The sequence below is a fragment of the Chiloscyllium punctatum genome, chromosome 38 (assembly GCF_047496795.1).
Source record: "Chiloscyllium punctatum isolate Juve2018m chromosome 38, sChiPun1.3, whole genome shotgun sequence".
NCBI classification, from domain to species: Eukaryota; Metazoa; Chordata; class Chondrichthyes; order Orectolobiformes; family Hemiscylliidae; genus Chiloscyllium; species Chiloscyllium punctatum.
The window spans coordinates 62,760,855-62,905,033 of NC_092776.1; the positions used below are offsets into that span (position 1 = coordinate 62,760,855).

Sequence of the window (144,179 nt, forward strand, 5' to 3'; positions counted from 1 at the left end):
CCCCCTCCCCCACCCCCCCACCCCCCCTCACCCACCCCCCCCCCCCACACCACACCCCCCCCCCCCACACCCCCCACCCCCCCCCCACCCCCCCCCCACCCCACCCCCCCCTCCCCCCCCCCTCCCCCCCCCTCACTCCCACCCCCCCCCCCACCCCACCCCCCCACACCCCCACCCCCCCCACCCCCTCCCCCACTCCCCACCCCCCCCCACCCCCCCCACTCCCTCCCCCCCCACCCCCCTCACCCTCCCCCACCCCCCCCCACACCCTCCCCCACCCCCCCCCACCCCCCCACCCCTCCCCCCCCTCTCACCCTCCCCCTCCCCCCCCCCCCTCACCCCCCCCCCCACACCCCCACCCCCCCCCCCTCACCCTCCCCCCCCACCCTCACCCCCTCTCCCCTCCCCCCCTCTCCCTCCCTCCCTCACCCTCCCCCCCTCCCCCCCTCACCCTCCCCCCCCCACCCCCCCCCCCTCTCACCCTCCCTCCCCCCCTCCCTCCCCTCCCCCCCTCTCACTCCCTCCCCCACCCCCCCTCACCCTCCCCCCCCCCCTCTCTCCCTCACCCTCCCCCCCTCCCCCACCCTCTCACACCCTCACCCTCCCCCCCTCACCCTCCCCCCCACCCTCTCTCTCCCTCACCCTCCCCCCCCACCCTCTCACTCCCTCACCCTCCCCCCCACCCTCTCTCCCTCACCCTCCCCCCCACCCTCTCTCCCACACCCCTCTCCCTCACCCTCCCCACCCTCTCACCCACCCTCCCCCCCACCCTCACCCCTCACCCTCCCCCCTCCCCTCCCCCCTCACCCTCCCCCCCTCACCCTCCCCCCCTCTCACCCTCCCCCCCTCTCACCCTCCCCCTCCCCCCCTCCACCCTCCCCCCCACCCCCCCTCCCTCCCACCCCTCCCCCCCTCCCCCCCTCTCACCCTCCCCCCTCCCTCACCCTCCCCCTCCCTCTCTCTCCCTCACCCTCCCCCCTCACCCTCCCCCCCACCCTCTCTCTCCCTCACCCTCCCCCCCCACCCTCTCTCTCCCTCACCCTCCCCCCCACCCTCTCTCTCCCTCACCCTCCCCCCCACCCTCTCACCCTCACCCCCCCCCACCCTCTCTCTCCCTCACCCTCTTCCCCACCCTCTCTCTCCCTCACCCTCCCCCCCACCCTCTCTCACCCTCACCCTCCCCCCCACCCTCTCTCACCCTCACCCTCCCCCCCCTCTCACCCTCACCCTCCCCCCCCTCTCCTCACCCTCCCCCCCCTCCCACCCACCCCCCCCCTCACCCTCCCCCCCCCTCACCCTCCCCCCCCTCACCCTCCCCCCCCCTCTCTCACCCTCCCCCCCTCTCACCCTCCCCCCCCTCCCTCCCTCCTCCCCCCCCCTCCCCCCCTCCCTCCCTCACCCTCCCCCCCCTCCCTCCCCCCCCCTCACCCTCCCCCCCTCCCTCACCCTCCCCCCTCCCTCACCCTCCCCCCCTCCCTCACCCTCCCCCCCTCTCTCCCTCACCCTCCCCCCCTCCCTCCCCCCCCCTCCCTCACCCTCCCCCCCTCTCTCCCTCACCCTCCCCCCCTCCCTCCCCCCCCCTCCCTCACCCTCCCCCCCTCCCTCCCCCCCCCTCCCTCACCCTCCCCCCCTCCCTCCCCCCCCCTCCCTCACCCTCCCCCCCTCCCTCCCCCCCCTCCCTCACCCTCCCCCCCTCCCTCCCCCCCCCTCCCTCACCCTCCCCCCCTCCCTCCCCCCCCCTCCCCCCCTCCCTCCCCCCCCCCTCACCCTCCCCCCTCTCTCCCCTCACCCTCCCCCCCTCACCCTCCCCCCCCCCACCCTCCCCTCCTCTCTCCCTCACCCTCCTCTCTCCCTCACCCTCCTCTCTCCCTCACCCTCCCCTCCTCTCTCCCTCACCCTCCCCTCCTCTCTCCCTCACCCTCCCCTCCTCTCTCCCTCACCCTCCCCTCCTCTCTCCCTCACCCTCCCGCCCTCGCTCCCTCCCCCCCTCTCTCCCTCCTCCCCCCTCTCCCTCCCCCTCCCTCTCCCTCCCCCTCCCTCCCTCTCACCCTCCCCCCCTCTCTCCCCCTCACCCTCCCCCCCTCTCTCCCCCTCACCCTCCCCCCTCTCTCGCCCTCACCCTCCCCCCCTCTCTCGCCCTCACCCTCCCCCCCTCTCTCGCCCTCACCCTCCCCCCTCTCTCGCCCTCACCCTCCCCCCCTCTCTCCCTCCCCCCCCCTCTCTCCCTCCCCCTCCCCCCCTCTCTCCCTCCCCCTCCCCCCGTCTCTCCCTCCCCCCCCCCTCTCTCTCCCTCCCCCCCCCCCTCTCTCCCTCCCCCCCCCTCTCTCCCTCCCCCCCCCTCTCCCTCCCCCCCCCTCTCTCCCTCCCCCCCCCCCTCTCTCCCTCCCCCCCCCTCTCTCCCTCCCCCCCTCACCCCCTCCCCCCCTCTCTCCCCCTCACCCTCCCCCCCTCACCCTCCCCCCCCTCTCCCTCCCCCCCCTCACCCCCTCCCCCCCTCTCTCCCCCTCACCCTCCCCCCTCCCCCCCTCTCTCCCCTCACCCTCCCCCCCTCCCCCCCTCTCTCCCCCTCACCCTCCCCCCCTCTCTCCCTCCCCCCCTCACCCCCTCCCCCCCTCTCTCCCTCCCCCCCTCACCCCCTCCCCCCCTCTCTCCCCCTCACCCTCCCCCCCTCTCTCCCTCCCCCCCCTCTCTCCCCCTCACCCTCCCCCCCTCTCTCCCTCCCCCCCCCTCTCTCCCTCCCCCCCCTCCTCCCCCTCACCCTCCCCCCCTCTCTCCCTCCCCCCCCTCTCTCCCCCCCTCTCTCCCTCCCCCCCCTCTCTCCCCCTCACCCTCCCCCCCTCTCTCCCCCTCACCCTCCCCCCCTCTCTCCCTCCCCCCCCTCTCTCCCCCCCTCTCTCCCTCCCCCCCCTCTCTCCCCCTCACCCTCCCCCCTCTCTCCCCCTCACCCTCCACCCCCTCTCTCCCCCTCACCCTCCCCCCCTCTCTCCCCCTCACCCTCCCCCCCTCTCTCCCCCTCACCCTCCCCCCCTCTCTCCCTCTCACCCTCCCCCCCTCTCTCCCTCCCCCTCCCTCTCTCCCTCCCCCTCCCCCCCTCTCTCCCTCCCCCCCCCTCTCTCCCTCCCCTCCCCTCACCCCCTCCCCCCCTCACCCTCCCCCCCCCCACCCCCTCCCCCCCTCACCCCCTCCCCCCCTCACCCTCCCCCCCTCTCTCCCTCACCCCCCCTCTCACCCTCCCCCCCTCCTCCCCCTCTCTCCCTCTCACCCTCCCCCCCCTTCTCACCCTCCCCCCCCCTCTCACCCTCCCCCCCCCTCTCACCCTCCCCTCCCCCCCCTCCCCCCCTCACCCTCCCCCCTCTCTCCCTCACCCCCCCTCTCACCCTCCCCCCCTCCTCCCCCTCTCTCCCTCTCACCCTCCCCCCCCCCTCCCCCCCCCTCCCCCCCTCTCTCCCTCCCCCCCCTCCCCCCTCTCTCCCTCCCCCTCCCCCCCTCTCTCCCTCCCCCCCCCCTCTCCCTCCCCCCTCTCTCCCTCCCCCCCCCTCCCCCCCCCCTCTCTCCCTCCCCCCCCCTCCCCCCCTCTCTCCCTCCCCCCCCCTCCCCCCCCCTCTCTCCCTCCCCCCCCCTCCCCCCCTCTCTCCCTCCCCCCCCCTCCCCCCCCCTCTCTCCCTCCCCCCCCCTCCCCCCCCCTCTCTCCCTCCCCCCCTCTCTCCCTCCCCCCCCTCCCTCCCCCTCCCCCCCTCACCCCCTCTCTCCCTCACCCCCCCCCCTCTCTCCCTCACCCCCCCCCTCTCCCTCTCCCTCCCCCCCTCTCCCTCTCCCTCCCCCCCCTCCCTCCCTCCCCCCTCCCTCCCCCCCCTCTCCCTCTCACCCTCCCCCCCTCTCACCCTCACCCTCCCCCCCCTCACCCTCACCCCCCTCACCCTCACCCCCCCCCTCTCACCCTCACCCCCTCTCACCCTCACCCCCCCCCTCTCTCCCTCCCCCCCTCTCTCCCTCCCCCCCTCTCTCCCTCCCCCCCTCCCCCCCTCTCTCCCTCTCACCCTCCCCCCCTCTCTCCCTCTCACCCTCCCCCCCTCTCTCCCTCTCACCCTCCCCCCCCCTCTCTCCCTCTCACCCTCCCCCCCCTCTCACCCTCTCACCCTCCCCCCCTCTCACCCTCCCCCCCCCCTCACCCTCCCCCCCCTCTCACCCTCCCCCCCTCTCCCTCTCTCTCCCTCACCCTCCCCCCCACCCTCTCTCTCCCTCACCCTCCCCCCCTCACCCTCCCCCCCACCCTCTCTCTCCCTCACCCTCCCCCCCTCACCCTCCCCCCCACCCTCTCTCTCCCTCACCCTCTCCCCCACCCTCTCTCTCCCTCACCCTCCCCCCCTCACCCTCCCCCCCACCCTCCCCCCCTCACCCTCCCCCCCACCCTCTCTCTCCCTCACCCTCCCCCCCACCCTCTCTCTCCCTCACCCTCCCCCCCACCCTCTCTCTCCCTCACCCTCCCCCCCTCACCCTCCCCCCCACCCTCTCTCTCCCTCACCCTCCCCCCCTCACCCTCCCCCCCACCCTCTCTCTCCCTCACCCTCCCCCCCTCACCCTCCCCCCCACCCTCTCTCCCTCACCCTCCCCCCCTCACCTCCCCCCCACCCTCTCTCTCCCTCACCCTCCCCCCCCACCCTCTCTCCCTCACCCTCCCCCCCACCCTCTCTCTCCCTCACCCTCCCCCCCACCCTCTCTCTCCCTCACCCTCTCTCCCTCACCCTCCCCCCCACCCTCTCTCACCCTCACCCTCCCCCCCACCCTCTCTCACCCTCACCCTCCCCCCCACCCTCTCTCACCCTCACCCTCCCCCCCCTCTCACCCTCACCCTCCCCCCCTCCCCCCCTCACCCTCCCCCCCCCTCTCTCACCCTCCCCCCCCTCACCCTCCCCCCCCTCTCTCACCCTCCCCCCCTCTCACCCTCCCCCCCCCCCCTCCTCCCTCACCCTCCCCCCCTCCCTCCCTCAACCTCCCCCCCTCCCTCCCCCCCCCTCCCTCACCCTCCCCCCCTCCCTCCCCCCCCCCTCCCCCCCTCCCTCCCTCACCCTCCCCCCCTCCCTCCCCCCCCCTCACCCTCCCCCCCCCCTCCCTCACCCTCCCCCCCCCCTCCCTCACCCTCCCCCCCCCTCCTCACCCTCCCCCCCTCTCCCTCACCCTCCCCCCCCCTCTCCCTCACCCTCCCCCCCCTCCCTCCCCCCCCCTCCCTCACCCTCCCCCCCTCCCTCCCCCCCCCCCCCTCCCCCCCCCCCCCTCCCCCCCCCTCCCCCTCCCCCCCCCTCCCCCCCCTCACCCTCCCCCCCTCTCTCACCCTCCCCCCCCTCACCCTCCCCCCCCTCACCCTCCCCCCCCTCTCTCACCCTCCCCCCCCCCTCCCTCCCTCACCCTCCCCCCCTCCCTCCCCCCCCCCTCCCTCCCTCACCCTCCCCCCCTCCCTCCCCCCCCCCTCCCTCACCCTCCCCCCCCCTCCCCCCCTCCCTCCCTCACCCTCCCCCCTCCCTCCCCCCCCTCACCCTCCCCCCCCCCTCACCCTCCCCCCTCCCTCACCCTCCCCCCCCCTCCCTCACCCTCCCCCCCCCTCCCTCACCCTCCCCCCCCCCTCCCTCACCCTCCCCCCCTCTCCCTCACCCTCCCCCCCCCTCTCCCTCACCCTCCCCCCCCCTCTCCCTCACCCTCCCCCCCTCCCTCCCCCCCCCTCCCTCACCCTCCCCCCCTCCCTCCCCCCCCCTCCCTCACCCTCCCCCCCTCCCTCCCCCCCCCTCCCTCACCCTCCCCCCCTCCCTCCCCCCCCCCCTCCCTCCCCCCCCCTCCCTCCCCCCCCCCTCCCTCCCCCCCCTCCCTCACCCTCCCCCCCTCCCTCCCCCCCCCCTCACCCTCCCCCCCTCTCTCCCTCACCCTCCCCCCCTCACCCTCCCCCCCCCTCACCCTCCCCTCCTCTCTCCCTCACCCTCCTCTCTCCCTCACCCTCCCCTCCTCTCTCCCTCACCCTCCCCTCCTCTCTCCCTCACCCTCCCCTCCTCTCTCCCTCACCCTCCCCTCCTCTCTCCCTCACCCTCCCCCCCTCGCTCCCTCCCCCCCTCTCTCCCTCCCCCTCCCCCCCTCTCTCCCTCCTCCCCTCTCTCCCTCCCCCTCCCCCCTCTCTCCCTCCTCCCCTCTCTCCCTCCCCCTCCCCCTCCCTCTCCCTCCCCCTCCCTCCCTCTCACCCTCCCCCCCTCCCTCCCCCTCACCCTCCCCCCCTCTCTCCCCCTCACCCTCCCCCCCTCTCTCGCCCTCACCCTCCCCCCCTCTCTCCCTCCCCCCCTCTCTCCCTCCCCCCCCCTCCCTCCCTCCCCCCCTCTCCCTCCCCCCCCTCTCTCCCTCCCCCCCCCCCCTCTCTCCCTCCCCCCCCCCTCTCTCCCTCCCCCCCCCCCTCTCTCCCTCCCCTCCCTCTCTCCCTCCCCTCCCCCCCTCTCTCCCTCCCCTCCCCCCCTCTCTCCCTCCCCTCCCCCCCTCTCTCCCTCCCCTCCCCCCCTCTCTCCCTCCCCCCCCCTCTCTCCCTCCCCCCCCCTCTCTCCCTCCCCCCCCTCTCTCTCCCTCCCCCCCCCTCTCTCTCCCTCCCCCCCCCTCTCTCTCCCTCCCCCCCCTCACCCCCTCCCCCCCCTCACCCCCTCCCCCCCTCACCCTCCCCCCTCTCTCCCTCACCCCCCCTCTCACCCTCCCCCCCTCCTCCCCCTCTCTCCCTCCCCCCCCCTCTCACCCTCCCCTCCCCCCCCCTCCCCCCTCTCTCCCCCTCACCCCCTCTCTCCCTCACCCTCCCCCCCCCTCCCCCCCTCTCTCCCCCTCACCCCCTCTCTCCCCCTCACCCCCTCTCTCCCTCACCCTCCCCCCCCCTCCCCCCCTCTCTCCCCCTCTCTCCCCCCCTCTCTCCCCTCACCCCTCTCTCCCTCACCCTCCCCCCCCCTCCCCCCCTCTCTCCCCCTCACCCCCTCTCTCCCCCCCTCTCTCCCCCTCACCCCCTCTCTCCCTCACCCTCCCCCCCCCCCTCTCTCCCTCACCCTCCCCCCACCCTCCCCCCCTCCCCCCCTCTCTCCCTCACCCTCCCCCCCACCCTCCCCCCCCTCCCCCCCTCTCTCCCTCACCCTCCCCCCCACCCTCCCCCCCTCCCCCCCTCTCTCCCTCACCCTCCCCCCTCTCTCCCTCACCCTCCCCCCCCCTCCCCCCCTCTCTCCCTCACCCTCCCCCCCCCCTCCCCCCCTCTCTCCCTCACCCTCCCCCCCACCCTCCCCCCCTCCCCCCCTCTCTCCCTCACCCTCCCCCCTCTCTCCCCCTCTCCCCCCCTCTCTCCCTCACCCTCCCCCCTCTCTCCCCCTCTCCCCCCCTCTCCCCCTCCCCCTCCCCCCTCTCTCCCCCTCCCCCTCCCCCCTCTCCCTCACCCTCCCCCCCTCTCTCCCCCTCACCCTCCCCCCTCTCTCCCCCTCACCCTCCCCCCTCTCTCCCCCTCACCCTCCCCCCTCTCTCCCCCTCACCCTCCCCCCTCTCTCCCCCTCACCCTCCCCCCTCTCTCCCCCTCACCCTCCCCCCTCTCTCCCCCTCACCCTCCCCCCTCTCTCCCCCTCACCCTCCCCCCTCTCTCCCCCTCACCCTCCCCCCTCTCTCCCCCTCACCCTCCCCCCTCTCTCCCCCTCACCCTCCCCCCTCTCTCTCCCTCACCCTCCCCCCCTCTCTCCCTCACCCTCCCCCCTCTCTCCCTCACCGCCTCACCTCCACCCTCCCTCTCTGCCTCCACTCACTCTTCCCTCTATCCTCTCTCTCCTCCCCAATATCCCTCTCCTTCACTCTTTCTTTCCTTCCTCTATCCTTCTGTCTCGCTCCTCCATCCACCCTCTCCTCTGACTTCCATACTCCTCCCCACCTCACTCACTCACTCAGGAACAGGCGGTAGGTGCCGGTGTGCTCTCGGCCACGCTCTTCCCTCCGGTACCCCGCCATGGCTGCACAGACACAGACACTCACACTGACACTGACACCGCCCCCTCTCCGTCAGTGACACACCCTCCGGGAACGCCATCACGCCCGCTCGAGGACACATCAGCGACACACCCCCGCGCGATTCAACGCCATGACGCAACGACACGGGCTCCTGGCCCGCCTCCCCAATGTTGACGCCATCACGCTGCGTGCCCGCCGTCCCGTCCAGAGGGCATCGTCTGACGTAACACGCAGTTGCTGTCACCTTTGACCCGTGGGGTTGGGCGCCCTGACTCGGTCTGTAGAAATGATCTGTGCCCAATGTGATTGAAAACCCGCATCAGGATGAAGTGTGAGTCAACCGTGCCATATCTTATACCGTGCGGTGCAATGCAGCCCAGAGATTGATGGACAAAAGCTGTAGTACAAAAAAAAGTATGTGGAAAGGCCTGTTTTGAGATGGACTCTGAATCTACAGCGAGGTATTGTATTGAGGTTAATGATTAGGAGCTGCTCCTTGGATGCTACCTGACCTGCTGTGCTCTTCCAGCAACACTAATCCTGAATAATGATTTGGAGATGTCAGTGTTGGACTGGGGTGTACAAAGTTACAAATCACACAACACCAGGTTATAGTCCACCAGGTTTAATTGGAAGCACTAGCTTTCGGAACGATGCTCCTTCATCAGGCGGTTGTGGAGGACACAATTGTAAGACACAGAATTTATAATTTATAGAATTATAGGCTATAAATTCTGCGTCTTACAGTTGCGTCCTCCACAACCGCCTGATGAAGGAGCGGTGCTCCGAAAGCTGGTGCTTCCAAATAAACCTGTTGGACTATAACCTGGTGTTGTGTGATTTGTAACTTTGATGGGTTAAGTAAGTGGGCAAGAGGTTGACAAATAAGAGTATGACGTCGGTAAATGCGAAGTTGTTCATGCCAGAAGGGAGAACAAAAGGATAATTATTGTCTAAATTGAGGAAAGCTGTAACACAAAGGGACTTGAGTGCACAAACACAAAGCGCTAGCACACAGGTGCAGCAAGTAATCAGGAAGACTAATCGAATGCTGACCCTTATTTCAAGGGGGGAGGGGTGGGGGAGGGGTGGAGTTTTAAGAATCGCAAGCCTTACTGAAATAGTACAAGATGCCAGTAGGACCTCATCTGGAGAACTATGGGCAGTTTTGGTCCCTGTATTGAGGCAAAAATATTTCATTACATTTCAGAGTAGTTTCACTAGGATGATTCCTGGTATGGAGGGATTGACGTGTGAGCAAAGGCTATAACAGGTTAAGACAACTCACTGGAGTTTAGAAGAATGGGAGGTGAGCTCATTGAAACATGTTGGATTCATAAGGGTAAATGCTGAGAGGATGTTTCCCTAATGAAAAAGTCCAGGACCAGAGGTTGTTGATCGGAGGAGGAATCAAGGGTTTACAGTGGAAAATGCAGAAAAATGAATGTGAGGTTTACTTGATCAGTTGTGAGGGGTTGAATGGAGTTGTAGTCTTATGGAACCTGCACAGTGAGAGCAGCACTAAGGAGACTGATTGCAATGCTGGCTCTCTGTAGCAACAATGGGCCATACTAATTGGCCCATTCTTCTGCTATCTTTCAGTGGTCTCAAACACAATCTATCATTCCCATGCTTACTCTGTTCCAGAGCAGTGCCCAAAAGAGCGACCCCTGGTTTTTGGACAATTCCAGTTTTTGAATGGTTGAAGTTTCAGATTCAAAAATGTTTACAGCACAGAAGAAGGCTATTTAGCCCATCATGTCGAAAAGACAATAAAGATCTGACCAGATGAATATCAATTTTTAGTCCATAATACTATTGTATCACAATAGTTCTTAAATGTGCTTAAATGTTACAAGAGAATATGCCTTCCTACCCACCCTGACCATTTGCTCATAATCGTATACACCCCTGTCAATTATCCTCTGTCAGCCTTGAATGTTTCCTCATAGCTCAGTCTCTCTAGGCAGCATCCTAGTTAATCTCGTCTGCACCCTCTCAGCATGATCAGATCCTTCTTATATATGGTGACTATCACTGCATTTAGTTACTCCAGTTGTAACAGAACCAGTGTTTTATAAACAGTTCCAGCATAACCTCAACCTGTATTCTATACCTTGGTTAATAAGGTCAAGTATCCCATAAGTCTACATAACCACCTGATCTACCTGCCCTGCTACCTTTAGGGCTCTGTGGATATGCAGAAGGTCCTCTGATCTCCAGATCCTTTCCTTATTAGCCTTCCCCAAGTGCATTGTCTCACTTTTCCATTTGCTGCTGCTCTGCTCATCAGCTGATCAGTCCATTCTTTTCCTCATGCAGTTTAAGCCTATCCTCATCATTATCAATTTTCATGTCATCCTTAAAATTATTGATTACGTCCCCTACATTTCAATCCAAATCATTCTGTAAATCCCGCACAGACAGTCTCACACAGGGCAGCTCGCACCTTCAATGCATTATCTGGGCTGACATGTAAACATTTGTTAAAGTTCACTTGAGAATGTAACTTTTTAAAAAAGTTTTGCTATTTACATATGAAAGAACTGAAACAAACATGGTCAGTCTAGAAGACGGGGTGGCACGGTGGCTCAGTGGTTAGCACTGCTGCCTCAGCACCAGAGACCCAGATTCAATTCCCCCCTTGGGTGACTGCCTGTGCAGAGTTTGCACATTCTCCCTGTGTCTACGTGGGTTTCCTCCGGGTGCTCTGGTTTTCTCCCACAATCCAAAGATGTGCAGGTCAGGTGAATTGGCCATGCTAAATTGCCCATAGTGTGAGGTGCATTAGTCAGGGTGAATATAGGCGAATGGGTCTGGGTGGTTGCTCTTCGGAGGGTCAGTGTGGACTTGTTGGGCCGAAGGGCCTGTTTCCACACTGTAGGGAATCTTAATAAAATAAAATAAAATGAGAGACTTAACAAACAATCTGGGTCTTTTTCAATATATAATTTCAGTTACATCACATTGTAAACCTTTGTTATGAATTCTGTGTCTTACTCCACAACCACCTGATGAAGGAGCAGCACTCTGAAAGCTAGTGCCTCCAAATAAACCTGTTGGACTATAACCTGGTGTTGTGTGATTTTTAACTTTGTTCACCCCAGTCTAACACCAGCATCTCCAAATCTTCACTTTTTGGAACATGGTCATTCCAGGATGTTGATAGGGAGGATCTCAGCAATAGTAATGCCTTTCAATGTCAGAGGAAGATGGTCATTATTTGTCACTTCTGTGGCGCAAATGTTACTTGCCACTTATTAGGCCAAGCCTAATTTTTGTCAAAGTCTTGCTACATATCAAGACAGAATGCTTCAATATCTGACAAGTTGCAGATGAACTTCGTGCAATCATCAGCAAACAACCCCATCCTTTATGATGGAGAGAAGATCTTTGATGAAGGTGGTTGGTCCTTGGGCACTGTCCTGAAGAACTCCCACATTTCCTGGGATTGGGATGATTGTCATTCAATAACCATATTCATCTGTTTTTGTGCTAGGTGTGACTCCAGTGAGTAGGCTCATTTTAAAACATTAATTGATTTAATTAATGCTGGCAGAGCTAGTATTTATTGCTTATCCCTGAGAAGGAGATGGTGAAGGAGGGGTAGCACGGTGGCTCAGTGGTGAGCACAATACTTCACAGCACCAGGGACCCGGGTTCAATCCCAGCCTTGGGTGACTGTCTGTGTGAAGTTTGCACATTCTCCCTGTGTCTGTGTGGGTTTCCTCTGGGTGCATCAGTTCCCTTCCACAGTCCAAAGATGTGCAGGTCAGGTGAATTGGCCATGCTAAATTACCCATAGTGTTCAGGGATGTGTAGGTTAGGTGCATTAGACAGGGGTAAATGTAGGATAATGGGGTGGGGAATGAGTCTGGATGGGTTACTCTTTGGAAAGTTGTGTGAAGGTTGGGCCAAAGGAATTGTTTCCACACTCTAAGGATTCTATTCAATTCTTTCCTAAATGTCTTCTTGGAGCGCTGAAGTCCATTTTAATGTTGGTGTGGTTCTGTTCGCTGAGCTGGGAATTTGTGTTGCAGACATTTCGTCCCCTGTCTAGGTGACATCCTCAGTGATTGGGAGCCTCCTGTGAAGCGCTTCTGTAATGTTTCCTCCGGCATTTATAGTAATTTGTATCTGCCGCTTCCGGTTGTCAGTTCCAGCTATCCACTGCAGTGGCAGCATCCAGGTCGATGTGATTGAATCTGTGGATGACTGCCATGCCTCTAGGAATTCCCTGGCTGTACTCTGTTTGGCTTGTCCTATAATAGTAGTGTTGTCCCAGTCGAACTCATGTTGCTTGTCATCTGAGTGTGTGGCTACTAAGGATAGTTGGTCATGTCATTTCGTGGCTAGTTGGTGTTCATGGAAGCGGATCGTTAGCTGTCTTCCTGTTTGTCCTATGCATACCATAGGTTGGAGAAATTTTCAGGATTTTGACCCATTGACACCAGGAATGGCGATATATTTCCAACTCTATACTGAGTGACTTGGCAGGGAACATGCATGTGGTGGTATTCCCTTTGTCCTTCTCGATGGTACTGGTCATGAGTTTGGAATTCAGTGATGCAATTGAATACCAAAGGCTGATGGTAGATTCATTCTTATGGTCAGTCTCTGGCCTTTGTGTGATGTGAATGTTATTTGCCATCTGTCAGCCCAAGCAAGGTTAGGGTCAGGTCCTGTTGCACTTATACATTGACTGCTTCAGTATCTGAGGAGTTGTGAATTAAACTGAATATTGTGCAGTCATCCGCGAACATCTCTATGAGGGATGAGGTCTTGTGAGGGAAGTTCATTGATGAAGAAGCTAAAGATGGTTGGGCCAAGGACGTAACCCTGACGATTCCTGCAGAGAAGAGCTCAGGTGACTGACCTTCAACAATCTTCCTTTGCGGTGGGTATGATTCCAACTGGCTGAGAGTTTTTCCTTGATTTCCATTGACTCCAATTTTGATGGAGCTCCTTGATGTCACACTCAGTTAAATGTGATATTTACAGCAGTACTCTTACCTCACTAGCCTGGGAAGGTGAACTAGTAAAAGGCAAATTTAGAAGTATTTTTATTGCAGAAAATCTGATTTTTTTTTAATGGTGTTTGTGGATATGTGATTCTATTCGTTAATAACTTTAAGAATGGACATACTGAATTTAGTACACCCATTGAATACTATGATTGTTCTTTATTAGATAATGTACACTTTACAAAAACTGGAGTCAAGTCAAGACCTTGCTGACCTAACAACAAATGCTGGAAAGAATGGAAATCTTTAAAATTAAATGAAAGTCATCAACTCATTAAGACCTTAAGCTCGAAACGTTGACTCTACAGCTCCTCAAATGCTACCTGACCTGCTGTGCTTTCCCAGCACCACACTTTTCAACAACTGCCTACTTTGATTTGATTAGATTAGATTAGATTCTCTACAGTGTGGAAACAGGCCCTTCGGCCCAATAAGTCCACACCAACCCTCCGAAGAGTAACCCACCTGGATCCATTTCCCTCTGACTAATGCACCTCACAGTATGGGCATTTAGCATGGCCAATTCACCTGATCTGCATGTCTTTGGTCTGTGGAAGGAAACTGGAGCACCTGGAGGAAATCCACACAGACACAGGGAGAGTGTGCAAACTCCACACAAACAGTTACTTGAGGCTGTAATCGAACCTGGGACCCTGGTGTAAAAGTAAATGCATGTATGAAGAAGGCTTCTAGACTTGAGACATCTTGTGATGTAATGCTTTGTACAGAAAGTGAAAGTTTTGCATTTAATATATTTGAACATTTGGCTGTACATGTGAACTTTAATTTTTATTTAATGGGGGATCTAACTTTTAGTTATTTTTTTAATCAACCTGTTCAGCGAAGTCTGGAGTAGGTGGGATTTAAACTCCAGTCTCCTGGCTTACAGGTAGGGTCACTACCACTACACAATAAGAGACCTCTTAATCTATTAATTGTATACAAATTGTATGCAGATTAAAATCATCAACCCAGGATAGGGATTCACTTGAGCTAGAATATATAAATAAGCAAAAAAAAGAAAATATTCACAAGTTCCAAGATGGAGGATGGGGAAAACTTTGGGAAAAAAAAGTCAAAACAACAGCAGTTTTAAAAGGGAGAAGAACAGACAAAGGAAGCACATGGTGCGGACAGCGCAGGAGAGAGAGAGAACCTGCACAGTTACTGTCCTTGCTGTTTTGAATTCATGTATCGCTGGACATCGGAGTGCATCTGGGAAATTAACAAATAGTGAAATTCACAACTAATCTTGGAGGAACCTATTTGGGCAAAGTTCTCAGCACAGAATCAGATAAGTTAATCGTCATTTTAAGTGTGTCCAACAGAAAGGCTGCAGTAGTGAGTAGAGTGGGTTTTTTTTGTTTATATGTTTTTGGAGATATGTCTCTTGATTAAATTAATAGGTATGGCGTATATTTTAAATTTAACCTGGGACAGTGTTTTGTAGAGGAATAAGACGGTGTTATTTTCTGGATCTGTAGATTGTGAAGGAGCAAAAATGACCTTTGCAGTGATATGTACTTCTTGTCAGCTGTGGGAGTTTAAAGAGAGTTCAAGGTTTACTGTGGATTATATCTGCCATAAATGCTGTTGGATGTAAATCTTATCAGATAGAATGGATCAGTTGGAGAGAGAGTTAGAGGCAATGAGGAATTTGCAACAGCAACAGAATGTGATGGATGGCAGTTATAGGAAAGGGGGCAAGTCTCAGATACAGTCACATAGATGGGTTAATTCCAGGAAGGGTAAGAGAGGTAGGCAGCTAGTGCAGGAGTCTTTTGTGTATACACCCATTTCAAACAGGAATGCTGTTTTGGAAAATGGTGATGGATACTCAGGGGAGTGTAGCACGAACTGCCAAGTTTCTGGTATTAAGACTGGCTCTAATGCAACGGGGGATACGTCGGCTTCCAAGAGATCAATTGTGTTAGGGGATTCTGAAGAGCGAAGTACAGACAGACATTTTTGTGGCCAGCAGCAAAAAAACAGAATGCTGTGTTTCTTCCCTGGTGCCAGGATCAAAGATGTCTCAGAGAGGATGCAGAATGTTCTCACGGGGGAGAGGGGCCAGAAGGAGGTCATTGTCCACATTGGAACCAACGACATAAGAAGGGAAAATGTTGAGATTCTAAAGGGAGATTACAGAGAGTTAGGCAGAAATTTAAAAAGGAGGTCCTCGAGAGTAGTAATATCTGGATTACTCCCAATGCTATGAGCTAGTGAGGGCAGGAATAGGAGGTTAGAGCAGATGAATGCATGGCTGAGGAGTTGGTATATGGGAGAAGGATTACATTTTTGGATCATTGGAATCTCTTTTGGGGTAGAAGTGACCTGTTCATGAGGGATGGTTTGCATTTAAATTGGAAGGGACTAATATACTGGCAGGGAAATTTGCTAGAGCTGCTCGGAAGGATTTAAACTAGTAAGGTGGGGAGGTGGGACCCAGGGAGATAGTGAGGAAAGAGATCAATCTGAGACTGGTACAGTTAAGAACAGAAGCGACTCAAACAGTCCTACCTGGTCCCTGCTTGCCCTGACTAATAAATTAAACTGTATTTATTTCAAGTCAAGGGGCTGAACAGGGAAGGCAGATGAACTCAGAGCATGGTTAGGAACATGGGACTGAGATATCATAGCAATTACAGAAACATGGCTCAGGGATGGGCAGGACTGGCAGCTTAATGTTCCAGGATACAAATACGACAGGAAGGATAGAAAGGGAGGCAAGAGAGGAGGGGGAGTGGCATTTTTGATAAGGGATAGCATTACAGCTGTGCTAAGGGAGGATATTCCCGGAAATACATCCAGAGACATTATTTGGGTGGAACTGAGAAATAAGAAAGGGATGATCTTATTGGGATTGTATTATAGACCCCCTAATAGTCAGAGGGAAATTGAGAAACAAACTTGTAAGGAGATCTCAGCTATCTGTAAGAATAATAGGGTGGTTATGGTAGGGGATTTTAACTTTCCAAACATAGACTGGGACTGCTGCAGTGTTAAAGGTTTAGATGGAGAGGAATTTGTTAAGTGCGTACAAGACAATTTTCTGATTCAGTATGTGGATGTACCTACTAGAGAAGGTGCAAAACTTGACCTATTCTTGGGAAATAAGGCAGGGCAGGTGACTGAGGTGTTAGTGGGGGAGCACTTTGGGGCCAGCAACCATAATTCTATTCGTTTTAAAATAGTCTTGGAAAAGGATAGACTGGATCTAAAAGTTGAAATTCTAAATTGGAGAAAGGACAATTTTGACGGTATTAGACAAGAACTTTTGAAAGCTGATTGGGGGCAGATGTTCGCAGGTAAAGGGACGGCTGGAAAATGGGAAGCCTTCAGAAATGAGATAACAAGAATCCAAAGAAAGTATATTCCTGCTAGGGTGAAAGGGAAGGCTGGTAGGTATAGGGAATGCTGGATGACTAAAGAAATTGAGGGTTTGGTTAAGAAAAAGAAGGAAGCATATGTCAGGTATAGACAGGATAGATCGAGTGAATCCTTAGAAGAGTATAAAGGAAGTAGGGGTATACTTAAGAGGGAAATCAGGAGGGCAAAAAGGGGACAAGAGATAGCTTTGCAAATAGAATTAAGGAGAATCCAAATGGTTTTTACAAATACATTAAGGACAAAAGGGTAACTAGGGAGAGAATAGGGCTCCTCAAAGATCAGCAAGGTGGCCTTTGTGTGGAACCGCAGAAAGTGGGAGAGAAACTAAATGAGTATTTTGTATCAGTATTTATTGTGGAAAAGGATATGGAAGATATAGACTGTAGGGAAATAGATGGTGACATCTTGCAAAATGTCCAGATTACAGAGGAGGAAGTGCTGGATGTCTTGAAACGGGTAAAAGCAGATAAATCCCCAAGACCTGATCAGGTGTACCCGAGAACTCTGTGGGAACCTAGAGAAGTGATTGCTGGGCCTCTTGCTGAGATATTTGTATCATTGATAGTCACAGGTGAGGTGCCGGAAGACTGGAGGTTGGCAAACGCAGTGCCACTGTTTAAGAAGAGTGGTAAGGACAAGCCAGGGAACTATAGACCGGTGAGCCTGACCTCAGTGGTGGGCAAGTTGTTGGACAGAATCCTGAGGGACAGGATGTACATGTATTTGGAAAGGCAAGGACTGATTAGGGATAGTCAACATGGCTTTGTGTGTGGGAAATCATGTCTCACATGTTTTTTTAAGAAGTAAAAAAGAGGATTGATGAGGGCAGAGCAGTAGATGTGATCTATATGGACTTCAGTAAGGCGTTCGACAAGGTTCCCCATGGGAGACTGATAAGCAAGGTTAGATCTCTCAGAATACAGGGAGAACTAGCCATTTGGATACAGGACTGGCTCAAAGGTAGAAGACAGAGGGTGGTGGTGAAGGGTTGTTTTTCAGACTGGAGGCCTGTGATCAGTGGAGTGCCACAAGGATTGGTACTGGATCCTCTATTTTTTGTCATTTATATAAATGATTTGGATGCGAGCATAAGAGGTACAGTTAGTAAGTTTGCAGATGACACCAAAATTGGAGGTGTAGTGGACAGCGAAGAGGATTACCTCAGATGACTACATGATCTTGACCAGAGGCGCCAGTGGCTGAAAATGTGTTGCTGGAAAAGCGCAGCAGGTCAGGTAGCATCCAAGGAACAGGAGAATCGACGTTTTGGGCATCAGCCCTTCCTGAAGAAGGGCTGATGCCCGAAACGTCGATTCTCCTGTTCCTTGGATGCTGCCTGACCTGCTGCGCTTTTCCAGCCACACATTTTCAGCTCTGATCTCCAGCATCTGCAGTCCTCACTTTCTCCCAGATGGGCCAATGGGCTGAGAAGTGGCAGATGGAGTTTAATTCCGATAAATGCGAGGTGCTGCATTTTAGGAAAACAAATCTTAGCAGGACTTATACACTTAATGGTAAGGTCCTAGGGAGTGTTGCTGAACAAAGAGACCTTGGAGTGCACGTTCATAGCTCCCTGAAATTGGAGTCGCAGCTCGACAGGATAGTGAAGAAGGCGTTTGGTATGCTTTCTTTTATTGGTCAGAGTATTGAGTACAGGAATTGGGAGGTCATGTTGCGGCTGTACAGGACATTAGTTAGGCCACTGTTGGAATATTGCGTGCAATTCTGGTCTCCTTTGTATCCGAAAGATGTTGTGAAACTTGAAAGGATTCAGAGAAGATTTACAAGAATGTTGCCAGGGTTGGAGGATTTGAGCTATAGGGAGAGACTGAATAGGCTGGGGCTGTTTTCCCTGGAGCTGAGGGGTGACTTTATAGAGGTTTACAAAACTATGAGGGGCATGGATAGGATAAATAGGCAAAGTCTTTTCCCTGGAGTCGGGGAGTCCAGAACTAGAGGGCTTAGGTTTAGGGTGAGAGGGGAAAGATATAAAAGAGACCTAAGGGGCAACCTTTTCAAACAGAGGGTGGTACGGGTATGGAATGAGCTGCCAGAGGATGTGGTGGAGGCTGGTACAATTGCAACATTTAAGAGGCATTTGGATGGGTATATGAATAGGAAGGGTTTGGAGGCATATGGGCCGGGTGCTGGCAGGTGGGACTAGATTGGATTGGGATATCTGGTCGGCATGGACGGGTTGGACCGAAGGGTCTGTTTCCATACTGTGTACATCTTTATGACTCTATAAGTTGGAGGGCTCTTGTGATGCTCTGGTAATGTCCCTGCCTGTAAGCTGGGAGGTCTGGGTTCAAGTTCTACCTGCTCCAGAGTAGAGTGCTACTATCTCTGAACAGGCTGATCAGAAAATAGAAAAAAGGTTCATTTTAGCTGGAAAGCACATCACTTTGGTGGTGGTGAATAGATGAAAATGCCATGGGCGATTTAATGGTGGGAAGAAAAGCCAGTCAGTTGTATGTGATAACATTTTTAAATGTTTATTAAAAAAGGCTTACTTTTAATTGGTAATTAATTCAAAAGCAAACTGATTTAGTGATTGAGGATAAAAGAGAAAACAAGTGGCACATGGCTCAATGGTTAGCACTGCTGCCTCACAGTGCCAAGGACCTGGGATCAACTCCAGCTTCGGGCAATTGTCTGTGTAGATTTAGGAACATTCTCCCTGTGTCTGTGTGGGTTTACTCCCACAATCCAAAGATATGCAGGTTAGATGCTAAATTGCCTATAGTTTACAGAGATGTGCAGGCAAGATGGATTTGCCATGGGAAATGCCGGTTTACAGGTAAATTGGGTGGGATGCTCTTGAGAGGGTCGGTGTGCACTCGATAGGCTGAATGGCCAGCTCTCATACTGTAGGGATTCTAAAATTAACACTAGTGATTTTGTGGTGGGGAATAAAATGTTCAGTGGCTCGGTGGATAGCACTGCTGCCTCACAGCACTAGGACCCCATCTTGGGTGACTGTTTGTGTGGAGTTTGCACATTCTCCCCGTGTCTGTGTGGGTTTCCTCCAGGTGCTTCGGTTTCCTCCCACAATCCAAAGATGTGCTGGTCAGGTGAATTGGCCATGCTAAATTGCCCATAGTGATAGGTGCATTAGTCAGAGGAAAATGGTGAGTGGGTTATTCTTCGGAGGGTGGGTGTGGACTTTTTGGGCCGAAGGTCCTGTTTCTGCACACTAGGGAATCTAATCTAATAGCTCCTTCTAGAAAATAAAGTATCACTCAAGCTTGGGGGCTTTTGTAGCACAGTGGTAGTGTCCCTACTTGGGTCTGGGTTCATGTCCTATAAATAAAGATTAACATTTTTACCATTGAGTTAAGAAGTATATAATTAGTGGCAAAACTCACCAATTTCTGGAACACAGGTTAGTATGCATCGAACCCATACTGCACTCATTCCTGATTGGATTAGATTAGATTCCGTACAGTGTGGAAACAGGCCCTTTGGCCCAACAAGTCCACACTGACCCTCCGAAGAGTAACCCACCCAGACCCATTTCCCTCTGACAAATACATCTAACACAATGGGCAATTTAGCATGGCCAATTCACCTGACCTGCACATTTTTGGACTGTGGGAGGAAACCAGAGCACCCGGAGGAAACCCGTGCAGACACAGGGAGAACATGCAAACTCCACACAGCCCAATGCTGGAATTGAACCTGCGTCCCTGGCACTGTGAGGCAGCAGTGCTAACCACTGAGCCACTGTGCCACCCGTAATGAAGTGCTTATGCCCGAAATGTCAATTCTCCTGCTCATTGGATGCTGCCTGACCTGCTGTGATTTTCCAGTAACACACTCCCGGCTCTGATTTCCAGCATCTACTATCCTCACTTTCTCCTAGTTGATTTCAAGAATGCCTACCTTGAAGAAGTTCTCCTCCTCTCTCTACAAGGATCTTAGTGAGTCCCTCTCTCTCATTGCACCCCCCATGTCATCTCCTCTGCCCTGAAGCTCTTCAGCCACGTCCTGAAGCAGACTCGCTGCCACAGCTGCATCTCCTTCCTCAGGGCCTGCCTATGGAACCGTCTGATCCTGCATGGACTCCAGACTACATACAGACTAACATAATTTGGACCTGAACAGGAAAACATATGTACTACAAATACGAATCCTTCAGAAATGGTTCTCCTTCCAGATTCTCTGCTTCACATTCGCAGCCATGCACCGCCAGCTACTCTCCCTGCAGTCAGCCCTACCATAGCTCAGGGCCACACTCTCCCAGACCTGCAAAGGACCTCTGCTGTTTTATATCCTCAGAAGAATTCACACACTCAAGAAACGCTTTTTCTTCACCATAGCGACATAAAAGAATGTAAGTTAAACAAGTTCCCATGTAGTTACCTCAATCCTCGGGACTCCTCAACCATTCCAAAACCTTCTCCTGGCCTCTGAAACTACTCAATGCCATTAGGCATGCGGCTGCTCCAGCCACTACCACCGTGGCGAATGATGATGTCACTTCCAGCCCCGCCGCCCAACAGATCGCAGTCACGCCACCTCCACAATCGCCTCCAGACTACTACTTCCGCGGTCGCTGGGGAGACAACTGCCTCCATGACCACTACAGGATCCACTGCCACTAGCACCGACACAACACCTACCCTCCACATCACTTCTGACCCCGCAGTTGCCGCTGCAGCAGCTACTTCTGCCCCCAGAGGCGTCAGTCACTGGAACACCGATGACTACATCGCCGACACCACTTCCGCCCCCATGGTAAGTGTCACTTCAATTGGCGACTTCACATCTGACCCATAACCATACCCACTCCAGTGGCAGTCTCCACCCCAACCCCAGGTTTTAACTCCCAGCCTTGCGCCTTGTTTTTTCTATTCCCGCAGACCTCCCCCTTACTGAGGATGAACGTTCAATCCTCAGTAAAGGCCTCACCTTCATCCCTCTACAATTCTGGATTAATGAGTTCGACATGCATTGCAATATTGAGCATTGCTGCCTCCGACTCCTGCCCACCCACCGAGGACCCCCTCTCTCGCATCCAACATAGCCCATCCGCCTGGACACCCCGTGCTGGCCTGTTACCCACCCTTGACCTTTTCATTTCAAACTGCCATCATGCAATAGACCACCTCCACTCCCCTAATCCACTCCAATCTCCTACCCTCGCAACGCGCAGCTCTCCGATCCAACCCCAACCCCACCATCAAACCAGCAGACATGGGGGTGCTGTGGTAGTTTGGCACATCGACATCAACACTACTGGACCCAGGTGCCAACTCTTACATCTCCTACTATTGCGCCCTTGACCACAACCTCACCTCCCATCACCAAACCATCATCTCTCACACCACCCACAACCTCATCATCTCTGGGGATCTCCCACCCACAGCCTGCAACCTCATCATCCATTCTTGATGAAGATGTTATGCCCAAAACGTCTATTCTCCTGTTCCGCAGATGCTGTCTGTGCTTTTCTAGCAACATGCTCTTGACTCTGATCTCCAGCGTCTGCAGTCCTCCCTTTCTCCCATTCCTGTAACTGTTTGATAAGATAGTGTCAAAAGAGTTTTTATTTTGGTATTGATGTACCACCTTTGGAGACACTTGAGAAGTATACTCTGCACCTTTTCTGAGTCACTCTGCCTGGGAAATCTGGAAGATGGGAACGCAGTCTCAGGAAAAGGTGCCTCTCATTTAAGACTGGGATGGGAAGAATTTTCTTCACTGAGGATTTTGAATCTTTGGAATTTTCCACTCTAGAAAGTTGTGAATGTTGCAATGTTGAGTATAAAACTGAGAATAACAGATTTTTGATCTCTCAGGGAATCAGAGGATTGGCTGGGAATGTATGGTTGAGGGATGAATATACTGAATACAGCGCCAGGCTCAAGGGCAGTTCAGTCTACTCCAGCCCCAATTGCTTATGTTTTTATATTAGATTAGATTCTCTACAGTGTGGAAACAGGCCCTTCGGCCCAACCAGTCCACACCGACCCTCCGAAGAGTAACCCACCCAGACCCATCTCCCTCTGACTAATGCACCTAACACTATGGGCAATTTAGCATGGCCAATTCACCTGACCAGCACATCTTTGGATTGTGGGAGGAAACCGGAGCACCCGGAGGAAACTCACACAGACATGGGGAGAATGTGCAAACTCCACACAGACAGTCACCCAAGTCTGGTTTCGAACCTGGGACCCTGGTGCTGCGAGGCTGCAGTGCTAATCACTGAGCCACTGTGCCACCTTATTAGGTAAGGGGAAGATTTATTCAATGTCAAATGCAGGCTGTACATGGCCTGTGATTGTTTAAATGGGGTCAGAGCCAAGGGAGTTTTACTCTGTATTTAACCTCACATTACCTCACCTGTTAAAAGGGGACAGTGTACAGCGAGTTTTCTCTATGTAAACCCGTACTGTACCAGTCCTAGGAATGTTTGATGGGGCAGTTGTTATCACTGGTTCCTGGGCAAGGGTCCCCAATTTATTACAATTCCAGATGGGAGACCTCCAAATTAAACCCCTCTCTTGGTTTGTTGTTGCAAGGTCAATTTAAAAAGGATCCCTTCCCTTCTGTTTTTCTTGTCCCAATTGAAATGTTCTGATAGTTTAAAAGGAGCCAATTTAACAAGACTTCTTGAGTCAAAGAATGAGTTTATGAGCTACTCAATGTGAGAAACAATCATAAAACATGACATACATACACACAGATTCAAAATGTGAATTGAGTCAAGAGATAAGTAGATGGCAGAATATTGTGGCCATTAAATTGGATGACAGAACATAGATCGTGGTAAGTGCTGCTGTTGGTCATGAGTAATTGATTTTGAGATTCTTGACTGTACAAATTAGTTGACAGGTCTCTTTGCTGTTCCCTTTTTGACAGTGAGTTCACTGGCTAGCCTGGCTTTTAACACTCTGATAGAATTTTTCTTTACAGCGCAGGGCTGTTTAGTGGCTGTTCTCAAAACAATGCCTTCGCAGGTCCATAAATAATTCAGGCCTATGATCTGTTCTCCTAACAAAGAGGTATATTCTGTATCCAACCCCCTACTGTACTTGTCATAGGACTATTTGATGGAAACAATATAGAAGCAGCTTTACTTTCAGTTTAAAAGGGGGAAAGCTTTACTATTCATCTAATCCTATGCTATACCTATTCTGGAGGTGTTGGATGGGGACAGTCTCAAGGAAGCTTTACTTTCAGTTTAAAAATGTAGAGGTAGCTTTACTCTGTATCTAACGTGGTGCTGTTCATGTCCTGGAAGAAAGTGAGGACTGCAGATGCTAGAGATCAGAGCTGAAAAATATGTTGCTGGAAAAGCGCAGCAGGTCAGACAGCATCCAAGGAGCAGGAGAATTGACATTTTGGGCATAAGCCCTCCTTCAGGAAAGATTCCTGAAGAAGGGCTTATGCCAGAAACGTCGATTCTCCTGCTCCTTGGATGCTGCCTGACCTGCTGCGCTTTTCCAGCAACACATTTTTCAGCTCTGTTCTTGTCCTGGGACTGTTTGATGGGGACAGTGTGGAGTGCACTTTATTCAGTTAAATTCTAACACTAACATCAGGGGTTCAAAAAAATTGTAAAAATTCACTGAATCAATATCTCAAATTATGATACTCACATAACTAACTGAGAATGTATTAATTTAATGGAAAATCAGATGATGAACAGTTTATTTCCACTTCTCAAGCCAGAGTTGAGTTGGACCAGTTAATTTTTCAGGATTTCTCCTCAGCTTCTTTGATGCGTTCTTCTGCAGGTTTGGATTCTTCCTCTGTTGGCAATGATTCCTCATTATGATCCTAGAAGAAATGATATCAAGTGATTTCCCTGTGAAATATCAGCAAACTGTGCATCATTGTTATTATTTCTGACCCAGCTGTCTGCCAGTTACTTCACTCTGATCCTGGAGAACAACATGGCAATGCTGGAATTTATACAGTCCACATTGGAAGGTAGAAGTTAGGGAGGGATATGGAAACTGAATAAATTTATGACCATTCAGAAGGATAGGTTAATTAATCAAATGATGAAGACAGGATCAATTGAGAGATGATCAGTGAGGAGGATTAATAAATATGGAGATGATTGCTCAGTCACTGAGGAGAGGATCAGTTGATCAACGAGATTAATCGGTGAGCAGATGATCGATCTACCAATGAAAAGATGATCAATCTAACAGCGAGGAGAGGATTGATCTAACAGGAGAGAATCAGGTATCAGTGAAGAGAGGAGTGGATCAATAAATGAGGAGAGACGTAATTGATTCGTGAGGAGAGGATTGGTCAATGGGAGAGAAGCAGATACCAATCAGTGATGAGAGAATAGATCAGTGAGGAGAGCATCAATTGATCAGCAAGAGACGATTGATTGATCGGTGAAGAGAGGATTAATTGATCAGTGATGAAAGGATCGATTGAAGAGTGAAGACAGGATTGATTGAACAATGATGAGTGGATTGGGTGATCAGTGAAGACGATCAATTAGTAAGAAGAGGATCAAATGATCATTGATGTGAGGATCAATCACATAATCAGAGAAGAGGGAGTTGATCGATGAGCGGAGAGGATCAGTGAAGAGATGATCAACCAGTGATCAACCAGCACAGCACGGTGGTTCAGTGGTCAGCATTGTAACCTCACAGTGCCAGGAACCTAGGTTCAATTCCAGCCTTAGGGAACTGTCTGTGTGGAGTTTGCATGTTATTCCCAGCTCTATGTGGGTTTCTGTTGGGTGCTTCGGTTTCCTCCCACAGGAGAAGGGGGAGATACTGAACAAGTATTTTGCATAAGTACTTACTGTGGAGAAGGTCATGGAAGATATGGAATGTGGGAAACTATATGATGACATCTTGAAAAATGTCCATATTACAGAGGAGGAGGTGCTGGATGTCTTGGAACATGTAAAAGTGGGTAAATCCCCAGGACCTAATCAGGTGTATCCAGAACTCTATGGGAAGCTGGGAAGTGATTGCTGGGCCCCCTGCTGAGATATTTATATCACCGATGATCACAGGCGAGGTGCTTGAAGACTGGAGAGTGGCTGATGTGGTGCCACTATTTAAGAAAGGTGATAAGGAAATGCCAGAGAATTATAGACCAGTGAACATGACATCTGTAGTGGGCAAGTTGTTGGAGGGAATCCTGAGGGACAGGATGTATATGTATTTGGAAAGGCAAGGACTGATTAGGGATAGTCAACATGGCTTTGTGTGTGGGAAATCATGTCTCACAAACTTGATTGAGTTTTTTGAAGTAGTAACAAAGAGGATTAATGAGAGCAGAGCAGTAGACGTGATCTATATGGACTTCAGTAAGGCGTTTGACAAGGTTCCCCATGGGAGACTGGTTCGCAAGGTTAGATCTCATGGAATACAGGGAGAACTAACCATTTGGATACTGAACTGGCTCAAAGGTAGAAGACAGAGGGTGATGATGTAGGGTTGCTTTTCAGACTGGAGGCCTGAGAACAGTGCTGGGTCCACTACTTTTCATCATTTATATAAATGACTTGGATGTGAACAGAGGAGGTATAGTTAGAAAGTTTGCAGATGACACCAAAATTGTGAGGTTTAGTGGGCAGTGAAGAAGATTACCTTGGAGTACAACCGAATCGTGATCAGATGATCCAATGGGCTGAGGAGTGGCAAATGGAGTTTAATTTAGATAAATGCGAGGTGCTGTATTTTAGAAAAGCAAATCAGAGCAGGACTTATACACTTAATGGGAAGGTCCTGAGGAGTGTTGCTGAACAAAGAGACCTTGAGTGCAGGTTCATTGCTCCCTGAAAGTGGAGTCACAGGTAGATAGGATAGTCAAGAAATCGTTTAGTAAGCTTTCCTTTATTGGTCACAGCATTGAGTATTGGAGTTGGGAGGTTATGTTGTGGCTGTACGTGACATTGATTGGGCCACTGTTGGAATATTGTGTGCAATCCTGGTCTCCTTCCTATTGGAAGTGTGTTGTTAAACTTGGAGGTGGCGATTTGGACTGAGGTGGACAAAGTTAAAAATCACACAACATCAGGTTATAGTCCAACAGGTTTGTTTCTTCCAAATAAACCTGTGAGACCATAATCTGGTGTTGTGTGATTCTTAACGTTGTGAAACCTGAAAGGGTTCAGAACAGATTTCCAAGAATGTTGCCAGGGTTGGAGGATTTGAGCTATAGGGAGTGGCTGAGTAGGCTGGAGCTGTTTTCTCTGGAGCATCAGAGACTGAGGGGTAACCCTGATAGAGATTTATAAAACCATGAGGGGCACGGATAGGATAAATAGACAAGGTCTTTTCCCTGAGTTGGGGGAGTTCACAACTAGAGGTCATAGGTTTAAGGTGAGTGAGGAAAGATATAAAAAGGATCTAAGGGGCAAACCTTTCACGCAGAGGGTGGTGCGTGGAAGGAATGAGTTGCCAGAGGCAGTAGTGGTACAATTGCAACATTTAAAAGACTTTTGGATGGGTATATGAATAGGAAGGGTTGAGAGGGATATGGGCCAAGTGCTAGCAAATGAGACTAGATTAGCTTGGGATATCTGGTCAGCATGGACAAGTTGGACCAAAGGGTCTGTTTACTGTGCTGTCCGTCTCTATGACACATTCTAAAGATGTGCAAGTTACATGGATTGGCCAAGCTAAATTAATCATAGTGTTCAGAGATGTGTAGGCTAGGTATGTTAGCCATGGGAAGAACAGGGTTACAGGGATAGGGTTGGGGATGGGTCCGCGTGTGATGCTCTTTGGAGGGTTGGTGTGGACTTGTTGGCTTGAGTGGCCTGTTTCCACACTGTGGAGGTTCTACAAAACCAGTGACCAGTGAAGAGAGGATTGATCAATTAGTGAGAAGACAATAGATCGATAATTAAGGAGAGGATTAATCCACTTGTTAAGGATCCCCTTCCTCAATGATTGATCAGTGAAGAGAGAATCAGTCGATGAGGAATGGGCCAATTAGTGATGAGAGGATTGAACAATCAATCAGTAAGGAGAGGATCGATGAATCAGGAAAGAATTAATTTCTCAGAGGAGAGAAGGTGGAGAGGATGGACCAATTAGTGAGGACAGGATTAGCAATCAAGGAGAGGATTAACCAGCAACGATACAAATGATAAATCATGAAGGAGAGGATCAAACATAAGGAAAGGATCGATTGTGCTGAAAGGAGTGCATCAGTTGTTCAGCGATGAGAGGATCGATTGATCAGGGAGGAGAGCAACAATGAGCAGAGGATCAATCAATCAGTGAAGAATGGATCAGTGAGAATTGATTGATCCGTCAGTAAAGAAAGGATTGATTGGTGAGCAGTGGACCGATCCATGTGGAGCAGATCAAACATTGGATAAAGGATCAATTGATCAGTGATGAGCAGATCAATGAGTGCCGAGGGGATCAATCTAACAAAGAGATAATCAATCTCAACACTGAGGTGAGGATCAGGTATCAGTGAAGAGAGAATCAGTGAGTAGGAGATCAGTCAGTGAGGCGAGAATTGATCAGTGAGGAAAGAATTGGGTAATCAGTAAGTAAAGGATCAATCAATCAATGAGGAGAGGACCTCATTCCCTGAGAGGATTGATCAATCAGTAAAGGGAATACCAGTGAAAAGAAGATCAACCATCAGGGAGATGATCAATCAGTGAGGAGAACTTTGTTCAGTGAGGAGAGGGTCAATCAATCAGTGATGAGAGGAAAGGAGGAGAGGATCTGTGAGAAGAAAAGAGAATCGATCAGCAAGGAAAGGATCGATCAGTGAGTTAAGAATTAGTTAGAGGATCAACGGTGAGGAGAGAATCAATCAATTTTGAAGAGCAGATCTAAGAAGAAAGGATTGATTCATCATTTAGAAAATTAAGACAGGATCAATGAGGATACGAAAAAAGCAATTAGTGAGGAGAGGATTGCCCAGTGAGAACAGCAAATAAGTGACAAAAGGATCTCAATAAGGAGATGAATCAGTGAAGAGAAGATCAATCAGTGAGGATCGATTCATGAAGGGGGAATCAGTGAGGAGAGGATCAATCAGTGAAGAGAGGATCAGTTAGTGAGACAGGATAAAATCAATCAATCTGTAAAGAGAGGATCACTTAGTGAGGACAGGATTAATCAATCAAATCGGTGACGAAAATATCAGATATCAAAGAGAAGATCAATCATTTGATCAGGAGAGGATGAAGTTACGAATTTTGTCTGTTCAATTATTTTTTGGGACTTTGTGAAACAAATCACATCTTGATGTAGGATGTAGCAAACCTGTAGGTTCATCAGTGCCAGATGGTAAACAATTTGACGTCATCTGTTTTATGAGAGCTCTCTTATTCCTGGTAATCTTATTGATTCTAAGAGTTCATGTGCTTTAGTGAATCAGATCAATTGAAGGTCATATGTCTATTCAGGGAACAATTGCAATATTGTTTAAGCTCCTCCATGCTACGGTTTAAATCTAAGATACATGTCTAGCCTTATTTTTAATGAATAAAATTTTGCTTTAGCAACCATATTTGGTTTTGAACTGTCTTAACATAAACTCGCTTAACCCAAGTTAAAATATGAACTTCATATAAACAGCATGCTGTTTTATAACATCTATAAGGCCATCAGATAACTTTTTTTTCCATTCATTGTAGGGATGTGGACATTGCTGGCTGGGCCAGCCTTTACATATATCCTTGGGAAGATAGTGATGATCTGTTTTCTTGAACCACTGCAGTTAATCAACATGATATAGGAACCCCACAGTGCTGTGAGGTAGGGAGTTCCAGGATTTTAACCTTCTGATGCAGAAGGTAGTAATACATTTTCAAGTCAAGATTGAGTGACTGTGAGGATCTTGCAGGTGGTGGTTGTCTCCTGTATCTGCTACCCTAGTCCTTCCATATTGGTGGAGGTAAGAGATTTGGAAGGTGCTGTTGAAAGACTTGGTGACTTGCTGCAGTTCACTTTGAAGATAGTACATATTGCTGTAATTGTGAGATGGTGTTGAAGGGAATAATGGTTATTCTGGGAGTGCCAATCAAGCGGGCTGTTGTCGAGCCTCTTGATTATTCAGCTGCTGACCATATGCATTGTAGATTATGGTCTGTAGGTGATTTACTTGCTGTAGATCTCCCAGCCTCTGACTTGCTCTTATAGTCATCGTATTTATTTGACTGGTGCAGTTCAGTTTCTGGTCAATGGTAACCCCCAGAATCTTGATAGTAGGGCAGTGTGGTGATGGTAATGTCATTCATTGAATGTCACGGGGTAATGTTGATGTTCTCTTTGAATCATTTTGATCATTGCCTGGGATTTGGTGTGGTATGAATATTACTTGCCACTTATCAACTCAATATTGGAAAGATAATTTGACCATGAAAGAAGATATTACCACAGGAAGGATATAAATGATTTGGAAGCATTTCAGACGTTTACCAGCCTAATGCCTGGGAAGGGCAGGTTGTCTTATGACAAGAAGTTGGTTGCGCTGGGCTTGTAACTTCTGAAGCTTAGATAATAAATGACTTGATTAAAACTTACAAAATCCTGAGGAGTCTTGACAGGGTAGATGTGGATAACTTGTTTCCTGTTGTGGGAGGATCTAGAACTAGTGGTCGTCCATTTAAGATAGAGATGAGGAGATTTATTTTTCTTTCAGAAGGCAGTGAGTCTTTGGAATTCTCTTCCTCAGAAGATGGTGGAAACAAAGTCTGAATATTTTTGAGGCAATCATGGATAGATCCTTAAGTAAGGAGTTTAAAGATTATCGGGGTAGGCAAGATTATAGAGTCATCAGATCAATCACAATCTTTTTGAGCAACAGAGCAAGCTTGAAAGAGTGACTTATCCCTGTTCCTAATTTGTAAGTTTACAGGTGACCAAAGGTTGTGTATAGTGATAGTGTTTTAAAGAAGTAGAAACAAGCCATCGTGGTCATAGACAGAAGCTTATCTGCAGGCTTGACCGGATACCAAGATTGTGAATAATATGATTCAGACTCTCAGACAGTTGCCAGGAAGAGGGATGGAGTCATTGGTTAGGCAAAAGAATTTGTATTTGGGACCAATGATGTCTTAATCTTTTTAATGTTTACTTGCTCATCTCATATTGGATGTTGGACCAGCATCATGACCAATTAAAGATACAGTAGTGGTCAAGAGAGGTGGTGAAAGAAAGATCCTTAGTGGTTACCAGCGGTAACGATGCAGAAGAAGGAGAGAGGCTATAGTAAAGTGATTCACTGACTACAATTAATTAGATAACAACGTAACCAGGTGAGAACAATCCTCCCTGGCTGAAACAATGCTCTTAGATAATCATTTGTATATTTAAGCTATGGCTAGCACAGTCCTCAACCATTCAACACACAGAATTACTAACCACTGCTCCCTAACATTTCCAGTCTCCATTCACTTACCCCATGCCTAAAACAGTCCTACCATTAATCGCTTTCCTTTCACCCTTCAGGACTTTACAAAGTTTCCTTGTCTACAAGTAACCTCCAACACCTTGACCTTTTCATGTTTTTTTTGGACTTCAAAGACAGGTTAACGTGGTTAAAAAGGAAGTTGATTGAAGTTAAATTAGGTTCATGATATGAATACAAATAAGTTACTCACCTCCAGTGCAAAAGTTGATTCATCTTTCTCTTCCACAGTTTCAAGTTCAGGTTCCCCAAACCATTCAGGTGGTACTAATGAAGATGCACTTTCCACTATGGCGTGCTCAGAAGTCTAATAAAACAAGACAGGTTATGATCAAGGAGAACCAGGAGAAAAAAGGGAGAGGAGTCATGTAGGAAGGGATGATACAGCGAGATGTACCAGAATAGAGGAGAGAAATTTAAAATGAAAAAGAGAGCATAACACACGAGAAAGACCCTGAATGAGACAAAGGAGAGAGAAATGGAAAACAGAGGCCATGATGAGATAACAAAGAAAGAAGGAAAAAAAGAGATGAGAATGAACAAGGATAGATAGAACGAGACAAACCAAAGTGAGAGGAAAAAGAGGTGTAAGAAAAAGAGAACATGGGAGAAAGAGACAGAACAAAGAAACAAAGTTGAAAAGAAAGAAAGTAAGAAGGAGAAATCATGGAGACAGAGGAAGAGGTAAAGCAGAGATAAATGAAGGAAATGCACAAGACAGCAAGAGAGATAGGCAAATAAAAAGAGAGATAAACCTGAGAGAAGGGGAATGGATAAAGAAATGAGAGAAAGGATAAGACATAGTTAAACAGGCAAAGGTGAAAGTCAAAGTAAAGCAGATAAAGAAACAAAAGTACATATTTGAATGCTATAAGATTTGGGAGAAACACAAAGATAACTAACCAAGGCAGAGTGAAAAGAACAACACAGAGAAGATTCCTGTCTCGGGCGACTGTCTGTGTGGAGTTTGCACATTCTCCTGGTGTCTGCATGGGTTTCCTCCAGGTGTTCCACTTTCCTCCCACAATCCAAGTAAGATGAATTGGCCGTGCTAAATCACCCATATTGTTAGGTGCATTAGTCAGAAGTAAATATAGGGTAGGGGGAATGTTTCTGGGTGGGTTACTCTTTGGAGGGTCGGTGTGGACTTGCTGGGCTGAAGGGCCTGTTTCCACACTGTAGGGAATATAATCTAGTCTAATAATTGCTTTCCAGATCCTAATCACTGTCTGCATAAGAAACGGTGATAGAGAGTATGGGTGTGAGAAAAAGAGTCACACACAGATGAGTTTGTTAGTATGGTTGATGGGTTGATTCCTGATGAAAGGCTTATGCCCAAAATGTCAATTCTCCTGCTTCTCGGATGCTGCCTGACTTGCTGTGCTTTTCCAGCACCGCACTCTTGACTCTGATCTCCAGCATCTGCAATCCTCATTTTCTCCTAGTGTGGCTGCTGTGGCTGGCATTATCAGTGCATTTGTCATGGGCAGTGTGCTCACTGTGGCCAGTTCAGTTGCTGCTTTCAGTTCATTTAGCATGGTTATGACAGTTGGTGCTTTTAGCTTGGTCATTGTAGTCATTGCATTTGGCACATTTCAAACTGTCAATGCCTTTTATGCAGCCAGTGTGGTCAATGCAGTCAGATTGTTTGTATAGTCACCACATTTAGCACAGTCAGGGTGTTCAATGTGGTCGGAATTGTTTGTGTAATCGGCGTGGTCAGAGTGCTGCCTGTCACATGTTGAAATGGAAGCCAGTAAGTAGCCAGATTCTTTGCTATGATTTGTTGAGTTCAGAATGAATAGTGTCAGGGAAAAATGTGAAAGAACGTAGATGATAGGAACAATGGAATGAGAAGGGAAAAAATCAAATGAATCACAAACAAATATGGAGGCAAAAGAGAAAGTTCAGAGAAAGAATGTGAAAGAGGCAGCAAATTTATAGGAAAAGAGGGAATTAAATGGCAGTAAACAATTAGGAAAAGAATGGAGTCAGAGTGAAAGGAGGGAATGGGACAAAATTAGAGCGGAGCTTTATTACAGGAAGATAGGGTTAGAGAGAGGGCAGGCATGAGATAAAGATGGGAAGTCTAATGAAAGTGTGGCAAAGGTAGATTCTGAAGTGAGCTGGAACAGGAGAATCACAGACAAAGAGACAAAAGGTGGAGCAATGATAGAAAGACGCATGAAGAGAGAGAGAGAGAGAGAAGACATCTTGAGAGACAGCAAAGAGTGATAAAAATCAGACATTGACCTAAGTCATAAGAGAAAATGAAGACAGGAACATGAGCTCATTAGAAAGGAGATTGAGAGAGAAGATCAGGAGGAGAGAAATTGAAGATAGAAAGTATGATTCAATAAAGCAAAAAATCAGTGCGGTTTGCTGACAGATCATGCCACCTAGAAGACCCCTATTCTGGTCAACCCCAGTCTTATCCAAACCATTTTCATTGCTTACACAGATGTGGGTCTGGAGTAAAGTTTTACCTAGTGGGGGTAAGCATGGCAGCTTTTCCTTCCCAAAAGGATAGAAGTGAATATCGAACAGTACAGCACAGTACAGGCCCTTTGGCTTTATAGAGGGGCAGCATAACCTCGCAATTCTCAAATTCAATCCCCTGCTACTGAAAGCCAACACACCATATGCCTTTTTAACAACTCTATCAACTTGGGTGGACCCCAAGATCCCTCTGTTCCTCCACACTGCTAAGAGTCCTGCCTTCAACACTGTAATCTGCATTCAAACTCGAACTTCCAAACTGAATCACTTTACACTTTTCCAGGTTGAACTCTATCTGCCACTTATCAGCCCAGCTCTGCATTCTGTCAATGTCCCATTGCAACCTACAACAGCCTTCTACACTATCCACAGCTCCACCAACCTTCAAGTCATTGGCAAACTTACTAACCCACCCTTGCACTTCCTCATCCAAGTAATTTATAAAAATCACAAAGACCAGAGGTCCCAGAACAGATCCTTGCAGAACACTACTGGTCACCGAGGTTCAGGCTAAATACTTTCCAACTACTACCACCCTCTGTCTTCTATGGGCCAGCCAATTCTGTATCCAGACAGACAGGTTTACCTGCATCCCATGCCTCCTTACTTTCTGAAAGAGCCTACTATGTGAAACCTTATCAGATGCCTTTCTAAAACCCATTGACACCAGAACCACTGCTCTACCTTCATCAATGTGTTTTGTCACATCTACAAAGAATTCAATAAGGCTTGTGAGGCATGACCTGCCCCTCACAAGGCAATGCTGACTATCTCGAATCAAGGTATGATTAGATTAGATTACTAGATTAGATTAGATTACTTACAGTGTGGAAACAGGCCCTTCGGCCCAACAAGTCCACACCGACCCACCGAAGTGCAACCCACCCAGAACCCTACATTTACCCCTACCCCTAACACTACGGGCAATTTAACATGGCCAATTCACCTAACCTGCGCATTTTTGGATTGTGGGAGGAAACCGGAGCACCCGGAGGAAACCCATGCAGACGTGGGGAGAATGTGCAAACTCTACACAGACAGTTGCCTGAGACGGGAATTGAACCCAGGTCTCTGGAGCTGTGAGGCAGCAGTGCTAACCACTGTGCCACCGTGCCACCCACTAAAACGCCGAGCAGCGCCCGTAGTTAACTGGACGCAAACTCGCGACCAGAAGGATTTGAGTGAAATCGAAGTAACTACTGAGTATCCTTTTCCAAATAATCATAAATGCTGTCTCTCAGAATCCTCTCCAATAATTTGCCTACTACTGATGTCAGATTTACTGACTAGCCTGTAATTCCAAGGATTATCCCTATTCCCTTTCTTGAATAAGGGAGTAACATTTGCCACCAACCAATCATCTGGTACCACTCCAGGGGACAGTGAGGATACAAAGATCATTGCCAACAGGTGCAACAATCTCTTCCTTTGCTTCCCTTAGTAACCTTGGTATATCCCGTCTGGCCCATGGGACTTATCTATCCTTATGTTTTTCAAAAGTTTCAGTATACCCTCCTTCTTAACATTAACCTGTTTGAACACATTTCAGCCTGTTTCATACTGTCCTCACAAACGACAAGGGTCCCTCTCACTAGTGAATACTGAAGAAAAGTGTTCATCAGAGACCTCCCCTATCTCTTGCAACTTCAGGCACAAGTTCCCTCCACTATTCCTGATCAGCCCTACCCTCACTCTACGAGTTGAGATGCTGAGATCAGATTTGAGAGTGTGATGTTGGAAAATAACAGCAGGTCAGGTAGCATCCAAGGAGCAGGAAAATCGACATATGTCAGAAATGAGGCTTGTGAGCCGGGGGGGGGGGGGGGGGGGGGCCGTAGCTGGGGGAAGGTAGCTGAGAGTGCGATGGGTGGATGGTGGTTGGGGTAATGGTGAAAGGTTGGAGAAGATGGGGAATGGATAGGTGGGAAGGAAGATGGACAGGTAGGACAGGTCATGAGGGCAGTGCCGAGTTGGAAGGTTGGATCTGGGATAAGGTGGGGGGAGGGGAAAAGAGGAAATCCCCATTCATCCCATGTGGTTGGACGGTCCCAAGGTGAAAGATGAAACGTTCTTCCCCCAGGTGTCGGGTGTTAGGGTTTGACAATGGAGGAGGCCCAGGACCTGCGTGGCCTTGGCGGAGTGGGAGGGGGAGTTGAAGTGTTGGCCCACGGGGTAGAGGGGTTTGGTTGGTGCAGCTGTCCTGGTGATGTTCTCTGAAGCATTCTGCAAGTAGGCATCTTGTCTCCCCAGTGTAGAGGAGACAGCATCAAAAGCAAACAGATAAGGTAATTAACATGTGTGGAAGTGCAGGTAAAACTCTGATGGATGTGGAAGACTCCTTTGGGGTCTTGGACGGAGATGAGGACGTGTGGGCACAGGTTTTGCAATTCCTGCGGTGGCAGGAGAAAATGCCGGGAGGGGAGGGTGGGTTGGTGGGGGTGTGAACCTGACAAAAATATCACAAAGGGAATGGTCTTTATTTCATTCCCCCCTATCTGCTCCACTTTCCTCGCCAACCTATCACTATTACCCCCACCTCCATCCACCTATGGGCAGCACGGTGACACAGTGGTTAGCACTGCTGCCTCACAGCACCAGAGACCTAGGTTCAATTCCCGCCTCGGGCAACTGTGTGGAGTTTGCACATTCTCCCTGTGTCTGCGTGGGTCTCCTCCAGGTGCTCCGGTTTCCTCCCACAGGTTAGGAAAATTGCCCATACTGTTAGGTGAAAAGGTAAATGTAGGGGAATGGGTCTGTGTGGGTTGCTCTTCTGTGTGGACTTGTTGGGCCAAACGGCCTGTTTCCACACTGTAAGTATATGTAATCTATCGTACTCTCAGCTGCCTCCCCCCCAGCCTCAGCCCCCTCCCATTTATCTTTCCACCCCCTTGGCTCACAAGCCTCATTCCTGATTAAGGACCTTTGCCCGAAACATCGATTCTCCTGCTCCCCAGATGCTGCCTTATCTGCTGTGCTTTTCCAGCACTACACTTTCATCCCTACCCTCACTCTGGCCACCCTCTTATTCCTCACATATGTGTAGAATGCTTTGGGGTTTTCTTTAATCCTACCCATCAAGGCTTTTTCATGCCGCCTTTGAACTCTCCAAAGTACATTCTTCAGTTCCTTCCTGGCTACCTTGTAATCCTATACAGCCTGGTCTTCAGTAAACTTCCTTCTTCCTCTTGACTAGATAGTCCATATCTCTTGTCATCCAAGATTCCTTCACCGTACTATCCCTTCCTTGCCTCACTGGACAAACCTATCCAGCACTCGTAGCAAGTGCTCCCTAAACAAGCTCCACATTTCTGTCATGCATTTCCTGAGAACATCTGTTCCCAATTTATGCTCCACAGTTCCTGCCTAAAAGCATTGTAATTCCCCCTCCACCAATTAAATACTTTTCCATACCTAGTACTCCTATCCCTCTTCATGACTAAAGCTCAGGGAGTTGTGATCACTGTCACAGAAATACTGTCTCACCGAGAGATCTGACACATGACCTGGTTTGTTGCTAAGCACCAAATCCAATATGGCTTCCCCTCTAGTCAGCCTTTCTACATAGAGTCAAGAGTCCTTCCTGGACACAGCTTACAAAATTTGCTCCACTCAAACTATTTGCACTAAGAAGGTTCCAAACTATATTAGGGAAGTTGAAATCACCCATGACAACAACCCTGTTACTTCTGCACCTTTTCAAAATCTGCCTCCCAATCTGTTCCTCCATTGCTATTGGGGATTCAAGAGAAAACTCCCAATATGGTGACTGTTCCTTTCCTGTTTTTGACTTCCACCCATACTGACTCAGTAGACAAACCCTCCTCAACAACCTCCCTTTCTGCAGTTGTGATCCTATTCCTGATTAGCAATGCTAACCACCCCCCACCTATTCGTTTTGAAACATTTAAATCCCAGGACATCCAACAGCCATTCCTGCCCCTGTGATATCCAAGTCTCCGTAATGGCCACAGCATCATAGCTGCTTTAAGTTCATCATCCTTATTTCTGACACACTTCAACACATCGCACTGACTGCAACTTTGCCCTATCAACTGTCTATCCTTGATCACAGACTCTCTGCACACTGTATCTGCCTGTTCCCCAGCTACCCCATTCTGTGATCCGTAGCTCCGGTTCCCATCCCCCTGCCAAACCAGTTTAAACTCACCTGGCGAGTTCTAGCAAACCTCCTGTCCAGGATATTTGTGTCCCTCCAGGTCAGGTGCAACCTGTCCTTCTTGTACGTATTTCACTTTCCCAAAAGGTATCCCAAAGGTTCACATATCTGAAGCCCTCCCTCCTACACTTGTGGGCGGCACGGTGGCACAGTGGTTAGCACTGCTGCCTCACAGCGCCAGAGACCCAGGTTCAATTCCCGCCTCAGGCGACTCTCTGTGTGGCGTTTGCAAATTTTCCCCGTGTCTGCGTGGGTTTCCTCCAGGTCTCCGGTTTCCTCCCACACTCCAAATATTCAGGTGAGGTGAATTGGCCATGCTAAATTGCCCATAGTGTTAGGTAAGGGGTAGATGTAGGGGTATGGGTGGGTTGCGCTTCGGCGGGGCGTGTGGACTTGTTGGGCCGAAGGGCCTGTTTCCACACTGTAAGTAATCTAATCTAATCTACACTGGGTCTGAGCCATGTGTTCAGCTGCACTTGCCCTCTGTTTCTAGCCTCACTAGCCTGTGGCACTGGTAGCAACCTGAGATTACTACACTGCTTGTCCTGCCTTTTAGCTTCCAACCTAACTCCCTATTTTCACCCTTCACATCCTCATCCCTTTTCCTAGCTATATCATTGGTACCGATGTGTACCACAACTTCAGGCTGCTCACCCTCCCCCTTAAGAATCCCATAGATTTGATTTGAGACATCCCTGACCCTGGCACCCAAGAGGTAACATACCATCCAGAATTTTGTTTGCAACCACTGAATGTTCTGTCTGTTCCTTTAACCATTGAATCGCCTATCACTATCACTCTCCTATTCTCCTACAACGTCCCTTCTGAGCCACAGAGCCAGGCTTTGTGCCAGAGACCTGACTACTGTGGCTTTCCCATGGTAGGTCATTTCCCCAACTGTATCCAAAGCAGTATACTTATTACTAAGGGAACAGTCACAGGGGTTCCCTGCACTTTCCTTCTCTTGACGGTCACCTAGCTCCCTTTATCCTGTAACTTAGGTGTGACTACCTCCCCATAATTCTTCTCTGTCACCCCCTCAGCCTCCCAAATGATCCGAAGTTCATCCGGCTTCAACTTCAGCTCCCTAACCCAATCTGTCAGGAGTTGGATTTGGGTGCACTTTTCGCAAGCATGCAACTGCCCTAGCTTCCACCTCATCTGCTCTTAATTGCCAAAAGAGATTAAGAAAAACCTTGCTTTACCAACCCTCCACACTTTTTTTTTGGTTAGAGGAGGGCAGGTGTAGTGTTGCAGGTAAGTCATTTTACAATAATCAACATAGTCACCAGTACAGATCCCACATATTTAAAACAGAGTTCAAATTGTCCTGTCATGATTGTTCCTTATATCAAGAATTGAGGGCATGCTATATTTCATCAAGGCTGGAGTCAAATGTAGCCAGAATTGCTGGGAGTTGATTATATGGCCATGTGAGCCTTGTCATCCCACACACTCACAGTGAACAAACACAGGCAGTTAGTAAAGTTCCGAAGTAGCATTGACCTGCTTCTCCATTTCCTGCAACTCCTTAGCTTGTTTTTCCTTCACTGCGTCAAGAGCTGCCTGAATCTGAAGCTGCTGTTTTTCAAGCTCAAGATTTGCTTGCTTGAGCTTCTGTAATGAGAAAAGAAAATAGTTCTCGTTGGATCACTCAATTTTATTTATGATAAATATCTTCTATGTTTAAAACTAATTTTATGCATTGTAATACAGTTCTTCAAAGAGTCATAACCTCATAATGAAGCCTTTCAGCCCATCACATTTATGCCAGCTCTCTGTGCAGCAATCCAGTTAGTCACACTCTCTTCATACCAGTGGCTTTGCACTTATATTTCCCTCAAATACACGTGCAATTTCTTCTTGAAATCACTGATTATCTCTGCGCCCGCTGCCAATGTGGACAGCAAGTACCAGATAATTACCAGTCATTCCATTAAAAACTCTTTCTCTCCTTGCCCAAAATCTTAAATCTACCTCCCTTTTGCTGGCAACACTGGCTAATGTAAACAGATTTTCCTGGTTTGCCTTATCCAAACCTGTCATAATGTTATACCCTCTATCAAACCACCACACAATCTCCTTTGCTCCAAGAAGAATAACCTCAGCTCTTCCAACCTAACCCATAGCTAAAATACCGAAGTTCTGAACTATTAATCCCCTAAAAAGTGATTGAAAACCATTTTTAAAAATCCTATTAATAGGAGTGGTAGGTTTAACAAAGACAAGCAATATGATAGAACCTAGAAATATCACCTGGAGCTGAAGCCAATATGATTGGGAAGTCTTAGTGGCCATGAACAAACTAGAAGTTAATATAAGATGCCAAACACCAAGAACTACAAAGATTGAGAGAACTTGGGATGTTCATGGAGGTACCAGATCTGTGGTAACAACTAACAATATTTTTATTCATCAATTGTTCTCTAATCCTATCAGTCTTACCTAACACTCTAACATAATGACTCTGAACTCTCGTTATCACACTTTTGAAAGCCTGCCACTTATCAGACAGTCCTTCATCTGCGAACAGTCTACTCCAATCAACTTTTGAAAGTCCTTGTCTAATGCCATTAAAATTTGCTTTACTCCAATTCTACAAAATCATATTGGATTCTTAAGGGACTGATGCGTCCCCTCATGGAAGAGTCTAGGACCAGGGGCATAGTCTCAGAATAAAAGGGTGTTAATATGATCCAATGTTCTTGATGTCCACTTTACTGCATTTTCCGTGTAACCTGCAATTTCTCTACTAATCAAGACTCTATTTATCTCAGCCTTAAATATAGGCAAGGACTCTGTCCCTGCAGTTCTCTATGGCAAGGAGTTCTAAAGACTTGCGACTGTCTAAGAGAAGAAGTTCCTCCTCATCTCAGTCTTAAATTGGTGCCCCTTTATTCTGAGACTATGCCATCTGGTCTTGGACTTTTTCATGAGGGGAACCTTAAGAATCCAACACATTTCAATGAGATAACCTCCTAGTCTTTTAAATTCCAATGAATAGAGTCCCAAACTGTTTAGTCTTTGCTTCCAATACGATCAAAAAGTGTGGTGCCAGTCAGGCAGCATCCAAGGAGCAGGAGAGTTGATGTTTCAAGCATAAGCTCTTCATCAGGAATCCCTCCATATTGGAGATTATCTGAGTGAACCTTCTCTGAACTGATTAAAATGAAATGATATTGTTGCTTGAATAACAGGACCAAAACATCCAGCATTTCTCTAGATGTGATCAGAACAGTACCCTGTACTGTTGCAGTAAGATTTCCCTATTCTCACACTCCAACTTAATTCCTGTGGCCTTCTTGATTACCTGCTACACATGCTTTGTGCTTCATGCACAGGTACTCCCATCTCCCTTTTGTATTGCAGCTTTCTGCAATTTTTCTCCATTTAAATATAGATTCTTTTGTTCTTCCTTTCAAAATGAAGAACTTCACATTTTCTTACATTACACTCCATTTCCCAATTTTTTTTTTAAAAAAGCCTTTATTCCCACTTGCTGTTTCCACCCCATCAGTCTATCCTCTATCCACACTAATATATCACCACTAACTCTATGGGCTCTTATGACTTAACCTTTTGTGAGGTATCTTGTCAAATACCCTTTAGAAATCCAAATACAACACATCTACTGTTCTCCCTTTATCCTCGCTGGCTGAAACTTCCTCAAAACATTCTAATAAATTAATCAAACACACTTTCTCTTCCATGAAGGCATAATGACTCGGTTTGATTAGATTATGATTTTCCAAATGTGTTGCCACTACTTAGAATTACAGAGTCATAGAGACGTACAGCATGGAAACAGATCCTATAGTCCAACCTGTCCATGCTGACCAGATATCCTAAATTAATCTAGTCCCATTTGCCAGCACTTGGCCCAAATCCCTCTAAACCCTTCCTATTGAGAAACCCATCCAGATGCCTTTTAAATGCTGTAATTATACCATCCTCCACCACTTCCTCTGGCAGCTCATTTATACACGCATCATCCTCTGCGTGAAAAAGTTGCCCCTAGGTCCCTTTTAGATCTTTTTCCTCTCACTCTAAACCTATGCCCTCTAGTTCTGGACTCCCAGGGAAAATACCCTTGTTTATTTACCCCGTATCCATGCCCCTCATGATTTTATAAACCTCTACAAGGTCACCCCTCAGCCTCCGATGCTCGAAGGAAAACAGCCCCAGCCTATTCAGCCTCTCCCTCTAGCTCAATCCTTCTAACTCTGGCAACATGCTTCTTTAATAATTCATTCTAATAATTTTTCAACAATAGATTTTAGGCTAATTGGCCTATAGTTATCTACTTTTTACCTCCCTATGTGAATTGCCAGTATTCCAATGCTCTGGGACTTCTCCAGAATCCAAATAATTTTGGAAAATTACAACCATTGCAACCACTATATGTGTAGCTACTTCTTTTAAGATCATAGAATGCAAGCCATCATGGCCAGGTACTTATCTGCCTTTACTCCCATTAGTTTGTCTAATGTGACTTCGCTAAAGATGGTGATGTTACTTAATTCCTCCCCCATTTTCTTCAGTGCTAATGGGATCATTGAAGTATCTTTCACCTAAACGACTCCGGGTCTTTTCTTTGGAGTGGGGGAGTCCAGAACTAGAGGGCATAGGTTTAGGGTGAGAGGGGAAAGTTATAAAGGGGACCTAAGGGCAACATTTTCACGCAGAGGATGGCGGGTGTATGAAATGAGCTGCCAGAGGAAGTATTGGAGGCTGGTACAATTACAACATTTAAAAGACAGATGCAAAATATCTGTTTAACTCCTCTGCCTTGTTCCCTGTAATTATTTCACTGATTCATTTTTTAAGAGCCAATGTTCACTTTGACTCTGACTTCCTTTTCATATATTTAAGGAAGCAATTACTGTCAACTTTTATATTACTTGCTAATTTGTTCTCATAGTTTATTTTCGCTCTCTTTATTATCCTTCTAAACTTCCTTTGCTGGATGCTGAATTTATCACAGTCTTCAGGGCTATCACTGACTCTTGCATCCTTATAAGGTTTTTCTTTCAACTTTAACTTTCTTGGTTAGTGATGGTTGGTTTATCCAAAAGTGCAATGTCAGTTTTCACACATAGTCTGATGACACCCAGCTTTACCTCACCATCATCTCTCTCGACTCCTCCATTGTCTCTGAATTATCAAATCACTAATTTGAAATCTGATGCTGAATAAGAAGATATTTTTGTCATCTGATAATTTGTAAGACTGAAACCGTTGTTTCTGCTACAACTCTATTCCCTAGCTACTGACTCCAATACTCTAGCAGTTTGAGACTAATCAGGTCTGTTTGCAACCTTAATGTCACATTCATTTTGGGATGACCTTATGTCCTTCTATTGTTGCAATCACTAAAACTGCCTGTTTTCACCTCCATAACATAATCCAATTTCACCTCAATCCGAGCTAATCTGTTTTTTTAAATCCATATGCCTTAGTTACCTCTTGACTTGACAATGCAAAACCGCCTTGGTTGGTGTCCCACATTCTACCATCTGTAAACTTGTGATCACCCAAAGCTCTGTTGCCCATGTCTTAAATTGTATTAAGTCCTATTCCCCTATCATCCCTGTACATCTGACTCCATTGATTTCTTGTTCACTACTGTTCTGATTTTAAACTTTACATCCCTGTTTTCAAATTGCTTCATTACTTCAAAGAAGAAAGAAGAGTACAGCACAGGAATAGGCCTTTCAGCCCACCAACCTGTATAATCTAAACATCTTTTGTCTCCACATAGTCTGTTTACTTCTATTCCCTGCCAATTCACATATCTATCAAGATGCCCCTTAAATGTTGCTATTACGTTTGCTTCTACTACCTCCTCTGGCAGCACATTCCTGGCATTTATCACCCTCTGTGTAAAAAAAAGCCTGCCTCTCACATCTCCTTTAAACTTTTCCCCTTTTTCTTAAATTTATGTCCCCTTGCAATTGAAATTTCTACCCTGGAAAAAAGACTCTGACTATCCATTCTATCATAACTTTGCAAACTGCTATCAGGTCGCCCCACGGTCTTTGACATTTAAGTGAAAACAAACCCCAAGTTTCTCCAACCTCTCCTCATAGCTAATACTGTTCAGACCAGGCAACATCCTGGTAAACGTTTTCTCTATCCCTCCAAAGCCTGCAAATCCTTCTGGTTGTGTGGTGGCCAGAACTGTACATAATATTCCAAAGGTGGCCTAACTAAAGTTCTCTACAGCTAGAACATGACTTGTCAATTATTATACTCTATGCCCCAAATGACAATGGCAATATTCCTTCTTGTTGTTGCCAATTTCAGGGAACTGTGGATCTATATGCCTAGATCCCTCTATATACTAATGCTACTAAGGGTTCTGCATTTACTGTATACTTCCCTCCTGCTTTAAACCTTCCAAGATGCACACCTCACATTTGTCCAGATTAAATTTCTCCACCCAAGTCCCCACCTCATCTTGCCTTGTTCTATAGCCTCCTTCAATTTGATAAGCCTTTGGGTTATCTGTGCTAATTTAAATCTGGTTTCTTGTGCATCCTGATTTCAACTGTAGCATTATTGATAGCCATGACTTGAGCTGCTTGGGCCTCCAAGCACTTGGATACCCTCCCTATATCTTTCCACCATGAGACATTTTATTAAAGGTGCTGCATAAGCATCCTGTTGTTTGAGGACAGCTTGGTTCAATTGGGCCTGTATTCACTAGAGTTTAGAAGGATGAGTGGAGTTCTGATTGAAACAAATAAAATTTTAACAGGGTTGGACAGACTAGATGGAGGGTGGATGGTTTCCCCTGTTTGATGAGTCTATAATCAAGAGACTCAGTCTTTGGATATGGTGTAAACCATTTTGGATTGAAATGACAAAACATTTCTTCAGACGAAGGATAGTGAACCTGTGGAATTTTCTACCACAGAGGCTGTATATAGTCATTGAATATATGGGGAAATGCAGGACTATAGCTCGAGATAGACGATCAGCCACAACCATATTGAATGCAGATGAGGCTCAAAAAAAAAGGCTAATGGGTCTTACTCCTGCTTCTAGTTTGTATGTCAATGTTTCTATCAATTGATGGTTAATAGTCCAAAGAAATGAAATCAAAACCAAAATTAAATGTTTCCTTTAGGTCTTGTAGGGGCTGAATTATTTCAATGCCAATATAAGCTGCATTACAGTCATTATCATCTTCAGTTCTCTGCCTAAAGTCAGATCCAACTCATAGTGCCTTGAATTCTACGACTGGCAGGGCAAGGAGGCAAGTCTTAAATCCACCCAGAACATGGATCCAACCCCATTCTGTTGTTACAAGTCTGATCCTTAGACATTAGTTCAGCTAACCAATAAAGTGCCAGAATTGCTGGGGCAATGAGCACTTTTATATGCATGTTGCAGTTTTGAACTAATGATGATGGAGGCTCCAGTTTCTTTCCATGAATCTGTCCTGCTCTTACTGCCTGTGAATGGATTTACAAGTTTGAAAGCATCTTCCTTGGCCTTCACATTCTGGGGTGGGACTTGAACCCGGAGCTTCTGGCTTGGTGGTGGGGACACTAACTCTGCCAAGATCTACTAATGCTATGATAATGTTGTGCCCATTTCTTGAGCAGCGCCCTTAGCAACTCTCCTGATCCCCTTGAATAAACTGAAGAAACCATAGTAAGAAAGCCTCTGGTTCTACATTTCAACTCTTTGTACAGCTACTATCTGGGATTAAAATGGAAAACCCTATTCAACTTATTCCTGATGAAGAGCTAATCCTCGAAACGTCAATTCTCCTGCTCCCCTGATGCTGCCTGAACGGCTGTGGTTTTCTAGCACCACACTCTTCAACCCTATTCAAGTATCCAACAATGGCAACCACTTTTTAAAAAAGTGCAAAGCAATAGAGAGGACCTGTGAAAATACAAGCCACTAGTGTAGTGAAATGGATCACTTACCAACTTCTCTTCATATGCCTTCTGAATCTCAATCAGTTCAGCTTCTAACTGTTCTTGCATAGCTTTCTCCTTCAATGCTACTTGTGTCTCAGTGTTCAGCTGCTCAATCTCCAAGTGACTCTTAAAATAATTAGAAAATGTTTAAACAACAATACTTGATTTACAATCATGTGTACATCAAACATTTTGAATCAAACTATTTCTAAAACTCATATGGACACATAGACCAATCCTTTGGCACTAAAGTAATTAAATACAGATCAATAAGTTCTCAATTCTGATATTTAACAGAATAATGCTCTGTCCCTCTCAGTCACTACTTCTGAATTGTGCTCTTTCTGTCTCAGAATCATACTCTCTGTTTCTCCCTTTTTAAGTTGTGTCCACTTTATCTGTCTCTGAATTGTGTTCTCCACTCTGCATCCCATGCTGTCTCTATTTTGCTTTCAATCTCAATCTCAAGTTCTCGTTCTCTGCATGTTGTGCTGCCCCTCTCTATGTCTTATGTTTACTCTCTCTGTGCCTTGTGCACGTGCTGTCTCTGTGACCCACATGTTGTCTGTCTATGTCACGTGCACAATCACTCTCTGCTTTTTCCTCTCATTCTGCGCCTCATGCAAACTACTGTGTTTTCTCTCTCAATCTCTCCCTCTGTGCCTTTTGCCTTGCACATGCTCACACTCATTTTATGCCTTGTGCTTGCACTCTCTTTGTGCCTTATATGCACTCCCTGTCTCATGCGAACTCTCTCTCTGTGCCTTGCATGTGCTGACTGTTCTTTCTATGCCTATTGCATTGTCTGTGCCTCACGTATTCTGTCTCTTTGTGGCTTGTGCTCTTTTCCTCACATTCCTTTCCATACCATCTCAAATTCTCAGCATTTCTATGTGTTTCATGTGCAGTCTTTGTCTCACATTCTGACTCTGTCTCATGTTCCCAATTTGTCTCACATTATGTGTCTCATGTTTTCTGTCTATGTGTCTCTTCTTGTGTTTTCTCTCTGTGTGATCAGAAAGGCAAAGCATAGAGACTGACACTGTGATCACAGAGACTAAAGGCTAGAGATTGTTGCTGGAGAAATCTAAGTGAATAACTGGAGAGAGCAGAGTTGTCCAATCAAAGGTGTGGAATTACAGGAAGGGCCAGAAACTCATTAAAATGAATCATGAGCTACATGTGCTTGTCCTGCATCAGCAGTATTGCTGGTTCCAGACAGCTGCTATTTTCTTCAAGGGACTTAGCTCCTTGTGAGGAGATGGTCAAAACTAAGGTGAGTAAAGGGATGAATTAGTTCAGCTTGGAGTGCTAGGTGATGATGAAAATCAGCAAGTTCACCTTTTGCTTTAAGTCGAGGTTGTCTCTGTATTTGTACAGCCAGTATGCCAGGTATTCAATAGGATCAATCGGTCGATGTTGTGCCACTTCTGCCAGACCTTCAGTCAAACAGTCACCCAAAACAGTCCTCAGGTAGTTTGAATCCATCTTCTGCTGAGAGACTTTCAGATATGGATATTAGAGAATGCAAAAAGATTACCCTTTTCACAGAATTTTAAACTCAAACACAGCAAACTCAAGCACACTCAAACCAAGGTCAAACAACATACACTGAACATACCTACACTCTCACACTACTGATCAGAACAGTCAATATGGACTCCAATTATCAACTGTTTCTCATTCCACAGATGTGCAGTTTCTTCAACATTCTCTGCATTTGTTTCAGGTTTTCAGCATCTGCAGTATTTTGCCTTCATTTGCCCAGAACATATACTATTCACTCTCAATCTCATGTGAAACTATCAATGTTATGGCCCAGATCAAACCCCCTTCAAATATATCAAGAAGATAGCTTATTTATTTAAAGGCAAGTGTAATGTGCTGTGTTCCAGATGTAATTTGATTGGTTACGTTGCTTGGCTTTAAGCAAAACACACTTTATTCTTACCCTACAGTGAAATTATATAACTTTAACTCTACTGGAAAACTTAACAGAATAATTGATTATGTAACTACGAAACAGCAACTGTTCCAATATTGTAACGTCATAAACACACCCTAGGCAAAAGCAAATTCAGTAAAATAGATTGTCTCACATGCAATTTGTTGTGGAGAAAATATAGAGAATCACCAGGAGATGCAGAGAATTCTTCAAGAAGTAGGTCTTTTATTTGCAAACAAAAAACCACGATACTGAGAAAGTAGATTCTCGAATTCCCACGAACCTTGGAATTTTATATCTTTTATCTTTTTTTATCATGTTTTTGTTAGCTTATCAGCATGTCCAACTATATTACCAAAGTACCTCCCTCTAGCTACACAATAAACCAGTGATGTTAGTTCCCATTATCTCTTTAGTTGTACATTCTACTTAATGTTATTCTAATGTCAGGATTAGATATTTATTGCTAACTCTGCTACAGTGATCTTCAATTCCAGACTAACCCATCATGATAGATATTTAGCTATTCCATCTATTACAATAGCCTCCTGTCTCAAGCTGACTCTACTAGATATTTTAATGTCATGTCCCAAATATTTATGGTCCCAATCCTGTCATAATAACACTTAACAGAGTAACTTGCTTGATTCATGTGTTATCTCATCTTGCCATAGTGACCTTTCAGCCTTAACCTTACTCTGCTAATTGGTGTAAGAGCATTCCACTATTCTTATCCCATCCTGCCTTCCACAGACCACAGATTGCCAGTGGTCTTCATGCTTTAACCCTTTCCATGCTTTCATGTTCTTTATTTTCCATAGATTCTGACAGTAGAAAGAACTCAAGCTGTTGCTGTGGCCGAGAGAGAGAGAGACAGAGAGATGTAACAGCTCTGTATGGAGTTTGCACATTCTCCCTGTCTCTGTGTGGGTTTCCTCTGGGTGCTCCAGTTTCTTCCCACAGTCCAATGGCATGCAGGTTGGGTAGATTGACTATGCTAAATTACCCATAGCGTCCAGGGATGTGCAAGCTGAATGATTAGTCATGGGAAATGCAAGGTAATAGGGATTGGGTGGCTCTGGGTGAGATGCCCTTCTGTGGTTCAGTGTGGACTCTATGGGCCCAATGCTTCCACCCTGTAAGGATTCAATGATTCTACAAACTCATTCTGTGTGAATTGGAGACTCCCTCACTATATTGGTTTCTCTGCATTGTACACTCCCTCTGTATTGATCCCCCTCTCTCACTCGCACTCTCTGTAATGGTCCTAAGTTCCGTATTGGTTGCTGTTTCTCTCTAATGGTCACCCTCTGTGTGTGTATTAGTCCTTCCCTCTCTAATGATGACTCGCTGTCATTCTCTCTTTATTAGTCACACATACTGTATTAGTTACTCACTCTGAAATGGTCACTCTCTCTGTAATGGTTCATTTTCTCTCTGTCTCCCTGTATTGATCATTCTCACTCACTCTCATTTTCTCTCTCTATCTCTGTATTGCAAACTCCCTCTCTTTCTATATTGGCCTTGGTCTCTCTCTTTCTTTCAGTGTAAATTATCACATTTTCTGTATTGGTCATTAATTGTGTCCATAATGGTAATTCACCCTCTGTAGTGCTTATTCTCCCTCTACCATGGTCATTCACTGACTCTATTAGACTCTCTCTTTTTCTCTGAATTGGTGACTCACTCTGTAATGGTCTCTGAAACCAAAAGAGAAAATGCTGGAAAATCTCAGCAGGTCTGGCAGCATCTGTAAGGAGAGAAAAGAGCTGACGTTTTGAGTCTAACTGACCCTTTGTCAAAGCTGCTTTGACAAAGGGTCAATTAGACTTGAAATGTCAGCTCTTTTATCTCCTTACAGATGTTGCCAGACCTGCTGAGATGGTCTTTGGATAGAGGTGAGGGAGGAGCAATGGATACAATAAATGATATTAGTGGATGTGCAAGTAAAACTTTGATGGATGTGGAAGGCTCCACTGCATTGGTCACTCTCTATCTCTATTGATGTGGAGGTGCCAGTGTTGGACGTGGGTGGACCAAGGTAAAAAAAATCACACAATACCAGGTTACAGTCCAGTAGGTTTACTTGGAAGGATGAGCTTTTGGAGTGCTGCTCCTTCATCAGGCAGCTGTCGAGCGGGATCATAAGACACAGAATTTATAGCAAAAGATCATAGTGTCATGCAACTGAAACACAGTATTGAACAAACCTAGATTGCTGTTAAGTCTTTCATCTTTTAGAATGGGTTGCAGGTTTCGTTTCATTAATATGTAAATCCCAGAACTTCTTTTAAGTCACATTCTCAAGATAACATGGTTTTATTAAAAAAAAGGTGACATTTCAGCTCAGACATTGTATTAAAGGTATAAGGTTAGAGTCTGTATGAATCCCAATTCTTGAATCAGACTGCTTCTATTTTCAAAGTAGGAATTTATAAAATGTTTGACTGCCTGCAGATTGTGTGCTTTTTCAGCAAAATAGAATGTATTTGCAATGTAATTCTGCAAATGCAAATTTACCCCATAGAGTTATATGTGTGGGTACATGCATGTGAAAGAAAGAGAGTGAGAGAGTGTGAATCTGAGTGAGCATGAGTGTGTGTGTTTTTCCATGCTTGGTAGAGCGTGTGTGTGAGTGTGATGGAGTATAAACCTGTGAGAGGGTGTGAGTGTGGGGGTTGTATGTGTGTGTATGTATGAGAGAGAGCATGTGCATAAGAGAGGGTCTACGTGAGTGTGTGAGTATGTAAGAGTGCATGTGTCTGTGTGCTTGTGTGTGTATGTGAGAGTGGAAAGTATAGTGGGGTGACATGAACCCAAGGTCCCGGTTGAGGCTATTGGTACCAAACTTGGCTATCAGCCTCTGCCTGGCCACTCTGTATTGTTGCATATCCCAAAGTCTGCTTTGGAGGATGGTCATACAAAAATCCGAGGCCGAAGGTCTCTGACTGCTGAAGTTCTCAGACAAGTGCTCAATTTCTGCCCTACCACCAAAATGGACCCCATTGGTCTTGAGGCAGACATGGAAGAATTCATCAAACACCATGTACATGACAGTACTCATGCCAACATTGCTATCTCATATGATACAGGCAAGGATTCCCGAGGCATGGTACATTGGCGAGACCAAGCTGATGCTACGACAACGGACGAATGGACACTGCAACAATCGGGGAACACTTCAGCGGTCAGGGACATTTGGCCTCGGATCTTCAGGTGACCATCCTCCAAGGCGGACTTTGGGAATATGCAACAACACAGAGTGGCCAAGCAGAGGCTGACAGCCAAACTCGGTACCAATGAGGATGGCCTCAACTGAGACCTTGGGTTCATGTCACAGTGCAGGTGACCCCACTGCACTATATATACACACACACTCTAACATACTCATACATACTCACACGCTCTCTTGCAGACCCTCTCTCATACACACATACACCCCACACTCATACTCACGCACACAACCCTCTCACAGGCTTATACTCCATCACACTCACACGCACACAGTCTCTCTCTCTCTCTCGCTCTCTCTCTCTCATGCACGCACCCACACATTTAAGTCTATGGGGTAAATCTGCATTTGCAGAATTGTATTTGCAAATACATTCTATTTTGCTCAAAAAAGCACACAATCTGCAGGCAGTCAATCCATGTAACACTTCATAAATTCCTACTTTGGAAACAGAACCAGTCTGACTCAAGATTGGAATACAGACTCTAACCTTACACCTTTAATGCATTGTCTGAGCTGAGGTGTCACCTTTTTTCATAAAACCTTAACTTATCTCAAGAAGGTGACTTAAAAGAAGTTCTGTTTATATATTAATGAACCGAAACCTGCAACCCATTCTAAAAGATGGAAGACTTACCAGCAATCTAGGTTTGTTCAATATATTGTTTCAGTTGCATGAAACTGTAATCTTTTGCTATAAATTCTGTGTCTTATGATCCTGCTCCATAGCTACCTGATGAAGGAGCAGCACTTTGAAAGCTCATCCTTCCAAATAAACCTGTTGGACTATAACCTGGTGTTGTGTGATTTTTAACTTTATCTGTATTAGTCACTCTTTCTGTAATGGTAACTCTTTATCTATGGTTCTCTCTGTATTGATCACTCATTCTCTCTATTTTGTATTTAGCACACATTCTGTCCCTGTAATGGTCACTTACTCTCACTCCCTCTCTGCAGTGATCTCTTTCTCTCTCTCTCCCTCACACTTTTTACTGATCACTCACACACTCACTCTCTGCATTGTTCACTCACTTGCCCTGTAATAGAAGATAGAACAGTAAAACAGCCCATGATGTTCTGCCAAGCATTTATCTCTAATCTAAGATCAACTTAACTTACTCACCCCTCAATTTACTGCCATCCATGTGCTTGTCCAGCAGTCACTTAAATGTCCCTAATGTCTCGGACTCTACTACCACAGCTGGCAGTGCATTTCACCCACCACTCTCTGCATACAGAACCTACCTCTGACATCCCCCCTATACCTTCCTGCAATCATCTTAAAATTAGGACCCCCCATGACAGCCATTTCTGCCCTGGGGAAACGTCTCTGGCTATCTATGCCTCTCATTACCTTGCACACCTCTGTCAGGTCACCTCTCCTCCTTCTTCTCTCCAGTGTGAAAGTTCTTAGCTCAATCAACCTCTCTTCATAAGACATGCCCTCCAATCCAGGCAGCATCCTGGTAAATCTCCTCTGCATCCTCTCTAAAGCATCTATGTCCTTCGTATAATGAGGCAACCAGACGTGGACACAATATACCAAGTGTGGTATAACCAGGGTTTTACAGAACTGCAGCAAAATTTTGTGGCTCTTAAACTCAATCCCCCGGTTAATGAAAGCCAAAGCACTACACGTCTTCTTAATGATCCTATCAACTTGGGTGACAATTTTGAGCAATCGATGTACATGGACCCCAAGATCCCACTGTTCCTGTCAAGAATCCTGTCTTTAACCCTGTATTCAGCATTCAAATGCGACCTTCCAAAATGATTCACTTAGCATTTATCCGGGTTTAACTCCATCTGCCCAGCTCTGCACCCTGTAGTCTTATTGTAGTCTGCAACAGCCCTCGACACTATCTACAACACCACCTACCTTTGTGTCATCGGCAAACTTACTAACCACTTCTTCATCTAAGTCATTTATAAAATCTACAAAGAGCAGAGGCCCAAGAACAGATCCCTGCGGGACACCACTTGTCACTGACCTCCAGGCGGGAATACTTTCCATCCACTACTACTCGCTGTCTTTTGGCCAGATAATTTTGTATCCAGACAGCTAAATTTCCCTGTATCCCATATCCCACCCCCCCCACCCCCAACTTTCTGAATGAGCTTACTGTGGGGAACCTTATCAAATGCCTTAATGAAATCCATATACACCACATCCATTGCTTGACCTTCATCAACTTGTCTCGCCACATCCTTAAAGAACACAATAAGGCTTATGAGGCATGACCTGCCCCTCACAAAGCCATGCTGACCATCTTTAATCAGACTATGTTTCTCCAATTAATCATAAATCCTATCTCTCAGAATGCTTCCCAGTACCTTGCTTACCACAGACGTAAGACTGACTGGTCTGTAATTCCCAGGGATTTCCCTATTCCCTTTCTTGAACAGAAGAACAACATTCTCCTCCTTCCAATCAACTGGTACTACTCCTGTGGAGATTGAGGAAGCAAAGATCATTGCCAGAGGCGCAGCAATGTCATTCTTCACTTCCTGTAGTAACCTTGGATATATCTAGTCTGGCCCTGGGGATTTATCTATTTTGATGCTTCCCAGAATTTCCAGCACATCCGCTTTCTAATATCAATCTGTTCAAACCTATTAACCTGGTCCGTGATGTTCTCACTATCAACAAGGTCTCTCTCTATAGTGAATACTGAAGCAAAAAAACTCACTTAGGGCCTCCTCTACCTCTTCAGTCTGCAGGCACAAGTTCCCTCCACTATCCCTGATTGGCCCTACCCTCTCTCTGATCATTCTTTTATTCCTCACGTAAGCGTACAACAGCTTTGGGCTTTCCCTAATCGTTTCTGCCAAGACTTTTTTGTGCTCCCTCCTAGCTCTCCTCAGTCCATTTTTGAGTTCTTTCCTAGCTACCCTATAATCCTCTAAAGTTGTGTCAGATCCTTGCTTCCTCAACTCAAACTTCCTTCTTCATCTTGGCAGGAAGCTCCTCTTCTCTTGTCATCCAAGGCTCCTTCACCTTACCATTCCTTGCCTGTCTCAGTGGGACAAAGTTATCTAACAGTTTGAACAAGTCCTCCTTAAACAGCCTTCACATTTCTGTTGTGCATTTCCTGTAGAATAATTGTTCCCAATTTATACTCCTGTCTAATAGCAGTATAATTTCCCCTCCCCCAGTTAAATACCTTTCCATACTGTCTGCTCCTATCCCTCTCCATGGCTATGGTAAAGGTGAGGTAGTTGTGGTCACTGTCACCGAAATGCTGATACCTGGCCTGGCTTGTTGCCTTTCCAATATCCAATATGGCCTCCAGTCGGCCTAATAATATATTGAGTTAGGAATCCTTCCTGGACACCCCTGACAAAATCGGCTCCATCCAGACCATCTGCTCTCAGGAGGTTCCATCAATATTGGGGAAGTTGAAGTCACCCATAACAACAACTCTGTTACATCTGCACCTTTCCAGGATCAGTTGTCCAATCTGTTCTTCCATCTCTCTGCCGATATTGGGGGATCTATAGAAAACACCCAGTAAAGTGACTGCTTTCCTATTACTGACTTCCACCCATACTGACTCAGTAGACAAATACACCTCAACGACCTCCTTTTCTGCAGCTGTGATGCACTTTCTAATTAGCAATGCTACTCCCCCTCCTCTTTTACCCCCCTCCCTGTTCTTGTTAAAAGATCTAAACCCTGAAATATCCAGCACTTATTCCTGCCCCATTGAAATCCATGACTCTGTTATGGCCACAACATCGTAGTTCCAAGTGCTGATCTATGCTCTAAGTTAATCACGCTTATTCTTACATTGAAACAAACACTTTAACCCTTTGCTCCATCAACTGTGTATCTTTTGCATTCTATTTCTACCCATTCAAAAACACCCCTCTCCTCTGATCAGTAGCTCTGGTTTCTAAACCCCACTGCTAAACTAGTTTACACCCTCCCAAAGTGCTCTACCAAATCTCCTGCCCAGGTCATTGGTGCTCCTCCAGTTTAAGTGCAACCCATCCTTCACGTACAGGTCCCACCTTCCCCAGAAGGTACCCCAAATATCTACATATCTGAAGCTCTCCCTCCTGCACCAGCCCTTTAGGCAGGTGTTTAGTTGCACTCAGTCCACTCGTTCCCTGTTCCTCGCCTCACTAGCACATGGAACCGGTAGTAATCCTAAGATTATTACCCTGCTTGTCCTGCTTTTTAGCTTCCAACCTAACTCCTTGAAATCACTTTTTAGATCCTCATCCCTTTTCCTATGTCACTGGTGTCAATGCGCAGCACGACTTCTGGCTGCTCACCCTTCCCCTTCAGAATCTTATAGGCTCCATTAGAGTCACTCTCTCTCACTCTCTGTATTGATCGCTCTTTCCATCTCTCTGTTCGTCACTCTCTCGCTGCATTGATCTCTCTCTAAATTATTCACTCACTCTTTCTCTCTCTCTCTCTCTGTATGGATCATTCACTCTATTAAACACGCACTGTCTCACTGGACTGATTTCTCTCTGCATTGATCACCCTCTCTCTCTCTGCGTTATTCACTCTGTAATGGTTACCCTCTCTCTACATTGATCCCTCACTGTTCTCTGAATTGATTATTCACCCTCTGTTCGGGTCACTCACACACACTGTACTGATCACACCCTCTCTCTCTCTGTATTAGTCACTCACTCTGTCGCTCTATCTTGAACACTTTCTATCTAAATTGATCACTCACCCTCTCTCTCTGTTGCTATGGTCTTTTTCCCTCACTGCAGCGTCCGGTAACCAGGAAATGAGAACCGGAAGTGACGATTTGGTGAGCAGCGAGCTCCGCCAGAGGGCGCAACGGGGACCTGCCCCTTGACCCTGAGACCGTGATGCCAACAACCAGGAGACTTGACTGATATACTGAGAGAGTGACCCATGATCAGAACACTGTATGGGACCCTGGTCAATGATCCCAAGACCAGGACATTGGCAATGACCTTGAGATGAGATCCCAGGACATGACCCCCAGAGTTAGGACACTCCCTGTGACCTTTGAACTACCTGTGAGCCAGGGAGCAGGACTCTCTCCCTCTGACCATGGGTCCTGACCCCGGCACTAGGTCAGTCTCTGGGACACTGAATCCAGGACAGTCTGTGTAAGCTGGGGATAGTGACCCCAGGCTCAGTACGCGCTCTGTGAACCCAGGACATTGACCCCATGAGCACAGCAATCTCTCTTACCTGGCACAGTGACCCCAGGCTGATCCAAGGAGCAGGAGAATCGACGTTTCGGGCATAAGCCCTTCTTCTCCTGCTCCTTGGATGCTGCCTGACCTGCTGCGCTTTTCCAGCAACACATTTTTCAGCTCTGATCTCCAGCATCTGCAGTCCTCATCTTCTCCTCCACAGTGACCCCAGGACCAGGTTTAGGACAGTGACCACGGGACCAGGCCACATGCTGGACACTAGGACAATAACATGGGACAGGACACTGTCTGACTCGGGGACAGTTAGCCAGGACATTCAATCACTCCAGTTGACGAACCTGAGGCCGTTCCTAATGACACTTCCCTCTGCATTGCCCTGGATTTTGGTGTGAAACAGTATGTTATTACCGTGAGTAGCCAGTGCAATGGTAAATGTGTTTTGAAAGGACCTTGAGTTTGTTGATTCTGCCAGCTGTGAGGATAATCTGCAGCCTGTGTCTGTATGGCGTTATATTACCGCAAGACTGTTGTTCAAGGTCAGTACTGAATACTGTTGGGCGGGTTCTCATGTGTGTGGGCTGTGATTATCCCACTACGACTGCGATTGGCTGCCCAGCATTGACCTGTGACCCAGTTACTAGGCTGCAGGAAACTGGAAATCAACAGAAAAGCTGCTTAGAATCACAGTTTCACAGTGCACCATCAGCAAGGAGCAGCGTGAGTATGATAAGGCAGAGAGAAAGATTTTGAGGGTCAGAGTGGCGATAGTGAGGTGTCTACCGAAAGTGGGAAACAGATAGCGGGAGAGAGCGAGACAAATAGCGGAAGAAATAGGGCTGGGCAGAGACAAACTAGAGGAAAACAGGCATCAAAGATTATAATGGGAGGCAGAGACAGAAGGAGGTGACAAGGCAAAGAGGGAGGGAGACAAAAGTCAAGAAGGGATAGGAAGGGCCGGGGGAATTAAAGGGAGACAGAAATCTTTAGAAGAGTACAAAGGCAGCAGGAGTATACTTAAGAGGGAAATCAGGAGGGCCAAAATGGGACATGAGATTGCTTTGGCAAATAGAGGCAAGGCTAATCCAAAGGACTTTTACAAATACATGAAAGACAAAAGAGTAATTAGGGAGAGAAGAGGGCCCCTCAAAGATCAACACGGAGGCCTTTGCCACAGGAGATGTGGGAGTTATTAAACAAGTATTTTGCATCAGTGTTTATTGTGGAAAAGGACTTGGAAGATATAGAATATAGGGAAATAGATGGTGATATCTTGGAAAAAATGTCTAGGTTACAAAGCAGGAAGTGCTGGATGTCATGAAATGCATAAAAGCGGATAAATCCCCAGGACCCGATAAGGTGTACCCGAGAACTCTGTGGGAAGCTAGAGAAGTGATTGCTGAGCCTCTTGCTGAGATATTTGTATCATTGATAGTCACAGGTGAGGTGCTGAAAGACTGGAGGTTGGCTACCATTGTACCACTATTTAGGAAAGGTGGTAGGGACAAGCCAGGGAAGTATAGACCATTGAGCCTGGGCAAGTTGTTTGAAGGAATCCTGAGGGACAGGATGTACATTTATTTGGAAAGGCAAGGACTGATTAGGGATAGTCAACATGGCTTTGTGCATGTGAAATCATATCTCACGAACTGGATTGAGTTTTTTGAAAAGGTAACAAAGAGGATTGATGGGGGCAGAGCAGTGGACTTGATCCAAATGGACTTCAGTAAGCTGTTCGACAAGGTTCACCATGGGAGACTGGTTAGCAAGGTTAGATCTCATGGAATACAGGGAGAACTCGTCACTTGGATACAGAACTGGCTCAATAGTAGAAGATAGAGGGTGGAGGTGGAGGGTTGTTTTTCGTGGAGGCCTGTGACCAGTGGAGTGCCTCAAGGATCGGTGCTGAGTCCACTACTTTTTGTCATTTATATAAATGATTTGGATATGAGCTTAAGAGGTATAGTTAGTAAGTTTGCAGATGACACCAAAATTGGAGGTGTAGTGGACAGTGAAGAAGGTTACTTCGGATTACAGTGGGATCTTGATCAGATGAGTCAATGGGCTGAGAAATGGCAGATGGAGTTTAATTTAGATAAATGTGAGGTGCTGCATTTTGGGAAAGCAAATCTTAGCAGGACTTATACACCTTAATGGTAAGGTAAAAACAATAACTGCAGATGCTGGAAAGCAAATACTGGATTAGTGGTGCTGGAAGAGCACAGCAGTTCAGGCAGCATCCAACGAGCAGCGAAATCGACGTTTCGGGTCCTGATGAAGGGCTTTTGCCCGAAACCTTAATGGTAAGGTCCTAGGGAGTGTTGCTGAACAAAGAGACCTTGGAGTGCAGGTTCATTGCTCCTTGAAAGTGGAGTCACAGGTAAATAGGATTGTGAAGAAGGTGTTTGGTGTGCTTTCCTTTATTGGTCAGACTATTGAGTACAGGAGTTGGGAAGTCATGTTGTGGCTATACAGGACATTGGTTAGGCCACTTATGGAATATTGCATGCAGTTCTGATCTCCTTCCTGTCAGAAGGATGTTGTGAAACTTGAAAGGGTTGAGAAAAGATTTACAAGGTTGTTGGCAGGGTTGGAGGATTTGAGCTCTAGGGAGAAGTTGAACAGGCTGGGGCTATTTTCCCGGAGCATCGGGGGCTGAGGGGTGACCTGATAGAGGTTTATAAAATTGTGAGGGGCATAGATAGGATAAACAGACAAGGTCTTTTCCCTGGGGTGGGGGAGTGTAGAACTAGAGGGCGTAGGTTTAGGGTGAGTGGGGAAAGATATAAGAGACCTAAGGGGCAACTTTTTCACACAGAGGGTGGTACATGTATGGAATGAGCTGCCAGAGGAAGTGGTGGAGGCTGGTACAATTGCAACATTTAAGAGGCATTTGATGGGTATATGAATGGAAAGGGTTTGGAGGGATATGGGCTGGGTGCTGGCAGGTGGGAATAGATTGGGTTGGGATATCTGATCAGCATGGACAGGTTGGACCAAAGAGTCTGTTTCATTGCTGTACATCTCTATAACTCTATAAACAGAGGTGAGGAGTAAGGGGGAGATACAGACAGAGGGTAACAGGAAGACAGAAGGAAGGGAATAGAAAAAGGGAGGGAGAGCGATGGTGACTGTCTGACAGATAAAGGGAGACAGAAGGAATTAGGAAGTAAGAAAGGGAGGCAGGCAAATGGAGGGAAGGACAGAGACAGAGAAAGGGAGGGAAAGAAGGAAAGAAAGGGGGTTGCAAAGACTGATAGAGGGGCAGAGGGAAGGAAGATAGGCGTAGTGAGGATGTCAGGGAGGTGGAGGGAGGGAGACAGAGGCAAGGCAACAGAGAGTCCGAGGAAGGGTGACAGGGAGTTGGAGGGAAGGTGACAGAAGGAGGCAAACAGTTATTGAGTGAATTCCGGCTTTTTCAGGATGCTGCTGTTTTTAAGTTGCTTGTTTGACTGTGAATGTGGTGTCTGTAATGCTGGTTATTGCTCTTTGATCTTTTGTTCCAGGAAGCGTTGTGGAATCTGAAGATTCTGATATGGGTTTGTTGCCATTGGGCCTTGGAGCCCTGGGAGCAGCAATCACCAGTGTGCTTCTGGCAAACACTGATCTCCTGCTATCCCAAGCTGACACTACAACACTGACGTACTTGTCAGGGGCTACACTGAGAACATTGGACCAAGGCAAGTTTAAAAGTCAAAGTACAAGAAATGATAGAGTGATCCACCACTGTCCTGATTCATTTAGTATCCCTCTAAGGTCTGGGTCAGAAGGTAATGGATCACATCTCCTGCCCTTGCCCCTCTCTAACCTTAACTTGTGTAGCAGAATACAGGCTGATAATCCAGTACAGAAAGAGGAAGTACTGCAGTGCTTGAAGTGCTCCTATTTAAATGGGACATTAAACAAACATCCTAACTAGCCTCTCTGTCATGTGTGAAAAATCCTATGGCACAATTTCAAAAAAGCACACTGGAGTTCTCCCCATTGTCCTGGCCTGTATCTATTCCCCAGTCGTATGATTAGGGAGGCAGTTCCAACTATTATAATAGTGACTATATTTCAAAAGTACCTTGCTTGCTCTAGAGGTGATGAAATCACTGCTTACATGCAAGTCTTTCAATTCTTATTCATTCCCTTCCCTTCAACTTTCTTTGTTGGTATGAAAATGTTTTTTTTCTCAAGACACTCATTTGTGGTGCTGTGCTGTTATCTTTTGCTGTCGCTGTTTCATTGCCTTTTGCTTTTTCATTGATGATGACATTGACTTTAAGGTTTGCAATGCTCGTTTTTAAAGGTGACAACATCATTTAACTGTAAATTAGATCAAATTTAAAGGCAACATACCCGAACTGGAGCCTCATTGAAGTCTTGCATATAATTCACTTTAACTCTCCATCATTTACATTTTATACCTCTGTGTTTAAAAGCCTTTTTCCTTTTCTCAGAGTTTTTCTTGTCTCACCATCTGAAGATCTAAGACCCCTCAAGAGGGGCCTCTTGGTTCGAGATCGGTCAAAAGAATCGACAAATGCGGTCTGTTCAAAAGCAAGGGTCATTAGTTTATTGAATTAAGGTACCTTGAAGCAACTCTATCCAGCAACACAGAGGTTGAAGCTCCTGTGTTCCGTGGTGAAGTTGCACAGTTACATTTGAAAATTGCATATTATTTATATGTTTTTTAAAGAAATAATACAGCCTTAATTACAAAGACCAATCACATATAATAAGGTGACATGATTTACAGCAAGTTAATCCAATGATATTTCCTGGGAAAGTGTTCTTCATTACAAGAAAAGTCCAATCAACTATAAGATGGTGAAATGTTTGAAGACAGGATAATCCAATGGTATTCTTTGGAAAAGATATCTTATTTACAAAAATTGTCATGCCATATGTCAGTTCAAGGTTAGTTCAAATGGTCAATTAATGTGTCTGTATTCAGTTTATGAAAACTCTATTGTTCTCTTATCTTTGAATTTCAGCTTAATTCTGCAAATCCAGCAGTACAGGTTCACAGGCCATTTTATAGTATTCTTTTACATCGAGAAACCATTTTGTTGTAAATAAAAATCTACACATACTTGTTGCCTAAATTCAAATTTTAGATCCTCACATCCACCTATCTCAGTATGTGCATTGTCTGTGCTGCTAATGAAACTGGCTATTGTCACTATTGAGCATCAAACAGGCAATGAACTACTCAGTCACTGAGATCATCTAACCCCATTCATCACTTTGGCTCAGTATTCCTTACAATTCCTAATGAACAAAAAGGTGTCAATCTCAGGTTTGAAATAATTACAGTAAAGCCAACCTCTAGAGGACATGGTGAGGATAGTGCAGGGGAGAGAGAGAGAGAGAGAGAACCTGCACAGTTACTGCCTTTGCTGTTTTTGAATTCATGTGTCGCTGAACATCGGAGTGCACCTTGAAAAATTAACAAATAGTGAATTTCACAACTAATCTTGGAGGAACCGGTTTGGGCGAAGTTCGCAACACAGAATCAGATAAGTTAATTGTTGTTTTAAGTCTGTCTGAGAAAAAGGCTGTATTAGTGAGTACAGTGGGTTCTTTCTTGATTATATGCTTTTGGAGATAAGTCTCTTGATTAAACTTAAAATATAAGCCATAGCTATTAATTTAACCTGGTGCAGTGTTTTGTAGAGGAATAAGACGGTGTTATTTTCTGGGTCTGTAGATTGTGAAGGAGCAAAAATGGCCTTTGCAGTGATATGGACTTCTTGTCAGATGTGGGATTTTAAAGAGAATTTAAGGGTTACTGCGGATTATATCTGCCACAAATGCTGTTGTATGCGAACCTTATCAGATTGAGTGGATCGGTTGGAGAGACAGATAGAAGCGATGAGGAATTTGCAACAGCAACAGTATGTGATAGATGGCAGTTATAGGAATGGGGAAAAGTCTCAGATACAGTCACAGAGATGGGTTAACTCCAGGAAGGGTAAGAGAGGTTGGTATCTAGGGCAGGAGTCTTTTGTGGACATACCCATTTCAAACAGGTATGCTGTTTTGGAAAATGTAGGGGGTGATGGATTCTCAGGGGAACGTAGCACGGACAGCCAAGTTTCTGGTATTGAGACTGGCTCTAATGCAACGAGGGTACGCCGGCTTCCAAGAGATCAATTGTGTTAGGGGATTCTGTAGTCAGAGGTACAGACAGATGTTTCTGTCGCCAGCAGCGAAAAAGCAGAATCGTATGTTGTTTCCCTGGTGCCAGGATCAAGTATGTCTCAGAGAGGGTGCAGAATGTTCTCACGGGGGAGAGGGGCCAGCAAGAGGTCATTGTCTACATTGGAACCAACGATATAGGAAGGGAAACGGTTGAGATTCTGAAGGGAGATTAAGAGAGTTACGCAGAAATTTAAAAAGGAGGTCCTCAAGGGTAATAATATCTGGATTACTCCCAGTACTACGAGCTAGTGAGGGCAGGAATAGGAGGATAGAGCAGAGAATGCATGGCTGAGGAGCTGGTGTATGGGAGAAGGATTCACATTTTTGGATCATTGGAATCTCTTTTGGGGTAGAAGTGACCTGTACAAGAAGGACGGATTGCACCTAAATTGGAAGGGGTCTAATATACTGGCAGGGAAATTTGTTAGAACTGCTTGGGAGGATTTAAACTAGTAAGGTGGGTGGATGGGACCCAGGGAGATAGTGAGGAAAGAGATCGCTCTGAGGCGGGTACAGTTGAGAACAGAAGTGAGTCAAACAGTCTGGGCAGGCAGGGACAAGGTAGGACTAATAAATTGAACTGTATTTATTTCAGTGCAAGGGGCCTAACAGGGAAGGCAGATGAACTCAGGGCATGGTTAGGAACATGGGACGGGGATATCATAGCAATTACAGAAACATGGCTCAGGGAGGGGCAGGACTGGCAGCTTAATATTCCAGGATACAAATACTACAGGAAGGATAGAAAGGGAGGCAAGAGAGGAGGGGGAGTGGCATTTTTGATAAGGGATAGCATTACAGCTGTGCTGAGGGAGGATATTCCCAGAAATACAACCAGGGAAGTTATTTGGGTGGAACTGAGAAATAAGAAAGGGATGATCTTATTGGGATTGTATTATAGACCCCCTAATAGTCAGAGGGAAATTGAGAAACAAATTTGTAAGGAGATCTCCGCTATCTGTAAGAATAATAGGGTAGTTATGGTAGGGGATTTTAACTTTCCAAACATCGACTGGGACTGCCGCAGTGTTAAACGTTTAGATGGAGAGGAATTTCTTAAGTGCATACAAGACAATTTTCTGAAGTACCTACTAGAGAAGGTGCAAAACTTGACCTATTCTTGGGAAATAAGACAGGGCAAGTGACTGAGGTGTCAGTGGGGGAGCACTTTGGGGCCAGCGATCATAATTCTATTCATTTTAAAATAGTGATGGAAAAGGATAGACCACATCTAAAAGTTGAAGTTCTAAATTGGAGAAAGGCCAATTTTGACGGTATTAGGCAAGAACTTTCGAAAGCTGACTGGAGGCAGATGTTCGCAGGTAAAGGGACAGCTGGAAAATGGGAAGTTTCAGAAATGAGGTAACAAGAATCCAGAGAAAGTATATTCCCGTCAGGCTGAAAGGGAGGCTGGTAGGTATAGGGAATGCTGGATGACTAAAGAAATTGAGGGTTAGGTTAAGAAAAAGAAGGAAGCGTATGTCAGGTATAGACAGGATAGATTGAGTGAATCCTTAGAGTATAAAGGAAGTAGGGGTATACTTAAGAGGGAAATCAGGAGGGCAAAACGGGGACATGAGTTAGCATTGGCATATAGAATTAAGGAGAATCCAAATGGTTTTTACAAATATATTAGGGAGGGAATAGGGCCCCTCAAAGATCAGCAAGGCGGCCTTTGTGTGGAGCCACAGAAAATGGGGGAGATACTAAATGAATATTTTGCATCAGTATTTACTGTGGAAAAGGATATGGAAGATATAGACTGCATGGAAATAGACAGTGACATGTTGTAAAATGTCCATATTACAGAGGAGGAAGTGCTGGATGTCTTGAAATGCACAAAAGTGGATAAATCCCCAGGACCTGATCAGGTGTACCCTAAAACTCTGTGGGAAGCTAGAGAAGTGATTAATGGGCCTCTTGCTGAGATATTTCTATCATCGATAGTCACAGGTGAGGTGCCGGAAGACTGGATTAGATTAGATTAGATTAGATTAGATTACTTACAGTGTGGAAACAGGCCCTTCGGCCCAACAAGTCCACACCGCCCCGCCGAAGCGTAGCCCACCCATACCCCTACATCTACACCTTACCTAACACTACGGGCAATTTAGCATGGCCAATTCACCTGACCTGCACATCTTTGGACTGTGGGAGGAAACCGGAGCACCCGGAGGAAACCCACGCAGACACGGGGAGAACGTGCAAACTCCACACAGTCAGTCGCCTGAGGCGGGAATTGAACCCGGGTTTCTGGCGCTGTGAGGCAGCAGTGCAAACCACTGTGCCACCGTGCCGCCCACGGAGTTTAGCAAGCGTGGTGCCACTGTTTAAGAAGGGCAGTAAAGACAGGCCAGGGGACTATAGACCGATGAGCCTAACCTCAGTGGTGGGCAAGTTGTTGGAGGGGATCCTGAGGGACAGGATGTACATGTATTTGGAAAGGCAAGGACTGATTCAGGATAGTCAACCTGGCTTTGTGCGTGGGAAATCATGTTTCACAAACTTGATTGAGTTTTTTAAAGAAGTAACAAAGAGGATTGATGAAGGCAGAGTAGTAGATGTGATCTATATGGACTTCAGTAAGGCGTTCGACAAGGATTCCCATGGGAGCAAGGTTAGATCTCATGGAATAAAGGGAGAGCTAGCCTTTTGGATATGGAACTGGCTCAAAGGTAGAAGACAGAGGATGGTGGTGGAGGGTTGTTTTTCAGACTGGAGGCCTGTGACCAGTGGAATGCCACAAGGATTGGTGCTGGGTCCTCGACTTTTTGTCATTTACATAAATGATTTGGATGCGAGCATAAGAGGTACAGTTAGTAAGTTTGCAGATGACACCAAAATTGGAGGTGTAGTGGACAGCAAAGTGGGATACCTCAGATTACAACAGGATCTGGACCAGATGGGCCAATGGGCTGAGAAGTGGCAGATGGAGTTTAGTTCCAAAGTTTGCGAGAATTTTTGAAGCTCGAGTGCTTGTTGTTGTGGTTTTGTTCGCCGAGCTGGGAATTTGTGTTGCAGACGTTTCGTCCCCTGTCTAGGTGACATCCTCAGTGCTTGGGGGCCTCCTGTGAAGCGCTTCTGTGATCTTTCCTCCGGCATTTATAGTGATTTGAATCTGCCGCTTCCAGTTGTCAGTTCCAGCTCTGCTGCAGTGGTTGGTATATTGGGTCCAGGTCGATGTACTCATTCATTGAATCTGTGGATGAGTGCCATGCCTCTAGGAATTCCCTGGCTGTTCTCTGTTTGGCTTGTCCTATAATAGTATTGTTGTCCCAGTCAAATTCATGTTGCTTGTCATCTGCATGTGTGGCTACTAAGGATAGCTGGACGTGTCGTTTCGTAGCTAGTTGGTGACTAGCCCAACCCAATGCCCCACAGGTTGGGTCAAAGGGTCTGTTTCCATGCTGTACATCTCTGACTCTATACTGCTTTTAATCAGAGGGAGGATTGCCCATTTTTTGCTGTAGTTTTTGTAGAGGCACACACCAGCAGACGTAGGTTTTATCAGTCCTATCTAGTTCTTTCATACTCCTAGAAAACTCAACCAAGCCACCGCATAACGTTCTGAATTCAAGTTTCTGTGATTTCTCCACAGAAGTTAACCTGAGAATTGCAGGATTCTGGATTAGAGTGGTGCTGGAAAAGCACAGCAGTTCCTGATGAAGGGCTTTTGCCCGAAACGTCGATTTTTCTGCTCCTCGGATGCTGCCTGAACTGCTGTGCTTTTCCAGCACCACTCTAATTCAGAATCTGGTTTCCAGCATCTGCAGTCATTGTTTTTACCTTGTGAGTTGCAGGAGTCATTCTAGGACTATTCTTGTACCAAGGTCAATACAGTATATCCTTCTTAAGTGGTGCCCAGCAGTTCCTCCAGATATAGTCTGACCAGGGATTTGTAGATATTTTAAATCAACCTGGTCAGGGATGTTATTACACATCTCTGGAGCAGGTGGGATGTGAAGGCAGACCTCCTGTCTCAGAGGTGGGAATACCACCACTGTGTCACAAGAACCCCTTAACCAGGATTTTGTGTAACTTCAGTGTATTCTATTCTTCAAGATATAAAGACAAACAAATGATTAATTTCTTAACCTGTTTCTGACATTTTATTATCTATGTGCCATGACCCCTAAATCTCACTGGACTTCCCCTGTCCCTGGATTCAGAGCATTTAGAAAGATCCCTGTTTTACCCTATTAGATCCAAACTTGTTAACTTCACACATGCTACCCTTGAAATCAATTTGCCACAATTTTGTCCATTTGTGTAATCTATCAATATCTCTTTGTAATGTTTTGCTTATATCTAAAGTGCCTAAAATGCTGCCTGTCTTTGTATTACCGGTAAACTTGGATGTGTCTTTATGTCCCATCATTTAAGCCACTAATGAATGCAGTGAATAGTGGAGACCCCAACATCAATCTCTATGGGACACTACTCGTCACATCATATGATTAAAGTATTCCTTATTCCTGTCTCTTCCAACCAGGTCAATCATTTAGCCTCACTTCTACTGGTTTCAACTCTAGCAGGACTTTATCACATTCCTATCTAAGTAGCATTCCCTAAATGCTTCACTTGTTATTTGCTTAAAAACATTTCTTTAGTGCTTAAATGAATTTCAGTGAATCCATTAACCCATGTTGCTCCCCTATACTATTGCCTTGTCCCATCTCTTGAATTTCCAGATTACGACATAACTGGATAGTGTACACACCTAAGAATATTCTGGCAAATAGGCCAGCTTAGGGAAAAATGGTGAAAAAACAAAATTAAAGTCTGCTTATCTGAACACGTGCACCACTTATCCAAGATGTTGCTCAAAAAGCACAGAATCTGCAGGCAGTCAATCCATCTGACATTTTATAAATTCCTGCTTTGGTAATAGAACCAGTCTGACTCAAGGTTGGGATACAGACAGACTCTAAGTTTACACCTTTTAATACATTGTCTGAGCTGAGATGTCACCTTTTTTTAAATAAAACCTTAAGTTATCTCAGGAATGTGACTTGGAAGAAGTTCTACGATTTACGTATTAATGAATCGAAACCTGCAACCCATTCTAAAAGATGAAAGACTTAACAATCTAGGTTTGTTCAATATATGGTATCAGTTGCATGACACTATGATCTTGTGCTATAAGTGAACTTATGATCCTGCCCCACTAGCTACCTGACAAAGGAGCAGCGCTGCGTGAGGCATTACTTCCAAATAAACCTGTTGGACTATAACCGGGTGTTGTGTGATTTTTAACTATGATATAATAGACATCACAGACAGACATTACCCAAAATGACCAGAGCTGTGAACTGAACATTTAGTCGTTTTTATTTGACGATCTACTAAGGAGCGGGAAGGGGCTAGAGAAATGTGTGTGTTTTTTGTCTCCCTGTTCAATCATTTAAATTAATTTAATCTCTCTGACTTTCTAGAGGAAAGGAGATTTGAGGCGGGAGAGCTGTGGATGCAGACTGGTGCAGTCATTATGGCAGTGCGGAGACCTGGATGATTCTTGTGCCGAGAGGTACTGAAATAAGCGTGCTGAACATTGTCCAAGGGTATTGCCACTCTCCAGGCAGCAATGCTTCGGTGATAACTCCTTCCATCCCCCATTACAGTTCTGTGCTATGCCTGTAACATATTTCCATGTTAAAACCTTATATAAATGGAGATTGTAATTGGATCGGAAGAGGTGACCGAGATAGAGAGGGGTGAGGTAATTGAGGGATTTGAAAACAAAATTAGAACTTCAAAATAAAAGAATTGTTTGTCCAGTAACCAGTCAGAAAAGGGGCACAGGGTGATGTGTGTTAGGATATGGGGGAAGATTTTTAGAAGGCTGGAGATTGAGAGGCCAGTCAGGAGAAGACTTCATCAATCCAAGTAGATTGAAGGGATCATAGAATCCCTACAGTGTGAAAGGAGGCCATTCACCCTATCCAGTCCACACCAAACCTTCGAAGATCATCTCACCCAGATCTGCCCTGTATCCCTGTAACCCTGCATTCTCCATGGCTAATAGACCTAACTTACACATTACAGCATACCATGTGCAATTTAGCACAGCCAATTCACCTAACCTGCACATCTTTGGACTGTGGCAGGAAACCAAGCACCCGAGGTAATCCACGCAGACATGAGGAGAATGTACAAACTCCACACAGTCACCTGTTGGTGGAATCGAACTCAGCTCCCTGGCGCCGTGAGGCATCAGTGCTAGCTGTTGAGGCAGAGAAGTGTTACCACAGAGCACAGTTGTTCCTTCTACTGGAGTGGATGTGTGCTCAGAAATTCAACACGAGGTCAAACACGAGAACAAGGCATTGCATTAATCTCACTTGTAAGGAGGGGATGCAGTTGGCAGCAGGGACTGAAAAACAATTATTTAAATCTTCATTATATTTAATTGGAAGGAATTTCCGCTCATACAATATTGGATGTCAGATAAGCAGTCTAATAATTTTGAAACAGGGAAGAATTAAGAGAAGTGCTGGTGAAGGAGAGCTGGGTGTGTCATTGTGTGAGTGTGAAAAGTAACACAGTATTTCTCTATGATGGCATCCTGGGGCAACTTGGAGCCATGCGATAGGAGTGGCTATGGATAGATCCTTGGGGATCTACCATTAGTGGCGCAAGAACAGAAAGCGAAATCTTTGATGTCTATTAACTAAGAATGGAACCAGGGATGTATAGGCTGGAGAGGTGTTGGATGGGGCTGGTGTGATCAACTGGATCAAAGGGCAAGAAAGCCCCTATGGGCATCTGGATGGGTCCGAGGTATGCCTGCCTCTTTGTAGGATATGTGGAATAGTCTTTCTGCAGCTACACCAGCACCACGCCCCACCTTTTCCTTTGCTACATCAGTGACTGTATCGGCGCTGCCTTGTGCTCCCACGAGGAGCTTGAACAGTTCATCAATTTCAGCCACACCTTCCGCCCCATCCCATCTCTCCCACCTCCCTACCCTTTCTGGACCTCTCCGTCTCTATCTCTGGTAACTGACATCCATTTCAAACCCACCAACTTCTACAGCTAACTTGACTACACCTCCTCTCATCCTCCCTCCTGCAAACATGTGATCCCATACTCCCAATTCCTTCACCTCCGCTGCATCTGCTCCCAGGATGAGGGATTCTACTGCAGGACCATCCCAGATGTCCTCCACTTCAAGGACCATAATTTCTCCTCTCCTGTGATTAATAATGCCCTCAACCACATCTCCTCAATTTACTGTATCTCTGCCCTCAAACCTCACCCCCGCCCCCCCCAAACCACAATGAGGATAGAGTCCTGCTTGTCCTCACATCCCACCCCACCACTCTCCAAATCCATATTTCCTTCCCTGTGCCTATCTGCTTTCTATTGGGATGGTTTACTCCACAATTCCTTCATCAGTTCAAAACTCCCCATCAACCTCTTGTCCACACCTGACACGTTTCCCTGCAACCGCTGGAAGTACAATACCTTCCCCTATACCTCCCCTGTCACTTCTGTCCAAGACCCCAAACAATCATTCCAAATCCAGCAGAGATTCACCTGCATTTCCTCTAACCTGGTCTATTGCATCGATCACTCCCGATGTGTTCTCCTCTACGTCGGAGAGACCAAGCACAGACTTGGGGACCAGTTCATGGAGCATCTGCATTCTGTACCCTCCAATCAACAACACCTTCTGGTTGCAAGCCATTTCAATTCTCCCTCACTCTCCCTCAGTGATATGTCCATCCTGGGCCTCTTCCTCTGTCAAAACTTAAGGAACAACACCTTATATTCCGCCTCAGGACCTTACAGCCCAAAGCCTCGACATAGAATTTACCAGCTTCAAAATCTCCTCACCCACAACCTCAACCTGTGTTCAGCCCTCCTCAACCTGACCTAACCTGCCCATCTTCCTACTCACTGACCAATCACAATAATCTGCATCCACCCATTACCACAAGACCTACCGTTCCTGTATTCACCTATCACTATCTCATCTACCTTTCCCCAGCCCCAGCATCCTCCCTCTATTTATTTCTGAGCTCCCTTCGCCCTCCCCAGTCCTGTTGAAGGGTACTGACCTGAAACGTTGACTTTCCTGCTCCTCTGATGCTGTGCTTGTCCAGCTCCACATTTTATCGACAGGGCAAGCAAGTTTACTTTTATCACACTCGTATAAGATGTCACTTGTGTCATTGACAAGTGCTGCTTCAGTTCTGTTTTAAGGATAGAAACCTAAATGAAGTTATTCAAACATGGATTTTGGAGGTGACAACATGTTCAAAGGCTTTGGAAAGGAACGAGAACTTGGATATGAAGCAGAGCTTTTCCTCTGGAGACCAGCAGGGCAAGTAAAGTGGGAACAATTTATTGGGAATAGCATCAAGGTAGTACAGGGTGAGACTTATAGACAAAGATGTGTTTTGGAGATGACATGAGGGGAAACCAGAGTGTGGGGGGGGGCGGGGGGCGGGCGGCGGGCGGGGGGCAGGGGGCGGGGGGGCGGGGGGGGCGGGGGCGGGGGGGAGTCAAATTACTGCAGATGCTGTAATCTGTATTGAAAACATCAAAGAGATCACAGTGGGTCAGATAGCATCCCTGGAGAGAGCAAGCTAGTGTTTCGAGTCTAGATGACTCTTCGTCAGAGCTGAAGTGAAATGTGGAGGGGGCAGCATTTATGCTTACATTGAGGGAGGGATGTAGCGGTGGTGAGGTGTAGAGTACTGGTGGAGAAAAGAAGTTAATAGTTCAGATTAAGTTTTCGGAATGTGAGAATGGCAGAACAATAGTGTGTCTGACAGCAGAGTTGAAAGAGAAGACAGTCCCACTGGGGTGGGGGAGGGAACGTGGTGACAGAATGTAACAAGTAAAGTTACAGGAAAGGGAATTAATGGGTGTTGGTTCGCAATTTGAAGGTGTTGAACTCAATATTGTCATAAAACACACAACACTAGCTAAAATCACAAGCTTTCCTAGCACTGCTCCTTCATCAGGTGACCGTTTTGCACAACACCTTCATCTGTGTGCAAGCACAACCCAACCTTCCCGTAGCTGGTCATTTCAACACAGTGTCCTGCTCGCATGTCCATTTGTCTGTCCTCTAACAACCTCTCATCATTCGTCTAGGCACTTTACAGCCTTCTGGACTTAATACTGAGTTCAACACCTTTAAATTAGATTAGATTAGATTACTTACAGTGTGGAAACAGGCCCTTCGGCCCAACAAGTCCACACTGACCCGCCGAAGCGTAACCCACCCAGACCCATTTCCTTACATTTACCCCTGCACTTAACACTAAGGTCAATTTAGCATGACCAATTCACCTAACCTGCACATTTTTGGACTGTGGGAGGAAACCGGAGCACCTGGAGGAAACCCACGCAGACACGGGGAGAATGTGCAAACTCCACACACAGAGTCGCCTGAATCGGGAATTGAACCCGGGTCTCTGGCGCTATGAACCAACTCTCATTTCTTCCCTTTTAGCTTTACTAAAAGGGGGCAGCATCACCATGTTGCCTCTCCCCTCCCACCCCAGTTTTAAGTCTGGCAGTCAGACACACCATTCTTCTGCCATTTCCACCTGCCGATCACTTAATGTGAACTATCAACATCTTTTCTCCATGAGCACCCTACACCCCCACCACCTCCATACACCTCCCACCCCACCCCACCAGCTATAGTGTAAATGCTGTCCCCTCCACACTTCACTCCAGCTCTGAAGAGTCATCTAGACCTGAAACAGTAGCTTGCTGTCTCTCCATGGATGCTGTCTGATCCACAGATATCTCCAGCAGTTGTTGTTTTCAGAGGGAGGGGGTAAATGGGTTTGAGATTTGATAATGAAAAGCTTCCAGTTACTGAAAAGTAAGTCATTTTCATGAGTAATTTTAAAATAGTTTACCTTTGTTAAGAAGCAGCTGTTTAGCTATGATACAATGGCTAAATATGCAGGAGATGACAGTTGAGGGCAGTTCACTGATACCAGACAAAGGTTGTCACAGACTGTGTTGATATCTCCGTTGATCTGCAAAGTCAGGAACATCACTTTGCTACTCCAACTTGAGGTCAACTGTATAGTTTGCGTCACACTGAGGACCAACTCCTGGAGCTTTCAAAATACTTGTACAGATAAGCAAGTACACAAGGCACCCTCCTATCAACAGAGGAATGTCAACAAGGAAACTGAGCTGAGAGACCCTGACTTTTGCAGACACTGTTTCTGTAATTTCCTAGGAGAGAAGCCAGAAAGCAGTTTCTCTACTGAAGTGGCCTTGTACTGTGCATAACAAAGGAATGCCTAATTAGAATTGCTAATGCTAAAAACTCATTTAATAAAGATCTAATTTCTTACTGGGATAAGCTTAGTGGAAGCTTGGCCTGGTGGAAGGTAGTGGAGTAACAGAGGCTGCTGAACAAATGGCCTCTGTCTGTGTTCGAGGTGAGGAAATAGGTGTTGGGGGTGATGGCTCGGTTGGAATGTGTGGGTGTGGGTGGAGTGCGTGGGAGTTAAGTAGGTGCGAGGGGACAGGGAGGGGTGGATGTAGGGCTACCCAGAGTTGACCTCAACCCCACCCTCATCGTTCTGCGGCCTGAGCGTGTTCTCTCTGTCTCTGGCTCTGATAAGATAGCATCAATGGTTGTTACCTCCTACTGTTTGTGATCTCATAGTATTGATAAAGAAATATCTGCAGAGTCTGGTGAGGTCAGGGGAAAAGTGTTAACTTTTTTTAAGAATGCAATGATCAGTAGTGCAACACTTTGTCAAAAGGCTGTAAGAGAGAGTACATAGAACATAGAAGAATATAGCACAGAACAGGCCCTTCAGCCCACGATGTTGTGCCAAGGATTAATTTTGATGTAAAATAAAATAACTAAACCTACGCACCCTTCAATTCACTGCTGTCCATGTGAATGTCCAGCAGTCGCTTAAATGTCCCTAATGACTTTGCTTCAACCACCACCAGTATTGGCAATGCATTTCATGCATTCACAACTCTCTGCGTAAAGAACCTACGTCTAATGTCTCCTCTATACCTTCCTCCTAATAACTGAAAACTATGATCCCTTGTGCCAGTCAATCCTGCCTTGGGGAAAAAGTTTCTGGGTATTGACTCTACCTATTCCACTCAGTATCTTGTATACCTCGATCAGGTCATCTCTCTTCCTCCTTCTCTCCAGAGAGAAAAGTCTGAGCTTAGTCAATCTCTCTTCATAAGGCAAACCCTCCAATCCAGGCAGCATCCTGGTAAACCTTCTTTGCACCCTCTCCAATGTCCCTGTATCTTTCCTATAATAGGGTGACCAGAACTGGACACAATATTCCAAGCCTGGTCTCACCAGGGACTTGTAGAGCTGTAGCAAAACCTCACAGCACTTAAACTCAATAACCCTGTTAATGAAAGCCAAAACACCATATGCTTTCTTAACAACCCTATCCACTTGGGTGGCAATTTTGAGGGATCTATGTACTTGAACACCAAGATCTCTCTGTTCCTCCACACTTCCAAGAATCCTGTCTTTAATCCTATATTCAGCATTCAAGTTCGACCTTCCAAAATGCATCACTTCAGATTTATCCAGGTTGAACTCCATCTACCACTTCTCAACCCAGCTCTGCATCCTGTCTATGTCTCACTGCGGCCTGCAATAGCCCTTGATACTATCAACATCACCTCCAATCTTTGTGTCAGCTGCAAATTTACTAGGTAAAAACAATGACTGCAGATGCTGGAAACCAGATTCTGGATTAGTGGTGCTGGAAGAGCACAGCAGTTCAGGCAGCATCCAAGTAGCTTCGAAATCGACGTTTTGGGCAAAAGCCCTTCATCAGGATTTAACCCACTCCTCATCCAAGTCATTTTATAAAAACTACAAAGAGCAGAGGCCCAAGAACAGAGCCCTGCGGGACCCCACTCAATGCTGACCTCTAGGCAGAATACTTTCCATCCACAACCACTCTCTTTTCTGTCAGCCAACCAATTCTGAATCCAGATAGCCAAGTCTCCCTGTATCCTGATTTTATGAATGAGTCTACCATGGGGAACCTTATCAAGTGCCTTGCTGAAGTCCATATACGCCACACCCACTGCTCGACCTTCGTCAACCTGTCTTGTCATCTCCTCAAAGAACTCAATAAGATTAGTTAGGCATGACCTGCCCCTCTCAAAGCCATGCTGACTGCCTTTAATCACGCTATGTTTTTCCAAATAGTCATAAATCCTATCTCTCAGAATTCTTTCCAAAACCTTGCTGACCACAGACCTAAGACTGACTGGTCTTTAAATGCCAGGGATTTCCCTATTACTTCTTGAAAAGAGGAAAAACATTGCCTCCTTCCAATCCTCTGGTACGACTCCTGTGGAGAGTGAAGAAGCAAAGATCTTCGCCAGCATCTTCGCAACCTACTTTCTCACTTCCTGGAGCAGCCTGGGATAATTCTGGTCTGGCCCTGGGGACTTATCAATCCTAATGTTTGCCAGAAGTTCCAGTACATCAACTTCATCAATCTTGATCTGTTCAAGTCTGTATTCCAGCTCCTCAAATTTCTAATTCACAACCAGGTCCCTTTCCATAGTGAAAACCAAAGCAAAAAACTCATTTAGGGTTTCCCCTATCTGCTCAGACTCCACGCACAAGTTCCCTCCACTATCCCTGATCAGCCCTATCTTCTCCCTGATCATTCCCTTATCCCTCACATATGAGTAAAATGCCTTTGGGTTCTCCCTAATCCTTCTTGCCAAGTCTTTTTCGTTCCCCCTCCTGGCTGTCCTCAGTCCATTTCTGAGCTCCTTTCTAGCAAGCCTGTAATCCTCTAAAGCTGTGCTAGATCCTTGTTCCCTCCAGTTTACGTAAGCTGCCTTCTTTCTTTTGACGAGGAACTCCTCTGTTCTTGTCATTCCAAAGCTTCTTAATCTTACCCCTTCTTTCCTGTCTCAGAGGGACTAATTCATGCATCACTCGCAATAACTGCTCCTTAAACAGTCTGCACTGTCTGCTCTGCCCTTCCTGTGGAACAATTGCTCCCAGTCTGTGCTTCCCAACTCCTATCTGATAGGGTCATATTGAGGAAAAGGAAACTTAAGTATCTTTCCTCAGTAACTGCACCTTTCCCTCTCCATGGCAATGGTAAATGTGGTCACTGTCACCAAAGCTTTCTCCCACCGCGAGATCTGACACCTATCCTGGCTTATTGCCAAGCACCAAATCCAAAATGATCTCTCTCTTTGTCGGTCTGCCTACATACTGAGTAAAGAAACCCTCCTGAACAAAATGGCTCCATCCAAACCATCTGAATTAAGGAGGTTCCAGTCAATATTGGGAAAGTTGAAATCACCCATAACAACAACCCTGCTACACCTACATTTTTACAAAATCTCTTGCCCTATCAGTTCTTCAATCTCTCTACTGTTATTAGGGAGTCTGAAGAAAACCCTCAATGAGGTGGCTGTTCCTTTGCTGTTCCTAACTTCCACCCATACTGACTCAGTAGACAAACCTTCGTCAACAACCTTTGTTTCTGTAGCTGTGACGCACTCTCTGATTAGCAATGCTACACCCACTCCTCTTTTGCCACCCTCCCTGTTCTTTTAAAATGTTCTAAACCCTGGAACATCTAGCAACCATTCCTGCCCCTGTGAAACCCACATCTCTGTTGTGGCCACAACGTCATGGCCTCAAGTACTGATCCATGCTCTATGTTCATCGCTCTTATTTCTGACACTCCTTGCTTTAAAGCAGACACATTTTAACGAATCCCTATGTTTCATCACGTAATAAACCTTCCTGATAGATTCACAGCATCCTGTTACGGCCCCATTTACAACTACCCCCCTCTCAGATGTGTAGCTCTGACTCCCACGCCCTTGCCAAACTAGTTTAAACCCTCCCAAACCACACAAGTAAATCTCCTACCCAGGACACTTGTGTCCTATACAGGTCCCACCTTCCCCAGAAGGCATTCCAATGATCTAAGTATTTGAAGCCCTCCCTTCTGCACCAGCCTTGCAGCCATGTGTTATGCTGAATTCGCTAACTGTTCCTCACCTCATTGCTACCGGTGCCACGAGACAAACCTGAGATCACTACTCTACTCGTCCTGCTCTTCAGCTTCCAACCTAACTCCCTGTAATCACTTTTCAGATCCTCAATCCCTTTCCTGGTTATATCATTGGTGCCAATATGTACCACAGTATATTATATGAGTAATATAATTTCTGAACACTGATCGCTTCCTGTGATGGCATTGTTTGCATATCATGCAATAACTCATTTACAGTTTAAATGCAAGAACTTTCCCAGACTGAGCACCACCTTATCCTCATCCATCTGCCTATTTTACTTAAAGAGACACCAGCTGCTTCTGGGGCTGCCGGGTCTGAATAGACCCATTATGGTCTGAGCCCCCAGCCCCAATCGACCTTAACAACATCACCTCCTCCCCACCCCCCACCCCCCCCCCCCCCCCCGCCAAACCCCTACAGCAAAATCCACATGCGACCTGAGCTGATTCATGTGCCATTCACTTCATTCCCTACCTCGCTGTCATTAAAGTCCTCACATTCAGTTTCTGACTCTGCCTCCCCTTAAATTTCACACAATGCCAGAGTCTGAGTTGCGCATTGGCTGCAAGTGTGAAGACTCCCAGTGTCTTGCTTCTCTTTCTCTGGACGGTCCCAACATCAGTGTTTGACCAGGTGGCTGCTTTTGGGTATTTGAAAGGAGAGAGGCATAAGCTGGTGAGAGGAGTGCAGTGCCATCTGCAGCTTCTAAGGCTTCATGGCTGAAGGAATGATCTGGGTTCCTATGGAAAGCTAGCGCCAGTGCAGGGACAGAAAGGAATGCATGACCAGACAGGCTCCACCAGATTCTGGATTAGTGGTGCTGGAAGAGCACAGCAGTTCAGGCAGCATCCAACGAGCAGCGAAATCGACGTTTCGGGCAAAAGCCCTTCATCAGGAATAAAGGCAGTGAGCCTGAAGCGTGGAGAGATAAGGTAGAGGAGGGTGGGGGTGGGGAGAGAGTAGCATAGAGTACAATGGGTGAGTGGGGAGGAGATGAAGGTGATAGGTCAAGGAGGAGAGGGTGGAGTGGATAGGTGGAAAAGGAGATAGGCAGGTCGGACAAGTCCGGACAAGTCAAGGAGACCGTTACTGAGCTGGAAGTTTGAAACTAGGATGAGGTGGGGCAAGGGGAAATGAGGAAGCTGTTGAAGTCCACATTGATGCCCTGGGGTTGAAGTGTTCCGAGGCGGAAGATGAGGCGTTCTTCCTCCAGGCGTCTGGTGGTGAGGGAGCGGCGGTGAAGGACCTGACCCAGCTGGGAATAGAATGATGGCTTTTGCCCGAAACGTCGATTTCGAAGCTCCTTGGATGCTGCCTGAACTGCTGTGCTCTTCCAGCACCACTCATCCAGAATCTGGTTTCCAGCATCTGCAGACATTGTTTTTACCCTGGGAATAGAATGATCAGCAGTCTTTAAACCAATGCATGGGGTAGCTGTTTATCAGTTGGACAAGGTTAAATAAGAGCTCAAGAAAACCAAGGGAATAACATCAAGTAATGTACACAACATGAGTGGAAGCTAAACAATTTAATTAAAGCAGGAGAGAGAAATAAGACAAATGCAAGTAGAATATTACAGTTGAGTAACAAGTTTTAATATCTAACCCAAATGAGTGTTCTTTATGGACAGAAATAGTAATGAAGGGGTTGCAGGCCCAAATTTAATTTTGAGAGTATGACATGACTGTAAAACAATCTGGAGTGGACACTGAATTAATCAGGTTATAATGTTTACAGGAAAGAAGAGAAGGTCGAGGGAGGGACACAGCCTTTAATGATAAAGGATGTTATCATGTCATTGATTTGAGAGGCCAAAGCACAGATCTGGAGACCACAATTGGAAAGGGAAAGATTGTCCACTTGGACTACAAGAGTTAAATGCCGAGGAGAGATTAAACAATCTAATGTACTTAGAATTTAGAAGATTAAAGAGAGATTTGATCACATTTTTCACGATATTAAGGGGCAAAGACAATGTGCAGAGGGAAACAATTAGGATGGGGAATCTAGGACACGGAACATAATCTAAGAATCTGAGCCAGATCTGTCAGGAGCGAAATTAAGAAGCCCTTCTACGCACAAAGGGTGATAGATGTTTGGAACTACCTACACAGATGGCAATTGGTGTTTGATCAGTTAATCATTTTTAAACTGAGATTGAGAGGGTTTTATTATCATCAGTCCTGTGTAAATGTAGTTGAGTATGAAGTACATGGACACATACTTTGTAGGCACCTTGCATGAATACTGTGGGTGGTTTCAAGTGTGCTTGACCCCTCAGCTATAAGTCCTGTGGATAGCAGTGTGGTGGAGGTATTTGGTTGCTACTCCTTTTTCACTTTACAAAGCAGAGTTTGGTTCCAAAATGTTTGCTTTCATAAAGTTACATTTACAAAAAATGATTGGCACTCCATTCAATACCTCTACCACCGAGACACAATGTGTACCATCTACAAGATGTAATGTAGAGATTCATCAAGGCTCCTTAGTCAGTACTTCCAAAGACCTTTCAGACTTGAAGGTAGTGGTGAATACTGATGTTGCATAAGATCATAGTAATAGGTACAGGAGTAGATCATTCAACACCTTGAGCTTGCTCCACCATTCAATAGGATCATGACTGATCCAACATTCCTCATGTTCACTTTCCTGCTCTTTCCCTATTACCCTTGATTCCCTACTGATAGCAATCTATTTCAGTCTTAAATATACACAAGGACTCAGGACCCAGAGCTTCCTGTGGCAAGGAGTTCTAAAGACTCAACCCTCTGAGAGAAGAAATTCCTCCTTAAATTGGTGCCCCTTTATTCTGAGACTATGCCTTCTGGTCCTAAATTCTCTCAGGAGGGGAAACATTCTCTCAGCATTTACCCTGACAACCCCCTTAAGAATCTCAATTGTTTCAATGAGATCACGTCTCATTCTTAACTCCAGTCAGCAGAGTTCCAACCTGTTTAACCTTTGCTCATAACTTGCTCTATATTTGAGATCGTCCAAGTAAACCTTTCAACTGCCTCCAATAAAATATTTTTCCTTAAGTAAGTGGATTCAAACAGCTCACAATACTCCAGAAGTGGTCGCATCAGCACCTTGTATGTTTGCAGTAAGACTTCCCCTATTTTTACATTCCACCTTTAAAATGTTGTCCTTTTTTCCATTAGCCTTCCTGATTACCTGCTGCACGTGTGCTAGCATTTTGTGTTTTCTGCACAAGTATCCCCAAGTCCTTTTGAGTTGTAGCTTTCTTCCATTTAAATAATGCTCTGTTCTGATGTTCTTCCTTCCAAAATGAACAACTTCACATTTTCCGACATTACTCAATTTACCAACTTTTTGCCCACTTACTTAACCCTAACTAATCTTTCTGTAAACGATTTGTATCCCTCTCACAACTTGCCTTTCCAACTATTTTTGTGTTATCTGCAAATTTGGTTGTAGTACATTCATTTCCTACCTCCAAGTCATTAATATATATTGTAAGCAGTTGCAGTCCCAGCACTGATCCTAGTGGAACCCCACTGGTTACATGTTACCATCTTAAAAAAAAAACAAATCCTTATTCCCACTTGCTGTCTCCTGACTACTAGCCAATTCTCAATCACACCAATCAACACTGTGGCGTCATATCTTATGTCTTAACCCTTTCTGAGGTATCGTGTCAAATGCTTTCTGGAATTCAAAATATGACACATTTACCGGTCCCCCTTTATTCACTTTGGTTGCGACTTCCTCAAAGAACTCCCAAAAATTAGTTAGACATGATTTCCCTTTCTGGAGCCATGTTAACTCTACCTGATTAGATTATGATTTTCCAAATGTGTTGCTATCACTTAACAAGTGATTCCAACACCCTTCTAACAATAGATGTTAAGCTAATCAGTTATAGTCAACAGTTTTTTTTGCCTCCCTTCCTTTTTAAATAGGTGTGTCATGTTGGCAGTTCTCCAATCTTCTCGGATCTCTTTGGTCTCCTTGCCCTTGCAGCTAAAGGGATCAAGGGATACGAGGAAAGGGTAGGAATGGAATACTGAGATTGCATGATCTGCCATGATCATATTGAATGGTGGTGCAGCCTCGAAGGGGTGAATGGCCTAATAATATAGCTATTTTTTGTGTTTCTTCAGAATCCAAAGCTATTTGAGAAATTATAATCAATGCAACAACTATCTCTGTAGCTACTTGTTTCTGTCAGGATCCTAGAATCAAGCCATCCATTCCAGGGGACTTCTCTACCTTTAGCCCCATTAGCTTGTCTAATACTATTTCCCCAGTGATGGTGATAGTACTTAATTCCTCCACCGAATTCTTTAATATGAATGGAATTCTCAAAGTACCTTCCACCCCAGCATCTGATGCACAATATCTATTTCATTGTTTTGCCATTTCCTTGTTCCTATAACTATCTCCCCAGATTCTTTCTCCAGATAATGATTAAAGTTACCCATAATTATTGCTCCTATATTTGTTGATTTATAGCTTTTCCTGCAATGCGGCTACTGTTGTAGGGATCCTATCGATGTCTTCATTCCCTTGCTTTTTTTTTAACCTCCCATCCAAATGGACTCTACATCATTCAAGCCTAGATTTTCTCTCACAACTGTCCTCATTTCCTCTCCTGTTAACAGTGCTACCTTTTATTTCCCACCTGTCTTTCCAAAAGGTCAAATATTCCTGCATGTTAGTTTTATAGAATGTTAGTAACCTAGTTTTGATTTCCTTGTGACCATTTATCAGTTGTTGGAGGGAATCCTGAGGGACAGGATCTACATGTAGATGCAAGGATTGATTAGGGATAGTCAGCATGACTATATGCGTGGGAAATCATGCCTCACAAACTTGATTGAGTTTTTTGAAGAAGTAACAAAGAGGATTGATGAGGGCTGAGCGGTGGATGTGATCTATATGGACTTCAGTAAGGCATTCGACAAAGTTCTCCAAGGGAGACTGGTTAACAAGGTTAGATCTCATGGAATACAGGGAGAACTAGCCATTTGGATACAGAAGTGGCTCAAAGGTAGAAGACAGAGGGTGGTGGTGGAGGGGGGTTGCTTTTCAGACTGGAGGCCTGTGACCAGTGGAATGCAACAAGGACTCGTGCTGGGTCCACTACTTTTCATCATTTATATAAATGATTTGGATGTGAACATAGGTATAGTTAGTAAGTTTGCAGATGACACCAAAATTGGAGGTGTAGTGGACAGCAAAGAAAGTTACCTCAGAGTATAACGGGATCTTGATCAGATGGGCCAAAGGACTAAGCATGTTTAAATTTAGATAAATGTGAGGTGCTGCATTTTGGAAAAGCAAATCTTAGCAGGAGTTATACACTTAATGGTAAGGTCCTAGGGAGTGTTGCTGAGCAAAGAGACCTTGGAGTGCAGGTTCATAGCTCCTTGAAAGTGGAGTCGCAGGTAGATGGGATAGTGAAGAAGGTGTTTGGTATGCTTTCCTTTATTGGTCAGAGTATAGAGTACAGGATTTGGGAGGTTATGTTGCAGCTGTGAGGCGACTTTTGGAATATTGCGTACAATTCTGGTCTCCTTCCTATTGGAAGGATGTTATGAAACCTGAAAGGGTTCAGAAAAGATTTACAAGGATGTTGCTAGGGTTGGAGGATTTGAGCTATAGGGAGATGTTGAATAGGCTTGGACTGTTTTCCTTGTATCGTCAGAGGCTGAGGGGTGACCTTATATAAGTTTATAAAATCATGAAGGGCATGGATAGGATAAATAGAGAAAGTCTTTTCCCTGGGGTAGGGGTGTCCAAAACATAGGTTTAGGGTGAGAGGGGAAAGAGTTAAAAGGGACATAAGGGGCAACATTTTCACACAGAGGGTGGTACCTGGATGGAATGAGTTTCCAGAGGAAGTGGTGGAGGCTGGTAAAATTGCAGCATTTAAAAGGCATCTGGATGGGTATATGAATAGCAAGGGTTTAGAGGGATTTGGGCCAAGTGCTGGGAAATGGGACTAGATTGGGTATGGGTATCTGGTCAGCGTGGACGAGCTGGGCTAAAGGGTCTGTTTCCGTGCTGTACATCTCTATGATTCTGTGATGTCTTCATAATGACAATGAGATCCTATCCATTTCTCTCGATTTTCGCGGTTAGTTTATCCCCCTTATTCTGAATGCTACCTGTGTAAAGATACAAAGTATTTAAATTTATTTGATTATCAAATTTCTCCACACTTCTATGAATATTTGATGCGAATACTGTTCACACATGTTCTATTCTTTCCTTTTATTTTCTGGCAACAATAAGCCCTGTCACTAACCTTCTCCTTTAACTTTGATTTTCTAATTTTTCATGAAACTAAACAATTATTTAGTGTTCTCATGTTAGAGGCACATATTGGAGTATTACCACTTTTAGAGTGATCTGTTTTTAAGAACTTTAACAGGTGGAAGAGCCAAGTACCTGGGTGTCATCACATGTCCAGGAACCATGTCACTGTAGAACATAGAACATTACAGCACCTTTTGGCCCTTGATGTTGCAATGACCTATGAAACCAATCTGAAGCCCGTCCAACTTGCACTATTCCATTTTCATCCATATGTTTATCCAATGACCATTGAAATGCCCTTAAAGTTGGCAACTCTACTACTGCACATTGTTGCACCCCAGAAAAAGGATGTGTCCTGAGCAGGCTTATCCAATGGGGGTGGGTGGGGATCCTACTTCAATTTGTCTGTCACTCATTAGGCTAGTGAGTAAATTTCAAAAAAGATTTGATTTGGCACGATAGTAAATAGAAATTTCATTTAAAAACAATTGTTGAGCAATAAATTAATAATTTAACCGAGTAGTTAACAAATGGGTCCATTAAAAAGTACAGTGTAGCAGAGCACAAAGAACAAAGAAAGTTTACAGCCCAGGAACCGGCCCTTTGACTCTTCAAGCTTGAGCCGATCCAAATCTACTGTCTAAACCTGTCGCCCAATTCCTAAGCATCTGTATCCCTCTGCTCCTCACCTACTCATACATCAGTCCAGACGCATCTTAAATGAATCTACCGTGCCTGCCTGTACCACCTCTGCTGGCAACGTGTTCCAAATGCCCACCACCCTCTGTGTGAAGTACTTGCCGCGTGTATCCCCCTTAAACTTTCCATCTCTCACCTTGAAAGTGTGATCTCTCGTTACTGAATTCTTCATCCTGGGAAAAGCGTGTTTCTATCCACCCTGTCTATATCCTTCATAATTTTGTAAACTTCAATCAGGTCCCCCCTCAATCTCCTTTTCTCTAATGAAAATAAACCTAACCTACCTAACTTTCTTCATAGCCAGCACCTTCCATACCAGGAAACATCCTCATAAACCTTCTCTGCACCCTCTCCAAAGCATCCACATCCTTTTGGTAATGTGGCAACCAGAACTGTACACAGTATTCTAAATGTGGCCGAACCAATGTATTGTACAAATTTTAACATGACTTGACAGCTTTTATACTCCATACCCCGTCCAATGAAGACAAGAATACCATATGCCTTCTTGACCACTCTATCCACCTGTGCAGCAACCTTCAGGGTACAATGGACTTGCCCTCCCAGATCTCTCTGCCCATCAACTTTTCCCAAGGCTCTTCCGTTCATTGTGTAATTCGCTCTAGAATTAGTCTTGCCTAAATGCATCACCTCATTTGTCTGGATTGAAAACCGTCTGCCACTTTTCCGCCTAACTCTCCAGTCTATCTATACCCTCCTGTATTCTCTGACAGTCCCTTGTGCTTTCTGCTCCTTCACCAATCTTCGTGTCATTTGCAAACTTGCTGATCATACCAACAGGGCCCTCTTCCAGATCATTTATGTATATTACAAACAAGAGTGGCCCAACACTGACCCCTGTGGAACATCACTGGTCACCTTTCTCCATTTCGAGAAACTTCCTTCAACTACTGCTCTCTGTCTCCTGTTGCTCAACCATTTCTTTATCCACCTAGCTAGAACACCCTGCCCACCATGTGACTTCACTTTCTCCATTAGTCTACCATGGGGAAACCTTATCAAATGCCTTACATCCATGTATTTGACATCAACAGCCCTACTTTCATCTAACAACTTGGTCACTTCCTCGAAGAACTCTGTTAAGTTGGTAAGGCACGATCTCCCCTGCACACAACCATGTTGCCTATCACTGATAAACCCATTCTTTTCTCCAGCAACTTTCCCACCACTGACGTCAGGCTCACTGGTCTGTAGTTACCCGGAATATCCCTACTACCCTTCTTGTACAGGGGGACAACATGAGTAATCCTCCAGTCCTCTGGCACCTCACCTGTATTTGAGGATGCCACAAAGATATCTGTCAGCTATTTTCTCTCTCTCCTCCCTCAGCAACCTGAGATAGATCCCGTCTGGTCCTGGGAATTTGTCCACCTTAATAACATCTAGCCTACCCAACACACCTTCCTTACTTATGTCAACGTGATCAAACTTCTATCTCTAATCTGAACATTCATCATGTTCCTCTCCTCAGTGAAGACTGATGCAAAGTAATCATTCAGAATCTCACCCATTCACTCAGGTTCGACACACAGCCTTCCTTCATTATCCTTTAGTGGACCAATCCTTTCTCTAATTACCCGCTTGCTTCTTACATAAAATAAAATGCTTTGTGATTCTCCTTAATTCTGCTCGCTAAAGCTATTTCATGACCCCTTTTTGCCTGCTTGATTCCTCATTTAAGACTTGTTCTACTCTTCCGATATTCCTCCAGGGCCCATTCTGTTCTTAGCTGCCTAGACCTTATGTATGCTTCCCTTTGTCTCTTGGCTATTCAAACTTTCTTTTTGTCTTTTTGACTAAGAAGCAGAGGTAGAAAACGAGACTGATGAGGCTCAAATCCTAATTTCCATGAAAAGGAGAGGGGATGAAGACTGAGCTAAAGTCGGGTGTACCAGTTTACCTCTGGTAGTGCACTCTCTTAGCTGGCATCGAGTGAATTTATGGGGAAGTGGAAAATAGATCAAATTCTTCCTCTTCCAGCTGCATGATAAATAGGTTCTTGGGCAGAGAAGAGGAGAAGATGAAGGCTGTTTGTGTTTACCCCAGTTTCATGTTTCACTCCCTCTCTCCCTGCCTGCAACCCTGCATCATAAAGTTGGAAGATGACTGCACAATTTTTGGCACTATTCGCAATCATTCAGATGCTGAAACAGCATTGCCCAAATGCAGCAAAGCCTGGGCAATATTTAGGATGGGCTGACAAGTAAAAAGTAACATTTGTGCAATACGAGTGCCAGGCAATGACCAATTCCATTGAGATAATTTATCCATCTCCCCTTGGCATTACCATTGCTGCATCCTCCACTATCAACATCCTGGGGGTTAGCATTGACTGAATTGCAGGCTAGCTTTAAATGTTGCTCGTCTCACTCAAACTTACTAGCAGGTTTTGTTTTGGTTCTCATACAACTAGTCTGTAAATGAACAGAGTAACGTTTATGTGCTAGCTGCCAGATAGAATAGGTGTGATTGATGGTATATCGTAATTCCTGACCTCTTTTTCCAATTTTCCCCCAAAGAGGTTGAAACATTCAGAAAACATGATACTAAACTGATGTCATCTCCTTCTGCTGTAGGAGGCCACCGAAATCTCCTCTCTCAAACCCCAGCTTGACGAGTTAGGGGTCCCTCTGTATGGAGTCGTCAAAGAAGATATCAATAATGAATTAAAGAACTTCCAACCCTTTTTCAAAGGCGAGATATTTCTAGATGAAGAGGTAGGGGTCAAGTCATGGCCTGTGAAACCGCAAGTGATGGGATGTAAATATTTAATCCGCAACTGTGTGTGTGTGTGTGTGTGTGTGTGTGTGTGTCTTATCTACATGTGGGCTGATGTGTGTGTTCGTGGCATGTTGTTTACACGAAGGTGTTCATCTGGTTTGTTTGTGTATCAGTGATATTGAGCCAACAATAGATTGTGTTCTATGAAATGAATGGGAGTGGATGTTTTGCAGAGTTCATTTGTTGCCAGTATCAGTTTGCCATCCAGTTAATGCCTGACTGTATGAATTGTTCCATCTTTAGAAACGCTTTTATGGGCCAAACAAACGCACCATGGGACTCCTTGGCCTTTTACGTCTGGGTGTTTGGAGGAATTTTTTGCGAGCCTGGCGAAAGGGATTCGGTGGAAATACAGATGGAGAAGGATTCATCCTTGGAGGAGTATTTGTTGTCGGAGCTGGAGATCAGGTCAGGAAATGCAATGCCTCCTTCTCAAGCTTCACAAACAGGACTGTTATGGTAGATCCACTGAACTGGTTTCTCCCTACCTCACCTCTATTTCTTTCTCACCCCATGTTCTTAAGCCTGTGTCATTTCCAACAATTTCCTGACTCTAACTACAGAAAAGTTACAAACCGAAAGAGACCATTCATTCTTTCATGCTAATGTTAGCAATGACCATGGATGTTTAATCCCTCAATCCCTCCATTTCCCCTCAGGAGCTTACTTTCATTGAATGCATAGTCCATCTTTTCCATTTCTGGTAATAGACATCCTAAGCCCAGTGCATCCATAGTTACCTTCAATATACTTTCTCAAAACTCCTCTTCTATTTCCCCAGTTACTCGAGTCCCTGTTACGTTTGTTTGGATGGTGCAGCCTTCTATATTTGCATTTTCAAAATGTCTTTCTTCTCTTTCCCCCAACAAAAGAATCTGTTCACTATGGTTAACAGGGTGCTCTACTGTGTCCATTCTATATTTTAATGCTCTTCTGTTCTCACCATTCCCCTCAATTCCAGAACTTCCAGCCCTATCAGTGGATCATTGCGTGTCACTCCCAAACACACCTCCCCTTCCTCTCCTAAATTCTGAAGGGACCGGTCCCTCCCCAGTTCACTGGTTCTACCTTCAATCAACCCAATGCTGCCGTTCCTTTCTTTGCCATCTTTCTATGGCATGCAGGAGATGCAAGTTCTCTCTTTTACCTCCTCCATTCTCATCTTGCAAATACTTCAAGCATATTTTCCAAATGAAACAGAATTTTATTTCAGCTTCTTTCAATGTTGTATGCTCATGATGTGGTTTCCTCTACGTTAGAAAGGCCATTCGCAGACTGAGTGACTGCTTTGAGGAACACATTCAGTCTATAAGCATGTACCCGAGCTCCCAGTAACCTGTCATTTTAATTCTCAACCTCGCTCCCACTCTGAGCTATCTGTTTTGGGATGCCACTGACATGAGGCAGTGGGAGGGGGATTGTGGGAGTTGGCAGGATGGCTGGGATGGGAGCAGATCACAGAGTAGGGTGGGGGCAGGGATGACCTGAGAGGGTTTACTTGTCATTGCTTTCAGTACCCCCCACACCCTCAAAGGGGTGAGGCATAAAGACCACACCCTCGTGCCTGACTAAATGTTATTGTTCTGTTCACCCGGGTGAAGGCATCTGGGGAGTGATAAGGAGTAAAGAGGAAAATGGGACCTGAAGCAACAGGTTTGTCTCGGCATTGATGGACAGGATGCAGACTGGAATGGGCAGATGCAAATTCAAATTATGTCTCAAGATTAAAATGGTGTGACTTTATAGAATAGAGAGAAGATAATAACAGGAGTTCAGTGATAAGGGCAGACGTCACAGTTGATAGAATATGGAATTAGCATGAAGCATCACAAACTCAGGTGTAGAAGGCAAGGGTACCACAAGCTGTATGACACAAGGACGGACATATTCCTGCTAGAAAGTAAGTCCAGGAGTTTGCAGCAAAGGTCAGGGGGCAGAAAGCCGGAGGCAGAGTTGGCCAGGATTACAAAATTCAGAGACTGAAGAGGAATATTCAGAGGCGTGATATTCTGGCCAGAAATCTAAGGATGGCTGACCTGAAAAACTAAGTTGCAGAGCCAGATGATGGAAGTGTTGACCGATGAGGCTAAATGAAGTCACTTTAAAATAAAAGCAATAGAGTAGCTGAGTCCAGTGAGGCCCCAATGAAACCCAATGTAGACCAGTGTATTTCAGTACAACCCAGTCTAGTCCCATGTAGACCAATGAAGCCCTGTGTAGGCCAGTGCAACCCAATGTAGTCCTGTGCGTTCCAATGAAGATTAATGCAGTTTAATGCAGAAACATAAAGTTGATACTCAGACAAATCCATACATTTGAAAGCTAAATTTGAGTGAAGATCAAGAGCTTAATGATGGTCACTGAAGATGTTACCTAGTACGGTGACAAAATGTGTGAAAATGAACCTCCCAACTCAGCAAGCAAACCTACATCCAGAACCTCAAACTGAGCTACAAATCTTTTCAAAACTCACTAGCTTAATGAAGTCAAAATCAAAGGAAAACTAAAAGAAAGCATTGTTGGCAGTTGGCCCAGGTAATTTTAAACCAACAGTTAAAAACCTATCGTTTTGACTAAAATGAACTCCTATTGGAGCCGGTAAAAAAGTGTCAGTGAGGAGAGGGGGGCGAAGAGAGAAGGGTGACGGTGAATAATGAGGTGACCCAAAGGCAGTTGCCTGGCTCAGGGTTATCTGGGAAGAAAGTCCTTCTATTGTAATACAAACTATTGATCTCCTTGTGCATGGACATTTCCCTAAAGCCCCATCACTACAGCCCCTCTCTCTGCTTCCATACAAAAGGGCAATTATGTAAGTTTCAAAGCCACAAGAGAATGCCATTCAGCCCCTTCAACCTGTACTGCTCCTTGATAAGTTCACAGCTGATGTGAATGTGGCCTGAACTCCACTTCTGCAGGGTCCCCATTATCTTTGATTCTTGGATTCCCTTATCGATCGGAAATCTGTCTCACTCAGCCTTCAACATCTCCAATAATCTGGCCTCAACTGCTCTCTGAGGAAGAGAATTCCGACAATTGATGACTCTCTGAGAGAGCAAATTCATCCTCAGTCATTCATCATCATTGGGTGACCCCTTTATTTTCAAACTGTTCCTTTTTGTTTTAGATACCCCATGAGGGTATTCCTTCTCAGTATTTACCCTGTCATCAGCTCCCTCCTCCCCCCCCCCCCCCCCCACCTTGATCAATAAGATCACCTTGCTAAACCCCAATCAGCATTGGCCCAACCTGCTCAACCTTTTCTCATAAGACCATCTCTTCATATTCCTCCTTACATAGGGGGAGCAAAACTGAACACGTGCCCCAGGTGTAGTCTCACCAACGCCCTCCACAATTGTAGCAAAGCTTCCCTCCTTTAAAGCTACATCTCCTTGCAGTTAAGGCATACATTCCATTTGCCTTCTGAAGTACTTTGCTGTACCTGCATTCTATCCTGTGTTGAGGGGAGTGGATGAAGATGAGCGAAGATGATGTGAGAGAAGTGGGAGAGGGCAATGAATGAGGAAGGACATTGGGTGAGGGGAGTGGTTGGTCAGGGACATGAGGAAAGGGAGGGTGTGGGAGAAGGGAAGGACTTGGGAATAGGAAAGGAGGAGGGGGGTTAGGGGTGGAACCAGGTTGTTTGCTGCTCTTGGCCTTGATACTAGCTGCTGTTGTATTCACGCAGGGAGTCCTCCTGGAGCACCGGGAGAAGGAGTTTGGTGACGCTGTTGATATCCACTCTGTCCTTGAAGCAGCCAGGAAGGTCAGGCCTCTGAGAAACACCGATAAATAGACTACCAGCAACTGAAAATCAACAGGAAATGCCACAGTGAAACTGCTGTTCAGTATCAAGTAATTCTTGCATAGCACTGGCTCCCCAACCACTGCTTCACTGTTCCCTCTCCCTCTGTCCCTTCCAAGCTCTGTCCCTACGAAACCCTCTCCCTCCACCCTTCCAAACCCTGTGCACCCTCCAAACCCTGCCCCCTTCCAAATGCTCTCCTTCTGCCTCTCCAAACCCTGCCTCTCTGTTCCCTTCAAATCTTGTCCCTCCGGCCCCTCTAAACTCTGCTCCCTCCAAACCCTCTCCTTCTGCCTTCTCAAAACTCCTTGCCTTTTCCCACTTCCAAACTGTATTCCTAACTCCCTAGAATTCTTCCTCCAGTGCCACCCTACATGAACCCTGCCTCTCTGCGTTCCGAACCTAGCTATCTAGCCCAAGAGCTGTGCCCTTCTGCCCTTCACCCTGTGCTTCTTGGGGCTGCTGTGTGTTGTTGCCCTGCACTGTATTAATGAGGGTCTGATCCTAAATCCATCGGTTCATGACCTGATATTTACAGAGTGGGTCAGGAGTGAATTTCTGGCACTGAATTGAAGTGGAAACTGTTCTGTAACCTGAACCTAATCACAATAAAAGAATATTGTTATTAATTTCAACAAGAATCTCACTTACCAATTATTGATCCTTTTCAAATCTTATATAGCCCTCAAACTACAGATTAACCCCCTTGTGTTGAAGCAGTTGGGGAACCAATGGGGCACTGTGCCAGAGCATCCTGAATATCCCCTGCTGAAAAGGGCATTCACTGGTCAGTGGCACCTTTCTTACACTCATGTGGGATGTGAGCATCACTGACTAGGCTTATCCCTAAATGCCGTGGAACTGAGTGTTTCACATGGCTGAGCCTGGAGCCATATGTTGGCTAGACTGGATAAGGACAGCAGATTTGCTTCCCTGAAGGGTATTAGTGAATCAGTAGGTTTTGAACAATAATCAATGATAATTGTCAAGGCTACTGTTACTGAAATGAGCTTTTTAGTTCTGTGGACATTAATTCAATTTAAATACCACCCACTGAAGTGGGATTTGAGTCCATGAACTCGGGGTACCATAACTCCTGTAGGAATGCGTTCACGCTGGTGTTCTCTACACATTGCCCAGTTCTGGGAAGAGAGCATCTCCTGGGCAGTGCCATACGCTGGGAATAATGTTCATGAAGGCAATCGCTGTGTATGCTGTCACTCAGTCTGACCTGTAGGTTTGATGTTCTGTTTATAAACTTGGACCATATTATCCATTCAAATTTTCATTTGTCACTCACCAAGCACTTATGCACTTCGCTTCAAGAGGGGCCCTGTACTGTATTTGTAGCAAGAAAATCATTTCGGTTAACTGCAGTAAAGTTCCAGAAAGTACTGTGGAGTGTTTTTGGGAGGCACTCAGGTGAGTGCAATTGAATCGCTGTGCATGATCTTGTGAATATAGGCGTTGAGTACAAGAGCAAAGAAGTTCTATTCAATCTTTATAAACACTGATTCACCCTGGGCTGGAGGGTTAGATCCAGTTCTGAGCGACACACTTAGGGTAGAGTGGACACTTATCAGAAAGGGGTGTGGGAAACATTCATGAGAACGATTTCAAAGATGAGGGACTTGGTGACTTGGACAGGTTGGAAAAGTTCAAACTGTTCTGCAAATGAAACTTGAGGCAAATGAAATGCCAACCTAGGTGTCAGTGCCAGAAAGACTGATGCGTTTTATTTAAGATTTTTTTTATTTAAAAGTAAATCATTTTTACAAGGAAGACAGCAATGGTGCAGTTGAATCACCATTCCCCACTCCTATTCAGCCCGTGGTTCAACTTTGTGCCAAGGTGCTGGCAGTCGGCTGGAGAGGAGACACCATGTGGGCACGTGGTTTAATGGTGCCTCCCTGCAAGATCTAATCCAGGGAAATGCCACTTTTCTCTTCCCAAGAAGGGCACCTCCTTCTGCCCCTGACTGAGGAGACTGCATGTGAGGTCAGTAGAGAAGAGGTCACCCCTACCCATCCCTGATCCTAGGTGCAGTTTCAGAAAAGGCTCCGTGTTGTGCCAGAGGGCATCAGCCACATGGTTGGGATAAACCCAATAGCAATGGATTACAGAGGACGGCCTTAACAAAATACCTCTGCCCTCAGGATCCCTCTAAGCCAGAGAGAAAAACTACGAAAATGACCAGTACTTTGGAAACAATTGCATTAGGCATAAAAAAGATCCATTTTGGGGTGTACAAGAAAGAAACCGTGTTCTTCTCTGTTAAATCCAGTGATGGAGAGATGGATAAAATTCTGACCCAGCTACAGCATCTGATTCTGCCTCAATCTTTAGGGAGGACATAGAGACATTAGAGAAGGAAAGATAATTCCATGGGTGAGAAACTTCAGGCTGATGGATCATTTGGAGAAGTTGGGACTGCTTTCCTTGGAGAAAATTGTGAGGAAACTTGTTCAAAATCTGGAGTGATGTGGAAACCTGATACAGACAAATGTTCCCATAGGGCAAAGGTGTTTGACAGTTGTTGCACAGGTCAGCAAAATAGTGACATGAGAAAGATTGTTTCGAGCTAGCAGTTTTTAGGATGTGGAATGTGGTATCTGAGAGTGTGGTGCAGGCAGGTAAATCAGGGCATTAGCAGTCAAATAGAGGGACAAAAAACACATTTGAAGGTTCCAGAGAAAAGCATTGCTTTTGCAGAAGAGAGCAGAAAATGCTGGAGAACCCAGTGCTTCTGACAGCATCAGTGGAGAGAAATCAAGTCAATGTTTCAAGTCTAATGACTCTTCATCAAACTTGAAGAAAGGGGGGGATTCAAGATGGCAGCGATCTGAATTGATCAGCCTGGCTGAGCTCTGCACCCAACCCAGGGTAGTAATATTTTTCATCCCCCCCCACCTTAGTTTCTTTTGGGAAAAAATTGTTAAATGGTAATACAATCATTTAAATCCTTTTTTGGAGCATGCGAGAATGACTAAGGAGAAGCAAATGGCCAAGTCTCAACACTCGGGACACTCGAAACCATAGAGCAGGCCTGAGATTACAACTGGGGGAGTAACTGCAGCTCCCTCAGCAGCTGTGAAAGAAATACCTGCACAGCAGAACATCATGGAGGAACCCTGAGCAATCCGACAGCTGATCCAGGAGATGAGGGAAGAGACTCGTACATAACTGGAGCCCTTCTGCAAAAAAACAAGAAGGGCTCGGGAAATGAGTTGAAGAGATTGAGTGGCGGACTGCGGTGTCCGAGGCTGAGGTCAGGGCGATCCAGGCCCTTGAGAAACAGGTTCGGGCCCTGACTGAGCAAGTCGATGACATGGAAAATAGTGGTAGGAGGAAAAATATCCGGGTCGTTGGCCTGCTGGAGGGGATAGAAGATGGGCAGCCAGCATGTTTTCTTGAAGACTGGTTGCCACAATTTCTTGGCTGGGATACTGAGGCAGACCAGGTGAAGGTTGACTGAGCTCACTGGGTTGTGGTGTGCGAATCCGGTCAGGGTCAGCGCCCTGCCCAGTTCTGATATGATTTCAATGCTACAGGGACAAGCAGAGAGTCATGGAAACTTCTAGAAGGTTGGAGAGAGATCCGCGGGCACTGACCTAAGATAATGTTTTTCCAGGACTTTTCTGCAGCAGTGATCCATAAGATCGTCTGAGGTTAAGAGAAAGTTAAAGGACCTCAGTATTCAATATTCAATGAGATACCCACCAGTGCTTCATATTACTTACGAGGCGACTGTGCGGTCGTTTGATTCATTGAAGCAAGCCAAAAACTTCTTGGACACTTTAAAATAATGTAGATGTATTTATGGACATGGACAATGGTGTCTGTTTTTTTTGTCTTGCTTTTATTTCTTGTACTTTCACTCTTTTTCCCAAAGAAGCTGTTGGTGGGTTTTCTTCTCTCCGAGCTGGAGATACTGGTGTATTATGGGGGATGGGCAGAGTGTTCACTGTTTTTGTTATACCTTTGTGTTTACAATGTCCTTTGTTTGGTTTCTTCCATTGTTTGGTTAGGGGTGCGGCTGGAGTTGGAAGTGGGGATGGAGGTGTGTGTGGGAAATGTAAGCTCCCTTTGTGGGCAGAGGGTAGAGTTCCCCCATTAAGTGCCTTTGTGTTTTGCAGTTAGTTTTTTTTCGTTTTTTTATAAATAGGCTCTATGAGTCTCCATTTGAGTACGCTCAGCATGTTGCAAGATAAATTCTTCCTCTCGGCAGGTCAAAGGTGATTGTAAAGGATCATGGTTAGCATCATTCTTAAATGATGCACCTGGAATATCATAAGGATTCACTCGTCAGTTAAAAGAGAAAAGGTGTTGTCGAGCCTTAGAAAGGAGAAGTTGGATGTTGCCCTGTTGCAGGAGACTCATTTTAATGACTAGGATCACTTGAAGTTACAGCAGGATGGGTTTGACCGGGTGTTTTTCCTCGTCTTTTAGTACTAGGAGCAGAGGAGTGGTTATACTCAACCAGAAGGGTCTCTCATTTAAATTAATAGATTGTGTTAAAGATGAATATGGTTACTTTGTTATTCTTAAGGCCCTTATACATGTCGAGGAACATGGTGTTTTGAATGTCAGCTGTCCTCTGGCCCACCCTCTTAAATTTCTGACTGCACTATCTAAGCTGATGGCCTTGGTATGGCGGCATGGAGGGGAGACTTTTAATTGCCTTATGGATGCTGTGCTGGATAGAATGCCCAAAGGCCCCCCAAAGCTTTCTTCACAATCTAAGCAGTTGGGTGATCTATGTGGGAAGTAGGGTTGGTAGATGTTTGGAGAGTTTTATACCCCATGGGCAGAGATTTTACATTCTTTTCCAATTCTCATAAATGCTACACAAGGATTGATTATTTCCTAACTCCCACGCCTTTTTTAGATTTGGTGGTATCCTGTTCGATTGGGAATGTTGCCATCTCTGATTATGCAGCTGGTGTATTTACTGGTTAAGATTAAGGATGATGCAGTGGGCTCACGGTACTTGGCAAATGGAACCCTTCATCCTCAAGGACAGCAAGTTTGTAGAATACTTCTCTCGGGAATTTTAAGCTTTTTTGGCCACCAACTCGGGTACAGCTAGTAATCCATCCATTCTTTGGGAGACTGCTAAGGCCTATGCTAGAGGGATAATTATCACATACTCTGCCAGCCAGAAGGGAGAGCAGCAGCGTCTGCTTGAGGCATGACTGAAGGCAGCTGAGACGCCATATTACAGTACACCATCAGTGACTAAGCTGCAGCGGATCACAGCTGTATGATCCACCTTAAACTCCATATTAACGCATACAGCACGGAAGAAACTTTCCTTTGCAAAGCAGAGGTTGTTTGAGCATGGTGATAGGCCGGGTATTTACCTGGTATGCCAAATACTTGGCATATTTGGTCAGGAAGAGGAATTGCTTCTATTAGGGACTCTTACTTATGATGCTAAAAAGATCAATGAGGCTTTCGGAGATTTTACTCTGAACTTTACAGTCTGAATGCTGTGAGGACAGATGGGATAAGATGGAATTTATTTTTAGGAATTTGGATCTTCCTGGGATGTCTGCTGAACAGGTATCTCTCCTTAGTGCTCCGTTATAACAGCCCAAGAGATACAGCAGGCAGTGAGGCAACCCTAAAGTGGTAAGTGCCCGGCCCTGATGGCTTGCCCAGTGAGTTTTATAAAGAATTTATAAACATGCTGTCAGGACCGATGGTAGACATGTATAACTACTCACATAGTCAGGATTGTCTCCCACCGTCCTTGAGAGAGGTTAATATCTCTCTTATTCTCAAGAAAGGGAAGGCCCTGGAGGACTGTGCTTCTTACAGACCCCTCTCGCTTTTAATCTCTGATTTTAACATTTTATTGAAGACTCTGGCGTTGAGGTTGGAAAGGGTGTTGCCCTGTATTTTTAAGGAGGATTAGACGGGCTTTATAAAGTGTCGCAGATCTTCTAATAATGTTAGAAGATTGCTTAACATATTTCAAGTGTGCCAGCAATGGTCAATTCAAGGGTTGGTGGTTTCCCTCAACACGGAGAAGACATTTGACCAGGTGGAATGGCCGGATCTTTTTTAAACCCTGGATTGGTTTGGCCTGGGTGAAGTGTTTACTAGATGGGTAAGAGTCCTTTACAGTGATCCTCTGGTGGCAGTTCTCACTAATGGTATAACGTCTGATAATTTTAACATTGGTAGGGGCAGTCGGCAAGGCTGTCCCCTGTCACTTTTGCTTGTCACATTGGTGATTGATCCGCTGGCAGAGGCCATTCGCGGGGACCCTACTATAGCTGCCCCAAGGGTAGGGTCAAAGGTGCATAAGGTCACATTATATGCAGATGACGTTCTCATTTTTCTTTCAAACTCGGCAGTTTCAGTCCCCTGTCTGATACAATGTATTAATCCATTTGGCTTTTTCTCCGGTTACAAGATCAACTTTTCAAAATCAGAGGCTATGCCTTTGCGAGGTCTTAGGGGAATACCGGACACTGAACGTGGGTTCCCATTTGTGTGGGCACAGGGAGGCTTTCTTTATTTGGGCCTCTCTGTTACCCCGAGTTTTGATCAGTTATTCAAGGCTAATTTTGTTCATTTGTTTGACCAGATTAAACAAAACCTTCTAAAATGGGGCAGAGGTGGGTACTGCAAATGCTGGAGATTAGAGTGGGTGCTGGAAAAGCACAGCAGGTCAGGCAGCATCTGAGGAGCAGGAAAATTGAAGTTTCGGTGATGGGTGCCCCTACCAATGTCATGGCTAGGTTGAGTTGCTCTTTTTAAAATGAATGTTCTTCCTTACTTATTATGCCCTCTGTGGATGCTTCCCTTGCTTTTTCCTAGACAAATATTTTGTAAATTAAATGGCTGGGTTAGTTCTTTTATTTAGCACCATAAGCGGCCCCTAATCAAGTTTACAAAATTACAAATGCCCCAGGGGTTGGAAGGAGGGATCTCCCGGATGTCAGAAGATATCACTTGAGCTTCCTTCTATCTTTTGTGAGTGATTGGGCCTGAGAGGACTCGGTGTCGATATGATTGGACATTGAGGACTCCCAGGCAAAGTGTCCTCTTATTAACCTGTTGTTTCTGGACAAAATCGGGATAGTTGCAGAACATTGCAGCAATGCGATTGTAATTAATACTGTCAAAGTGTGGAGGGCAATGAGACAGATGGAGGGTAATATGTCTAAAACATCTTTCCATACTCCCATAGTTGGTATACTAGGTTTCCAGCTAGGGATAATGGATCTTGGGTTTAAATCTTGGCGGATAGGGGACTCTCTTGTTTGGGTGTCCTGTTTGAAGATGAAACATTAATATTATTAACTCCTAAGTATGAATTATCGAGTAGGGACCTCTTCCATTTTTTTCAAATAAGAGATTTTATCCACAAAGAGACTACGCTTCTGACTGAGTGTTGTAGATCTGATATGGAAAAGAGGGTTCTTCAGGCTAAGAGCACTTTCAGTGAGTACTCTCTATCATTTGTTAGGCGGAGGTTCCTCGGGTGACATCAAGCGATTGCAGGAGGTCTGGGAGAGAGAGTTATGGGTGGAGATCACTCCGGAAACTTGGGAGAACATTTGTGAGAATGCGAAGGAGATTTCGATATGTAATAGGACCCATGTTATGCAGTTAAAGGTTCTTCACAGCACTCATCTGCAAAATGTAAGCAGAGTGTGTCTTCAATGTGCCTCAAGTGTAAAATAAATACGGGTACCCTCATTCATTGTTTGTGGTCCTGTCACAGGCTCCATATGTGCTGGAGCGCTGTGGCAGGAACAATAGAGAAGGTCTTGGGGACTGAAGTCAAGGTAGACCCACTTTCTCTTCTCCTCGGTTTGCCGAATTTATCTCCCTTAGATGTACATGGGAAAAAGCTTTTTAGCATCCTCACTTTTTGTGCTAGGAAGAACATTCTGATGTGCTGGGTGTCTGAGAGCCCCTCGGGTCTGTCTGGGCGGCGTAAGTTGATTATGGAACACATTCCTTTGGACTTTCTTACAAATAGGGTGCACTAGAAACAGACAATTTTGTTTTGTAAGTATATTTATTAGCAACTTTTTTTACTTTACAAACATAAAATTATTGAAAAATATAATCAATAACAAATATCAGTATAATAAAAAGAAAAAACCCACAAATTACAATACAACTACTATCTGCTAACTACTAACCGACCCTATAATACAAACAAACCTTAACATTGTGCAAAGCAACACCAATAAATAAGTAAATAACTAATAGATCAAAAAAAAGAAAGAAAAGCAAAAAAACCCACAAAATACAGAACAGCTATTCTCGGCACAGGGCTCCCAAACAAAGGAATGGGAGCATGGTATATATACCTGTACTAACTCAGGAGAGCACCCCCCCCCCCCCCCCCCCCCACCTTGACAAACCTAACCATCCTGGTTAAACAAACACTCTAGTTAAGATAACTGATGAATCTATATCCAAATAACTCAAGTAGGGCTGCCATGTCTTAAAAAATGGTCTGTTGTGTGGTGCACCATGTTTGTAAAAAAGTCCAAGGGAATGTTCTGTATAATTAATTTCTGCCATCCCAGCAAGCCCGGCGGGTTCTCAGACACCCAGTTCACCAGAACATTCTTCTGTGCACAGTATGCAAGAATATTAAATAGTTTCTTCCCATGCCCGTCTAAAGATAGTAAATTCGGTAGACCTAAGAGGAGAGATATCGGGTCTACTTTGACTTCAGTCCTCAATACCCTCCCTAACTCTCCCGCCACCGCGCTCCAATAAACACGGAGCCTGTGGCATGTCCAGAAGTAATGGGTAAGAGTAGCTGCACTTATTTTACATTTGGGGCACACTGAAGATGCCCCTTTTTTAAACTTCGCCAGACGGTCTGGTGGCAGATGAGCCCTATGCAGGATTTTTAACTGTGTAGCGCATGTCCTATTCCAGATTGAGATCTTTCGAACATTCTCCCATATGTTCTCCAATGTTTCAGAAGAGATCTCCACTCGCTCTTGCTCCCAGACCTCACATAACTGGTTAATATCCTGCCAGGCCCTGCCACCCAGCAGGTGATAGAGGGCACTAACCGAAAGGGTGCTCGTGGAGTGTAGCAGCAGCCTCTCTGTCTCGGGTTTATAGGGCTTAGTGAGAAGTGTAGTCTTCTTCTGAATGAAATCCCTAACCTGAAAAAAATGGAAAAGATCTCTACTGGGCAACCCGTATTTGCGTCTCAGTTGCTCAAAAGACATCATAACCTCCCCCTCAAACAAGTCTCCCAAACTAGAAACTCCTCTCGCTGCCCATAGTTTGAACCCTGAGTCCATCATCCCTGGTCGGAACCCTGGCATGCCAACTATAGGTGTAAGTGGCAAAGTCTTGGGTAAGCAACCTTCACTCTGATGCATCGCCCTCCATGCCTTGACCGTACTAATGACAATGGGGTTCCGGCAATGGTCCATAACTGTCCTCATATTATCCACGAACAACAGGCTAATAAAAGGGCACTTTGCCTGGGAGGCCTCGATATTCAGCCATATTGAGTTTGGATTGTTACCTCCCAATCACAGACAAAGGACAGCAGGGAACTCAACTGATACCTCCTGATGTCTGGGCAATCAACTCCTCCCCCTCCTTGAGGCAACTGCAAGTTAGTAAGTTTGACGAGGGGCTGCCTACGATGCCAGACAAAGGAACCAAACCACCCCATAAGCCTCCGCAGCGTTGACCTGGGAAACATTATAGGGAGCATATGCATGTGATAAAGTAAACGAGGAAGAACATTCATCTTAATGAGAGATATTCGGCCCAGCCATGAAATTGGAAGAGCTTCCCATCTCTGGAGATTTTGCCTAATATTGTCGAGCAAGTGAGCAAAGTTGGTCTGAAATAACAGATCAAACTTGGGGGTAATAAAAATGCCTAGTTATTGGAACCCTGCCCGTGATCACTTAAAAGGAAACTTAGGGCCACCTTCAACTTCTGGCATATCCTTAAGGTTCCCTGAGGCATAGCCTCAGATTTTGCCAAGTTAATCTTATATCCTGAAATAGCCCCAAATGAATTGATACATCGTATCAAATGGGGTACGGAGGTCATCGGGTTGGATAAAAACAGAAGGACATCATCCGCATACAGTGTAATCTTGTGTGCCCTCAATCCCACTTCCAGAGCAGTTATGACGTTCTGACGAATGGCCTCTGCCAGCGACTCTATCACTAACGTAAACAACAATGGTGAGAGGGGACAGCCTTGCCGACTACCCCTACCAATCCTAAAATTCCCAGACTTCACCCCATTGGTGATGACTGTGCCCAGAGGGTGGCGATATAAAACCTCCACACACCTAGCAAAGACCCCACCCAACCCAAACTGTTCCAAGACATAAAGATAGGGCCATTCCACCTGGTCAAATGCTTTCTCTGCATCGAAGGAAATCACCAACCCCTGAATCGATCGTTGCTGACAAACTTGGACCATATTCAGTAACCTTCTAATATTATTAGAGGACTTACAGACCCTTATAAAGCCTGTCTGGTCCTCTTTAACAATATGGGGCAACACCCTTTCCAATCTCAGCGCCAGGATCTTGGACAGAATCTTGAAAGCTGAATTTAATAGAGAGAATGGGCTTGTATGAGGCACAATCCTCAGGAACCTTCCCCTTCTTAAGAATTAAGGAAATATTAGCTTCTCTCAAAGATGGTGGTAGGCATTCATGCATATAGGAATGATTGTACATCTCCAACATCGGCCCTGACAGAATCCCTTATAAAACTCACCCAGGAGACCATCAGGGCCAGGCACTTTCCCACTCTGAAGTTACCTAGCTGCCTCCTGTATTTCCTGAATTGTCAAGGGGACATTGAGGATAAAGGCCTGTTCCAAGGTTATCCCTGGGAGGAACAGGTTCTTAAAAAAGATTTCCATTTTAGCCCTCCTGTCCTCGCAACCTTCAGACCAATACAGTTAAGAGTAAAAGCTATGAAAAGCCTCATTAATCTTTTTAGCATCGTATGTAAGGACCCTGGCACTGTCTCTGAATGCAGTAATGGATTGGGGAGCACGCTTTTTCCTAGTCAGGTACACTAAATACTTCCCTGGCCTATCCCCATATTTGAACAGCCTTTGTCTAGCAAAAGCAAGTTTTCTTTGCTTTTTATGTCAATATTGAATTCAAGGCAGCCCGGAGAGCCATGATCTGCTGTAGCTTAGTCACCGAAGACAGTGTAAAATGTGCTGCCTCGGCGGCTTTCAACCACATCTCAAGGCGATGCTGCTGTTCTTCCTCCTGTTGTTTCTGGCTAGCCGAATAGGAAATAGCTAATCCCCTAGCAAAGGCCTTAGCAATCTCTCATAGCATAGACGGACTACTAGCCGTGCCTGAGTTGATAGTCAAGAATTCCTGATACTCCTTCAAAAAGTATTCCACAAATTTGGAATCCTTAAGGAAACAAGGGTCCAAATGCCAGTGCTGCAAACCTCGCCCTTCACTCTTGGCCTTAACCTCCAAATATACCACCGAGTGATCAGAGATAGCTATATTCCCAATTCTACAACCCATAATCGAATCCAGGAGGGCTGAGGGAGCCAGAAAGAGGTCAAATCTCGTGTGACATTTATGTGGGTTTGAAAAAAAAGGTGAAGTCCCTGTCGGTAGGGTGAAGACCTCTCCAAATATCTACCAGTCCCAACTACTCGCATAAGTCACCTGTGAAGAAATAGTTGGGGGCCCACAAGGCAACTTATCCACTGTCAGATCCATAAGACAATTAAAATCCCCCCCCCTATAATAATGTGCTGAGTTCCAAAGGCACTCAACTTAGAGAAAGCACTAATCAAAAATTTGAGGGGATGCGCTGGAGGACGCATTTAAAATGCCATATTCCTCCCCATGTATCAGGGCTTTAAGTATCACAAACTGTCCCTGCTCATCTTTCACCTGCTCCAATAATGTGAACGGAAGATTTTTCTGAATAAGTACTGCCACTCCCCTACTTTTAGTAGTAAAGGATGAAAAGAATACCCAGTCATAACCCCCCTGTTGTAATTTCAGGTGTTCCCCATCATCAAGATGGGTTTCCTGCAACAAAGCGATATCAACCCTTTCCCTCTTAAGGCTTGTAGCGGAAAATTAACAAATTTAACATTTACTGTGCTTTTCTAAATTTAATACTGTGCTGAACTTTGCAAACACTTTGCAGTTGAGGAGACAGCTTGTCTTTGTTTGAACTTTGTAAACATTCAAGCTAAGGGAAAACATAAGAACAGTATGTCCACAACAAGGGAATGAAAAAAATAACAAGTCTTCCCAGTCTTTGCCCTTGAGAGCGTGATAAGAATGGTATAAGAAGAGTATCTGAATTATGCTCAAGTGCCCTTACACAAGGCATCTTTGCCAAGTGTATTGGTCCCTCTGCATGCAGAGCTTAAATAATAATAAAGTTCTTTTTCTTTGCTCTTGCTAATAGTTGAGTCGAGTCAATTTAATTTCCACGACAGGCTAGAAAGCACTTGTTCCTTTTAACAGGCGAATTACTTCTCTTAATATTCCAGGTGCACCACTTAATAAGACACTTAGCCATATCCCCTTTCAGAGACCCTTGAATTCCTCGGAGGGAGAACCCTGTTTACAAAGCACCGAGCACAAGTAAATAAAGACTCATAGAGCCGAAGAACTATATATGCAAAAACTACTCTATCATAACATAAACAACTATTACTACCAAAAAACTACAAAGAAAACCAACTATAAAACCTAGAATGAAAGACTCTTCCTCTGTCCATAGGGGGCGCTCACCCTACCCATCTCCTCCTTCACAGCTCCTTCAAACCAGGACTGTGCCCCAGCCTTCGGCCAGAAAAAAAACAAGGAGATGATCCTTAAATCAACAGAAAAAATACCAAGTTAGGATGAACACTCCACCCATCCCTGGCTTAATGTCACCCCTACTTGTGATTAAAAGAGAAACAGAACAAACCAAAAAGGGGGGAGACAACAAAGAATATCCACAAAATTTCCCATCAGAAAATGAAGTCATTAAAAAAAGGATCAACTTATTCCAAGCTTTCTTCCCTCCTTTCCGAAAAAGAAGTTATTAGGGAGAAAGAAAGGAATGAAAAAGGAAGGGAAAACATGGGGAAAGAAGGAAAAGAGAACAAACATTAACCCTATTCTTCAGGCCAATCGGTCTATTTTAAAGTGTCTACAAAGTTTTTAGCTTTATCCGCTGAGTCAAATGTATAAACTGAGTCCTCGAGGCTGAAATGGAGCACTGAGGGGTATCTCATGGAGTTCTGGGTGCCCAGGTTCCTCAGCCTCTTTTTAACTTCATTGAACTTCTTTCAAATTACAGCTGCAGCAAAATCCTGGAAAAACATGATTTTTGACCCCTTGTACAGAAATGCCTGCGGATCATTTCCCAGTAATCTAGAAGCTTCTATCACTTTTTGCTTGTCCTTGTACGAGGTTGTCGATACGGTTTCGCAAGGCCCGCACCTCTCGCTCCAGCACCTGGATTTGACTGGATGAGGACTCCATCGCAGCTTCCGAGGCCTTAGTTCGACCCTCCACCAGCCTCTGTCCGAGGCCCTGGGTCTCCTGATCATGCTTCTGCAGCATGGATGTGATAGGTTGGACCTGGACACGAATCTCCCCACGGATCTCCTCAATCACAGCCCCAACTTTCAAGGTAAGTCTCTCCATCGCCGCAGCCAATCCGTGTGAGTCTGTCAGGTCCCCGGGGGGGGTTCAGGAGAGGCTGCTGCTCCAGTCCCTGGTGTGGTAGGTGCTGCAGGGGAGTGTCCTCCCTGCTGCTGTTTGCTCACTCATTTTCCTTTTGGCATCCTTCCCACTCCAAAATATGAACAAATATGTGTTCTGTAAGGTTTTAAACTAATAATTCCACCACATAAGTTGGCCAGGGATGGCAAAAAACACCAGTATGCCTTGGCTGTTAGGCAGAGCTGTCCACAGCAGTTCTACAGAATCACCGCCATCTTGTTGAGTCCAGAAACCCACGCAGATACGGGGAGAATGTGCAAACTTCACGCAGTCACCTAAGGCGGGAATCGAGCTTGGGTTCCTGGTGCTGTGAGGCAGGAGTGCTAACCACTGAGCCAATGATGTGACAGAGCTTTCTGTAATACCCCCTGTGTCTATTCCCACCTCCTCTTTCCTCCATCCATCCCCCAGCTGGTCCAGACCCCCTTCATATTCCTAACCCCACCTGTCCTGGATGTTAGCTGAACAAGTCACCACTTTGGGCTCTATCTGAGCATTTTACAGAATCTGTGCCACCCTGTAGCACTGGTAGCAAATCAATAAACAACCTTCACACTGTTGGAAATGGAGGAGGAGCAAGTGAAACATGAAGGAAGTTCAGAGAAAGGTGAGGGGAGCTTAGAGATCAGAGGTGTCAAGTAACAAAGGGATTGGGAATGGTTGTAGAGAAGACTTGGAGTAGATTCAGAGAAGGAACAGAATAAAACTGAGCTCTGACTGAAAGCATAACAATGAAAAACTAAATTACAGACATCGGAGATGGGAGGAGGTTGAAGTATCACAATGGAGGAAAGTGTTCATAGTCTGATGTTTATGAATTGTCCTGAAAGACTTAAACAGAAAATGAAGCACCGTTTCTGCAGCTTACACTGGGCTTTGCTGGTACATTACAGCAGACACAGGACAGAAACGGGAGCTGGGAATTCAGATTTTGCAGAGAGCCAGCCCACCAGTCTCTCTCAGTAACTGGAACCATAACTCCAGAAGCCACAGCGGGCTCTGAGCTCCTGTTCTCTGGGTGATTAGTCGACTGGATTATTGATCTAATGCAAAGTACCATGACAACACCAACACATTGCAACTGAGACACTTCTGTTTTGAATAAAACACGAGATTGGAAGACAATCTGAATAACTGGGAACTACACACTAAACTATGGGCTGTTCCCGGTTGGGGGAGGTTATACTGTTGTGGTTCTGTTCGCCGAGCTGGGAATTTCTGGTGCAGACATTTCGTCCCCTGTCTAGGTGACATCCTCAGTGATTGGGAGCCTCCTGTGAAGCGCTTCTGTGATCTTTCCTCCGGCATTTATAGTGGCCTGTCTCTGCCGCTTCCGGTTGTCAGTTCTAGCTGTCCGCTGCAGTGGCCGGTATATTGGGTCCAGGTCGATGTGCTTATTGATTGAACCTGTGGTTTAATGCCATGCCTCTAGGAATTCCCTGGCTGTTCTCTGTTTGGCTTCTCCTATAATAGTAATGTTGTATTAGTCAAACTCATGTTGCTTGTCATCTGCCTGTGTGACTATTAAGGATAGCTGGTCTTCTCGTTTTGTGGCTAGTTGGTGTTCATGGATGCAGATCGTTAGCTGTCTTCCTGTTTGTCCTATGTAATGTCTTATGCAGTCCTCGCATAGGATTTTGTACACTACATTGGTTTTGCTCATGCTGGGTATCGGGTCCTTTGTCCTGGTGAGTTGTTGTCTGAGAGTGGCTGTTGGTTTGTGTGCTGTTATGAGTCCTAGTGGTCGCAGTAGTCTGGCTGTCATATCATAAATGTTCTTGATGTATGGTAGTGTGGCTAGTCCTTTGGGTTGTGGCATGTCCTCGTTCCATTGTCTTTCCCTTAGGCATCTGTTGATGAAATTGCGGGGGTATCCGTTTTTGGCGAACTCTTTTTGCAGTTCTGGTGTACTGTAGTGTGTTGTGGCCCTTTTGAACAGTGTCTTGATGCAACTTCTTTTGTGTGTGGAACTGACAACCGGAAGCGGCAGATTCAAACCACTACAAATGCCGGAGGAAACATCACAGAAGCGCTTCACAGGAGGCTCCCAAGCACTGAGGATGTCACCTAGACAGGGGACGAAACGTCTGCAACACAAATTCCCAGCTTGGCGAACAGAACCACAACAACGAGCACTCGAGCTACTTTGCACAAACTTTGAAGGTTATACTGTTTACCAATTGATATGAGAGTGTTCCTTGATTCCTGTGTTCTTTGAACATTAGGAAGTTATATTCCATTACTGAGACCCTATATGTGCCAGAGGTGACTCAGGGAAAACCTGTTGCCTCTGGTTCTTGATTCAACCCCTCCGGGGTTTAAACACAGAAATTAGAAGTTAACGTCAGTTAGATAAATGTAGAAAACCCTACGGCACTGCATTGAGGAAGTGTAAAGACAAAAGTTGCTGGAAAAGTTTGGCGGGTTTGGCAGCGTCTGTGCAGAAAAATCAGTGTTAACATTTCGGGTCCGGTGACCCTTCCTTGGAACCTTAGCCTTTGAGAATTCACGTAACTTACATGGATGGACCATCACTCTGGGAATATAACCTCCTGATACTCTCAGAACACAGGAATCAGGGAACCCTCTGATATCAACTGGGAAACTTGGGTGAGCAATTCATAGACTTAGACCTCTATTATCTGCAAGCAGAAGGCAGCTCACGACCACCTAATCAAGGACAATTAAGGGGGGGCAATAATTGCTCGTCCACAACCTGTAAGTCAAAAAAGAAAAGGGAGCTGAGGCACAAGGTCAAATCGATAAAAATGGATTCTTTAGGATGGATCTCAGGAGAATGAAAGGCATGGAATGTGCTCTGTGAATCAATGTTGACCAATGTCCGTGAATTGCTTGGTTCATTAGCCTCTGGAGAAGGAATGTGACAATAACCTGAATTAATCACATTGGGTCTTAGGAAATAATACTAAGGTTCACTGTAACTAATCAAATGGGGCCAAACCACTCCAGAAACAGCAGTGAGAAAGGACAACCCATGAGAATGAGGCCACAACTGAATCATTAGACCTTCAGTCTCAATTATTATGTCTTCCTTTTGTTTTACTCTCACTCCTTCCTTCAGAGTCAAATTTCATCTTGTTCATAATTCACAATGCTCTACTGTTAAGCGTGTCTAGTTCTCTTGCTATTTTCTCTCCAAGGGTCTAGGTAGTGTCATGGCAATACCAAAGTAATCCAGTGTCTCTGACCATTAACATGAGAATGTGGGTTCAAACTGTGGCGGATGATTAACTTTAATTGAAAAATCTGGAAGTAAAATCTAGCCTAAATGTTAACACTATTGATTGTCATAAAACCCACATAGTTGACGAATATCCGTTCGGGAAGGAAATCTGACGTCTTTACTCGGTCTTGTCTACATGTGATTCCAGACTCACAGCAATGCAGTTGACTCTAAACTGCCCTAAAAAGGTCAAGGACAATTAGGGAGAGCAACAAATGTTGGACTTGCCATCTGTACAAACTAAAAACAATATGTCATTGTAAAGGGCCTCGTGTGTGTTTATCTGAGGTATCTTATTCTGTTCTCTTGCTCAGTCTGTGAAAGGTGCTGTCAGTACAGCGACATGGGCGGCACGGTGGCACAGTGGTTAGCATTGCTGCCTCACAATGCCAGAAACCCGGGTTCAATTCCCGCCTCAGGTGACTGACTGTGTGGAGTTTGCACATTCTCCCTGTGTCTGCGTGGGTTTCCTACGGGTGCTCCGGTTTCCTCCCCCAATCCAAAGGTGTGCAGGTTAGGTGAATTGGCCATGCTAAATTGCCCGTAGTGTTAGGTGCAGGGGTAAATGTAGGGGAATGGGTCTGGGTGGGTGCGCTTCGGCGTGTCGGTGTGGACTTGTTGGGCCGAAGGGCCTGTTTCCACACTGTAAGTAATCTAATCTAATCTAATCAGTACTGTGCCACATCTGAAGGGCAGTTCCAATGCTTAAAAGCTGAGCTGAAGTAAAGACCTTGAGGAAATGTTATGTCTCAATGAGATGGTGCACTGAAAATCAAGGTCCTGTAGACCTAGAGTCATCACAAAAGTTCAACATTCAACAAAAATACACAGAATCCCCCAATGTACCTCTCTTTTAGAGTTAGTTGACAGAAAGCATGGATCAGAATTTTGTACCTAACAAGAATTACTATTACATGTCTTGATTTGGAGCTGCTGGTGTTGAACTGGGGTGTACAAAGTTAAAAATCACGCACCAGATTATAGTCCAACAGGTTTATTTGGAAGCACTAGCTTTTGGAGCACTGCTCCTTCATCAGGTGGTTGTGGAGTATATGATCGTAGGACGCAGAATTTATAGCAAAGGTTTACAGTGTGATGTAACTGAAATTATATATTGAAAAAGATCTGGATTGTTTGTTTAGACTATCATCTTTTGGAATGGGCATGTTGGTTTCAGCTCTTTCATAATTAAATCCCAGAACTTAAAGTTACATTCTCAAGTGAACCTTAACAATAGGTGCCATGTTGGCCCAGATAATGTATTGAAAGTATGAGGTGCCCTTTGTGAGGCTGTCTGTGCCCCAATGTTCAGATTGATTCTAATCTAAAAAAGGGATTTACAGAATTTTACATGGATTCATGCAGTTTTTGAGCAAAATAAAATGGAATTCTGCAAGTACAAATTCACCCCACAAACTTATATATATGTGTGTGTGTGGGGGGGCACATGCGGGGTTGGGGTGGGGGGGTGGTGGGTGTGGAGAGGGGGAGGGGTATGAGTGTCTGTGAGAGAGTGTGTGTATGTGTGTGCGTGTGAGTGTAAAGGGGTATATGCCTGTGAGAGGATGCATGTCTAAGTGTGGGAGTGTATGTGTGAGTGTATGATAGAGAGCTTGTGTATGAGAGAGGGTCTGCGTGAGTGTATGGGTCTGTAGGATTGTGTGTCTGTCTGTCTGTTAGTGTATGTGTGTGTGTAGTGCAGTCGGGTCACCTCTAGCGTGACATGAACCCAAGGTCCTGGTTGAAGCCTCACACCATGTCACACCACAGGTGACCCCAATGCACTACACACAGACACAGACACACACACTCTTACAGACCTATATACTCAGGCAGACCTTCTCTCATACACAAGCTCTCTCTCATACACTCAAACAAACATCTCCACACTCACACATGCACCCTCTCACAGATGTATACCCAATTACACTCACACTCACACACATACATACACTCTCTCACAGACACTCATACCCCCCACCCCCACCCCAGGCGCACACACCCACATGACCACATACATATATAAGTTTTTGGGGTGAATTTGTACTTGCAGAATTCCATTTTTTTTGCTCAAACTGCATGAATCCATGAAAGATTCTGTAATTCCCCTTTTTATATTAGAATCAGTCTGAACATTGGGGCACAGACAGCATCACACAGGGCACCTCACACCACCTGGCCAACATGACACTTAATGTAAAAGTTCACTTGAGAATGTAACTTTAAGTTCTGTGATTTATATGAAAGACCTGAAACCAACTTGCCCATTTTAAAAGATGAGAGACTTAACAAACAATCCAGGTCTTTTTCAACATATAATTTCAGTTACATCACTTTTGCTATAAATTCTGTGTCCTATGATCTTATACTCCGCCACCACCTGATGAAGGAGTGTCGCTCCGAAAGCTAGTGCTTCCAAATAAACCTGTTGGACTATAACCTGGTGTTGTGTGATTTTAAACTTATTACATTTCTGATTTACTGGGACTAGTTTTCCACTAATAATGAGACATGGCTTCATGAGATGTGGTTTATTGTCACTGAAACACAAGATATATACAGACAATTCTACGAAACCCATTGTTACCTCGAACTTCCTAAGTAAACTTACAGTTCTTAAATCACTATGTCCTGACAGTGGTTTAAAATCAGCTTGCAAGTGTGTTACGAAATGGGTACCCCCTCCTCCCCAGCATAATTTAAACCAGCAACACAAAAAGATTTACCCTGTGCAGTAATCTATGAAAATTCGAGAGGGCAAGACTATATGGACTTCAGTAAGGAGTTCGACAAGGTTCCCCATGGGACACTGGTTAGCAAGGTTAGATCTCATGGAATACAGGGAGAACTAGCCACTTGGATACAGAACTGGCTCAAAGGTAGAAGACAGAGGGTGGTGGTGGAGGGTTGTTTTACAGACTGGAGGCCTGTGACTAGTAGAGTGCCACAAGGATCAGTGCTGGGTCCTCTACTTTTTGACATTTACATAAATGATTTGGATGCGAGCATAAGAGGTACAGTTAGTAAGTTTGCAGATGACACCAAAATTGGAGGTGTAGTGGACAGCAAAGAGGGTTACCTCAGATTACAACAGGATCTGGACCAGATGGGCCAATGGGCTGAGACGTGGCAGATGGAGTTTAATTCAGATAAATGCGAGGTGCTGCATTTTGGGAAAGCAAATCTTAGCAGGACTTGTACAATTAATGGTAAGGTCCTAGGGAGTGTTGCTGAACAAAGAGACCTTGGAGTGCAGGTTCATAGCTCCTTGAAAGTGGAGTCGCAGGTAGATAGGATAGTGAAGAAGGCATTTGGTATGCTTTCCTTTGGTCAGAGTATTGAGTACAGGAGTTGGGAGGTCATGTTGCGGCTGTACAGGACATTGGTTAGGCCACTGTTGGAATATTGCGTGCAATTCTGGTCTCCTTCCTATCAGAAAGATGTAAAACTTGATAGGGTTCAGAAAAGATTTACAAGGATGCTGCCAGGGTTGGAGGATCTGAGCTACAGGGAGAGGCTGAACAGGCTGGGGCTGTTTTCCCTGGAGTGTCAGAGGCTGAGGGGTGACCTTATAGAGGTTTACAAAATTATGAGGGGCACGGATAGGATAAATAGACAAAGTCTTTTCCCTGGGGTTGGGGAGTCCAGAACTAGAGGGCATAGGTTTAGGGTGAGACGGGAAAGATATGAAAGAGACCTAAGGGGCAACTTTTTCACGCAGAGGGTGGTACGTGTATGGAATGAGCTGCCAGAGGATGTGGTGGAGGCTGGTACAATTGCAACATTTAAGAGGCATTTGGATGGGATATATGAATAGGAAGGGTTTGGAGGGATATGGGCCGGGTGCTGGCAGGTGGGACTAGATTGGGTTGGGATATCTGGTCGGCATGGACGGGTTGGACCGAAGGGTCTGTTTCCCTGCTGTATATCTCTGTGACTCTATAACTATCCCAAAAGTCATTACTTAAAGTAAAAATTTGCAACTTTATTTCTTAAAGTCTAACAGAAAATAATTAACTAACAACTATTTACAACTCCCTTCTCTAACCTATCTTTTACCTTCCCCTTCTACAATACTAATCCGAGAAAACCCCTAATTAAGATTTACCAGAAATTCAAATTTCAAAACCAGCCAGTTGTCAAATCTTCTCTTTATACCTTCCTCTGTTTTATTTTCTTCTTCTTAAGGATTATGTTTCACAGGTCACTGATAGATAAAGGTACCTTCCAGAGAGCTATTCTGTAGGCAGTCTTTATGTGTTGATGGCTGTGCAGTTCTCCCCCCAACTGTTCAATTTTTCCTGGTCTTATATACCCCCAAAGCATCAGATTGTGTCATTGACTTTTAATATTGCAAATATACTAAATTCAAACTTGATTGGAGTTTGGTAATTTTCGGGGTATAGTTTAAGCTGATTGGCCTAATTTGCATTAATTTCTGTCTCCAGGCAACTAGCTACACTAGCTGTTGGATCAAAAGGTTACATTATATCTTGTTCAGAACACTTGATGCTGTCAGATAGTTCTGCTAGCTGTTAACTTTCTTACAGGTACAGTATACCCACATCTTCATAACCAATGCAAAGCAGATGTGTTCAAGGATGTGTATGTTAGGTGCATTAGTCAAGGGGAAATGTAGAATAGTAGGATGGGAGAATGGATCTAAGTGGGTTACTCCTTGGAGGGTCAGTATGGACTTGTTGGGCCAAATGGCCTGTTTCCACACTGTAGGGATTCTATAAAGATGGTAAATAAGTTGATACCACCCCGGTTATAGCAGCTGAACTGAGACTGAGTCTGTTCTCCTTGTTCCCAAGGTTCCTACCTCTTGGGCTGACATTGTTTCTGGAGTGTCAGCCCCTCTGATTTGAGTGGCCCCTTTAAGTATTGTTCTCTGGTTCATCCAAAAATACAATGACTTACTATTTACTATGTCAACACGATAACCAACATGCAAGTTCCTCTTATATAATTACAATGACACAATCCTAATGAGGAAGGGCTCATGCCCGAAACGTCGATTCTCCTGTTCCTTGGATGCTGCCTGACCTGCTGTGCTTTTCCAGCAACATATTTTCAGCACAATCCTAATGACACAACATTATCTACGTAAATCAGTTCCTCCATGTGGATGAATTTCTGTCCCAGGAAAAGGCGTTACAAAAGACCGTATAGGATAATGTAATCTCCCCATTTATTGAGCTGACTCTCAGCTGTCTCAAAAACAGTTCGACTGAAATTCTGATCTGTTGTTCCATTCGAAACTACACAGCATTATCTCATCAACATCTATTCAATATAGTCAATCAAGGTAAATGGCTCGCATTTCTGTCTGACTTGATTCAATTTGACAGTGAATTCTGCAGGTTTCTTGGCTATCTATCTTGGTTCCCTTCCCAGCATGCTGTTCAGTTGGCCAATTTTCCCCACATGCCATGGCTCATGCTGCTTTCATTGCCCCAGATGAGCTGTTGTTTTATTTAGATGGGACATTCCATTACCTTCACTATTTATTACCAATAGACTCTAGCCACAGGAAAGCAGTTATGAACTGTTGACATGAACTATACCAATTAAACTGTAACTCACTGATTAACTCCCTCACCATACACACACACATAGAGACAGGGGAAAAAAAAGGGGTGTGATGGGCAAAGGGAAGGCAGTTCAGTGGCCCCTGACCACAGGGTTCAATGAGACAGTCCATTGGCTGGTTCACATTTACAAAGTCTCTGGCTTACCGGTTAGGAGATACAGCAATATGTGAGGGAAAATGTAAACAGGCTTTCTACAGATTTAAGATGGTTTTTGATGCACAGCAAAAGCACCACTCCTTTCTTTCCAGATTGCTTCTCATTCAAATATTTACACACCAAAGCTGTTCAGGTACCTTGGAGCAAATCACATAATTGTTGGTTGGCAGGAAATGTTTCTCATTGATAGGTGGTGACTAGTCCGCAGACCAATCAGCTATTTGTTGCTGGCCCAAATCTTTATTTGTACATAATCCCATGGCTCCAACTTCTTTGTAACCAGAGTGCTTGAACCAGCACAGTGTAAACAGCACTTTCAATTAGCATCTTCTTCCTTGCTTTAAAAAAGTGTTGTAATCCTTCAACAATCCTTTTTAAAACAATTCTTTTCCCACATCAATCCACAATCAAATAATAGTTAAGTAGCTGGTATCCTTCTCAACCACTCAGGACATACAATTGTGCTTATACACACTCACTCGTACACATGCATACACACATGTATTCGCGCACACAATCACAAACAAACACAGATACATGTACTCACATACACACATGCATACTTCACACAGGTACAGACGTACACACATACACAAACAGACATGCACTCACACACAGATACATTCACGCAAACAATCACACAGAGACATACACACACTCAGACACAAATACGCACACACAGATGCACAGTCACTCACAGGCACACACACACAGGCGCACTCAGATACACACACTCATGCGTTCACACACATGCAATGACATACACATGCTCATACAAGAACACTCACATGCCCACTCACGCATATTATCTATGCAGTTATGGTCTCACACACAGACACACGCACATGGACAGATATACATATAGATACACTCACACAGGCACACAAATACTGACAGACACACATACATAGGCTCACAGACACTCCTATAAACATATATACACTCTCATGGACACACGCACACAGATATATACTATCACAGAGGCACACCCACAGAAACACATACACTGACACACACTGTCACAGATACACTCCAATGCAGATTCTATCACACACAGACATACACCCACAGGACAGTGTGTGTGAAATGGCGTCTGTGCCAATATGTGTGAGGGATCTGACACTATTAGTAAAAGCGGAGACAGTGAAGGCAATTGATAATGTGAAGATTGAGGGAGTGGGAGGTGCTCTGTGTCTGCCTCTGTGATAGGCCCACGAAACATTCACGAATGCACCATCTCAATCACACTCTCTTGGATGCACATTCACACACAAACAGCCTCTCACATACATACATACACTTACATACATATTCACAGACACATGCAGGCTCAGCCACTCGGCACACTCACAGACATACAAAATCACACTTTCACAGGCATCATCTCTCACATGAACCACTACAATCATACACCCACACAGATAGACACAAGCAAACACACATACACACACAGATGTATACCTTCATGGACATTCTCCTACGGACACAATAACACACAGACACACTCACATACAGACATACACTCACACACAGTCTACATCTGCTCGCATAGACACACTGGTATACACATACATATATACACACATGAAATCATAGTCTCAAACACAGAGTGAATTGACTGGAAAGGGTGGGCTTAAAGTGGTGGGTGGGGGGAAGGGGAGGGACTGGGACATTTGGCCTTGCATCATCGGGTGATCATCCTCCAAGATGGTCTTTGGGACAAGCAATGCAGTGTGGCTGAGCAGAAGCTGATAGCAAAGTTTGGTACCCATGGGAATGGCCTCAACTGGGGCCTTGGGTTCATGTCACACTACAGGTGACCCCACTGCATGGCAGACACACACACACACACACACACACACACACCCTCCTACATACTCTCACACCCACGCAAACTGTCCCTCACACACAAACTCGCTTTCATATGTACACACATACACTTCCTGCACTCGCACCAACACACACACCATCTCACACATACCTCAGTACACTCACACACACACTTAACCAAGCTTACACACACATATATACACACACAAACTCGATCATGATTTGGAGATGCCAGTGTTGGACTGGGGTGTACAAAGTTAAAAATCACACAACACCAGGTTATCGTCCAACAGGTTTAATTGGAAGCACTAGCTTTTGGAGCACCACTCCTTCATCAGGTGGTTGTGGAGGACACAATTGTAAGTCACAGAATTTATAGCAAAAGTTTACAGTGTGATATAACTGAAATTATACATTGAGAAATACCTTGATTGTTGAGTGTCTCACCTGTTAGAATGACCATGATAATTTCATTTCTTTCATATGTAAATCACAAAACTTTTTAAAAAAGTTACATTCTCAGGTTAACTGTAACAATTGGTGTCAGCCCAGATAAGATGTTAAGATCTTAAAGGTCTTATCCCCCTGTGTTCTCTGTTTGTGCTATAATGTTTAGACTGATTCTAATCTAAACAGAGAGTTAACAGAGTCTTACATGGATTCATGCAGTTTTTGAGCAAAGTACAACGTAACTCTGCAAGTACAAATTCACCTCACAAACGTATATGTGTATGTCTGCGCATGTGGGTTTTTGTGTGTGCGTGTGTGTGTATGTGTGTGTGTGTGTCTGGGGTGGGGGTTGTGAGTGTGAGAGAGAGTGTATATATGTGTGTATGTGAGTGTAAATGTCTAAGTCTGTGAGAGAATGCATGTGTGTGTTTGTAGGAATGTGTGTGCGTCTGGGGTGGGGGGTTGTGAGTGTCTGTGAGAGAGTAAGGTGTCTGGGTCTGTGAGTGGATGCATGTGGGAGTGTGTCTGTGTCTGTGTGCGTGTCTGTGTATATACGTATGTGTGTGTATAGGAGTGCCTGTGTGTGTATGTGTATGTATAGTGGTCACCTATAGCGTGACATGAACCCAAGGTCCCGGTTGAGGCCCTCCCTATGGGTATGGAACTTAGCTATCAGCCTCTGCTCGGCCACTTTTCGCTGCTGTCTGTCCTGAAGCCCGCCTTTGAGGATGGTGACCCGAAGGTCCGAGGTAAAATGCCCTGGATCACTGAAGTATCCCCCAACTGGGAGGGAACCCTCCTGTCTGTTGATTGTTGTACGGCGCCTATTCATCCGTTGTCGTAGCCTTTGCTCAGTTTCCCCAATGTACCATGCCTCCGGGCATCCTTGCCTGCAATGTATAAGATAGACAACGTTGGCTGAGTCACATGAGTACCTTCCACATACAAGGTCGGAGATGTCCCCACGTGTAATGGTGGTATCCATGTCCACACTCTGACACGTCTTGCAGTGCTTACCGTTATAGGGTTGTATAGAGTTGTCCTGAACGCCGGGCAGCTTGCTGCAAACAATGATCTGTTTGAGGTTTGGTGATTGTTTAAAGGCGAGCAGTGGAGGTGTGGGGAAGGTCTTGGCGAGGTGTTGCAGGTCGTGAAGAATGTGGCATAGTTTTTCGGCTCCTTGGAAGTACTGGACACCGAAGGCTGACACCAATTGTTACAGTTAACCTGAGAATGTAGCTTTTAAAAAAGGTTTTGTGATTTACATATGAAAGAAATGAAACTATCATGGTCATTCTAACAGATGCGACACTCGACAAACAATCAACGTTTTTTTCAAAGTATAATTTCAGTTACGTCACACTGTAAACTTTTGCTATAAATTCTGTGTCTTTAGAATTGTGTCCTCCACAACCACCTGATGAAGGAGCAGTGCTCCAAAAGCTAGTGCTTCCAATTAAACCTGTTGGACTATAGCCTGGTTTTTTAAACTTTGTACACTCTATCAAGTGCACTCACACCCACACAAACACACTCACATGCACACTCAACCTGTTGCTCCTACATGAGGATACATGGAAGCTTATGGGGTGAACTTGTTTTTTGCAGAATTACATTTTATTTTGCTCAACAACTGCATGAAACCATGTAAAACTCTGTAAAACTGTACAGAGGGTTTGTCAGTCTGACAGAGCATTGGGACACAGACAGACTTCACATCTATTGTTTAAAAAACTGAGCTAACTTGAGAATGTAATTTAAAAGAAGTTCTGGGATTTACATATCAAAGAACAGAAAAAACAAAAGATGAAGGTTTTAATCTAATATTGCATACTGTATCACACTGGACTCATTTGGCTATAAATTCCGTGAGCATGATCTTATACTCCACAACCACCTGATGAAGGAGCAGTGATCTGAATGCTAATGCTTCCAAATAAACCTGTTGGACTATAACCTGGTTTGCCTGATTTTTTACTTTGCACATTACTGATAGTGTCATATTCCTCTCCATTAGTAAACACAGTACAAAGAGCTTATTAAGTATTCTAGCCTTGCACCTCTCAGAACACATTACCTTCATTGTCCCCAGTAGGCTCCACCCTGCTTCACTAACCATTTATTATTTACAGGCCAGTAGATTTGAGTTTACCTTTTATGTTGATCATTCTTCTCTTCGCATATTCTCCCTTAATCAGCCTTAGTTCTTTTTCACTTCCATGTCCTACTTCCCACTTAAAGAATCTACATCATACACCCTTTTTCAATTGTATCATAATCTCAATCTCTTTATCGTCCAGAGTACCCTGATTTTGACTCCTCTACATTTCATCCTTGTCAGAATGTAACCAGTGTGCAGCTGAAGCATCTCTTGTTTTATTCATTCATGGCAAGTGAATGTTGCTGGCACATTTATTGTCCATCCCTGGCTGCCCTTGAGAAGGTGGTGCTGAGCTGCTTTCTTGAACCACTGCAGTGCATGTGTTGTAGGGAGACCCACAATGTTAGGGAAGGAATTCTAAGATTTTGATCCAATGACACTGAAGAAACAGGTGATCTATTTCTAAGTCATGATGGTGACTAGCTGGGAGGGGATCTGACAGGAGGTGATACCTCTTAAATATCAAAAATGGTTCCTTTACAATTCTTCTTGTCAACCTTTGGTTATATTTTATTCTGACCAAAGCCCACCTCACCCCACGTGGGATTAGCCTTCTCTCGTCAAGGAATTCTAAATTATATTATTCTGACAATTGTGAAGTGATATCAGTCACAATCGCGTTCCCAAACCAATGTACCCTTGTGAGATGGAGCAGTATGGCACTCTGCCTGAAGATCCCCCCATCCCTGGTTCAACTGGGTGAGAGGACAATTCCCAGCCCATCAGCCCCGCCTCACTAAAATAGTCCTGAATCTTACCTTTTTGCTCTGGAGGTTAGGCTTGGGCTGCAGTTGAGCCCACTTCTTAGATACAGAGTGTAGGGAGCCACAGGAGTAGGCGAATCCTGAGAAGGGCTAGTTAGGCCTCACTGGAGTGGCACGCTGGAAATTAAGTCCAATTATTGTTACAAAAATTAAATTATTTTCTAGAAGTATAGAAAGTTGCCCAAATTAGACGCAGGTTGACAGAATGCCCAGACAAAAATTCTGTACTTAACAAGGATTACTGTTCATCTCAAACAAATAGGTTCCAGCTACAAGTTAATAATAATGGACCTTCAACATACAACTTACAAGTTAACATGCAAACCTTTATAACACCCCCATTACACATGCAAATAAACAGATGCTGCCAGACAAATGAACATTGATGTCATGCATGCAAGGAAAATCCAGGAAGGCCCTTGCCCAGACAATTCACTGATGTGGTCCTTTTGACTTGTCAGGAATGATTGTGGATCTCCCTTTCTCTATCTGTTTCTCTCTCTCTCTCTCTCTCTCTCTCGCTCTCTTTTTTTTACTTCCTCGCACACAGTATTAGCTTATCCAGCCTCCCAACCTCTAGATGGGTAAAAGATTCTCCACCTCTGAGTGATTTTTGATGCTGTGTCAAATATCCCTTACCTCGATCTCCAGTATACAATCGATCAACCAATTGTCAAAGAATTACTGGGGAGAGGAGCTGTGCGAACTTGTTGTATGAACAGCAAAAATCTTCAAATCAGTCAAAGTGCATGTGACACACAGCTTTATTTAAAGGGATTGTGCAAAAATGTGATATTGGGTGAGACAGGAGGCCAAGCCAGTGTCTAGGTTGAGTGAGGGTGTCAATGGGCTGTGGACAGGAGCTGGAGGGACAGACCTTCCCCAGATATGGGGGAAGAAGCCTGAGGCAATGACCAAGCAGGTTGGTTAGAGGGAGCTATGGAATTGAGTAGCTCCCACCTGGTACACAGGCCATGGGAACATTCAGGAGGATGCAGTTTAATGGACGGAGCAGGTCAGGGAAGGTGAATATGCTTGCTCGTTCACCTATATCCCGTGATTAAACTTCATAAATAACCCCATCCTCAATGATGGAAGAGCCCAGCACACCAGTACAAAAGGGAAGGCTGAAACATTTGTAAAATTTTCAGGCAAAAGTTCTAAGTGGATGATCCATCTTGGCCCCCTCCAGTGGTCCCCAGCATCAGTCTTCAGCTAGTTTGATTCACTCCACATGATATCAAAGAATGGTTGGAGCCATTGGATACTTCAAAGGCCCTGATAACATTCTGACAATAGTATTGAAGACTTGTGCTCCAGAACTTGCTGCTCCCCAAGCACAGCTGTTCCAGTACAGTTACAACATTTGCAACAATCCAACAATGTGGAAATCGCCCAAATATGTCATGTACAAAAAAAGCAGGGAAGTCCAACCCGGCCAATTACCACTCCATCAGTCTATTCTCGATCATCAGTTAAGTGGTGGAACGTGTCATCAACAGTGCTATCAAGCAGCATCTGCTCAGCAATAACCTGCTCACCCATGCCCAGTTTGGGTTCTGCCAGGGTCACTCAGTTCCTGATCTCATTAAAGCCATGGTTCAAACATGGACAAAAGCTGAATTACAGAGATGCGGTGAGAGTGACAGCCCTTGACATCAAGGCTACATTTGACCGAGTGTGACATCAAGGAGCCCTAGCAAAACTAGTATCAATGGGTATTGGGAGGAAAGTCTCCGCTGGTTGGAGTCATACGTGCACAAAGGAAGATGTTTGTGGTTATTGGAAGTCAATCAGCTCAGCTCCAGGACATCTCTGCAAGAGTTGTTCAAGATGATGTCCTAGGCCCAAGCATCTTCAACTGATTTATCACTGACCTTCCCTTCATCATAAGGTCAGAAGTGGATATGTTTGCTGATGATTGCACAATGTTCAGCACTGTTTACAACTCCTCAAATACAGTCATATTCAAATGCAACAGAATCTGGACAATATCCAGACTTGGTTTGACACATGACAAATAACATTCATACCACTCAAACGCCTGACAGTGACTATCTCCAATATGATGCAATCTAATAACCACCCCTTGACATTCAAATGTGTTACCATCACTGAATCCTCCACTATCAACATCCTTGGAGTTACCGTTGACCAGTAACTCAACTGGACTTGCCACATAAACATAGTGGCTACAAGATCATGTCAGAGCTGAGGAATACTGCAGCCAGTAACTCACCTCCTGAACTCCCCAAAGTCTGTCCTCCATCGACAAGGCACAAGTCAGAGTGTGATGGAATACTCCCCATTTGCCTGGATAAGTGTAGCTCCAACAACACTCAAGAAGCTTGACACCATTGAACAAAGCAGCTCACTTTGATTGACACTACATCCACAAGCATCCACTCCCTCACCGATGCTCAGTAACAGCAGTGTGTACTATCTACAAGATTTGTAGACGCTGGTGTTGGACTGGGTGTACAAAGTTCAAAATCACACAACACCAGGTTATAGTCCAACAGGTTTATTTGGAAGTACGAGCTTTCGGAGCGATTCTCCACAATCACCTGATGAAGGAGTATCGCTCTGAAAGCCAATGCTTCCAAATAAACCTGTTGGACTATAACCTGGTGTTGTGTAATTTTTAACTATCGACAAGATGCAATGGAGAAATTCACTAAAGATCTTCAGGCACCACTTCCCAAATCCACAGTCATTTCTATTTAGAAGAACAAGGGCAGCAGATTCATGGGAGCACCACCACCTTCAGGTTCCCCTCCAAGCCACCCACCATCCTGGCTCGGAAATATATCACTGGGTCAAATTCCTGAAATTTCCTCCCTAATGGCATTGTAGCTGTTCCTTAAGCACAGGGACTGCAGTGGTTCAAAAAGGCAGCTCATAATGTCTTTCACCAAGTATTTAGGGATGGACAATAAATGGTCCAGCTAGCACTACCCTCATCACATAAATTAATCATAGAATCATAGAATCCTTCCAGTACGGAAGCAGGCCATTTAACCCATCAAGTCCACCGTGACCATCCAAAGAGCCTCCCACCCAGATCTATCCCATCCCTGCAACCCCGCATTCTGTGTGACTAATCCACCTAGCCTACACATCCCCAGTCACTTTGGGCAATTTAGCATGTCCAATCCATCCAAACTGCACATCTTAGGACTGTGGAATGAAACTTGGGCACCTGGAGAAAACTCACGCAGACCTGGTGAGAATGTGCAAACTCCTCACAGACAGTCACCCAAAGGTGGAATCAAACCCAACTATCTGGCACTGTGAGGCAGCAGTGTCAACCACTGAGTCACCATGTCACCCTGGTAATCATTAAGAAATCATCATTTTTTCCATCTCTCTGTCTTGCTCAACATTTTCCATCACATTCCAACCCACTCACTCAGCTTAAAGTTACAGCCACCCTTCACCTCCCAGTTATAGAATCCACCTGCTTTCTGGAATGGGATTCACTGTGATGTTGGGCTGTATCAGTTTGAATGAATCCTGAGAAAATCCTGGCATTGGCCCATTTCTGTCTCAACCTCCTTGGTACATTGATACCATAAATCCGAACAATTTGTAAATTCCTAGATTCCATGGGAGCAATCATTATATCCCGTACATGGGGGACTCCAATCAGAAAGGAGTATTATTGATCCTAATCACCCTGCATTTGGAGCATTGCGTTCTGTTTGGATCTCCCTATGTAGAAGCAGTTCAGAGAAGGATGACTAGGTCAATTCCTGGAGGTGAACCTATTGAAATATAATGGGGTCTGACAGCGGATGTTTCCCTTGCGCTGAGGTCTAGAAATTGGAGGCACATTATCAGAATAAGGGGGTGTCGTAGTAAAGATGACTGATTGAGGATGAACTTGTTCTTTCAGAGAGTCATTAATTGTCGGAAATTTCTTCCTCAGTGGGCAGGGCAGGATGGGTCATTGGGGATGTTCAAGGCTGAGTAAGACAGATCTTGTGTTTGACAAGGGAGTCAAGGTAACAAGGAAAATAGATAGCGTAAGCAGTAGGATGGAGTGTTAGGGAGATTAATCAGCAATATAGGTCTCCTGTAACAACAAGTATGTGATACAAGTTTGAGATATGAATGTGTAGTATGATTGGATGACATAATCACATGTTCTTGTTGGACTATGATTGGATAATACATGTGTCTGAGTTTGAACATGTTTGGATAATATAGTCATGTGGACTACCTTGGAATGAGAGTTATGTGCAGAGATAATAATTGAGACGTATACAAGGATTTAATTGGAAGGTATTACTTGAAGACAGAATGAATTGGTAGCTTCTTATCTGTAAGAGTAGTATCAAACCTTTGTTCTTCTGATGAAGATTTGAGTTGCATGCATGAATACACTTATAAAAATAAACATGAGTCCCGTCTGCACAATAGACCAAATAAAGGGTTATAATTAACCTTTGCCCGAGGGTTGGAGTCAGTGGTGGGGTGTGATGAGTGTTTTGGGGGTGTGTGGAGGCTGTGGAAGTGGTTGGGGATGTGTGGGGTGGGGTTGGGGGCTTGAGGGTTGTGGGGGTATGGGGTATTGGGGAGGTTAGGGGCTGTGGGGGTGTTTAAGGTGGGATTGGGTAAAGGGGTTATGAGGGTGAGGTTGGTGTGGTGGGTGGGATTGTGGTGAGAAGGGTATGTGGGATTGGGGTGTGGGTGTTGTGGGAGTGTGAAGTGTGGGGGTGTGGGAGGGTGGGATTGGGTGGTTGGGGTATGGGGGTGAGGTTGGTGTAGTGGGTGGAATTGTAGTGTGGATGGTATGTGGGGGTGGGGGTTGGGGTTAGGGTTGTGGGTGTTGTGGAGGTGTGGGATGTTGGGTGTTGGGGGCTGTGGGGGTGTTTGGGGTGGGATTGGGATGGGGTTATGGGGATGAGATTGGTGTGGTGGGTGGGATTGTGATGTGGAGGGTATGTGGGGGTAGGGTTAGCGTGTGGGTATTGTGGGGAGGTGGGGGTTGGGTTGGGGGTATTAGGCTATGGAGGTGAGGTTGGTGTGGTGGGTGGGGTTGTGGTGTGGAGGGTATGTGGGGTCTGGTGTTGGAGGTGTAGGGGTTGTGGGGCTGTGGGTGTGGGGGCATGGGGGCTTGGGGCAGTGGGGGGAGTGTGGGGTGTTGGAGATATGGGGATGAGGTTGGTGTGGTGGGTGGGGTTGTGGTATGGAGGGTATGTGGGGGTTTGTGGAGTGCGGTTGGGCGGTGTGTGGTGGGTGTGTGGGAGGTGTAGGGGGCGCGAGTCGGGGTGTTACGGTGGCAGACAGGAAAGAGAAGGTGAGGCAACAATCAGATCTGCCACGATCTTTTCAAATGGCTCAAGGCACCAAATAGCCTATTTCTTTCTCTTAAGATCTTATGATGTGAGGGGAGACAGAGGTATTTGGGGACAGTGAGTGGAAAACGTGATGCAGAATTAATGATCAATGTGAGCTCAGAAGAAGAAGGGACATGGAACAGAGCAGAGGGAAGAGCGAATTCTGATGTTGAGACAGACTGTAGGCAAGAGACGGTCAGCAGTGACCAGTATACCTAAACGAGTTAGGTTCAAGCAAAAAACAAAATACTGAACATGGCTGAAATACACGACTAATTAAAGACAGCAGTCTTGTAGAATTACAGAGAGGAGACTGGGGAGGGCAGGTTGAGAGAGAAGAGATTGGGGAGGGCAGGTTGAGGGAGAGGAGATTGGGGAGGGCAAGGTGAATCAGAGGAATGAGTGAACATGGAGTCAGATTCACAGCAAAGGAGCCATGAACCATCTCTAAGTGCACATAATTTCCACAACTATTCCAATAAAGTAACTGTAGATGAATAATTGATGACACTCAATACTCAACATTGTCCAAATTTGAAACTTTTGAGAGGAGTGTGCAGTTGTTAAGATATTGGGAGCACGGGAGAGTGCAGCCTGAAAAAATGGCATAGCCCAGGAAACACACTTGTGTCAGCACACATTTGCTTCAAGGTGTGTGTCAGTGACCCTGACTGACCAATGATTGTGTGAGCTGGAAGAGCATGGGTGATATGGTCCTCTATGGTAGCATCTCTATGACTGTGTGACTGTTTTCAGACACCAGAGTGGATTCTTGCCCTTCTATCAATGCTTGCATTTTGCTTTTTCAAATATTTTATGGTTTATTCTTCCATGGGGTGTGGGTGTTGGTTGCAAGTCATACAATTATTACCCATCCTTAATGGCCCCGTTTAGACAGTTAAAAGTTTGCTACTTTGCTGTGGTATCCTGCATAGACTAGACCAGGGTAAGAATGGGAGGTTTCCTTCCTTAAAGGATATTTGTGACAACAATTGATGATAGTTGTCATCATCACTGTTATTGAGACAAATTTTAAAATCCAGGTTTATTTAAATGAATTGAATTGAATTCCACCAGCTGTGGGAACAGGATTTGAATCTATGTCCCCCAGAGCCTGGGACTCTAGATTACTGTGTACTATGTTACCACTCCACCAATATCTTCTTCATTCCAAACTGCCTGAGTTTCAATCTTGTTTCTTCTCCATCACCCTGAACATTTAATCAACATTTAAACAGGCCAGTCCCAAACATGCTGATGCCTCCATTCCCTCAGGAATAATGGTCACCTACGTACTCACGCGATGAATTAGCCTTTAGATGTGATAAGGAGAAAGTGAGGACTGCAGATGCTGTAGACCAGAGTCAAAAAGTGTGGTAATGGAAAAGCAAAACCACTGATGCTGCCTGACTGGCTATGTTTTTCCATCACCACACTTTTTGACTTTAGATGTGATAAGCCTGCCCTATAGATCACATTCAATCACCAACAGATCTTGACCTACTCAGCACCCAATGGACTCCTGAGATACACTGATCACTTCTATCAGATGCTCAGAATTTGTGAATTTGGAATTCCAACTTATTGGAGAAAATGAACCCTAACAGTTTGACTAGCACTATTGATCAGCACTAAAATATCATAAAAGACCAAAATATCATTGCTAGTTTTCTCTTCTGAGCCTTGCCATGCCCTATATCCCTTTCTTTTAGAATAGAGCTGGGCTAGATAACAGAGACTGCACAGACACGATGGGCTGAATGGCCTCCTTCTCCTCTGTGATTCTGTGTGATAATAATTCCTGTCTCTTGAATGTGATCTTGACCCTGGTAAAAGTTCACTTCTTAAGAAAGTTTTCAAATGTGCAGAAAATTAGATTAGATTACTTACAGTGTGGAAACAGGCCCTTCGGCCCAACAAGTCCACACCGCCCCGCTGAAGCGCAACCCACCAATACCCCTACATCTAACCCTTACCTAACACTTCGGGCAATTTAGCATGGCCAATTCACCTAACCTGCACATCTTTGGACTGTGGGAGGAAACCCACGCAGACACAGGGAGAACGTGCAAACTCCACACAGTCCCTGAGGCGGGAATTGAACCCAGGTCTCTGGCGCTGTGAGGCAGCAGTGCTAAAAGAACTGTGTTTTACCTTTTAAGTAGGAAGATCATCACAGCACAGGAGGCAGCTGGGGATTTTATCTCAACGCTCATCATTGGGAACTGTAATATCCAAGCTGAATTACTTGGGTGAATTGTTTATACTGGGACAGTTGTTAATTGCAGTTTGGTTGATCTAAAATGTGATTGATCTTTGAATGAACTCAAATGTTATAGTATTTCCATCAATGCCTACATGATTCCGTTTTATAGAATCTGTTGCTAAAAAAGTTTTCAGTTATGTCATTCATCACCAGGATATTCACATTTTCACACATGAAGCTGAACCGATCATTGGCAAACTTTCCTTCGTGATCAATCAGAAATTGTCCTGATTTCCCACATCTGGTTCGCAGCCATTTCTCCATGGCTTTGACTGGAATAAACCATTGCCCTTATTAAATATTATTGCACAAAAATGAAGCCTGGTGCCAGACTTTTGAAATGTAGGATGACAGATGTAGGATGACAGATGTGGAAAATGTAAGTCCATGGTAACACACTCTTCACTGTGTTAAACGTCACATGGCAACAGAAGGACATGACGGTGCCCTCTGATACTTTTACTAATGTCATAGTCCTCTCCTATCTCTTCTGACATTCATATTCCCTTCATCAACCATACCTGGATTTTTGGCAGCATTTTAAACTGTTGGGAATTCGGCAACCTGTATGTAACCTTAAAGCAATTTGCTATTTTCCCTACTCTGATTCTTATTACCCAATGTCAATAATTGCTGCCTAATACTCCGTTGGGAAATATCAGGTTTTGTTAAAAGGAATCAGCAATACCCTTGACTAGATAAATGACAGATTTACTAACTTCCCAGGGAGCATTGCTTCAGCATGTTCCCTTCCAGCTTCATCTGTATGTTTTTCATAGAAGATTCATTCATCATTATAGGTATCTCACTAGACACAAGATTAACACGAATCACTGAATCCCTACAGTATGGTAACAGGTCATTTGACCCAACAAACCCACACCAACCCACTGAAGAGTATCCCACCCAGACCCATTCCCCTACCCTATTACTCTACATTTCCCGTGACTAATGCCCCTTATCTACACGTCCCTGAACACTGTGGGCAATTTAGCATGGCCAATCCACCTGGACCTGCACATCTTTGGACTGTGGGAGAAAGCCAGAGCACTGGAGGAAACCCCCACAGTCACGGGCAGAATGTGCAAACTCTATACAGACAGTCAGCCAAGGCTGGAATTGAACCCAGGTCCCTGGCGCTGTGAGCCACTGTGCCACTCCATATAATGCTAAATAACATGCTAAATAAAAACTATGAACTATGGATGCAGGAAATCTGAAACAAAACGGTTCGGAATGGTTCTTCTGCAGAAGGGCCACTGAGCCTGAAACATTAACTCTGCGTTGTCTCAACAGTTTTCCCGGCAATTTCTGTTTCCATTTCATACTTTTACAAGCTTTAGTCTTGAATTAATCAGCACTTTGTGGTGAATTAGAATTACATTTTTAACCAATCTTTTGCACATACCATGAAATGCAAGTACAAATGAAGCCTGCGTGGTTAAAAGAGTTAAAGGTCTAATACACCTGATTGAGTTTTTTGGAGAAGTAATGAAGAGGATTGATGAGAGGGCAGAGCAATGGACGTGATCTGTATGGACTTCAGGGCAGCGTTTGACAAGGTTCCTCATGGGAGACTGGTTAGCAAGTTTAGATCTCATGGAATAAAGGTAGGAAAGGCTGAGGGCCTTGAGGCTGTTCTCGTTAGAGAGAAGAAGGTTGAGAGGTGACTTAATAGAGACATACAAGATAATCAGAGGGTTAGATAGGGTGGACTGGAAATCTGTCATTTAAGAAGAGCTTTAAGAAGAGCCTTTTTCCAAGTATGGGGACGGCAAACACGAGGGGACACAACTTTAAAGTGAGGGGAGATAGGTATAAGACAGATGTCAGAGGTAGTTTCTTTACTCAGAGAGTAGTAAGGGTATGGAATGCTTTGCCTGCAATGGTAGTAGATTCACCAAGTTTAAGTGCATTTAAGTCTTCATTGGACAGGCATATGGACGTACATGGAATAGTGTAGGTGGGATGGGCTTCAGATTATTATGACAGGGCGGCCCAACATCGAGGGCCAAAGGGCCTGTACTGCACTGTAATGTTCTATGTTCTCTGTAACTAGCCACTTGGATACAGAGGGTCAAAGGTAGAAGAGAATGGTGGTGGAGGGTTGCTTTTCAGACTGGAGACCTGTGACCAATGGTGCGCCACAAGGATTGGTGTTGGGTCCACTGCTTTTCGGTATTTATATAAATGATTTGGATATGAACATAGGAGGTATAGTTAGTAAGTTTGCAAATGACACCAAAATTGGAGGTGTAGTGGACAGTGAAGAAGGTTACTTCGGATTACAGTGGGATCTTGATCAGATGGGCAATGGGCTGAGGAGTGGCAGATAGAATCTAGGTGTCACAGTGGCACAGTGCTAGAGACCCGGGTTCAATTCCCGCCTCAGGTGACTGTCTGTGTGAAGTTTGCACATTCTCCCCGTGTCTGCGTGGGTTTCCTCCAGGTGCTTCGGTTTCCTCCCAAAGTCCAAAAATGTGCAGGTCAGGTGAATTGGCCATGCTAAATTGCCCATAGTGTTAGGTGAAGGGGTAAATGTAGGGGAATGGGTCTGGGTGGGTTGCTCTTCGGAGGGTCGGTGTGGACTTGTTGTCCTGAAGGGCCTGTTTCCACACTGTAAGTAATCTAATTTAGATAAATGAGAGGTGCTGCAGTTTGGAAAGGCAAATCAGGGCAGCACTTATACACTTAACGGTAAGGTCGTAGGGGGTGTTGCTGAACAAAGAGACCTTAGAGTGCAGGTTCATAGCTAATAGAAGTTGCAGGTAGATAGGATAGTGAAGAAGGTGTTTGGTATGCTTTCCTTTATTGGTCAGAATATTGAGTACAGAAGTTGGGAGGTCATGTTGCAGCTGTACAGGACATTGGTTAGGCCACTGTTGGAATATTGCGTGCAATTTTGGTCTCCCTCCTATCGAAGGATGTTGTGAAACTTGAAAGGGTTGAGAAAAGTTTTACAAGGATGTTGCCAGGGTTGGAGGGGTTTGAGCTACAGGGAGAGGCTGGATAGGCTTGGACTGTTTTCGCTGGAGCATTGCAGACTGAGGGGTGACCTTATAGAGGTTTATAAAATCTTGTGGGGCATAGATGGGATAAATAGACAACGTGTTTTCCCTGGGGTTGGGGAGTCCAGACCAAGAGGACATAGATTTAGGATGAGAGGGAACAAATTTATAAGGCAACCTTTTCACACAGAGGGTGGTGCGTGTACGTAATTAGCTGGCAGAGGAAGTGGTGGAGACTAGTACAATTACAGCATTTAAATGGCACCTGGATGGGTTTATAAATAGGAAGGATTTGGAAGGATCGGGGCCGGGTGTTGGCAAATAGGACTGGATTAGGTTAGGATTTCTGATTGGCATGGATGAGTTGGACTGCAGGGTCTGCTATACATCTGTATGACTCTGTGATTCTATGATATTAATCACAGGGTTAAAACTCTCTGTAATTTGTGTTCTCAGCCCCTACTGTACACTCTGTACACTCACCCTTGAGTGGCCAAACTTCATTGGAATGCTATCTACAAGTTCGCTGATGACACCACCATTGTAAGACGTAAATCAAGCAATGATGAGTCTGAATACAGGAAGGAGATAGAGTGCTTGGTAGTGTGGTGCAATGATAACAATTTCTCTCACAATGTCAGCAAAAGAAAAGAACTGATCATTGACTTAGTGAAGAAAGGAGGTGGAAACTTCCCTATCTACATAAATGGAGCTGAGGTGAGAGGGGTGAGAGCGTCAAGTTCCTAAAAGTGACAACAATCAACAATCTGCCCTGGACCTTTTGTAGATGTGACAGTCAAGAAGGCACAATAGTGCCTCTTGTTCCCCCGGAGGCCTGTCCATAAGGACCCTCACCAACCTTTACAGATACACCAAAGTATTCTGTCCAGGTGCATAGTGATCTGGTATGGCAACTGTTCTGTCCAGGACTGGAGGAAACTACAGAAAGTTGTGTACATAGCCCACCGGACCAACCAGCCCAACCAGCCCGTGGCTCAACACTTCAACTCCCCCTCCCACTCCACCAAGGACATGCAGGTCCTTGGACTTCTCCATCGCCAGACCATAGCAACATGACGGTTGGAGGAAGTGCGCCTCATCTTCCACCTAGGAACCCTCCAACCACAAGGGATGAACTCAGATTTCTCCAGTTTCCTCATTTCCCCTTCCCCCACCTTGTCTCAGTCAAATCCCTAGAACTCAGCACCACCTTCCTAACCTGCAATCTTCTTCCTGACCTCTCCGCCCCCACCCCCCTCCGGCCTATCACCCTCACCTTGACCTCCTTCCACCTATCGCATTTCCAATGCCCCTCCCCCAAGTCCCTCCTCCCTACCTTTTATCTTAGCCTGTTTGGCACACCCTCCTCATTCCTGAAGAAGGGCTGATGCCCGAAACGTCGATTCTCCTGCTCCTTAGATGCTGCCTGACCTGCTGCGCTTTTCCAACAACACATTTTCAGCTCTGATCTCCAGCATCTGCAGTCCTCACTTTCTCCTCCATACCATAATGAAAGCCAACCTCCCATCCATGGACTCCATTTACGTGTCTCACTGCCACGGAAAGGCTGCCAACATCATTAAAGATCCCTCCTACCCCTGTAAAACTCTCTTCCATCAGGTAGAAGATCCACAAGCTTAAACACATGTACCAACAGGTTCAAGAATAGCTTCTTCCCTGCTGTTATCAGACTTCTGAATAGACCTCTCTAATTTCAAGTCTAATGTTGACCTTGCTTTTGTGCACCTCCTGTGCAGCTGGAACCTTGCATACCTTGCTTTGGTCTAAACACCCTGTGATCTGTATGTGCTTGTATGTTATGATCTGCCAGTATAGCTTACAAAACAAAACTTTTCACTGTAATCAGGTTATATGACAACAATAAATCAAATCAAATACTTTTAATTTGCTCAGATTTATCATTTCTTTAACCTTATCTTCTTCTTCCTCACCTCTCTGCGTTGGGCTGTTCATCAAATAATGGTACTTCCATCCTATTAACTGTCCCTTATTGCTCACTCATTATCACTGTTGAAATTCTGCCTGCTGATTTACTGATTTGGTCATACACACCTTTATGACACTTCTGTCTGTCGACTGTATTCATGCCATTTCATTGATGGCTGCATCTGGAACTGGACTGTTTTGAAACTTGGACAACCATTGGAGTTTCTGCTCTTTATCTCACTGTCGAATACTTCGTTTGTTCCAGGGAGATCAAAGTGAGTCAGTGTTTCATCAGGATCTTTATAGAGTCATAGAGTCCTATAGTATGGAGACAGGCCCTTCGACCCAAATTGCTTCATGTCGACCTAAATGTCCATCCAGGCTAATCCCATTTCCCTGCACTTGGCCCATATCCTTCTAATCCTTTCCTATCCATGTATTTATCCAAATGCCTTTTAAATGTTGTTAATATACCCATCTCAACCACTTCTGCTGGCAGCTCATTCCATATACATATGTTTGTGTGTAAAAACTTTGCCTCTCAGGTTCCCAATTATTCTTTCCCCTCAAGTTCTTAATTCCACAACTTTTGAAAAAAGATACCAAATAAAACTGTTGGATGACAACCTGGTGTTGTGTAATATTTAACTTTGTACACCCCAGTCCAACATCAGCATCTCCGAATCAGGAAAAAAGACTGAGTGCATTCACCCTCTCCATGACCCTCCCTCTCCATGACCCTCATGATCTTATGCACTTCTAAAGGATCCCCTTTCACTGTCGTATGCTCTAAAGAAAAAAAATCCTAGTTGGTTCAACATCTCCAGACAACTCAGACCATTGAATCCAGGCAACATCCTTGTAAATTTCTTCTGCACTCTTTCCAGTTTAATAACATCCTTCCTATAGCAAGATGACCAAAACTGAATACTATATTCCAAGTGCGGCCTCACCAACGTCCTGTACAACTGCAACATAACTTCCCAACTTCTATACTCAACACTTTGACTAATGAAGGAGAGTGTACGAAATGCCTTCTTCCCTGCCCTGTCTACCTGTGACTTCACTTTCAGACAATCATGCACCTGAACTCTAAGGTCCCTCTATTCATTACACTCCTTAAGGCCCTACCATTCACCATGATATCCTACCTTGATTTGACTTTCCAAAATGCAAGGCCTCATACTTATCAATATTAAACTCCATCTGCCATTTCTCAGCCCACTTCCCCAACTGATCAAGATCCTGCTGAAATTTCTGATAACCTTCTTCACTGTCCCCGATACAACCTATTGTAGTGTCATCTGCAATGCCTTGTACATTCTCATCCAAATCATTGATATAGACAACAAACAGCAGTGGGCCCAACACCAACCCCTGAGGCACTCCACGAGTCACATGCTTCCAGTCCGACAAACATCCTTCCACTATTACCCTCTGCTTCCTTCCATCAAGCCAATTGTATATCCAATTTGCCAGCTTTCCTTGGATTCCATGTGATCTATCCTTCCAGAGCAGCCTACATGTAGAAATTTATCAAAGGCCTCTCTGGAATCCATATCGACTACATCTACCACCCCGCTCTCATCAACCTTCCTGGTCACTTCATCAAAGAACTCTAACAAATTTGCGAGGCATGATCTCCATGCACAAAGCCATGCTGACTACTCCAAATCAAACCCAAATGTGTGTATATCTTAACCCTCAGGATCTTCTCAAGTAACCTACCCACCACAGATGTTAGTCTCACTGGTTTTACTTTGCAGCCCTTCTTAAATAAAGGCACAGCATTTGCTACCCTTCAGTCTTCTGGGGCCTCACCTGTGGCTACTGATGATGCAAATATATCAGTCAGAGCCATCACAGTTTCTTCTCTAGCCTCTGATCAGGACCAGAAGATTTGTCCACCTTCATATATTCCAATACGTCAAACACTTCCTCTACTGTGATATGGTCTGTCCCCAAGATATCACCATTAACTTCCCCAAGCTCCCAAGTCTTCATGTCTTTCTCCACATTAAACACAGAGAAGAAATATTTTTTAGGACCTTGCCCATCTGCTGCAGTTTCGCACATACATGTCCACTTTGGTCCTTGAGGGGTCCTATTCTGTCTCTAGTTATTCCTTTTCCTTTAATATACTTACAGTACTTGTTTGGATTCACCCTAATTTTCTCAGCCAAGGCTACCTTGTGCTCCCTTTTTGCCCTCCTGATTTCCTTCTTCAGTAAACTTCTGTATCCCCTAGATACCTCCAGGGATTCCCGTGATCCCAGCTGCCATACCTTCGTTTTTCCACTTAAAAACTCAAAATATCTTATCATCCAGAGTTCCCTACTACCCTGCCTTCACCCTTACAGGAACATATTAACCTTGAACTCTAGCTATCTCACCTTTAAAGTTTCCCACTTGCCTAAGGTCCCTTTGCTGCAAACAAACTACTCCAATAAACCCCTGCACGCTTCTGTCTAATTCCAGCAAAATCTGCCTTGCGCAAATTTAGAACTTGAACTTGTGGGCCAGTTTTGTCCCTCTCCATAACTATTTTAAAATTAATAGCACTGTGCTTACTGGTCCTAAAGTGCTCCCCCACTGTTACCTCCGTCACCTGTCCTGCCCTAGTTGCCAAGAGTAGGTCGAGTTTTGCCCCTTTCCGAGTAGGACCCTCTATAAACTGCTTGAGGAAACTTTCCTGAATGCACTTAACAAATTCCACCTCATCTCAGCCCTTAACACTTTGACAATCCCAGTTAGGATAATTAAAATCCCCTACTTTGACAACCCTTTTTTTTAGTATAGAATCCCTACAGTGTGGAAACAGGCCATTTGGCCCAACAAGTCCATACTGACCCTCCAAAGAGTATCCCCCCACTTCCTATTTTACATTTCATCTCTGATTACTGCTGTGATACTCACCTTAATCAAAAATGCAACTCTCCCTCCCTTCTTTCCACCACCTCTCTCCTGCCTAAGGCACCTGTAAAGCTGCCAGGCCGTCCCTCCCTCGCCATGTTTCTGTTATGGCTATAATATCCCAGTCCCACATACCTATCCATGCACTTAGTTCATTGGCCTTACCTGTCAGCCCTCTTGCATTAAAATAGATGCAATTTAATCCAACAGGCATTCCTCACTCCCTGTTGTGTTCCAGCTTGACTTGTCTCTTCAAGTCTCCACCAATCAGAAATATGGTATTTCTGATTACCATATCTCCTTCCAGTCTCACACTTGCATTTCTGTTGTTGAAGTCCCTACCCCTTTGCCAATCTAGTTTAAACCCTCACTAGCAAATCTGCCCACCAGGATATATTGAAGTTGAAGCCAGGATATTCTTGATAGATGATTCTCGATAGGAGCGAAAGTAACAGGATAATTGTTATGGGGGACTTTAACTTTCCCAATATTGACTGGGAATACTGTAGTTCAAGTAGTTTAGATAGGTCAGTTTTTGTTCAATGTGAGCAGGAGGGTTTTCTGGCACAGTATGTAGACAGGCCAACAAGGGGCGATGCCATATTGGATTTGGTATCGGGGAAATGAACCCGGCCAGGTGTTAGATTAGATGAGATTCCCTACAGTGTGGAAACAGGCCCTTCGGCCCAACCAGTCTACACCAACCCTCCGAGAGAAACCCACCCAGACCCATTTCCCTTTGACTAATGCACCTAACACTATGGGCAATTTAGTATGGCGCATCTTTGGATTGTGGGAGGAAACCAGAGCACCCGGAAAAAACCCATGCAGACATAGGGAGGAATGTGCAAACTCCACACAGTCACCCGAGGCTGGAATCAAACCTGGGACCTTGGTGCTGTGAGGCAGCAGTGCTAACCACTGAGCCACCATGCCACCCCTTAGATTTGGAGGTAGGTGAGCACTTTGGCAATAATGACCATAATTCGGCTACGTTTATAATAGCAATAAGTATATACTGCAGGGAAAGAGATATAAACTGGGGGACAGGCAAATATGATGTGATTTGGCAGGATTTAGGATGCATAGGATGGGCAGGCAAACTGCAGAGGATGGACACACTTGAAATGTAGAGCTCATTCAAGGAACAGCTACTGCTGGTCCTTGATAAGGCAGGGAGGTAGCTGTGAGAGAGTGAGTTATGGTTTACTAAAGAAGTTGATGCTCTTGTCATGACGAAGAAGCAGGCTTACGTGAGGATGAGGCGTGAAGGCTCAGGTAGGGGGCTTAAGACTTATAAGTTAGCCAGAAAAGATCTAAAGAGAGGATAAGAAGATCCAGGAGGGGACATGAGATGTTGTTGGCGGATAGGATCAAGGAAAACTCTAAAACTTTCTATACATATATCAGGAATAAAAGAATGACCAGAGTAAGATTAGTACTAATCAAAGATAGCAGTGGAAAGTTGTGTGTGGAATCTGAGGACAAAGGAGAAGCGCTTAATGAATACTTTTCATTAGTATTCACATTGGAAAAGGGCAATGTTAGTGAGAATACAGAGTTGAGGCTACAAGATTAGATGGGATTGAGGTTGACAAAGAGGAGGTTTTAGCAATTTTGGAAGATTTGAAAATAGATAAGACCCCGGGCCGGATGGGACTTATCCTCGGATTCTCTGGAAAGCAAGGGAAGACATTGCCGAGCTTTTGGCTTTGAGCTTTATGTCATCATTGTCAACAGGAGTAGTGCCAGAAGACTGGAGGATAGCAAATGATGTCCCCTTGTTCAAGAAGGGGGGTGTTGGATGGGATTGGGAGAGGGGGAGTGCGGGTGGTGGGTGTGCTGCTGCCTAGACTCCTCAACAGGGAGTGGACTTATCAGAAAACTCTGAGCCCCAGAGGAAAGGCATTGAATCCATTAATCAAATAATTAATTATCCAAACGAAATAGTGCCCGCCTATCTCGTTCAGATAATCGAGGTTCCTCTGTAAGGCATTTGATCAAATTCCACATGATAGGCTATTGTATAAAATACGGAGTTTCGGGATTGAAGGCGATTTGCGGTTTGGATTGGAAATTGGCTAGCTGAAAGAAAACAGGGCGGTGGTTGTTGGGAAATGTTCATCCTGGAGCTCAGTTACCAGTGGTGTGCTGCAAGAATCTGTTTTGGGGCCACTGCTGTTTGTCATTTTTATAAATGACCTGGATGAGGATGTGGAAGGATGGTTTAGTAAATTAGCTACAATAACACTAAGGTAGGCAAAGTTGTGGATAGTGATGGAAGATGTTTGTGGGTTACACAAGGACATATATAAGATGCAAAGCTCGCCTGAGAAGTGACAAATAGAGTTTAATGCAGATAAGTGTGAGGCAGTTCACTTTGGAAGAAGTGAGAGGAATGCAGAGTACTGGGCTAATGGTAACATTTTTGGCAGTGTAGATGAACAGAGAGAACATGGTGTCCAGGTGCATAAATCCCTGAAAGTTGCCACCCAGGTTGATAGTTTTGTTAAGAAGGCATACGGTGTGTTGATGTTTATTGGAAGTAGGGTTGAGCTTCGGAGCCACAAGGTCATCCTTCAGCTGTACAAGACACTGGTAAGGTCACATTTGGAGTATTGCGTACAGTTCTGGTCACTACATTATAGGAAAGATGTGGAAGCTTTGGAAAGGGTTCAGAGGAGATTTACTAGGATGTTGCCTGGTGAGGAAGGAAGGTCTTATGTGGAAAGGCTGAGGGAACTGAGGCTGTTTTCATTGGAGAGAAGAAGGTTGAGAGGTGACTTAATCGAGATGTATAAGATAATCAGAGGGTTTGACAGGGTGGACAGTGAGATCCTTTTTCCTGGGATGGTGAAGGCTAGGACAAGGGGAAATAGCTTTTAATTGAGGGATCTAGGACAGATATTAGGGGTAGTTTCTTCACTCAGAGAATAGTAGGGGCATGGAATGGTCTGCCTGCAACATTAGTAGACTCGCCGACGTTCAGGGCATTTAACTGGACATTGAGCATACATATGGATAACAATGGAATAGTGTTGGTTAGATGGGCATCAGATTATTTTCACAGGTTGGTGTAACATCGAGGGCCAAAGGGCCTGGACTGTAAAGTTCTACGTTCTATGTTCTACCCCTAAATTTATGTTCTTTTTTCTTTTTGGGATGTTGGCGCCACTAGCTTGTCCAGGACTTATTGCCCAATCTTAATTGCCCAAAGGGCAGCTAAGAGTCAACCACATTGCTGTGGGTCTGGACACATAGGCCAGGCAAGGATTGTGGATTTCCTTCCCTAAAGGATGAACTGAATAGGATTTTCCAATAATCGGCAATGCATTACACTCTTATTTCTGGATTATTATTATTGTTTCAAATTCCACTCTCTGCCATGGTGGGATTCGAACCCAGGCCCCCAGAACATCACCCAAAAAGCCACAGTTAACCAAAGTTTGACCATTTCTGGCTTTTGTGTTCTATTGCCCATAACTGTTGCAATGTTTTGCATTTGTTCCCAGTCACTGTCATGCCTTTTAATGAAGTTACCCACTCTGTTGCAGCCAACACACCATTCATATCTTCATAATTTCCTTTGTTTAGATCTAAACCTTGGTTTCAAATTGGACTACTTTACCTCCAATCCTGGTAAAGGATTATATCATGTCATGGATAAATTTTCCTAAAGGACCTTTCGCAGCAGGATTATTACTTAACTACTTCTCATTGAAGAAAACCTGATCCAGGATAGCCTGTTCCCTAGGTGACTCCTCAATGTCCTGGTCTGAAAATCCATACTGTACACATTCCAGGAATTCATCCACCACAGTACTCTTTTAAATTCATTCATGGGATGTGGGCATCACTGCCTGGGCCAACATTATTTACATCTCCCCAAATGCCCTTGAGAAGGTGCTGGTAAGGTGTTGCCTTGAAATGCTACAGTCCATGTGCTATAGGCAGAGACACAATGTATTAGGGAGATAGGTCCAATTACCACGTTGACATGTAGATTAAAATCACCCCATGATTACAGTAGCCCTTGTTGCATGCACTCCTGTTGCTTGTACTTTTAACATCCTGTTTTTTGCCATCCCTTACATCACCACTGTTTGAGGCTTGGAGACAACTCTCACTAATGTTTTCCACACATGTTGCTTCTTAGCTCCACCCAGACTGATTCTACATCTAGATTTTCTGTGTCAATAACTTTTCTTACAATTGCACTGATTTCATCTTTCACTAGCAATGCCACCCTCCCTCCTTTTCCTTTTTATCTTTCCTTCTTAAAGATTGATTTGCCTTGAATATTCACTGCCCAGCCTTGGCCACCCTGTAGCCATGTCTCTGTGAGTATCATACCTACTTACAGCTATTTGAACTGTTAATTCATCTACTTTATTGTAAATGCTCTGTGCACTCAGAAAAAGTACGTTTACAAAATATTTTTTTTTACATTTTGCACTTGGTTTGTACTTTGGCCCCATTTGCTGCTAGTCTTTGTTTCTCTTTCAATTCTACCAGATCTGATATCCACTATAAACCCACTGACTCCCACAGTCTCGTAGACCATACATCCCCACACCCTGCTTCCTGTAAAGACTCTGTCCCAGTTTCTCCATGTCCATCGTTTCCGTTCTGATGCTGCAGGGACCTCAGAAATGCCCATCTTTTTCCTCAGCTGAGGATTCCCCAGCACCGTGGTTGACACGGCCCTCAGGTTTGACTGGCCCATTTCCTGCACCTCTGCCCTCACCCCTTCCCTTTCTTCCTACAACAGTGATAAGGTCCGCCTAGTACTCACTTACCATCCCCACCAGCACTCACAACTAAAGCACCATAAGCTGCCATTTCTGCCATTTCCAGCAGGATACCACCACTAGATACATATTTCCATCCCCTCCTTTGTCAGCCTGCCGACTGGGTTATTCCCTCCAGGACACCTTGGCCCATTCCTCCTCCACTCCCAACGCCTCCCTACAGCACCTTCCCTTATAATCGCAGGAGCTGTAATATTCTTGTATTAAGGGAGTCCAGTGAAAGTTCACCGGACTGATTCCTGAGATGGCAGATGGCAGGACTGACTTATGAAGAAAGACTGGATGAAGTGGGCTGGTACTCACTGGAATTTAGACGAATGGGGAAATGGAAACATATAAAATCCTGATGGGACTGGATAGGCCAGATGCAGGAACAATGTTAGGGAAGCCTGGAACTAGGAGTCACAGTCTAAGAAGTAATCCATTCAGGACCGAGATGAGGAAGAATTTCTTCACCAAGTGAGTTGTGAACATATGGAATTCTCTACCACAGAAAGCTGTGGGGGCCAGCTTGCTAGATATATTCAAGATGGAGCTGGATGTGGCTAAAGGGCATGTATAGAATCCCTACTGTGTAGAAGCAGGCCATCTGGCCCAATGAGTCCACACAGACCCTATGAAGAACATTTTGCCCAGGCCCATCCCCTGTAACCCTGTATATCCCAGGGTCAACACACCTAATCTACACAAGCCTGTAATTTAGCATGGCCAATTCACCTAACCTGCACATATTTGGAGGAAACTGGAGAACCCGGAGGAAACCCACGCAGACACAGAGAGAATGTGCAAACTCCACAGATAGTTGCCCAAGGGTGGAATAGAACCCCGATCCCTGGTGCTGTGAGGCAGCAGTGTTAACCACTGAGTCACTGTGCTGTCCCAGTAGAAAGAGGAATCAGAAGTGGGATACTGAAATTACATGGTCAGCCACGATTGTATTGAATGCCAGTGCAGGCTCGAAGGGCCAAATGGCCTACTCCTGCACCTATTTTCTATGTTTCTATGTAACACTTGCCCATTTACTTCCTTCTTCATCAACATCCAAGGTTGCAAATACACTTTTCAGGTGAAACAGTGGCTTATCTGTACTTTACTAAATCTAGTTTACTGCATTTACTGCTCATAATCTGGTCTCCTCTACATTGAGGAGATGAAACACAGACTGGGTGAATGCTTTGCAGAACGCCTATGTTCTGTCTGCAAAAATGACCCAGAGCTTCCTGTTGGAATAGAGCTTTTTTGTTTAATTTTTAAATTTTTTTTTGATCTGCCTACCTCTGTCTTGAAAAGCTCTATTCCTGATGAAGGGCTTTTGTCTGAAACGCTGATTTTCCTGCTCCTCGGATGCTGCCTGACCTGCTGTGCTTTTCCAGCACCACTCTAATCTAGACTCTGGATTCCAGCATCTGCAGTCCTTGTTTTTACCAGAACTTCCTGTTGCCTGTCACCACTGTGTTCCCTGGCCAACATTTCTGTCTCTGTCTTGCTGCGAGATCTTGCAAGATGGAAGAACAGAATATCATATTCCACTTGGGGATCCTATAGCTTTCAGGGCTTAATATTGAACTCAATACTTTTCTATGTCTTTCTCGTTTGATGACCTTTACTCACTGCCACATCAAAGGCTTATCATGGCATGAGCTGCTTTCAGCACAATGAACACATTTTCACCTCCTCATGGTCCCCATTATCAGCATACCATCTTGCATCCCTTTCTCCCTCTGTCATTCTCTCTCTGGGTTCCATCTTCATCCATCTCCTTGCTCCCTCCTGTCTCTCCCAATGCCCCCCTCAACCATCTTTAGCATTAATACCACCCTTTCCAAGCTGCCATCAGTTCTGAGGAAGAGTCAGTGGATTTGAAACATTAACTCTGTTTCTCTCCACAGGTGCTGCCAGATCTGCTGAGCTTCTCCAGCAATCTCTCTTTGTGTTTCAGATTTCCAGCATTGTTTTATTTTATTGTTTTATTCCACTTCCACTTATTTGTTCTACTTTTACTTACTACTTTTCTGTCTTTCATTTCCATCTTAGTTGCCTTCACTCTTGACTCCCCAGTTAGGTTCCTGTCCCACCACCACTCTAATTTAAACCCTCCCCCACAATACACAACCAACACCCCTGCAAGGATATCGGTCCCAGTCTTACATTGGTACAACCTTGTCCAGCTTACATGGATTCCATTTTCCCCAGAATTTATCCCAATGCATCAAGAACCTAACTCCTTTGCTCCTACACAATCCCTCCAGCCTCACATTCAGACGTTCAATTCTCCTGTTCTTGATTTTCCTAACACGAGGCACTGGGGGTAATGAAGAAATTATTGCTTTTGAGGCCTAATTGTTAATTTATTTCCCAGCCACAGTTTTTGTGCTCACAGACCTCATCCCTCCTATTACTGATGTCATTCATTTTGATGTGGACCATGGTCTCTGGCTGACCTACCTGCCCTTCAGAATGTCCTGCAGCTGCTCAGTGGCATCCTTGACCTTGGCACCAGATGGACAACACACCATCTGGTGCCACATGTCTGCAGCTAGAGAAATGTCTGTCTGTTCCCCTCATGATAGGAGATTCTGTCACCATTGTCTTTTCCTGCTGTCTCCTTCACCCTCTCCCCCCCTTCCCCTCCCCTCCCCACGAGCAGCTGAACCACTCTTGGAGCCACAGACTTGGAAACATAGAATCCGTCTAGCATGGAAGCAGGCCATTTGGCCCATCGAGTCCATGCTGGCCCTCTGAAGAAAATCCCACTCAGACCCACTTTCTATAATCCTACATTTACAACGGGCTAATCCTCCAAGCCTGCACTTCTCTGGACACCATGGGGCAATTTATCATGGACAATCTACCTAACTAGCCTTTGGACTGTAGGAGGAAACTGGAGCACCTGGAGAAAGCCCACACAGACACGGAGAGAATGTGCAAACTTCACACAGACAATCGTCTGAGGCTGGAATCAAACCCATGTCCATGGTGCTGCGAGGCGGCAATGCTAATGAATGAGACACCGTGCCACATAATGAGAAGAACAGTGAAACCTGAATTGAATGGATTTATTCACTTGAGGCTTGTAGTATTGCCAGCAAGGCCAGCATTTATTGCCATCTGTAACTGCACTTGAGATGGTGATAGGAGGACTCACCATTTGTCTCAGCAGCATCCAAAACAGAGAATTTGTTACAGAGGGAGGTGACCCCAGGGGGCTCCCGTACCATGTTTCTGCTGCTTTTCATCTGCCTGGCAGTCACCCATTTCCATTTCAACCTACTCTTCAAGTGCAGTATGACCAGCTCGCTGTATGTGATACTCAATAGCTGCTGCGGGTGATACCTCCTCTACACATGGTCACCGTGGACACAGAAGGGTCCCTGACTTCCCACATCACTCGGAGGGGCATTCACCCTTGTCTGAACTGCTGTGCCATGACTTACCCTTCAATTACTATCTTTCATCCTTTAGTTTAACAAATGTTAAATACATACCAGGCACCTTGCTCCTTATATCTTTATTCTAAAGACCAAGTTGTAGCAATACAAGGGCAGGTGGGAGTTATGAGTTTCTAACTTGCTCTGCTGGGTTACTTTGGGGAAAGGTTGCCTTTAGGAACCTCCAGATGGTTAATCTCTTTCTGCTGTACCACCCTATAGTTCATCCCCCAGGTAAGGCATCTGCTTTGCTATCTGGGGGTTTATTGTGGAGATTCCTAGTTACCTTCTGAGGTGTTGCCCAGAGAGACATCTATTTTTGAAAATTCATTTCTGTGGGATGTTGGCATCATTGGTTGCCTGTCTAGCATTTGTTGCCTGTCCCTAGTGCATTTGAGCAAATGGTGGTGAGTTGCCACCTTGAACCGCTGGGGTCCACCTGCTGTGGGTTGCCCCACAATGGCATCAGAGAGGGAATTTCAGGATTTTGACCCAAATACAGTAAAGGAATGGGGATGTATTTCCAAGTCATAATGATGAGCAGCTTGGAGGAGAATTTGAAGTTTGAGGTGTTGTGTGTATTTGCTATTTTTGTCCGTCTGGATGGAAGTGGTCTTGGGTTTATAAGGTGCTGTCTGAGGATTCTTGGTGAATTTCTGTAGAGCATCTTGTAGATAGTACACTGCTGCTACTGAGTGTTGATGGTTGAAGGATTTTGATCCAGGAAGGAATCAGTGATATATTTCTAAGTCAGAATGGTGTGTGCATTTGAAGGGATCCTACTGGTGGTGGTGTTCCCATGTATCTGTTGCCCTTGTCCTTCTCGACAGAAGTGGTCAAAAGTTTGGAAGGTGCAGTCTGAGGATCTTTGGTGAATTTCTGCAGTGCATCTTGTAGACAGGACACAATGAGCATCAATGGTGGAAAAAGTGGATACTTGTGAATGTGGGGTCAAGCAAGCAGTCTGCTTTGTCCTAGAAGTGGACACGCATATTTATTGTTGTTGGAGCTGCACTCATCCAGGCAAGTGGGGAATATTCCATCACACTCCTCGCTTGTGCCTTGTAGATGGTGGACAGGCTCTGTGGAGTCAGGAGGTGAGTTACTCACTGAAAGATTCCCATCCTCTGATCTGTTCTTGTAGCCCCTGTGTTAGTGTGGCAAGTCTAGTTTAGTTTCTAGTCAATGGTAACAGCAGGTTGATGATATTTGGGCAGTCAGTGATGGTAACACCATTGAATGGCAAGGGGCAGTGATTAGATTGTCTCTTTGGACTAGGGGAAGAATCCAGAGCAACCAATGGAAACCCACACAGAACTGGAGAGAATGTGCAAACTGCATATGGACAGCTGCCCAAGGCTAGAATTGAACTGTTGGCGCTATGAGACTGTAGTGATAAGCACTACGTTACTGTGGCATCTCTTGATGACAACTTCCATCACTTTACTGATGATTGAGTGCAGACTGATTGGGGGGTAATTGGCCATGTTGAATTTGTCCTGCTTTTTATGTACAGAACATACCTGGGTGATTTTCCACAGCGTTGAGAGACGCCAGAGTTATAACTGTACTGGAACAGCTTGGTTAGATTTTGGAGCACAGATTTTCAGTATTATTGCTGGAGTGTTGCCACAGTGAGGAAATGAGGACTGCAGATGCTGGAGATCAGAGTTGAAGAACATGGTGCTAGAAGAGCACAGCTGGTCAGGCAGCATCCAAGGATCAGGAGAATCGACATTTTGGGCATAAGCCCTTCATCAGGAATGTGAAGAGGGGAAGAGGTTGAGAGATAATTAGGAGGAGGGATGTGGGGAGGGTAACTGTGGAGGTGATAGGTAGATTCAGGTGGGGGGGGGGGCAATGGTGATAAGTCAGAATGGAGAGTGGAGTGGAGAGGCAGGAAAGAGGATGGACAAGTGGGACAGTTCAAGAGTGCGGTGCTGAGTTGGAGGGTTGGATCTGGGATGAGGTGGGGATAGGTGAAATGAAGAAACTGGTGAAATTGACATTGATCCGATGTGGTTGGAGGTCCCAAGGCGGAAGGTGAAGTGTTCTTCCTCCAGATGTCAGGCGGCTAGGATTTGGTGATGGAGTAGGCCCGGGACTTGCATGTCCTTGGCGGAGTGGGAGGGGGAGTTGAAGTGTTTGGCTAGAGGGCGGTGGGGTTGTTTGGTGGGTGTGTCCCAGAGGTGTTCTCTGAAATGTTCCACAAGTTGGCATCCTGTCTCCCCAGTGTACAGGAGACCACACTGAGAGCAACGGACTCAGTAGATGAGGTATTTGGATGTGCAGGAAAATCTCTGCCAGATGTCGAAGGATCCTTTGGGCCTTGGAAGGAGGTGGGGAGGAGGTGTGGGCACAGAATTTACAGCTCTTGTGGTGGCAGGGAAAGGTATCAGGAGTGGAGGGTACATTGGTGTGGGGCATGGACCTAACGAGGGAGTCGCGGAGGGAATGGTTTCTGCAGAATGCTGATAGGGATGGGGAGGGAAATATATCTCTGGTGGTGGGGTCTGGTGGCGGAAATGGTGGAGGATGATGTGATGTATAAGGAAGTTGGTGGAGTGGAAGGTGAGGACTGGGGGGGTTTCTATCCTAGTTGCGGTTGGAGGGATGAAGTTCAAAGACGGAGGTGTGGGAGTGGAGGAGATGCATGGAGAACATTGTTAATCACCTGGAGGGGAAATTATGGTCCTTGAAATAGGAAGCCATCTGGGGTGTCTTGGAGTTGAATTGGTCCTCCTGGGAGCAGACATGGCAGAAGTGGAGGAATTGGGAGCAAGGGATAGCATTTTTACTGGAGGTTGGGTTGGGGGGGTGGTTTGACAGGAGGTGTACTTCACGTAGCTGTGGGAATCGATGGGTTTGAAGTAGATGTCTGTGTTGAGTCAGTTGGTAGAAATGGAGACGGAATGGTTCAGGAAGGGGAGGGAGGTGTCCAAGATGGTCCA

General features: G+C 45.7%; 2 protein-coding genes across 9 annotated transcripts; one reads left to right on the forward strand and one right to left on the reverse strand.

Annotated features, from left to right (window-relative positions):
* Positions 1 to 8,210: 8,210 nt before the first annotated feature.
* Positions 8,211 to 90,193, forward strand: selenou1a (selenoprotein U 1a). Of its 3 annotated transcripts, none has more exons than XM_072558004.1 (6): positions 8,211 to 8,317; positions 59,233 to 59,406; positions 67,354 to 67,445; positions 85,546 to 85,686; positions 85,994 to 86,158; positions 89,436 to 90,193. In XM_072558004.1, exons 2-6 carry the CDS (start codon positions 59,262 to 59,264, stop codon positions 89,541 to 89,543), a joined length of 651 nt encoding a protein of 216 aa, XP_072414105.1. In that variant the 5' UTR covers positions 8,211 to 8,317; positions 59,233 to 59,261; the 3' UTR covers positions 89,544 to 90,193. The 3 variants fall into 3 exon arrangements, with proteins under 3 accessions (XP_072414105.1, XP_072414102.1, XP_072414104.1); XM_072558001.1 differs by lacking the exon at positions 8,211 to 8,317 and adding an exon at positions 56,247 to 56,265; XM_072558003.1 differs by lacking the exon at positions 8,211 to 8,317 and adding an exon at positions 56,303 to 56,446.
* dydc2 (DPY30 domain containing 2) lies at positions 24,016 to 56,157 on the reverse strand. Of its 6 annotated transcripts, none has more exons than XM_072558009.1 (6): positions 56,138 to 56,157; positions 46,737 to 46,897; positions 45,402 to 45,521; positions 38,965 to 39,075; positions 30,976 to 31,089; positions 24,016 to 24,191 (listed from the first exon to the last, which is right to left on the reverse strand). In XM_072558009.1, exons 2-6 carry the CDS (start codon positions 46,881 to 46,883, stop codon positions 24,108 to 24,110), a joined length of 576 nt encoding a protein of 191 aa, XP_072414110.1. In that variant the 5' UTR covers positions 46,884 to 46,897; positions 56,138 to 56,157; the 3' UTR covers positions 24,016 to 24,107. The 6 variants fall into 6 exon arrangements, with proteins under 6 accessions (XP_072414110.1, XP_072414109.1, XP_072414106.1 ...); XM_072558008.1 differs by lacking the exon at positions 56,138 to 56,157 and adding an exon at positions 55,764 to 55,783; XM_072558005.1 differs by lacking the exon at positions 56,138 to 56,157 and adding an exon at positions 55,270 to 55,329.
* Positions 90,194 to 144,179: the final 53,986 nt, after the last annotated feature.

Coding starts and splice junctions, on each gene's coding strand:
- dydc2 (XM_072558009.1), bottom strand. CDS start 46,883: ATGGATTCAAACTACCTGAGGACTGTTTTGGGTGACTGTTTGACTGAA. Junction 39,076..45,401: donor AGGCATATGAAGAGAAGTTG/GTAAGTGATCCA, acceptor TTCTCATTACAG/AAGCTCAAGCAAGCAAATCT. Junction 24,192..30,975: donor AATCAACTTTTGCACTGGAG/GTGAGTAACTTA, acceptor CATTTCTTCTAG/GATCATAATGAGGAATCATT.